Genomic DNA, 144,179 nt, shown 5'->3' on the forward strand with positions numbered 1-144,179 from the left:
ATACTGAACCCTTGTGTTGTCTTCGGGTCAAATTTGACCCGTTTTCAAAGTTTCTTTTTCGGAAATATGTTCTGCCATTCAAAATAATAAAATGACTAAACATCGACATATACCAGTCTGTGATAATCCATCAACATATATTCATCTAAGCTTCACCTATAGTGAAAATGATTCATAATTTCTGCCTATTGTGCTCCAAAATAAGTTATAATTTCATGTACAGTAAATGGTTTATTGGCCATAAATTAAAAAAAAAAGAAATGCGTGTAAAACTATTGGTGATAAGTTGGAATGAAGTTGGCTAGAAGGTGCACAATAGAATTGGGTGATACTATACTTTATGCTTTATAAAAAGGCAAAACAGACCAACAGAGGACAACAAGTGCATGGTCGACAGGAAGACAACACAAGGGTTAACAGTATTTTTTTTTTTTTAAATATTTCTTACTGTCCTTTCTGTTTTTATTGAAACTTAAGGAATTATTTTCGCAGCAAATGAATTGCCTTTTTGAGGGGCTTAACATTTTAAAAAAAACTCACCAAAAGTACATATTTTAAGGGTTTCGGGAACAGACGCACAAAAATGGCTAGCTAGCGCCCCCTACAAAGTCATAAACAAATTGAGCCCCTGCAGTACGTTTTAATGTAGACTTATGAAACTTGGTACACATATGTAGCATGTCAAGACGTACAAAAAACCTTTGATGCCATACCCTAAACCCAACAGGAAGTCCGCCATTTTTTAATTGAAAGTTCGAAATTAGTGCAATTTTGGCCATTTCCACATCTCGTACTTTAATGAACTCCTCTTAGAGATTTCATCCGATGGACTTCAAATTTGGTCTGTACCATCTCAACACCTTTTAAAGATGAAAAGTTATTAAAAGAAACTTTGTCAAATGGTGTGGGCGTGGCAGCCATTTTGAGTGTTTAGCTTAGATGAGAAAGTGGCTGTCTCTACAGTGTACATTGTCATATCTGCTTGAAATTTCACACAATCAACAAGAGTCCAGGCCTGAGGACATGTACAGGCCAATATTGACTTTTGGTCATAGCGCGCCCCCCCCCCGCTGGCAACAGGAAATCGGCCTTATATGACAAACATTCGATTTACATGAAACTTGTGTGGTCTACGTGTGATACTGAGCCGCCCCCTATAATTTAACCACGCCCACTTACTCCGGCCACACCCCCTTTCATAATATTTGAAACATTTAAGGTAGTCTTGTGTGAGGTATCATTGAACTCAGCAGATGGTTCCTTAATCATTGGTGATAGTTTGGCCTGCCCCCTATGCTTAAGCCACGCCCCTTTCATAACTGGTGACCCTTTAAGGTAGAGTCTAATGTGAGGTATCAATGAACTCAGCAGTGACCCCTATGCTTTGGCCACGCCCCCTTTCACAGCTAATAAACTATAGGACGTAGATTCTTGTGAGGTATCATTGAACTCAGCATGGAGTTCCCTTTTCATTGGTGACAATTTGCAGTGTCTGAGTGCCGTGCAAATGCACGGTCACAAAGAGCAGTGTCCGCCAGTAACCCCGACGCATGCAGAGGTGCGAGGGCCCGTCCAACGCTGCTTGCAGCTTTAATTCTTCATATGTTTAGTGAGTGTTGTACTTTGAGAGCAAAGATTAACCAGAGTCAAATTCCTTGTATGTTTACGCAAACATGGCCAATAAAGCTGATTCTGATTAAGATGCAACTATTAACCTAATTGAGCTCTAACATACTGGAAGTGAAATTCTAAACCTCGATTTAGTTAGTGTTGCACTTTTTACTCCACTACATCTATTTCATAACTTTTACTTTGCAGATTCAAAACAGATTAATAATGCAAAGTAACCAACAAACATGTAATTGTGTTTTGTTACACTTGTTGTGAATTGATCCACAGGGGGGATTTCACAAGCTTCCCAGCATTATAAAGTACTTGTACATAATGCATCACTAGTTACCATCCAGTAATATGTGATTGTGAAAAGGGCCATTCTGCATAATGTTAATACTTTTACCACTGATATTTTATATGTTCAGATAAGTATTGATTTCTATTCAATTGCCAGGGGCAAAAATTAGCTAGGCTATCAACCCTGCTGTTTGTGGTTATTTCTTTAAACACAAATATATATATATTCTGGAATAAATTTAGGATTAAGAAGAAAAAAGGCCTGGAGTGCTCAGAAGTTCAGATAATAAAGGTGCTCTTTGGAAGGGAACACAAGATTTAAAAAGGAGAAGGGTCCTATGCACTCTTCGCAAAAAAAATTAAAAGTCTTTATTTTACTTTTTAACTTTTTGCAAAAAGAGTGCCTAGGGCCTTTCCTCTTTTTGTTGAAATTTAGGATTAACTTTAGGACCATGGCAATTTTTAACAGATAATAATGTGAGACCTGTCCTAAGCACCATTGGAGTGGATATTGTGTATTCAAACAAATTGGCAATTAATCAAATTAACCAAAAAAACAACTGGCTTGTTTTTGTAAATTTTCCACACATTTCCTCATTACATACAGTAATGATTCGTGTTAGCCTTAAACCCTCTGACCCTCTACATTACCAAGACTTTAACACTCATAAACTCAGCTAATCTGCTTTGTCAAGATAGTGTCTGTCTGGTTTAATTACATTTTACTGACCTGTCAGTGTCGTCACATATTGATTCAAATGTTGTTAAACTGAACACGTTGAAGTATATGACATCAATTTTACCAGCTAAATCCAGCTCACTGGATATTGGTGAGACACCCAACACCCCCCACAATACAGTAATCTCTTATGTGAAATATTTCTCAAAACCACAAACTCTTCAAATTTGGCAGAATGTTTTTGTCTTTAGGTAGCGTCCTATGTCTACTTATAACTGGATGAGAAAAAGGGGTTTTAAGGGCTTTTTAAAAGCTGCATATTTGTTCTAGGAGAAATACTTTTCATTAGTTTGCGCCCTAGTTTGATAATATTTCGTCCCAAGCAAGCGTAAGTGTAACAGATTCAGAGATCATCTGTTCATCTGGGGAGGGGAAGTGTTTTGGTTTAAAATAAATGGAACATAATTTAATGATGGTGAAATTAAGCACATCAACTTTATGAGGACCTCCAGCAGGGGTGATTCTAGGATCAGACCTTTAGGGGGGCTCAGCCCCTAAAGAGAATGTGACACAGATACAGTGCCCCCCCCCCAGCTAAATTATTAATTTCATTAGTCGATAATCTGAGTTAGCTACTGAACAACGTCGGCTAATGTTTTCAACTAAACCTGAGACTTTAAGTCACAGTAACTCAATGTTCTCACATTAAGCCAATTTAGTTGCTTACGTTTCAATTTGGGTTCTAATCTGCGCCATGAAATGACCAACTTCTTCTCTGGGGACTACCAGCGTTAAACTTCACAACCACACTCCTGCTCTCCCTCTGACAGATAGATAGAGACTCAGCCAAAGGCGGGAGTCTGGCACAACCACCTCTGATTGGCCAGTAGTAAGTTTCTGTTAACCCTTTCCTTGACTGGGTTACAGGTGCGTAGTATCGGCGACAGCGACACAGGATATTAAACCTGTTTCAAGCCCTTAGAAGCTGTAATTGTTTGTCCTTTGTCAATAACAGACGCGTTCACAAACTCTCACTTGAAGTACCAAAATTGATTAAAAAAAACAAATAGCCCATGGCCTCCAGAGCCCCAGCATCACCTCCTGAGAGTCTCCAGAGTACCTTTACCAACTAGCAAAAGACTGCAGTCATGATCAGTACTTGTAGATATTTACAATGCCTGGCCACAGAAACATTAGCAGATATGTGAGAGGCCCAAGGATTCATTGGCAGGGCAAAGGCAGAGATATTATCCACTGAAAAATCTATTTATGTGTTCATGCATTTGTTGATGGCTACAGTCTTGAGCTTTTATCTGCTCATAAATCAGAATGCATAACCACTTTGCTTTAATGCTTACACACGGAACAAACGGCCCCTGATAAACTTCCACGGAAGCACCGTAGAGTATTTTGCTGCGACTGAGCCACGGTGGTATGCCAGTTGCACCGACGAGAGCCAGAAAGACTTATTTAAAAAAAACGACACAGAGGATTGTGGGAACTGTGCACCCAAACTTGGACACCCAGGTCAAAGTCTTGTTTTTCCCATGCCATCAGGGAAGCGATACAGAGCCATCGAAGCCTGAACAAACCGACTGAAGAACAGCTTTTCCCCCCAGAGCTGTAACCTCCATCATCCCCCCCCCCCCCACCCTTCCATAGCTGTTGAGGACTGACTCTAAATATTACCACCCACCCCCAACTGCTGCTAAATGTACTCCCAACACTTTACCTGACGTCAGGAGCGTAACACAAAATTATACCTGTAGAAAGGCTTTTTCTATGGGCCCCTCCCCGCATCCACAGCTATTCATTCTAGCATCTTTTTGGGCCCTCCTCACGTGAGAGCCCTGGGCACTCAGTCCCCTTTTTCCCCCCCCCACTCTGATGGCCCTGCCTGACGTGTTTTGCAATTATTTATTTTGAACCTTTTTTAGTACCTTGTTTTTATCTTGTCCTGTATTGTTGCGGGTCACTAAAAAATTAACAAATGTAATTGTGTTGTATGCCTTCAATGACAAAGTGTCTTATGTCCTAAACATGTTTGTGTTCTACATTTCTTTTGTTTTTATGTTTCAATGTCAATGGATACACCTGAGTAATATCTACAAATTAAGTACAGCATCCTTCCTTTTTCTCATCGGTTCAGTCAGGATTTAACATAATACACTATAGTATGAGGTTTCCATGATTTGGTAAAATAAACAGCCCATAAAAATACATGCATGATAAAATAAGTAAAGTGGCTTTGTGATAAACTCTAGTTTAGTTTGTCACTTATGATGTGAAAACAGATTCATTCATAAAGAATGTTCCCTCTTTGTCTCCTTTCCTCCCTTGACATAAACCTGTGCCAAGCCTGTATACTTATGTAAACCATGACTCATGTGATAATCCCTGTGTGATTTATACACACACACACACACACACACACACACACACACACACACAGTGTCTCCTGATTTTCAAACGGCCGTGTTTCAGTGAGTTACAGAAGAGGGGTGCCCTTTTAGCCATGTCATGGGTTTAGTGAGTCTGATGCCTTTCCATGAAATCATGAGACCTGGAACTGGAGAAACCACAAGACTTCTATTAGCTGCACAATCCAACTCTTCTCTTCCATTACAAGGAAATGTGTGAGTGGCAGGAAGCTTGCCAGATTTCAGTTAACAGGTTTTTGAAAGCTGTAGCCACTGTGGTGTAGTGAACTCACTATACTAATCTAGATAGAAAATGTATTAATGGTTTCTGGAAATATTTGTTTCCTTCATCAGAGCAGCTCATTATCTTAACAATAATCAGATGGGATAAACACACTACAAGAGAGGGAAGTCCTTATCTCACACGTTATGGGGGAAATCATTCAACCAGTATTCAGATCTGTCGAATACTACAACAAGTAAAGGTCCTGCACTGAAAATAAAAAAGTATGTAAGTATAATCAGGAAAATGTCCCCTGGGACAATTTTTGCAACTAATTGTTTTCATCATGGATTAATCTGCTGATTCGATGGAATAGAAAAACCTCAACATTGCAAGTGTTTGAACCATGAAATGTGTTTTCTTTTTTTAATGAAAAATGATAAGCTCTTATCAACTTTTTGTGCAAAAATCTTAATTTGTAAAGTAACTGAACCTGTCAGATAAATGTAGTGCAGTAAAAAGTACAATATTTCTCTCAAATAGAAGTATAAAGTGGCATGAAAAGAAAAGACTTAACTGTACCTCAGAAGTGTACTTAGGTACAGTTGAGTAAATGTACTTTGTCACATTCCACCTCTGCTCGCTGCCAATCCCATGCGGTGCTGCCTGGGGAAGGGTGTGGACATTGGACGTTGTTTGACTGGATCGTATTAAGGCAGCTGATTTGAACACAGTGACATACAAATTGTCCCTGACTTAGTGGATCTGTGATTCATTTAGAGGCCAGGAGTTAAGGGCCATGACTCAGGCAGGGCTGATCAAGCAGTAATGTGATTAAATCACATCCTCTTTCGAGCTGCATATTCCACACGGCTTAGCAGCTCCAAGCGGGCAAGAGGGAAGGAAGCAGCTGGCTCAGGATGGATTATTTAACTTCATATTGGTGCCATACACTTCCTAATGGACAGGAATATAACATCAGGGAAAGTGTTGGTTTTTCTTTCTTTTTTTTTCTTTCTTTAACTTAAGTCAGGTGTTTGACTGCACTGATTGTAGTTTTTCCAGTTCATAGAGTGGTGAGGTTTTCCGAAGACATTTATGAGGCTATTTTACACCAGCTGCATGTGGACGTGACTGCCGAGCAGTAGTGTGAGGGAGGACAATCCCAGGGAAAGTCTTGCATAAGAAACCTTGGGAAAGGTTGGACCAGAGTGCATGTGACCTGCCTCATAGGCTTGCTGTGCCCTCTGCCGGTGGCCTGTGCTGTCATAAACTTACTGCTGTGTGTGTGTGTGTGTGTGTTTTTCACAACAGCTGTGACACTAATCCTGACACCATAACATCCTTTTACTAGATGACTCGGAAACCAGGAGGAAGTATTAAAATGTTTACAGGCTGCATGCGTGTGGTTTATTTGGAGGAAATGGCACCCAGTTTAACAGCTAAGCATTCTGTAAACCTCCTGCATTTTCTACATGTACTCTGTTAATAAATACACTAGTAATAGATATACTTTTTTTTTTTTACTAATCGTTATTCATAAATCTTTTACCATTTTAAGTTGTTCAAGTTGAATTCATTGCTGATATTTTGTGACGTGGATTTTGTTTTAAATTTCTCTACAAAAATAAAACTGGAAAATAAAGTAGGACAAAGATTTGTACTTTTACTCTACCTTCAATTTAAAAGTGTATTTTGTCTGCAGTATATTCCTTTATAATAACTTTATGTATATAGCACCTTTGAACAACAAATGTAGAAATCTTTTACAGTAAAAACACCGACAGAAGAATGAGGAAGCACCGCCATCTGTTGGCCGAGCCCAGTACATGCTGTACAGTTTGAACCTTTATGCTGCTGCAATAAAAAATAAAAAGCCCAACATTTGAAAGTCTCAGTGTAGCACATTGTAGTATCATTAAGCTGGATCGATCGATTTTTGAAACATCACATCAATAAATCAGGTCTTCGCTGTATTCCGGTGTTGACAATTAATGAAAAAATGATGCTACGTGGCAGACAAACGATTACGGTTATTGTATACAATTCTGTGACATTGTATGATTTACTATTACACTCAAACAATACATCTGGGTTCCCATGTTTTGCTGGAAGTTAGAGTAACTAGAGGGGTCAAAGGTTATATAATGCCACTGACAGGCGACCAAACAAAACGTCCCGTCATTGAAATAAAATCAGATTTTTTTTGGGGTTTGAACATAGTTGGAAACACTTAGGATAATGTAAGACCCAACACAACCAAATATATAACATACAGTCAGGTCCATAAATATTGGGACATCGACACAATTCTAATCTTTTTGGCTCTATACACCACCACAATGGAGTTGAAATGAAACGAACAAGATGTGCTTTAACTGCAGACTTTCAGCTTTAATTTGAGGGTATTTACATCCAAATCAGGTGAACGGTGTAGGAATTACAACAGTTTGTATATGTGCCTCCCACTTTTTAAGGGACCAAAAGTAATGGGACAATTGGCTGCTCAGCTGTTCCATGGCCAGGTGTGTGTGTGTGTGTGTGTGTTATTCCCTCACTATCCCATTTACAAGGAGCAGATAAAAGGTCCAGAGTTCATTTCAAGTGTGCTATTTGCATTTGGAATCTGTTGCTGTCAACTCTCAATATGAGATCCAAAGAGCTGTCACTATCAGTGAAGCAAGCCATCATTAGGCTGAAAAATCTAAACAAACCCATCAGAGAGATAGCAAAAACATTAGGTGTGGCCAAATCAAGAAAACAAATTTAAGAAAACATTCTTAAAAAAGAACGCACCGGCGAGGTCAGCAACACCAAAAGACCCGGAAGACCAGTAAACAACTGTGGTGGAGGACCGAAGAATACTTTCCCTGGTGAAGAAAACACCCTTCACAACAGTTGGCCAGATCAAGAACACTCTCCAGGAGGTAGATGTATGTGTGTCAAAGTCAACAATCAAGAGAAGACTTCACCAGAGTGAATACAGAGGGTTCACTACAAGATGTAAACCATTGGTGAGCCTCAAAAACAGGAAGGCCAGATTAGAGTTTGCCAAACAACATCTAAAAAAGCCTTCACATTTCTGGAACAACATCCTATGGACAGATGAGACAAAGATCAACTTGTACCAGAGTGATGGGAAGAGAAGAGTATGGAGAAGGAAAGGAACTGCTCATGATCCAAAGCATACCACCTCATCAGTGAAGTATGGTGGTGGTAGTGTCATGGCGTGGGCATGTATGGCTGCCAATGGAACTGGTTCTCTTGTATTTATTGATGATGTGACTGCTGACAAAAGCAGCAGGATGAATTCTGAAGTGTTTCGGGCAATATTATCTGCTCATATTCAGCCAAATGCTTCAGAACTCATTGGACGGCGCTTCACAGTGCAGATGGACAATGACCCGAAGCATACTCGAAAAGCAACCAAAGAGTTTTTTAAGGAAAGAAGTGGAATGTTATGCAATGGCCAAGTCAATCACCTGACCTGAATCCGATTGAGCATGCATTTCACTTGCTGAAGACAAAACTGAAGGGAAAATGCCCCAAGAACAAGCAGGAACTGAAGACAGTTGCAGTAGAGGCCTGGCAGAGCATCACCAGGGATGAAACCCAGCGTCTGGTGATGTCTATGCCTTCCAGACTTCAGGCTGTAATTGAATGCAAAGGATTTGCAACCAAGTATTAAAAAGTGAAAGTTTGATTTATGATTGTTAATCTGTCCCATTACTTTTGGTCCCTTAAAAAGTGGGAGGCACATATACAAACTGTTGTAATTCCTACACCGTTCACCTGATTTGGATGTAAATACCCTCAAATTAAAGCTGAAAGTCTGCAGTTAAAGCACATCTTGTTCGTTTCATTTCAACTCCATTGTGGTGGTGTATAGAGCCAAAAAGATTAGAATTGTGTCGATGTCCCAATATTTATGGACCTGACTGTAGGTCATTCATGAACTTTCTCCAGCTGGTTCGGTGTTGGGCGGTCTTCTCTGCTTCCTTTCAGGATGATTTCCTTGAGTTCTGCCTCCACAGACCTTTTCAAGCTGTTCCTGGGTCTTCCTGGCTTTCTTTCCCTCCACGTGAAGTACTCAGAGGTTTTATTTATCACACAAATGCAGACTTCCCCGATCATTAGTGTCCACTGCTTGTGCTCTTTAGTCATGCGTTCAATTTGATTTCTTTTCTTTAAGATGCATCTTGAGACCTGCTTTTATTCTCTGGCTTTTAATTGTGTTTTAATGCTTGTATACATATGTGTATGTTGCACTGTAGCACTTTGTTGCAAAACTTGTTTGCTTTTTAAAGTGCTCCATAAATGGGAACTTAAACTTTTTTATTTTTTTTTCGTTGACTGTAGTGCTGCAAACTGACATCCTGACGTCTGTGGGTGGCTATCTTAGTGACTACCTTACCTATAGACCAGTAAGCCTAACATCAGTAGGGATTTATATTTGCTAATATGTTAGAATTATGTTGAAACATTTTAATTTGTGAAAAAACTTTTAAAATTTGACCCTGTAGTGACTTTGAGGACCCCCTAGGGGTCCCGGACCCCCTGTTGAAGATCTCTGCTCTAGAGGCCAAAGGGAGGAAACCAACAGAACTCCTCTGTATCCAGTATGACTAGTGGGGGGCAGTGTGGTGTTATGGATAAGTAGAGTGACGGATCCTTTCTCGTCTTCACGTTAGACATGTTGAGCAAGTGCACCAGCAGGAAACAATAACACCAATAAGTAAAGCTTTCTTCTTGTTTAATCTATAGGATACAGTGTAACTAAAGATGGTTATGCTAGAAGTTAATATTTACTTTTTTGGAACCATTTTTGAGGCATAACTTCTACTTTAAACATTACAGCTGATTAGACCATTTACATTTTTTCTTATAATTAGCATTCTATTACGTTTTATCCATTTACGTTTTAAGCTATTATATAGCTTATCCGATATTGGGTCGCGGGGGGAGCAGCTCCAGCAGGGGACGCCAAACTTCCCTTTCCCAAGCCACATTAACCAGCTCTGTACAAAGGAAATATAGAATACATCTTGCAAACTGAATGTATAAGAGCTGGATCAGTTTAAATGCAGTGATTTACAGTAACTGGGGTACCAACGACTCTATTTAGTAACAAACCAAGAGCACTTAAAACTGTCTCACATGAGAAGCATGAGGATTCACTGCTGGATGTAGACCCTTATGTAGCTCCTGTCATTTACCACTTCCACGTACCGCCTGCTGTTTTAGAGTCAGTTACAGTTGAGTGAAGTCAAAGTATAGCTAAGAAAGTGTGCTGAAGTGTTACATTCAAAATGTTATCAAATATTACACATTCATACTGTGACTGGGCCCTGTGGCACTTGAGCCATTTCATACTCTATAGAGTGGCCAGTCTGCTTGTTGCTGTCTATTTAAAGGTAGTCCAGTCTCTGTTGTTATTTGAATGTTATTGAAAGGATAGCCCCTTAAAAAAAATGCATACAAACAAAACAGCGTTATAGCAAACATACACTACACATACACAGATGCAGACAGCTTGCTCACCCTCTCTCACCCACACCCCCAGCTGTTTCTAAGATGAGAAAATAAAGATTTCCTGAATCAGCGGTAAGTGATGATAGAGACACAGGAAGATTCTTCCAATCAAAAGAAGCTTTTTCACATGCAAACATAACACAGCAAAAGCAATTTCTACATACTAAAACGTAGGTCTCTGAATGCCGTTTACTCAGGATAGTGTGTGTGTGTGTGTGTGTTAGTGTTAAAGACAACAGAGCAGAACGCCGCCTGAAATACAGCTCATTTGTCAGTGACACGGGATTGCTTTGACCTTCCCAAGACAGGCAGGCTTTGCCGACTCAGCGGTTTCTCTTTCTATCCGAATTACAGTCGTCATCCGCATGAGTGAGAATGGCTCCCCTCATACACAACAAGCAGTTTAACAAACATGAGCTGAGGCAAAGCAGGAGGTCTGGGAAGAGTAATACTTTCTATGGATATCGTTGTTCACTTACTGTACACTCCCCCAGTTTTACTGGTGAAATCCTGTATAGAGCGTGTTCATGATGCCATAATAAAGAGCAGGAACACCTTCTATCTTCATAACAGCGTTGGCAATCCTGAACTGTTAGAGAAGACACTGGGTCATTTGTGGTGACTAGAAAATGCTTCATTTTTGAGATGAGAAGGAAGTTTGTTGTCAAAATTAACTTTTTCGTCCACCACCCAAATGGCTAGTGAATGTTCTGATTTTACCAGCCACTCAATGGTTTACCATTGATTTTTGGCTGATGAATGAAGCAAATCCACTTGCATATTTTACCAGCATTTGGCTGGTGCTAATTTTGAACCCTGCTCCAGAACATACCAATAACAGCTTAATGGTGTTTATTGCTTTGCTGCCTTTGAAGACACTGGGAATGGATAACTTGTCATTTTGAAATGCGTCATGAAACAACATGAATAGGTTTCATATGTTTTCCTGTCAGTTTTTTTTTTTTTGGTGAAATTCTTATCTGAGTGGAGAGTCTAAGGACAGAGGCAGTTGTACGGTCCGATTGTTCAGCTCTCCAAGAAGAAAATGGGATTTTAGGGGATTATGACTTGATTTGACATACTGTCACATTTGTCGGTACTTGGTAGTTTTTATATATATCATACACTGAGTTTTGACATGCTGTTTGTGTTGTAACAGTATTGGCACACGTGCAAACTATAGCTGGTTGACTGAGCACTTGTAACACTTTGTCGCACTGTGTAACCTGAGTTAAAAACACCCTATATAAATACATTTTTACTTATTTAGAGCAGTTTACTTACTGAGAGCCAGGGTTGTATAAATGACAAATGACAGCTGTGTAAAATACATGAACTGTTAATCTCTATTTAAAAAAAAAAAAAAAAAAAAAGATTATACAGAACTACGAATAAACAACCAGTAGGCTACACTGCTGCACTGTCCTCAGATGTGCTGTTCCTGTTTTTGTGTCTCTGTTACTTTCCACGGTTTGTTTAGTTTTCCCTGCTAACAACACCATAGAGCCAAGTGTTATGGTTTCACTGGGCTCGCTGATGCAAATGCACTAAACATCTATTTGACTTATTGCTGTTATTCAGGCTGCCTGTGCACACTTTTTAGGTCACTGTGAATACTGAGGAAAAAAACAAAACGAACAAGAAACTTAACTGTGCAAGAAATGCACAAATCAAAAAAGAAATACACCCAGACAACATTTAAGCATTGTAATGTATTTAAACATTACCAAAGGTGTACAGCGGATCTTTATACACAGCAGATAATTTCCCTTGTCATAGCAAGAAAAGCACATTACTTACCAACATTCATGATGGATCTGCTCCACAAAAATGTCCCAGTCAGTCATGCCAGTGAGGCGGCGTGCACGCCTTTAAAGTTAATGATTACACCTGTGTTTGACAAGTCAAAATGTCTGTCCTGAGAGAGGTATATCGGGACAGACCCCTTAGCCTCTCTTTGTCTCTCTCCATGGTGCTGAACTCTTTCAAAAATATTCTTCTAATTAAACAATTCCAATCCTACACTGCCTCATATTTTGAATAGATTGTGAAGATTATTGTAGCCAAGCACAGCTAGGATAATAAACAACAACAGCTGCTCTGTTCCATTTGAAGTATCTTGAGAAGCCATGCATGACAATAACAGACCCTGCTGGCCAAAATCGATTCATTACACTGGTTCTTTTTCTGCTATGTCATGTCACAATATCTAGTGTGAGAAAGAACTATTGATGGAAACAACGCTCTGTAACAATATGTAGCAATCTATACTGTGGCATGAATATTAAAGGAAGAGTCAAGACACTTTGAAATATGCTTATTCACCTTCTTGCAGAGAGTTAGTTGGATGGATGGATGGATGACTTTATTAATCCCTGCGGGGAATTTAAAGGTGCTCCTAAGCGATGTTGGGTGACGTTACTACTTGTTGACGTACAAAGTATTGTCAAACAAAACGAGGCTAGCTCGCCCCTCCCTCCTCCTCCTCATCCCGTCCCCTCCCCCTCCCTTCCGCTCACTAAACCCCCCCCAAATCCTTCTTGTCCGTTATTGGCTGGAACACTGTATGTTTCGTGGTGCAAGTTGGTGCAGTTTGTTTTTGTTGGCGTTTGTAGAGCCTGGGCTGTCTACAGAGACCATGTTTTTTACAGTGTGTTCAGGGGACAGGCAGCTCGCGGATAGTGAGATGTTTGCTGTATGTGACAAAAAATGTTGTAGCCTAAAAAACGTGTGACATTGCTTAGAGCACCTTTTTAAGGTGTCTTCGCAGCCAGGTACCTTAAATACAATTACAACGTAAAACACTACTATTAATATAGTACAATACAAATGCACTTAAAAAGGAGGGATACAAATACAACAGTGGGAATGCATTGCACATGTGATAAATAGATAAGGTGCAGAGAGGACATAAGGCAAATATATTGATTGCAAATATTATCAATAGTATATAAATGAGTGGAGTGTTGAGTTGATGGAGACTAATAGTGGTCATTTAATAGAGGCAGATGAGTTATAAAGTTTGCTGGCAGCAGGCAGGAATGATTTCCTTTAAACAGCGGGGTTGAATGAGTCGGTTGCTGAAGATTGTCTAGTGTTTTGTGGAGGGGGTGAGGGTCATGATCTATAATTGCCAGCAGTTTTGCTTGCATTCTGTCTCCGACCACCTCCTCCACAGAAGCAAGCTTAGCGACCAACTACAGACTCAGCCTTTTTAATGAGTTTGTTTAGTCTGTTGAGATCAGATCATCAGGTCATGTATCACAAAGTGTGTGAAGATCTTTTTATCTGTAAGAGTGGTATCGATCGGCTCATCCAACCCTCAGCAAGAAAGTGAAAAGCGTATTTAAAAAATGTCAAACTATTCCAAGAATTAGTTGTTGTGCAGTATGGACAGAGAAAATCTGTCAGATGTAAACTTTCTGAAACGCACAGGACGAGTGCTGCTTACAGCTAGGTGTCCCTCACTCATTTTATATTCTGGTAGAAGACTAACTATAGATTTTCTCAGAAAAAACCTTTGTTCTCACCTCCTCTCTCACTGTCTTTGTGGATGATACAGGCTGCGAATATAACGGTCACAAAATAAGCCTTTTTGCATGTCTGTACAAATCTCGACAGCATGCTGGTCTTGAGGTAACTTGGCTAAATGCTGACTAACTGAGAAAAGAACTCTGTTTGACATTTATTGTAACAATGATCTTAGTTTTGACTCCTCATCAATCCCCCAAATGACTTGCTTCCTCAGAAACAGGAGTGTGTGCTCTTAACCTTCAGAGGACCACTGAGTGTTTATAAGAGGAGAGGAGGAGCTTATGGAAAAGATGTCTGCATTTACATACCCACAGTTCATATGCAGTCGTACAAGAAAAAGGAAATAAGAGCCAAAGCATCAATTTCTCACATACATGTGTGTCGGTTAACTCAGTACAGCCTATAGGAGATAGGCTACTATAACTCAGGGATTTTTTTAAGCCAAGGACCCCTTAACTGAGAGAGGAAGATCAGGTACCCCCTACTATATATTGTATAAAATTAAGTTGCGCATTAAACTGGGCCTACAATAACGTGTGGGCGGCCTTGATACATACCTTTTTATTGCATAGAATACTAAGCTATTCAAATAATAATTGTCTGATTTTATAAAATATGTTTTAATGTTAAAACATACATGTGGCACAACGAATCCTCAGGATTAACTGTATCTGGGGGTGACTACCTTGTTACCTATAGGTAACCTATTTTTTTTTCTTCACAAATAGGCCAATTTACGGGCTGAATGGGGTGAAAACCCTGTGTTGTTTGACCCATCACCCCAACCAGTCTCCCTACGCAGAATTTTGGGCTTTCATACTTCTCTCTACTGTTGTCCTTCTTAAGACTACATCATCTTCAAGAGCTGCGTAGCTGCTGCTCTGCCCGGTGTGTGGGTAGTCCAGGTCCAGTGTGTGACGTGTTTAGTTGTTCATTATCAAAATCTGTGTTGCCTGTTCACAAACGTGTCCCTTTTTCATGAATATTTACCACCACCATCAATTCCAAGTATTACTTTTGGCTTGAAATTTAATATTTGCATTTGCATGAACTGGGGTAGACGCTCCATATTAATGCGCCATCTTGAAATACGTTAGCCGGTAAGAGACATACAGGACATATTGCTCTGCTTTTCACCTTTTCGCTGTCACATGATAAACTCACAGGTGCTGCTAATGCTGCTTATGGGTATTGTCGCTTCCCGGTCCCGGCAAGTTTGAAGAAGGAAACATGGAGGACCACAAGTATTCAAAATCCAAATTTCAGGAACAGGTGTTTTCTTTTTCACCCAGAAAAACAAAAAGGATATTGAAAAGAGCAAGAGATCGACGTCATCAGAAAAAAAAAGTGAAGGCTACCGTAGCTGTAATACGTACTTTGAACTGCGTGGCGCGCGAGAGTTGATTGCGATATATGATCTCAACGCTAGATGGGAGAAACTCCTACACATTGGACCCTTAAGGAAAAGATTGTGGTTGGGCTTATAAAATGTACGTTTCCGTAACACAAAGGACAAGAACGGGACAGTTGGGTTTAGGAACCGTTACACGCGGAACATGAATCCCGGGCTCTAGTGTGAAAGTCCTGTGTTGTTTGACCCACCCCAACCATCCTCCCTATTCAGAATTTTGGGCTATGGCGGATTGCAGGGACCCAGGTTCTGTTCAGCCCGAGATTATTTGTTCTGGGAGATGGGTCAATCTTAAAGCGGGATGGATAAGCACATAAGAATCTGGGTCCAGACTAGTTTAATGGCAGCCAGACAGATTATTTTAAGAGAATGAAGGATGCTGTCAATGCAGGAGTGGGCTTGTGAGATGGCTAGGGTGGAGGCATTTGAAAAGATGTCATATGAATGAATGAATTTTCCATATTAGATGTCTTTACTAGAAACTGGGGAAAGTACCTGAGCTTTCTGGAGGGCTCCTAAGAAGCTTTGTGCTGGGGAGAGACGGGTATGACTGACTTATGGTGTTGTCATTTATACACGTTTATTTGGTTTATGGTTTGTCTATTTTGTTACTATTTTGTTGAATGATCTTGAATATTGTACATACTGTGTCATCTTTTCTTGATTTGTGTCGGGTGGTGATGACGGAAGGGGGGCGGGGTTGTGAATGTTGTGGGTTGTATGTTTTGGATTTGTTAAATGAAAAATAAAAATTGTTATCACAACAAGAAAATACTATTCATATTATAAAAAACTAGACATATTAATAATCATTTTAATACAGACATTTGCACGATTTTTCCGTAAACCTTTAATGTAAATTTACAGGTAAAATCTCACACTGCTTTAATGTTGTACAGGATCAAACTGTAAATGGCAATGCATTCTGGGAGAAAATATCGCAGCACCATCTGCAAATGTTAGACTACAGGTATTTACTGTTAATACCAATGCATCTTGGGAAAATAAAGGAAAATGAGGGAATTACACTGCAGCCAGTATATTACTGTAAATTAAAATAATACAGTGAGAAACTGTCTATTTACAGTAAAATACCTTAAACTTTAAAAACAGTATGCGTACTGTAAATAAACAGTAGTATACTGGCAAGTTGCTGTCAGTATATTACTGTAAATTTACAGTGAAAAGTTTTACAGTGTAGCTCTTTTTAAAATCTAACCTAAACACATTCATTTAGGCTTTTACTGTAATACATAGTAGCCTAGTGCTGCAACATTTTCCTTTCTTCCACCTGCTTTTATGTATCCTTTTCTGATTTTACTGTATGTTATGTTTTATTCTTGTCCTTGATATAAAGCACCTTGGATACCTGCTAGTTGCTGTATAGGGCTTTATAAATAAATGTGGATTGATTGTTGAATTCTTTGAGCGAAGATTTAAGAAAGGAGGCATTATTTACTGCACTTAAAGATGCAAATGCAATCCTCAAGTTACAATTTCTATCGCATATATTATTTCTTGACAACTGCATTTATTATGATGACTTACATTTTGACACCTGTTAGGTTATGATTATTGTCTGATAAATGTAAAATAGAATATTAGGAAATGTTGGCCGTTCAGTCCTTTAGTACCAATGTTAGCATGAACCTTTCAGAGATTTCTAAGTGCTGCAGAGAATTGCAGAGGGAGCCAGTTGTGCCTACACTTGCAAACAAGAAACGAGCAAAGGGACGAAACAAAATCAGAGCATATGGTTGGAAAAATGTGTGGAAGACGGGAGAAAGATGAATGAGACGGAAATATTGTGAGCAGTCTTTCATGTCTTCGCTGACATTGATCAGAGCCGAGGATTCGTCCTTCAAAAAGAGAGAAATGAGGCGGATGATCAGTGAAGGGCATCAAACATTTCTGGGAGGCGGCTTTCACTCCCACACCCGCACGTCTCACACATCAATAAACCATCCGATGACTCACAGCTGGGAATTCCTCGGCTGGTGAATCCGGCTGCTACAAGTATATCCTCGGCTCAGCACTTTCATCTGGATTGAGCTGACAGGTTAAAACCATAAAAGAATCCCTCTCTTAATTACCTCCGTAACAAGCAGCCATTAGCTTGTGCTATAGGAGAGGGACACTGCTTTGTCATATTAGTTTACACACTGTGTCATATCAATCAGGGGCCTGTTTCACGAAACCAAGATAAGGGATTAAGCCGGGATTTCCCCGTTATCCTGGATGAAGTTAGCCTTGACTCGGTTTCACGAAAGCGGAGCCACATAAATCACCATGGAGATTTATTCTATGCCTGCTCCCGACCAGGCTAACAGCTAGCCTGCTCCCGACCAGGCTAACAGCTAGCCTGCTCCCGACCAGGCTAACAGCTAGCCTGCTCCCGACCAGGCTAACAGCTAGCCTGCTCCCGACCAGGCTAACAGCTAGCCTGCTCCCGACCAGGCTAACAGCTAGCCTGCTCCCGACCAGGCTAACAGCTAGCCTGCTCCCGACCAGGCTAACAGCTAGCCTGCTCCCGACCAGGCTAACAGCTAGCCTGCTCCCGACCAGGCTAACAGCTAGCCTGCTCCCGACCAGGCTAACAGCCAGGATTTATTTAATCCTGGAGCCTTTTCTGATCACCCAGCAGTGGTTTTACCCTATTGTTATCAGCCTGGATTAAAATACAACCGGTGCATATTGCTGTTCATTTAAGTACTGTTATTAGCCTATTTAAAGTTGTGACCATTATTTTTTTTTAATAATTATTCATGTTACTGTTATATTGCTGTATGAAGACTGCTGTTCATATTGTTGTTAGAAGTTTGATGAATATATAGACAGTTGTAGTTTCAAATGTGTTTTAAATGAAGTTACTAAGGGCAATACATACAACGCTGTACATTTCTATAGTTGACCAATGCACCTTGAATTATTTTAATTGATTCATTTTTTTTAAAATTCTTTAACAATAAGAATCATGTTTGTTCAGCTTCCATGTACATTGTATTTGGCATTCTTAGCACACAATTTGTGTTGTCCAGTAAACTGGGACTATAATTTAGGAGGATTGTACAATTTAAAGAACATATCCTAATTGTACAATCCTCCCAAATTATAGTCTTAGTTTACTGGACCAGTAACTATGTAGTGATGTAGGCTACTGTACATTCATGTAACAGGGAGCGGACACCTCAATGGTTTTTGACCTTATATTTTGCTGGGGGGGAAATAACTGATGAATATACTCTGTTCCATTCATGTCTATGTCCATATATACAAGGGAGCAAGGCATATAATATGTAGAGAAGGAAACTCGTCCTGTATAAAAAAATAAAAGCGACGCGAGAAAAAGCGTGGCACATAATAGGCTAGCGGACAGACTGAATGAAAGTCTAAAAATATACATTTACTGTATATACTGCTGCTTTTAACTGAAACCATTCAATGAGTCACTGTCATTTGCAAAAACGAACAGTTGTACACTTTGCATTAAAAGCGAGCAGTGGAAGTTAATATGACTTAGGAAATGTATATTTTAGCCCATGAGAGAGAGGGAGGAACAGAGTGAAAGAGATATTTACACATCATATTCTAGCGTTGTAGAAAATTGATCTTCATGGTAAATTTCCTGAGTAACATTATCTTCTGCTTACTTTTAAGGCAAAGCGTACAACTGTTAGTGCAAATGATTAGTAGCCTAATCCTTGAATGGAATGATTATGACGGTTTCAATTCAGAGCAGTGGTCAGTTAATGTATATATTTAGGCTGCTTACGCGGTCGGTCCGTGATCGTCTGCTACGCTTTCTCTCGCTGTTTCTTTTATTTTTATACAAATATACGTGTTTCACGTCATCATACGTCCACAAGAAGCTGCTGCTCACTCTGTATAAAGTATGTACAATGCGTATTCTCCATTTTGGCATCAGTAAATCTGTGATCGACCTCGCGGTCTTTTGAGGAAATTACTGTCTATCTGAATGACTTCAGCCTGGCTCAACCTAGTCGCTCCTCCTCAGCCTGGCTTGGCCTTCGTGAAACGCACCAAGCCACGATGCACAGATTAGACTAGGTCAAGCCTCGCTTTATCAGTTATCCTGGATTTATATATTCTGCTTGTGTGAAACAGGCCCCCGGGCTCCTTTTGCTGTAGTCAGTGTACAGATAATGTGCATCCAGACCCACTGCAGCCATTACTGGCCCAGCACAATCAACCAGACCCATAGGACATGAAGTAATTGGCCGCCCTCTGTCTTACATTTCCAACAATTTGGTGTGTCTTTCAGACCAATTCTAAACAATCTGGAGGGAGTCCAATAGAAGCGATGCATAATCTTGGAACGGAATGAGGCGCACCCTCACATCGTGTGACATAGTTTTGATATTCATGAACAGTATCTTCAAATTAAAGACAAATTAAAAAAGAACGAGAGACAGGATGATGTTGCCTCAGCGGCTGGAGGACATTGTAAATGCAGCCTTCTTGGGGGTAATGGGCATTGACTAGTGGACCATGTAGGAAATGCACTTCTGGTCTGAATAGACCAGCTGCTACTTGTGCACATAGATCACGTATCCATTCAATTTCTGGCCTGAACACACCCTTCAGGACACCCTCTGCATGTTGCCTTTGGGGAACTTTCTAACTACCCCAGTGACCTCTGCTAACACTGTATTTTAGTCGAAATAATGGCCTGGCATCCTGAGAACAGGATGAAATAAGAAAAGGAGCAGAGAACACCGCACGATGAGTGTGTTTTATAAGCTGAGCAATTCTTTCCATGATATGAGAGTCACTGCAGAGATTTGGCCCACGTCCGGTCTTCACTGCCAACATTGTTGCTGCCATATGCTCTGTAATAAATGAATGGAGTGTTCCTGATCTGCAGGAATATTTAAGAGATCATACTGTAGTCTGCATTCGGTGAAAAAATAGACGTTGGCAGGAGTACAAATGACATAGAGAAATGTGTTTTTGTCCAAGCTCAAAATTGCCGTAGACTAGTAAAGTGATGAATGCTTTGTTTCGATGAAACATTGGTTTAAAATTAGCTGTGCGGGATGAGGTTCACTGAATGAGTGTGAGCAACATGTTGGGCTTTTGAAGATAAAGGGGAAAAACTTTTACTTCCCTCCTTGAAAAGTCTTGTAATCTAATCTAAAATGTCCTGAAATCCTACCTAATTCATGTCACTGTGAACTTAGATAATTCAAATCATACTTTCTATTTTTTCCTATTTTCTCCACAATCTTTACACGTACCCCCTGGGGTAAAATTACCCCTGGTTGAGACTCACTGCTTTAGTCTAGCTCTGTCTAAACCCAAGGAACTATTTATTCAAAAATGACTAAGAATGAATGAGTGAATGCCACTGTTAAAATTGTGTGAGAATGGAAAGCTTGACAGGCGGGCAATTCCCCTTCGTGAGGCATCTCTCAGATCACCTTCACCATGCTTCATCTCTCCAGTGGCGATGTGGATTGCTGAGTAATAATGACTCTAGTGATCATATTATCAGTATAGCTGCACTGTCTTCTTCAAAGATGACTCTGCCTGTTTACTTGCTGAGTCACAGTGACAGCAGATGAAGTAAAATGTCTTCGACACTCACCAGGAAATTGTTCACCCAGCAAAATGAGACTGCAGATTGCTTTTCGCCTCTTGTTCCTCTAAGCCGGTGTTACACGACACCGTCAGACCGTGAGGTTGTACAAGAGGGGCTGAATGCCACCGTAATAGGATTATCCCTGTCATATACAGTTATTTCTGGAGGAGCTCTGCACTGTAATACTGGCTCCTGTGCATTGTAGCGGCGGGGGAAAAAAAATCAACTCTTTTCCCTAGAATCAATATTATTTATTTATTTGTTTTACCAATGATTGACCTTAATATTTTCCTGACTGACATGTGATGTGCATTCTTCTTAGAAAACAATTAGTTTTTAGAAACGATTCATGATATGTAGACCTTTTTCACGGCAGACATGTTGACATGTCGTAGTAGGAAAAGCACAGGTGTATTCAAAACCATTAATGATGGCTGCATTCCACTTAGGAGAGGCCCTGGTATTGTGCATGCTGACTCCCTGAAATAGCTCACTGGGACACTTGATGGAACTGAGCCATCGTTAAGGTTATCAATCTCAGCCGTGCTTTTCCTACTATGACAAGTCAAAATGTCTGCTGTGAAAAAGGTCCATTGTCTCTAGAAGTGCAGGGTTTTTAATGGCTCAGAATGGGCCTGGGGGGGGGACTACGCACGGCAGTAAGCATGATCGGTCCGCGTACAGTCATTGAGTAATGAGTCTTTGTTTCCTTATTTGACAGAAACCCAATGCATTTTCCTGTTATTTCTGACAATTTAATAAACAAATGTATATTTTGCTTGAGTAAATGAAATCCCAATTAATTATCAAAACTGCTTGAGAAAATTATATTTAAAGAAATCACCGGGAGAGTCCATTACAGCCCGACTCTGGAGATAAAAGTGAGATTAGCTCTCATATACAAGTTTATGTCCAACGGTTGTTTGGTTAAATTGCTCTTAAACACATTTAGAGAGGATTTGAATTGCTATTTTTGTTCTCAGTTCTTCTCATTTTGGTGCTGGTGATTTTCCTCTGGCGCCAAAAATTCCTCTATGCAGGAACAACCCTGGAAGTGTATCATTCAACTTTCTGATTTTGTTAAAGAAGGAAAAGAAAATCGCAATACTCAGTACTACCGAAACGCAATACTTCTAGAATCGTAATAAATGAAAATCAGAATACAAATCAAATTGTATATAAATACCTGTGTATCGTGAAAGAATCGAATCGGGACAAAAGCATATCGTTGCAGCCCTAGTGCATTGATTCAACTATATACTGTATATATGCATAAAAAGCTCTTTTGTGCCTTCCCTCCCCACTGGCTTCCACACCTAATGTTATATATTGCTCTGTCTTCTGTCCCCACTTTGTTTACCACCCTACCATTGATCAATATCTGTGTCCCCTTCTTTAACCCTTACCTTAGGTTGTCTTCTATCACCTTTTGTCACCCTTGGACAATAAATCTTAATGTGAATCCCTGCGAGCAGTGGTCAATAGTGCTGCTGTCACTCCGCGCTCCATTATTCACCCTGAGGTGTGCGGCCTTTCCTGACCGAACGTTCCTGAATAATATCTGGCCGTAAAATTGATTCTATTCAGTTATCATTGATATTCAGTAACCCTGTGAACTGAAGCATGTGTGTTTGTGACGTGAGAATGATCAGTTCATAGATTAAAGTGTAATGAATGTGAGGGAACGGTATTTTAATGTCAAATTTGAGTTCTCTTCGTGTTTTGTGTAAGAAAATAGAAATTGTAATTATACTGCATCTATTGCACCTATTTTTAGACAGACTTGTGGGAACAGTGTCTACACTTTAAGCCTCTAGATGGATTCCAATTTGCTGAATGAGAGATTGAGTTAGCGAAGCTGGTTGAACCGAGGCTAGCCTGGACATGACGTCATGACTTCTGCTCTCGAAGCAGTTAGCGTCAATCGGATGTGCACAGACAATATGCTCTGTAGAAATACAGAGAATCATGCACATGATCAGAAATGACTCACAATGTGATTAAAAACAAAGGAACAGCACTGGTGTAGATGGGTTTGGCCGTCCAGACACAACTCAATGGGCTGAGAGGCTGAAACAGAATGTGTGGGGAAAAACAACCCTAGAAAGTTAGGTTCCCATACAAACATTCTTAATTCTCAAATATGTTTCCGAGGGAAATGTTTTTTTTTCTTCTTCATGGGTTAGGCTGTTTCATCACGTCCTCGTGCAGGTGCGCGTTGTGAAACGGTCGCAGTTTAAAACACACGGTTAACGTGAATTGAAACAAAACTACTTGGTTAGGTTTAGGAAAACATTGTGGTTTGAGTTCAAATTAGTACTTCACGTATGTAAGTTAAGTAGTGGAGACCGGGGATAGTTGTAAAACGGGTCAGTTGTAACACGTCCATATTCTCCAATCGGGAGCTCTGTTTAGTCCTTATTACACATGTTAAGAAGCAGCACCCTGTAACAGACTGTAAAAAACACATTTTAGGTAGGAAAGTATTTTTTAAATATAATAATCCTAATTTTCATGATGTTACATTTCACCTCAGGGTATAGTACAACTAACCCAGACTATGGGGTACATTGTAACATTTTACTCCTTGTGTTTGAGAGTAAAGCGTGCATTTTCTGTTACACCAGTAACAGCTACACCATTTAAAGCTATAGTGCGTAGTTTCTGTCGCCCCCATGAGGAATTCTAAGTAATGACAACAACACTGTCGGCGCGTCCACATGATACAAGCCTTCCGTGATCGCACACGTGCCCCCACCTCTCCCCCATGCAGTTGCTAGTAGCCAAGGAGGACACATGATGGACTCTTCAGAAGAAGTAATTATCTTCACTCGAGCTTCTGCGCGCGAAAGTCGCGGACGCCACAATCATCTGAACATAGTCATATTAAGAAATAGAGAGAGTTGTGTGGAGCTGAAAGTCTTAATTAGCTTTGTAGCAACTCCTTTGGCAATGGCTTGAATGTAACGGACGTCCATTAATATCAAAAAGTTACGCACTAGCTTTATGTGTTCATGTGTCTTTTATTGCAGACACACAACTAGTTTGTATCACATTTTGAACGCACTGGCTTAAAAGAGCTTCAAGATACAGACAGAAATCTCAAAAATGTTACAACTATCCCCGGTCTCCCCTATGTTACGTAGGCTACATGATGTAAATTAAGTATGTTACGTAAGTACCTTACATATATGTAAGTTAAAATAAGTCAACGTTGATTTTTGGTTACACGGGACACTGACAGCGGTCTCCTTGACCCATCCATCTACCAGGCTTTGAATGCAGACTTTGATTAGAATTGCACTTGTCAAAAACAAACGTAATCTGGGACAAAATACGTGGAAAATGTTACGTACTGTAAGATTATGGAAGTTCTTTAGTACTTTTTTTTTTTTTTCTTTCTTTCTTTTTCCCTACCTTCTACCTCTTCTGCTGTCTCTTCACCCAACCTCTGGCTGACAAAGCGGGGGAAAGCAATTAACATCACTGTCACTATCCATCTATTATCCTCCATCCTAATGGAAGATGACAAATTATGGAGTGCAAGAGGGGGAGAGGGAGAGAGAGAGAGAGAGAGAGAGAGAGAGAAAGTACACTTTTGTCGCTGTTGTTACGAAAAGGAATCCTAAGGGATAAAGAACAACATCAGCTTTCACTTCAGTGTTCACATGACATAAAATGTCATCAGAATCCTTTACAGTGACTTACAATTACCTTGGACATGAGCTTGATGGGAATAAATGACAGCTGGAGTGATGTATACTGTGAGGTCTTCATGAGAGCTTCAGTACATCCTTTGCTGCTGTTTTATTATCAACCATTTGAGCCATAAGCTGATAATACACCCTATTTAAAGGTTTGGTTTACCCAGATTATCCTAAACTACAGGTTACTGGAAAGAGAAAAAGCTGTGAGTATCACAAACAAAACACCTACAGCAACACTAGTGGCTTTAATGTTAGCATACTAATGTGCTCACAATAACAGTCCTAACATAGTCTATAGCCACAACGTTCCACTTCTGGGATTGCTCTCGTTCTGCCAGAAATTCCACCGGATGTCACTCTTTTCAGATGTCCGTTTTCGTTATCCCTTCCGCTTTCTTTGTGGTTACTTCTCCATCAAACCCCTGAACTTTGTTTTTTTTAAAGGGTTAGTTCAGATTTACTTAAATCACACAATAACTCAAACTAGTCTATATCCACGATGTTCCACTTCTGTGATTGCTCCGGTGCCACCGCAAATTCTGCTGGATCACACTCTTTTCAGCTGCTTGTCCGTTACCTTTCGCTTTCTTAATTTTAAACTCCGGTGGATTTCTGAGGACTATGGTTAACTGCTCCTCAGATCTCTGCAGGGTAAATCCAGACAGCTAGCTAGACTATCTGTCCAATCTGAGTTTTCTGTTGCATGATTAAAACAACTTTTAAACTAACAGATGTTCCACCAAAACAAGTTCCTTCCCGAGGCTATTTTGCAGAGGCACCGTTGCTCCATCCACCGCTTAGCACCACCCAATACGATTGGCATTTCTTTAAACCAATCACAATTAACCAGAGCACGTTTTTCTCCCATCTCTGGATGCTGTGGAGGAAGGTGTGGTAATGCAATACTAGTCCAAACATGACCTGATAATTGTGCAAAATCAGAGGGTCACCAAAGTTATTACAATTCCTAGGGGGACATGAAGAATGTGCACCCAATGTCGTGGAAATCCAACCAAACAGTTGTTTAGATATTTCAGTCTGGACCAGTAGTTTTTGGCATGGGTGAAACGGACAGCCACCCGGGGCATCATTTTTTTCATGACACATGGGGGCGGCACGAGCACTTAAAAAATATATATATCCTCTGCGCCGCGAAGCAGTGTTCTATTATCCATCATTTCACTGTGTGGGGAATTGGCAAGTCCTGCTTGCTGAGAAGAGGCCGTGCACAGAAGCTGTGTGAGAAGGGGAAAAGGGAGAGGGGCGCGGGGAACCCAAATGGAATGGTCTGGACAAGAGGGGGAACAGAATTAGTGGGCTAAAGTTAGTCACACCTCGACTTTCTTCCAAATAACGCACATTTCATTCATAATATTATAAATACAGGCCTATAGTTCCTGTACATTTTTGTTTTTCTGAATTGTGTGAAATGGCTAATACAAATAGGTAATACAAAACGATTATGTGGTCACCAAGGTGAATTGGTTTAGTCTCGACTTCTGGTCGTGAGTGACAGTGTTGGGGGGGATGGGAAATCTGTTGATTGTCGAGTGCCAAATAAACAGAGATGGACAGGAAAAGGTCAAAGCCATCAGGTGCCCGATTTAGAAAAAAAAAGAAGACAAACGAGCAAAAGATAAAGGTATGCAACTATGTTCTCTCTGTATGATTACGGTATCCATGTCATGAATGAAGGGCTAATGTCAGTGGTGTAGTCTACGTGATACGCAGGTATACGCAGTATACCCCCTAAGAAAGCTCCAGGATTTCCATATACCCCCTTAAAAATGCTCAATGACACGTAACAACATACTGTGCATTATTATTTTGATATATTTTGAATTGTCATCTGTTTTTTTCTTCTTCACATAGGCTAATTAAAGGTATTTCCACAGAAAAGTGGTGCATAAAAGTGTGTCAGAATGCAGGAAATTAAGTTGTTGACGCTCAAAATTTTCCTGGGAGAGGTCACCCAGACCCCCCACTATGAAGGGTGTCTTGCCCAGGGTGTAATTCAATGTAGAACCACCACTGGTCTGGACCAAAGTGGTGGACCAACTATCATACCAACTCTCCAACTATCATAAAGGTAGGAGAGTAAATATGAAAATATATTTTTTGAATTTTGGATGAAAGAAAACCTTTCATAACTGCAAATCATGACTCTTGAGAAGGACATATTGTCATGTCCAGTCTTTATATTGTTGAGCTTTTTACGTTCAGCTGTCCAAACCTCCCTGGTGAGAAAATCGGTCACTTCCAGTTAGGGCTGGGTATTGTAAATTTCCAATACCGATACCAATACTGTGACTTCGATAACGGTTCCTAAAGGATACTTTACGATAAACTATACCAGTTTTATAAAACAAAAAGAAGTGACAACATTACGGCGCAAATCTCTTGATCTATTTTTCAGCTCCTACTATGAGCCCTGTCTCTGTGCGCAACCTGGACTTTTTCTTGTCCTGCGTGTCTCTACGATGTGTAACTTTAGACACCGAATCACAAACATTATCAGATCTTGGTAGAAGCATGCTGTGTGCTTACTGGCTCACTGACGCTGATGAGATTTACTCCTCAGGTATTGAATGACGAGGAATTTTTCAATCACGATACTTTAGATCACTCAACAAAATCCCGACTGTTTGCTGTCCTGGCTCCCAAATGGTGGAATGAGCTCCCTATTGACATCAGGATGGCCGAAAGCCTACACATCTTCCGCCGAAGGCTAAAAACACATCTCTTCCAACTACACCTCAGATAATAAAAATAAAAATAAACATAAATAAATAAATAAATATATATATATATAAAAAAAAGTCTTTCTTGAAGCTGCGCTTTCATATGGCTCTTTGTAGTTCTGCTTATTTAAAGCTGATGTACTTACTACTTGTTGTCTGGAGTTTGCACCTTCAGGGTTGAAAGCACTTAATTGGAAGTCACTTTGGATAAAAGCCATCAGCTAAATGACATGTAATGTAATGTTTAGAGGCAATTTGGTCAGTGCCTAAAAAGTATTGAATTTGGTACCCAGCCCTACTTCCCTCCGTCTTTCAGTCAACATTTTCTCCCCCACACCAGGTAGGCTACACATTTCTTAGTGTAAAAAGTACGACTACTACTTCCTGCATGTAACTCTCCGTAAAAGCACAACGACAGAGCCAGGCTAGCCCTTTTTTATTTTTTGTTGAGGGGAGGGTCATCCAACTTTTTTTTTGTCTAGGGGGGAGGGTTACCCAACTTTTGTATTCATGAGAACAGCAACATTTCAAAGTGGCTTGTTTGGTGCATATTTATCCATGTAGCTCCATGTAGCTCTCTCAGTCTCGGCCCCTATCGCTAGCAGATGGGTCCCTCCCTGTTTACTCAGCCAGACAATTTGAACTGTAGCTTTAGAGACCGTGGGATTTCCCAAACTGAATAAATTCCACTCGCACATATAAACACAAAACTGCTTTGCTAGCTCTATCATGTTGTAACTAAGACATCTGATGAAAAAATAAGTAAGATGATAATGCAGAGGTTTAATCACATATGTCATGACTGTAAAAAAAATAATGACTGTCTCTATGTCTTTGTCAAACGCAAACCAGTACAGAAGGCGTCAATAAATTGTTGGGGATGGTCATCTCTTTTTTCTATATCATTTTGGAGGGTTATCCAAAATGTATTGCTGGTGAAGGGAGAGTCAGGTCTGTTTTGACTAAAGATCCCAAAACTCCTCCGGTGGCTCCTGAAATAAATAACGAACAGTCCCTAAGCGTATTTAAAAAAGGAAAGCTAAACCATTCCTTTTTAAAATCTCACCAGCTCAGTCACTTCCTGCAGAACATGCTGTTCTGCTGAACCCCCCCCTCACCAAGTAGCAGTTTCTGGTCATCACCGTCGGGTTATTTAGCTCCTCATACTGATATACGAGTGGATGGTTTAGTACCTGAGGGATAAACTGAGTCAGTGTTTATTTCTTCATTTCTCTTCTAATAGAAAGGTCTACTTTACCTTAGGCACATGGTGGTTCTTGGTGCGGACCACACATGTTTTTTTCTCATCTTAGAAACCATCAACCTCCAGGCCTCCACCCCTTCCTCCCCCCTGACTGCTCTGCTCTCTCCACCTCTTTCTCCTTATTTAATATACACAGAATGTCTTTTTATCCCAGCTGATGTTGCACAAGCACTCCTTTCACGCAACTTATATTAATTACCGTTTGCAAGTTGGCGTAGGTTTTGTTTCAACATTAGGATGGGACACATAATAACGGCGGGTGGTTAAAATAAAATGTGGGCGTCAAACACTTAATTTCGTGAATTCTGGTGAATTTTACTATGCAACAATTTATGGTGCAAATGTCTTTTTTTTTTTTATTTAAAGTAAATCATTATTCTCTTGTATTGTTGAAAACTTTCGTTTTCGGGATGGTTTTTTAGGAATCATGAACATCTCATGAACATGAGAATGAGACCTTGTTAAAGCCTTAGGCGCCAAAGTTTAAATCTACTAATATCTATCTTTTTCATTTTTTCATTGCTGTCAATGTGTTCTTTAACCCCCCCAATGTTGCAAAGTAGACACAATTCTTGTTTCCCATACATGTTTTGAGCCCCCTGAACATTTTAACCTCTTTTGGGGAGTGGGTTGTCTTTCATATTTTTTTGAGGGGGACAAATCTACCTCTTCTAAATAATCCCCTGCACCCCCCTGAAATCTACACCTATATGACCGTTTGTATGTCAATTTAGCTCTTGTTTGTTCTCACACATACTAGTCCATAGGTCAACTCAATAACCTGAGTGTGATTACATGTTTCTCTGACTGATGTGCCCTGGCTACACTGCCGCCCACACTTGCCTCATTGCATTAAGTTTCACATGACAACCCTTACTCACACATGGCCTTGACAGCATCTATACACCCACACACACACTGTTCTGGGTCCATGCTACCATACTTTCCTGATGCTGACAAACAGTAGATGGCGGTCGGCACGCCCCCAGTTTGGAGAGGCAGACAGGAGTAGCAGCACGGAAAATAAGCAATGTACTGCTGTGGACGGGGTCAGCAGATAAACAGATTTAATACACTTTAAAAAAAAAAATTTTTTTTCACTGCTTTACCTTGCTGTTAGACAGCCCTTTATGACGTGGGAACTACTGAAGCCGTTTTATCCATCTCCACTCTCTTCAAAGCCTCCAGACTCCTTTGACAAAAACTCATTTTACCTCACAGAACACAGGAGTTGATGGTGTACCGCTGCCTTGATCGGTTAGTTTGTTAGTAGTCTTGCATTGCCAGACCTTCCTCCACAGAGCTGCAGAGGAGGGTCTGGCTAGTCACAGAGCATTCTGGGATGGGAGAAAAACGTGCTCTGGTTTATTGACATTTCTTTAAACCAATCACAATCGTCTTGGGCGGTGCTGAGCACCGGACGGAGCCCCGGTGCTGCTGCAAAATAGCCTCGGAAAGGAACTTGTTTTGGTGGAACATGTGTACATTCAAAAGTTGTTTTAGTCGTGCAACAGAAAACTCAGATTGGACAGACAGTCTAGCGAGTTTAAAATTCCAACACAAAGAAAGTGGCAGGTACCAGACATCTGGCTGAAAAGGACATCCGGTGGAATTTCCGGTGGCACCGGAGCAATTGCGGAAGTGGAATGTCATGGATATAGACTAGTTTGCTTGTGTTATTGTGTGATTTAAGTTAATCTGAACTAACCCTTTAAATCACCCTTTAAAGTTCAGGGGTTCGATGGAGAAGTACCTTAAACAACCCCCACACAAAAAAATCTGTGCTATCTCTTTAAGGCCTGTTGGGAATCTAAAACATCTGTCTTTCTAAAAGAACCACCTCCTCTAATGAGACTTACTTTTTCAAGGCCAATGAACTGAAGAGAGGATGGTGGGCCATGTTGTTGCCTAGACTTTTGCATACTTCAGACTTTTGTCTGTTTTACAGACTTTAAAGGCAACACACAGATGTCCCACGTATGTCATTGGCAGTGCTTGTAATTCATTTGTTACGAAAGAGAGAGCTTAAAAAAAAGCATTTCCCAGCATCATGAGTTTCATACTGGGTAGTTTGGTCCTTTTAATGCTCAGAAAATAGGCTGTTTCTTTCTGTATTTGGACCTGAACAGAGACAATTTCTGAGAAGAATGCTAATAAGAAAATATATAGTACAATTATAGTGAGCAGTGCAATAAAAAGATTATCTTGTACTCACACAATGTTTGTCTGATTGCTTTATCTATGCAATCAAACCCAAATAGTTAAACAGCCCTGAGTCATAATCCATAAATATTGTGATTTAGCTTAAAAGGTTTTGCACAAAAGCTTCAGGTATTAAACAGATCCAAAGAGTAAAATAGTTGGTTTCAAATCTGACTGTTACTTAAGAAGCAAAAGAACAAAATCTCAAACTCTGGCACCTTTAAATAACTGTTGAATGACTTGACACTTTGGCATTTGCGGGTTTGTAGACAAAAGTATCTGCTCTCCATGGGGTTTGGAGACGTGGCGCATAAAAGATCACAGGGCGACGGCACATCAGGCTGTTGTCATGGAACTTTCCAGGTTAGAAACAATGAAAACGTCAAAAATAGCATTTCCACTGGCACAATGACTGTATTTTTTTTTTTTATTCCCCATTATTATCGGTGCAGCTCAGGTGTGAGCGCTGTTGAAAGCATACATTATGGCGTTTCGCTTGCACACAGAAACAAACTGTGTAATTTTAAGCAGTGGCACATGCAAGTTTATAGGTACCAAATATATTAAGCACAAGCAAGGGTGTAAAAGTGGTTTGAGAATGGGGGGGTGGGGGGTGTGGACACAAAACCAGAGGTCTTGTGTCCACACCCCACATGCATTTCTACATATTTAGGAACCATGATGATACAAAATCCAAGAAATAATTAAGTAATTATATCATAATCATAATTCTCATAATGATAAAATCTACCAGAAAGTTTAGTACTAAACTATGTATGAGATAAAGATGTCTTACTTTCTTTATTGTTGGCCGATAGCCAAGAGTTAAGAGAATCATTTGATATAGTCAAAAATGTGAAAGTGGGGTGGACACAAATGTGATTTTGAAAAGTGTGTGTGGGGGGGGGCATGTCCTGTCTGTTATACAGAACCACATTGAAGCTGCTATTGTAAAGATGTGACGTGACGATTGATACATCAAGACAAGCATAGCCACGGAGGACGGCTTTTATTAGCACAAGGCTGAAAATTACTTTTCACACACTAAATAAATCCTGGTGGTTGCCAACAATATGAAAAATAATTATAATTTTGCCTCCTCCTTTCTGTCTTTAAATATTGCCAGCGCTGATCCCCTTCCTCTCATCCTCCTGCAATGTCCTCCTCTTCTGCAACCCTTCACCCCGGTGTGTTAGGAAATGTAATTAACCTTTATGGATCGGCTCTTCCGGAGGCCTTTTCTCTTGTTACTTTACACCACTCAACAGTATCTCAACCCTCACGAGCTCTTTTATGGAGCTTCACGAGAGGGTGGACACAGAAGCCAGAGATGAGTCCACTGTGTTAGGCTGAGTGAGCACTTACATTCTGCATCTTTTTTTATGCGTGTGGGGGCTTAAAATGATTGAGTGTTTTGTAGGGCTGGGACCATATGCTTTCGTCCCGTTTCGATTCTTTCACGATACACGGGCGCCGATTTAGATTTTTTTTTCCCCCCTTCCTTAACCAAAACAAAAGTTCAATAATACACTTCTAGAGACAATATATATCATGAGACATTTCTAAAAACTAGCCGTTTTCTAAAAAGAATGCACATCACATCAGTCAGTCAGTCAGTCCGTCTGACATTTATTTCATGTAAAGATGTACGTAACATGGATTTTCTGCATTATGATGAAGTCGCCGTCGACAGTATCGTATAAACAGAAAATATTTAGGTGAATCATTGGTAAAAAAAAAAAATTTAAAAAAAAGATATTGATGCTAGGGAAAAGAATTGATGTAAAAAATCGTGGAAAAATCGATTTTTTTAAAGCCTAGTTCAGCCTATCTCTCTCTCTGGGAAGTATGCTAAAGAGTGGCTGGCCCTCCGACCTTTGAAAGGAGATGGTCCTGAGACAGAACATTCCTTTATCCCTTATTCCCTTCCCTAATATGTAGAGAGACAACCCGTCCTCCGTTTTTGTAAAATAAGGACGCTTAGGCAATGGCTGTCAGCGTCGGATACGATAGCGAGTATTAAAGCCCGAAATTCCACGTAGGGAGGGTGGTCGGGGTTTGGTGGGTGGGTCAAACAACACAGGACTTTCACCCTGGAGACCAGGGTTCGTGTCCCGCGTGTCACGTTTCCTAAACCCAACTGTCCCGTTCTTGTCCCTCGTGTCATGGAAACGTACCTTTTAATAGGCCCACCCACAATCTTTTCCTTAACCTAACTGCCTCAAAAGTGACACCAATAGTCCCGACCAAGAGCGTTTAGATATGACGCTAAAGGAGACTTTTAGCATAAAACACCCCGCCAAAGGGACCTGACCAAGCGTCCGTATTTTACGCGATGGGAGTGAGAATGTGTTGCAACAGAGACAAACATAATTATACATAAACAGGATTGGATATTAGAGACCTTTGAAACAACCTGATGTTGTCTAAGCGTTCTCTTAGTCATCATACCACAACATGTTTCTGGAAATTCCACCACAATGTTAATACCTAGAATATAGATTGTCCATTATTTTGAATCTCATACAAACGTCTTGTTTCAAAGTACTTACTCAATGGTTTGTAAGTAACAGCAAAAACTAGTAATTACCCACATCTCAAAATACATTTTTCCAAAGGTGTGTGTGTGTGTGTGTGTGTTTTAGAATTATGAGCAGCAAGATGAGCGGAGTGTGTAATTACAGGGGAAACAAAGCCGTGCGTCCTGATGCATTCTAAAGCAGACCTTGCCAACAACCCACTTTGTTTTTTTCCCCGCATGAAATTATGCGCCCACCACAGCGTATAATTAGAAATCAATTAAACTCCATATCACACATCCAACTAAATTGTATTGAAAAGGATGTGAGGACTGTACTTGTAGGACTATATATTGTTGGGTAGTTTAATTTATAATAAAACATGGTACTTTATAAACTACAAAAATGTACAATGAGTGAAAAGTACAATATTTCCCTGCAAAATGTAGTGGAGTAGAAGTAGAACGTGGCAAGAAAAGACTCAAAGTACAAGTTCCCTTAAATTTGTACTTAAATACAATTCTTGAGTAAATCTACTTAGCTACATTCCACCACTGGTTTGCAGATGGCAGAGAGTCAATATTTTTTTGATGAAATTTTCATTTGAATTACAATAAAAAATAACATTTGTAAATCAACAAAGCAGCAGGTGAAGCAGGTGAAGCACTACATTAGAAAGACTCTCAGACGGACAAAGGGTGGGGCGTAAGTGTGAGTTGAAGTTGATACCGTGCAAACATGTATGTGCAGTTGTGGCGTGTGTGTATGTGTGTGTATGGAGGGTGGTTAGGGTTAGGACCAAAGATGTTGGATCCTACAGTTTCCATAACGCAGCTCCATGGTGTCTTTTCTGTAGCAGCTCAGGAGCAACACGACCTCCGTAACCATACGACGACACGTTTATTCCTGCGCTCCAATACCACCCACAGGAGCGTTTTATAAATTAGCGCCCCTAGAGGTATAAATACGACCCTAAATATGTAACAAAACGGTCACGGTTTTTAACATGCCGTTTAGGCGGTGAAACGGTCGCAGTTTGGTTAGGTTTAGGCACCAAAACTACTTAGTTAAGTTCATAAAAGGATTGTGTCCCTTTAAATCAGTACATCTGTTACGTTACTTCCCTTCCGGTTAGGCATGTGGTATAGATCGTGATGTAGTTCTGTTAGTTCCGTAAAGTAAAAAGAATCCCGCCATTTACTTTTATTTAATAAAATGGCACACAAACTCCAGTCTCCTGGTGAAAGTCCTGCGTTTGAGTGACCAATCCATCACCCCAGCCTTCCTCCTTATGCAGAATTTCGCACTCTTATACAGTATTGCAACACTTTACTTCCTGCTTGCCACTATAAACGGAAATGTGATAATTGCTGCTTGAACAAAGAACTTATGTGGGCGTATATTTTGGAGGAGGACAGCCTTCGCAGAAGTTACATCCACGTTGGAAGATTCTGGGGCCGTTTCACCAATTTGCAACATGCATTCTGTGATTTGCAACATATTTCCTTCTTGTGTTCATTTTGTCATGTTAAATGACAATAATAAAAAAAATCTTCAAATAATGAATTGTGAAACATGTTGCCGTAAGCAGTAGGCTACAACAAATTGCTATTGTGAAATGGGCCCCTGTACCTCAGGATTTACGTTCCATGCCAATATTCAGCGGCAACGCAGGAAGTATTGTGCCCTTCATGTTGCACAATAATGCAGATTGATGATTGTGTAGCACAACTGATTTTCAAGACGGAGACCAGAGTTTGCATCACAGACCTGCAATTCACATGTGCCTCTTTATTAAAGACAACCCCAACCTTTACCTAACCTTACTCAAGCCTAACCATACTGTAGAAGCCATGTGCAGATGTTTTGGAAAGGAAAACATTTCAACAAAAAATGAAATTTAAAACATTCTTGTCTGGTGATTAAATTGTCTTTAGACAGTCCGTACCCGTTAAACGCCCACGTTGTTGGGATCTTGTTCATTGTGGGTTTCCCAGCCTATTAAATCATAGGAGCATATTTTTGTTTGATCGAAGACGTTGAATGAAGGTCCATGAAAAGAAGAAAAAGAGAAGATAAAAGACAGAAATGATTACGTGAAAATGTATCAATTTGCATGCCCAGATAATACTTTCAGTCATCAAGAACATGAGCTCATGTTAATGCAGGAGCAAATTAGTGCCAGTTGAGTACTTCTGTGTGTGTGTGTGTGCGTGCGCGTCTTGATATGAATAAAATAAGCATGTGTGTTTGGTTTTATTCATTTCAACCCTCAAATTAAACAACAGCTGCTGGATAGAAATGCAAATGTATCTGCATTTTGATTTGACTGAGTATGAGGGACGTCCTCCCCGGCTTCCTTCCTCGCTCCTTGAGATTTCTCCTGTAATGGTTATTTCTGAGAGCGGAGGAGAGGAGTGCTCATTCACTGGCGGTCATAATGACCCTTCTTTAGCCATGCAGAATGGGATGGTTTTTTGGGGGATTGCTTACTCTCTGTGCCCAGACGTCCTCATTGAACTCTTTTAGCCTCAAACTTTGGCGCCGACTGGCATCCTTCAGAAGGTGCACATACAAAGACGCTGGGGGCAGACACACACACACACACACACACACACACACACACACACACACACACACACACACACACACTGTAATTACAAATGCCTGAGAAAATAAGGTTTTGCGTTTTATTCTTTGTTTGATGACATCACTTTGGGCTTAAAGAAATGGTGTTTTTTAAAATATGATGGTTCACTACTTTCAGACATTTTATAGATGATAATGATTATAACATTTGTTTTGTGCGGCCCTATTTGAAGCCGACTGATCACATAACACAGCAGTTCAAATGCTTTGTAAGATGTTTTTTGAGGTCATTTGAAGTGATGACCTATTCATTATAGCCTATGTATATATTAGCTAATTAAATTGATTATTTAATATCATCAAATTGGACTTTTGGCAGTGTAGTAGCCTTGGCTACTCCATTGGTTTTAAGTTGACGTTGCAGATCCAGCAACAGTCCGTCATCCCTCAGTAAACTTCTTCCCAGGAGCCACATATCAGCCCTGACTCCTTCTCTTCTCTGCTCTCCTCCTCCGTTTAAACTCTGCGATGCTGCCAGCCATCCAGCATCACTGAGCCTTCACCACATAGCCTACTGTAGACTATTATATGGAAATACTCATTATTATCCGTAGGATACAGGCATACCTACTATTGATTTCAGTCTACCTCTCACCATGGATGCAAACGGTTTGAATGCTGCGGTCCATCAGGACCAAAACCTCCCGCCATAAAAAAAAAAACCCCCAAAAAAAACCCGTTTGTTCCCCTCTGCAGTCAGCCTCATTTACGAGGCCCAGGACCTCCACTGACATTGACTCTCAAACCCCCCCATCTCTAGTCAACACACTTTGTGCTAACCTTCATCCTTTACATCTGCCCATTGCACATACTATATATACATACTATATATATTCTTTGCAAAATTCTGCACTCAACCCATTCAGCCTCTTTTTTTAAATTTATTTTGAGATATATATATATATATATATTTTTTTTTTTTTAATTTCATATTAATGTTTAATATGTTTGTTTGTTTGTTCATGTATGCACCTTTCACCAAGGCAAATTCCAAATAGGCTATACCTATTGTGGCAATACAACCTTTTTTGATTTACCTCCGTCCTCTCCTCCTCCCCCCCATCTCACTCACGCTTCCCACCTCCCCCTCAGCCTCTCTCCTCTCTCCTCTCGTCTTCCTTGGACTGCAGCAGAGAACCCGCTGCTGCATCGGAGAAGACAAGAACCAAGAAATCTCGGCGCGATGTTTTCTATCTCCATCTCTGTCTCTGTGACTGTGTAGGGACGGGGGAACCAGGGAACGGGCGACTTATCGAGCTCGGTACGATGCACCTGGTCCTCTGCAGGCTGTGAGTATTTCTTTTCTTTTAAAAACGTGCCAAACTATAACTTCATCTCCCTCTGCACTCCGTTGTATATAGTGGAGCACAGATGGCATCTTTATCCGCCTTTTTTTTGGATCATTTCATATGCAAAATGGAAAGAGGAGATGTCGCATGCATCTGGTGATTAAAATGCCCTTGTTGAATAATGGCAATACATTTAGTGAATAAAGCCCCCGTGCGCTTTATTGACGGGAAAGTTAGGGAACTTTCTGAGAGTTGTTCAGCTAAAGCATCATTTAAACAAATCGCATCACATTAAATCAGAATAGCCTGTGTATTTTTATTCAGAGGATATTCTAAAACACGCACCTCATATGTTCCTATTTGTTTGTTTTATGAAACGCAGCAAAAAAAAAGGGATCTTGCGCATAATTTAACCTGCAGTTTAGCGACTTTCCAGATGTTACGTGTGTGTGTGTGTGTGTGTGTGTGTGTGTGTGTGTGTGTGTGGTGGTCGTAGTAGTGATGGTGCCGGGGGTGTAACCATCCTGACGTGCTCAATGGTCGCGGAAAGATTGGCACACACACACGCACGGCGGAAGCAACCCCCGAGCTTTCCCGTCCGCGGAGCGTGCACATGCAGAGAGAGAGAGAGAGAGAGAGAGAGAGAGAGAGAGAGAGAGAGAGAGAGAGAGAGAGAGAGAGAGAGAGAGAGAGAGAGAGAGAGAGAATCCATTACTCTGAGTCGCAGGGAGGGAGGATTGATTTCCAGGCAGCAGGACAGCCCAAGATCTAATTATAGGACGTGACTTGCGTCAAAAGACTCCGCGGTGATTGATGCTCCTTCCTGTACAGTGGTCTGTGGGCCGTGTTCAGCTGCTGGAGCCGCTGTGTCGGCTGCAGTTATAGCTACTCGGTCCAAGTGGAACAAAGAGGAGGAAAGTGACAGATGAGTTTTGCATAAAGCTGTTCCAGCCGGAAGGGGCGATTCCAGGATTATTTTTTTTTTTTTACAGGGGGGTGGCACGGGGGGGGGGGATTTTATCAGAATACAGCATAGAAATTCTTCTTAGAAATATAAGAAATGTTGGATAGAACAACACAGTGCAATGCTGCTAAATAAAACATCAAATTCATTATTAGTTACCCTTGTTTTCATTTTAAACCAATTGTGGCTCAGTCAGCCACTTTAAAAAAACAAACAATTCCAGTGCTGGTTCGATGGTATCAGAATTTTGGATAGTCGTCATGGAAACATTAATTGGTCATGTGACAAGGGCTGGGAAAATTGGCAAAACGGGCAGCCAAGTGACAGTAGCCTACTCTGATCCAGTGGAAATCACAATTGTCAGATTCACTGCACTCTAGCCCAATGGATTGGGGGGCATACATATTTTAGGGGGGGGTGCCACCTCGTGCCCCTTCGTGCCCCCCTTCTAGCCCCTGCCCACAGCAGGCTGAATGGGAAGTTAGATTAGAACAAACATGTAGAAATCTAACCAGGTGTTTGCTGCAGGACAGTTCTCTGACTGGATAAAGGTTCAGTTTGAATAGATATTTGTCAAACACCCGAGTCAGTAAATGAATGTTTGCCTCCTGTATGCTTCAGTGTTTGCTGTAGCTCAGCAGATGACAATGCAGGCTATTCAACAGTTATTATTGGTTGTTAACTCAGCTTCATCTAAACACAAAAGGAGGTTTGGCTTGCATGGGCACCACATGTCACGATGAGGGCCAAGGCAGAAAGCCAGGATGCATATCTGTCGGCCAATCAGTAGCCTGGAAAGAGGAGAGAGAAGAACATTGTCAAGCAATTCAAATGTGCAACCACGCTGAAAAAGATGGTTACAGAAGACGACCGAAAAGCACATGTGGATTCTTAATGGAAACACCGCTGAGTGTCCCTCAAATCTCACTGTTGTAGGTGATATAGTCTGTATGTTGCACTTTATGAATCCCAAGCTGCCGACTAGGATTCAGTTTATACATGCCAGCAAAGGTAAAGATGTTCAGTACAAAAATGAGTCCTAAGTTTAGTCAAAATACAAAAAACATAGGCTGTTTTTGGGCGAATAAACACAAACAGTCCAGCAGTCCAATTTTCATGAAGAGATCTTCAGTAGGGGCTCCGGGGCCCCTAGGGGGGCCTCCAAATTATTGTTCATTTTTGAAAGTTTTCTTCAAAAATTAAAATGTCTTAACAATTATTAGCAAATATAAATCACCATTGATGATCGGCTTACTGGCCTAACGTAGTCACTAAGGTAGCCATCCACAGATATGGTTAATCCTAAGGATTTGTATGTTTAACAATTATTATTTTAATAGCTTAGTATTCTATGCACTACAAAGGTATGCGTAAAGGCTTTATGCCGCCCTATACGTTATTGTAGGCCCAATTATTAATTTGCAACTTTATTTTATACAATACATGTAGTAGGGAGTCCCTGTTCCATCTCTCTTTCAGTTAAGGGGTCCTTGGTTTAAAAAACGTTGAAGACCCCTGATTTAGGATGAAAGTTTGCTTTGCTTTCGTTCTGAACACACCCTTAGAGGAGCTGGTAGGTTGTTAGACAGATTTTTGCTAGCTGTTTCTCCCTGTTTACAATCTTTATGCTAAGCTAATGGCTGCTGGCTGCAGTTTTCATATTTACTGTACATAGAGAATGATCTTCTCGCTTGACTAATTGGCAAGAAAGCAAATAAGTGTATTCCCCAAATATTTAACTATTCCTTTAATTCTGCCCAAAACAATGCAGGTGTATTTGTTTTAGTAAAGTGAATATCAAGGAAAAAACTTGACAGACAGACCCATTTCAATTTAGCCAGCTGCTATGGGCATCCACACAGGGACCCTCACAGCAGCTGGCTAAACTCCAGCAGCCATCATTATATACAAGCAACTGTGTGTGTGTGTGTGTGTGTGTGTGTGTGTGCGCGCGCGTCTCTAAGTAGGCATTTAGACAACTCAGAAAACTGCCCTGCATTAAAAAAATACAAGGGGCTGTCAGGTACTGGTGAGAGGATGTAATACATGCATTATGTACATGGGTATTTGCTGAACTACAGTACACATACCTTATCTGCATAACAAAAAAGTGTGTACTTTCTAGAGCTCTCAAAGACCAGGGAAGTTGTAAAACAAGGGAAGTAAGCATGAATGAAATACAGGGAGAAGTTGATCTGCTGCAGCTGTTGCAAACTTGATTCTCTTTTGTGTTTTTTTTTTTTTGGTGGTATTTGACCCTATTTCCAAGCAAATTTCTATCAATCAACTACAATTGACAAACTCTGGTCAGCATTGAAGAAATAAAGGAACACCATTCTTATTCCTGTTTTTTTTTTTTTTTTTTTTAAGTTTTAGCAGCACAAAAGCTGATCACAATTCTCTTTTAGGATATTGCATATAACTGTATGATGGTTTTTGAAGTCCTGCGTTTGTTTCTTCTGTCAAAACCTGACTTGTGCAGCATCTGCTGAGCTTGGCGTGTAGTTTTACTCACACAATGTGCATTAGCAACTGCCCAATGCAGCCATCTGTGGGCACCGCAGAACGCCTGTAGGGCTCTACACACACCGCTTGCATTTACATATCGTCGATCAGTGTGTTGCATGCAGATACAGGAGCTTCTCTGAGTAACTTGCATGTTAATATTCCCCACTTCAAAAACACAATTTCCTCCGAGAGTTTTTTGGGAATACAACGCTGCAGAAAACAAATTCTCCATTTCCTCCTGCACAGTGTGAGTATGTCTCCCAGTGTCCCAGAGAATGAACCTGCAGTGTGTATGTGTGTGTGCGCGCATCTGCGTTTGTGTGAGTGATTAATGAACGTAGCTGGATGGCGTCAGCGAGCCATGACAGCACGACTGCGAGGAAATCATTTCTCCTCTCTCCGTGGACTGCTGATTCAGAGCTCGCAGGAATTTTTTGCTGATTGCTAAAATCACATCATAAGGGTGCTGTTATAATAATCCCAATCACAGCAGATGGCGAGGAGAGTGGCCATCAAAAATGAAATGAAAGTGGTCATAGATGATGTTAGCTTGCCTGTTCATGGGGGGAAAGGCCAAGATTGTTTGGTTAAAATGTGGTAGCTTCTTGTATGAACTTAATGTATCTCCTACATCAGCAGTATGCGTTGTGTAAAAACGCTGTAGGTTGCTTCAAAAGATGACTGGACATTTGGACTTTAAAGAATTATTTCTCTGTAGCTCAAAGTGCATGAAAAGACTTCTAAATGTCAGCATTAATGACCATTTGCATAAGGAGTAGAAAGCTCAGCTCATCATGAATAATGAAATGTCAACGGAAGAGGAGTATCGTTCATATTCTGCATTGACATCAAGAAGATGACTTTGGAATTCTTGGACGGAGAGACGGAAGGATGGAGAGACTGAGAGCAGAAAGAGAGAGAGAGAGAGAGAAAAAGTGAAGAGAGATGGGAATCCACGATCAGCATGGAGTAGGTGAATTGAGACCAGGGATTATACACAGTCCTGGCTGCCTGTGTTGCACCATTATTCATTACCCCTCCGTTATAAAAAGTGCTCTCAGTGTTGCAGTGCAGTGAGTTCATTGGCTATTTTCTTCTTGGCCATTTGGTGCAGAAACTCTCCGAGCATATCATGAGGTTTATCACAGAGTTCGACCTTTAGTCTCAAACGTTAAGCACTCAGCTGGAGGAGCCGCGTCGCTGGGAATGAGTTTGGGGAAGTTTGCAAAAAGGGCCATGCTTAATGTAGGTAGAAAAAGACGTCTAATCCTGTAATGTGCTTTTTTGAGACAGTGTCATATGTTGAGCATTGACTGCCCTTTCAGTACACGTATTTGATTATTAGAACATGAAAGCTGAGAGGTGATGAAACCAAGGTAGATATAAACATCAGAACACACTCCTTTTACTGAAATACCGACTTGAAAAACTCCTCCCTTTTGCCTCCATGCTTAAACTAAACTGATGTGGGAGTTGATGCAGTGTAAATTCTGACAGCGGCAGAATCTTTTTCTTTATTGTCCTGAAGCCATAGGATGGGAAGATTTTTCTCGTTGGCCTTGAGTTTAGATGCATCCGTGGCCAGGGGGAATCAGTGTCTCATCATCTGGCCGTGCACAAAGTTAGTTAGTAACCCATTTCCTACTTTATTTCATTGCTGCATTGCACCAAAATCTCTCGGGCTGCTTTACATCGCTGTGGAGCCCCGCCGCTTTTGTTCAAATGACAGATCCCGCCTGATGTTTTATCTAATCCCGCAGAGCAAAGGTGAGCAGAAACACCATACATCAACCTGCCACGGTCTGTTTGGGCACTTAACCCAGTCGCAACACCTCAGTGTATTCTTTCCACTCCAGGGACTGCAGATACAACGAGAGCAGCGTGTTAAGCCTAGAAGATCTTTTTCTTTCTATTTAATGATGGACACAATCATATATGGCTGCATTGTGTCATCTTATCACTACTGACATTGAGACACTCTGGTATTGAATGCTACTAGAATACTGATGTAGAGATATTTCCACCATGGATAACTGAAACCAGAACATCTGTAAATGAATCATTTTACAGATGATATCATTTCTGTTTCAGATAAGATAAGATACGCCTTGTCTCCTATAGGAAACATTTGTCTTGGGCTGTCGAGAGAACAAAAAATGGCGACACATCGCACATGAACACACAATAAACATACAATAGTCTCATACAAAATGTGATCAACTACAGTAAACATTCAATAACCCACTGCACATCCTCCCCCTAATATTGCACATATATACTACCCAGATTGCACAGTTCCCATTACGGACCAAATTAAAAGATGCATTAAGCAATAAACACAAAATGCATCATTTATACACATTGTTATCACTAGGGATGTCCCGATCAAGTTTTTGTTCGGCCCAGATCTCGAGCCAAGTCCTTTTAATATAAAACAAATCTGATCAGAAACTTATATTTACCAACATTTTGATTTAAAAGAGTGTCTTGAAACACGCTTTATTTCACACAAACTACTTGATCCAAAAACTGAAAGCCCTGATTCCAAACTATTACTTTTATAATCTAAGATCTATATATATTAAAATGGGAGAATGCGAAAGTAACATGAAGCAATACACTAGAGAGAAGTATTGTTGTTATAACTAACTAACTAACTGTTAACAAAAACATTACTTTTAAAAAAAATATTCTAAATATATTATACACTCAAACTGATATAGATTATTTTAGGTGTTTAAAATGCATTTAGCTGCTGCCCCCGTCCACAGCAGTACATTGCTCATCTTCCGTGTCGGTATTCCTGCCTGCTTCTCCAAACCGGGGGCGTGCCGACCGCCATCTACTGCAGCTAACACACTGACTATGGAGAAGTAGCTCATACAACCCCACTTCAAAACATCCAAACTATCCCTTTAAATGCCTACTAGAAAGGTGTGTACACGTTGACTTGTGCTTCCTTTCTTTTTGATGTTGCCTTTCTTTAAATAATTGTTCATTTCTTATACTGAAGTTGCATTGTTAAAACTGTATGACAATCTATATAAGCATATAAAGAGAATTAAAAAGTAAGACCGGTGGGACCGGCCCGTTCTGGGAACGGCAAGGATTGGCGGGTGGATTACGTGTATAGAGCAACGGCTTATACATTGTCCCATACAAGCAGCCTAAAATCTTGTGTTTTATCTATTTTAACTGCTCTTTAATGTTTAATTTCTTATACTGTACTGTAACTTTTATTCTCGTATTTTATCTGTTTTTAATTTTTTAATGGTTTTTATGTAAAGCAGTCGTAGCTCAGTCCGTAGGGTTTTGGGTTGGGATCCCCAGTTCAAGTACGGCCGGTTCAAGTACGGAGTGTGGACTGGTGGCTTGAGAGATGCACTGTCAAGGTGCCCTTGAGCAAGACACCAAACCCTCAACTGCTTGGGGTGCTCATCCATGTGTAGCCCCCTCTCTCTGACATCTCTCCATTAGTGCATGTATAGGTCCTGTTTGTGCATGTGTGTGTATTTTGGGCCATGTGTGTAACTGTAACTATACAGATATATAACAGAGAATGCAACAGTGAATTTCCCCTTGCGGGGTAAATGTTGTCGTCGTCTTCGTCAAATATCCAAACTATCCCTTAAATAACAAAAGATGCAGACTGTATTAGATCAGTCAAATGGCCATGAAAATACTACTTCACGTGTCTGTTGCATGTGCAGTGTATCTGTTTGTACTCTGTAATTGCCCTGTCAACAACAGTGTTGCTGGATGGCTTTGTAGTGTAATGTGAGCGTCCAAAGCTTGCTGGTGTTTCTCCTGCAGCAGCCTGGTGGCCGCTGGCTGCAGTGTGGCAGACAGACATTTCCGTCCTGATGTGTTGACAGGTCTTCTGAGAGGCCATGCCACAGTGGAGAGAGCCCTAAGGAGAGTCAGTCACACAGGCTGACATGTAGTCCCAGCGTAGAAACACAGACATTAATAAGCTCTGACAGAAAACATGGTCTCAAAAGCCACATTTCCAAGAATGTAACATTTCTGAATGCTTAATACAAATGAATAAAAGATACCGGGTATGATTGATTTTTATCTAATTCAACTTAATTCAGTTCTTGGACTCAACACAAATGTGCACTGAATAAATAAAAAATCCTGGTATCATACCACATACAATACAAGCCTCTGTGTCGCTCAAAAGCTGCATCGGAGCTGACGGGAACTGTAGAGTCGGGCGATATCTGTGGCTCTGTCATTACGAGCGACCCCTTTCACATATAAAGAGTTTTGTGAACCATTGGTTATATACAAATATTGATTAAAGCAGCTTTAACACACACACATGAGAATAGCAATTATCTCATCCGACTCTTTGCAAGAAAGCCAATAAGCATATTTCCCATACTATTCCTTTTAGAATTTTAATCTCTAATTGAAAGAAAAAAAACAAAACATTAATAAAATACTGTGGTGGACTTTTGTATAACAGAAATGTTGTGGGAGTCTTGTTCAGAATGTGCTCTGATTGTAACAATTGTTCCTGAATTAAGGACCAGGAACACATGCCTTCGGTCAGACGGTGAGGGTCGCTGATGATGTTGCGAGCTTCCTGCTGTCACAACTTGTTTGACAGTGAATGTTCTGTATGGGTGAGAGAGGAGCCACAGACGCACTGTTTTTGTTGGCAATTCATTCAGCTGTCTGTAATATTTTATCTGCACTTGTTTTTGGCGATGGGTTTGCATCAAAACTGAGCAGAAATAGGGAAGTTACCTTTCGTTGGATATGATGCAAACAGTTGTGGTTCTCATAGGAAACAGAATTTTCTTTTCACAATACAATTAAAGTAGCATTATACAGTATACCAATGAATCATTTTATTTCCCTATTCTCTTCTTACTAATGCATTTCCACTTCATTAGTAGATTGCACTTTGCATCAGCTTCAGTTTGGCTGTCTCAGTGTAAAATGCTCTTTTGAAGTTCTGTTCAGTGCGCCAAGAAATATTGCAGTCAAGTATTTGTGACAGACAGCTTTTAATCATGCTAAACTTGCTTTTCTCTTTCTGTCCCCACAGGCTGTTGGTCTCTTCTGCTGAGCTCTGACAGGGCCGAGGATCTTTCCAATTTGAGATCAACTTTCTCCATTTCAGCAGTGTCTGGCTTCTCCCATCCAAAGGATTTAGACATCATTACTTAATCATTAGTGTCCTGGCAGCTGACTGGCTTTTTCAGCACTAATAAACTGCCTTAAGTCCTGCTCTGTCCGGGAATAGAAAGAAAGAATAGTCACCTTACATTTGTAGCATCTGGTGGAATAAATCTCAGGCTAAATAGATTTGAACTAAAATACTTTTAGTGCCAAATTTCTTTGTGCCAATATGGATGAAACACAAAACGGCAGGACTTCCTTGGCTAAAGGTGCCAAGGACATCGCTAAAGAAGCCAAGAGGCAAACTGCCAAAAATTTAAGCAAAGCTGTTGATCGTGCCTCAGATGAATACTCCACTCATCGCAGCTATAACCGCTTCCAGAACGAGGACGAAGAAGACGACAACTACAATACTTACGGTCAGCAAGACGGTCACTACGCCGACAACGCAGGCAACGACGAGGACGAGGCCTCCAGTGACGCCACGGAGGGCCACGACGATGAAGACGAGATCTACGAGGGGGAGTACCAAGGCGTGCCTGCCCACAGCGATGGGAAGCATCGGGACGGCCAGGTGGCTCTGGGCCAGCCGGTTTCTGACAGCCTAAAGAGCCGCAAGGAGCTGGAAAACGAGAGACAGGCCGACGAGGAGGAGCTCGCCCAGCAGTACGAGCTGATCATGCAGGAGTGTGGCCACGGGAGATTCCAGTGGCAGTTGTTCTTCGTACTCGGGCTGGCGCTCATGTCAGACGGCGTGGAGGTGTTCGTAGTGGGCTTCGTCCTACCCAGTGCCGAGACAGACATGTGTGTCCCCAACTCTGGTGCCGGGTGGCTTGGTAAGCATTTGCATTCCACACTTTTCTGAGTTGTTTATATTCGTACACAGATACATTACATGTCTCACCTGTTGGTAGTGGCCCCCTCAACCATCAGACAGGGACTTACAGCCTAAAGAGCAACTTTTTTTCTTTTTTTTTAAAGATTGTTTTGTTGGGCATTTTAGGCCTTTAATTCCACAGGACAGATGAAGACAGGAAAGGGGAGAGAGAAGGGGAATGACATGCAGCAAAGGGCCGCAGGTCGGAGTCTAACCCGCGGCCGCTGCTTCCTCCACAGTGCCGTGGAGGAGGGTCTGGCTAGTCCACACAGGGGATGGGAGAAAAACGTGCTCTGGTTTATTGGTATTTCTTTAAACCAATCACAATCGTCTTGGGCGGTGCTAAGCAGTGAAAGGAGCACCGATGCCTCTGCAAAATAGCCTCGGGAAGGAACTTGTTTTGGTGGAACATGTGTACGTTAAAAAGTTGTTTTAGTCGTGCAACAGAAAACTCAGATTCAACAGATAGTCTAGCTTGCTGTCTGGATTTACCCTGCAGAGATCTGAGGAGTCCTCCATAAATCCGAGAGTTTAGAACGACAACACAAAGAAGATTTACCCTGCAGAGATCTGAGGAGTCCTCATAAATCCGAGAGTTTAGAACGACAACACAAAGAAAGCGGAAGGTGACGGACATCCGGCCAAATGAGGGACATCGGGTGGAATTTCCGGCAGCAACGGAGCAATCCGTCGAGGATATAGACCACACCACAGTGTTAATTTTGACAGCAAATTCTGATTTAGTCTTAATCTTTTGAATAACACACCATTTAGTTTTAGTCTTATTTTAGTCATCTGAAATCTTTTAGTCTTAGTCTAGTTTTAGTAGACCAAATATCATAAGAGTTTTAGTCTTAGTCTAGTTTTAGACCAAATATTAGCAGATTTTAGTCGACTAAATCTACAGTGGACTTAGCTGACTAAATGTTTCTCCAGAATTTCCGGTCATTGGAAGTATCCATCAGTCTGTTATGGAATGGTATTAAGGTTTGAATATGCAATACACAGATTTAACGGTTCGTCCTAGACCTAGCTCTGACATTTCTGTTGTTCATGAGACGTGTCATTGCCCTCGGACCGGGTGCACTGCAAAACGTTAGCGTGTTGCTAACGAGCGAAGTCAACTGAAATCAGCCAAAGCTGTGTAACTAAGACTGTGCAACTAAACACAACTAAGTATAATGTAAACAACCCAACTGTTGTGAAAACGTCCTCGAAACTGTGTAAAGTTCTGCAAACTCGTCCTCTTGTGTAACTGCTGCTGCGTTTGTTTAGCTGCTGCGCCTGCATGTGCCGCGGCTTTTTAAAATGGCTCTTCTGCTTCCGCATAAATCAACCTACCCTCAAAGATTCGCTCTGATTGGATTTCTTCCCAACTTGTCCCACAAAAAAGAGTGGTTCTGATTGGATCTCTTCTCCATTCGTCCCTCTCTAACATTTTCGTCTCATTTTTATTTGTTGACTAAAGTGTCTGTTATATTTCGTCACAGTTTTCGTCATCATATCTGACTTTTTATTTAGTTTTTATTTAGTTTTCGTCCGTGAAAAAGGTTCGTTGACGAATATTTTTCATCATAGTCTTCGTCAACAAAATTAACACTGCTACACCAACTTTCTTCTCAATGTTTTTACTCTTTCAAAGCTCAAACAGCTTGTTAATATGAGTTCCGTGGTCCGAGAAAACTTTTTCGGTAAGTCCACGAGAAATTTGTGCTTTTGTCCTTGCTTTTCTCACTGGTTTGAGGGGGGAGAGGCTCAGTTGAAAAAAAGGTGGTGTCATATTTCCGTGCACCAATCAGAGTTTGAGCATCATTTGAATTAACATGATAAGGAGCCTACAGTCATGCTAGTTTTTCTGTGAGACTGCGCACGATGCTTTAAGCTAAATCTGCATGCTAAAATGCTCACAATAACAACATTGTGATGTTAAGCAGGTTAGGGTTCACGATCTTAGTTTAGCATGTTAGCATGCTAACATAAGCTAAGTAACACATAACAAAGTGCAGATGAAGCTAACTAGATGACATCTGTGGGGATGTTTGCTTATTGTCAGCCGTGTCAGTAAAATCTGATCAAAACACACCCTTCTAGTCCCGATGAAGCAGATTAGCGGAATAAAAAAAAAAAAGTTAAACTCTTAAGAATCTTTGATTGTTGCTTATTTAGTTTACATATTTAATGTTGTTGAGAAATACCTTTTTAATCAAGTTTTCAGGGGCATCTCAAATTTACAGTGAAAGATTCCTAAATGGATAACAGAATACTTAAAGTGACAACCGAACACAACGTGATTTGAAATCAGTGATTGAATGAATGGAAACATTGATAGAAAAAGGAAGCTGGTCAGTATTGATATTTACTGAGTGAAAGCTTAAAGCTAAATCTGTAAATGAACTGTGTGAGATTTAGATTCGGTGCCAACAACAGAGTGACTGTCAGACACAGTCAACATCCTGACTGTTGATGTTATTGGTGAGTGACAGAAACAAGTCCTAAATTTGATGTATAGTGAGCCATCTGAAGTTCATCTGGCACTGCCAGAAGCCAGCTGAAAGTCAACTTTGCGGGCACGGAGATGGATTCTGATACAGTCGGATGAAAGTAAATGACATGAAGTTCCAGATCGGTAGGAAAATTTGGGCGTTGATGAAATCAGTTTTCCTGCTAGTAACCTGCTAATGATGTGTGCTGTTTATGACCTGCAGGGCTGTGCATGGAGAGTATAGCGGTGGGTGACACTTGCAACTCTAATCCTGTTGCTTTAGGAGCTTGCCAACAGGTTGTCATGGCACCAGGTATTTGGGGTATGAGTAGGAGGTGTGTCATGCTACTGTAGAGCTCCCACACTCGGGAAAAGTTGTGTTTGTGTGCCACTAATGTGTCTGTATGCGATTTGGCTACATTATTTGTCTCACTAATATCAGAAATATGTCTGCACAGCACCGGCCAGCTTTCTTTATATATTTTTGTGTCTAGGCTTCGTGTTAAATCAAAGCATTAGTCACTTATCGTTCCAATATAAAGATCAAAAGAAAACATATTTGTTTTTGTCTTTTCAAGTATGATTGTATGGTTTTGTAACCCAAAAGAGAATGCCTACCTTGTTGTTGTTGTTTTTTTTGGAGAAGAATGGTTTATTATTCACCCAGATTTCTCCCCTATTGTGACTCATCTCTCAGTGGGAGACAGGATGGAGAGGAGAGAAAGAATGAGTCATTTTTACCAACTTACACACACACACACACACACACACACACACACACACACACCCACACCCCCCGCATTAATAAAAGATGTGTGTATATGCTCACTTGTGAGGAATAAACCTTACATCATAGAATTGATTGGTGTTTTTAGCACAGTTTCTCTGTGGCTGGTAAAAGAATCATGGGAGAAATAATAAAATAGAGAAAATGATACAGATATCATACAGCACAGGCAAATCTGGTTACAGCACAATCTTTAGCTCAAATTACACGGCATGATCTAATGCTTGAGCATTAAGCTGTCATTACAAATATAATTCATTCACATTAAATGGTTCCTTACTGCAAATAATTGAAGTATGTGCATAGGAACACAACCAGCTGCAGTAGCACACTGATGGGTGATGAGGTTTATTTTGGCTGGATCATATTCTGTGTGTTGCATCAACAACGTACACAAAAATAGATATTGATTTGGCAGAAAGTTGTTTTTCCAGCAGTGTGCAGGTGAACCAGTGTTATGTCAGGACGACGGCCGTGGAGTGTGTGAGGGACATGGGGGGGAGGATCCGACAAGCACTTTGTTTGAGGCATACTGACCCCTTGAATCTGAAATTATTTTCGAAAAAATAAGAGAATATTTTTTATAATGCATCAACAACAAACATCATTTACAAAAAAAATGCAAACAGGAAATATAAATGTAGCTTTTAATAAGAGCAGCAAACAGTTTTGTATAGATTCATCTAATATTCCAAATGCCATCCTGAACATCACTAATAATCACCAGTATTAGACTTTGTAGTTTATCTTTCTTTTTAATGACCATATTAAAAAGCTTGAACTATTTAAATCCAGTGTTATTTTTTTTTGGAGTAACTAATCATCTTTTTTTTAAGCAGCATATTCACTATACTGATTACTACCACACATGATTCACTGGTTAATTTAGGATTGCTTTAACTTAGTGTCACAAATGAAACAAAATAAAAAGGACAAATATATTCCAGAGTTCCCTACTCAACCTTTTAAACAAGGAACTAAAAAGCTGCAATATGATCATTTTACATTTATATTTTTACTGTACATCATTTTTCACCATGTCCCCTCCCCCCCAAATAACTCATTCATTCCTTCATTGGCATGCTTCGGTAGCATTTCTTCCTATAATCTACTCCAAATACGGTGCCTTTTGCTGAAAATGGCGTTCCCTTTTGATATAATACAAAAGGTGAGATGCTATCTAGATGTGGGATGTTCCAGGTTTTTCTCTCTCCCTGCTCTTGTCTGTCCTCTCTGTCACCCTCCTGCTGTAATCCCTCTCTTACACGCTCTCCGTCTCATAGCCGTGCCGGCGATCTGAAGATATGGGCTGGAGTTAATCTCTGCAGCACTGTGCTTCACTGCAGTTTAGCCATGGTAGACTGGCTCACGTACCCCCCAGAGAAAGAGAGGGAGAGAGCTGCTTTCATACACTTCCTATCAATGCCCTCCCATCTCTTCTACCTTCCACCACATGTAGCTTTTCATTTGTCTGCTGGTGTTTTCCTGCACCACAGTTAGCCTTTGAAAGGATGAAGCCGTGCTGCAGGTGTAGCATAGAGTGAAGACTTCGAGGAGTAAATCTGCATGACGGGCTACTTTTAGGAGCTTGTGTAATTGATAGCAATCTTTATTTTGTGTGTGTTTCAGTCACTTTACATGTGCAATCACAAAACACCATCGACAGGGGAAGTTGTAATAAATAGACTCTGCTGGAGTCTGAGGTCAACTAATTTTCAGTCCCTGACCCCTTTCTCTCTTCACAACAAAGCACCACCAGAGGATCTATTCATTCCGTGTCCGGGCAAAGGAACAATTCACTATGGATTTACCGTGAAACGTGATTGAGTTGTTGGTGTTTCTTGTAGTGTGGAGTAGCGAATAGTGTCTGCATGCGACTTTAACAAAGGAGCAGAATGAATCCTGTAACGTCTCAGTATGTTGACGGTGTTTGAAAGGTTACTTTTAAAATCTAATATGTTATAGATTAGCTACCCTGTTGAAAAGGCTAAAAGTAATGAATTACTTCATCAAAGTAATGGAAATTATCACTGTCCATTTTGATAATGATTACTTTTTGATCACTTTTCTAACAAATGTTTTAAACAGGGCATGGCAGACTCAGGTTGCTTTATTGAAACAAGAGAACCACTCTAAAACATTACATCAGGGGTGTCAAAGTCAATTTCACTAAGGGCCACACTGGAAAATGAGAATCGCATCAAGGGCCAGACATGTAGGGTTTATTGACATGCTTTTATTTAATCCAAAAACTTAAAAAATACTTTGACTGTATTATTGCATGTCTCATATAGTCTTCTCACTCACAGTTTGGACGCAACAGGTTCTCACTCCATCTCGTAAAATACGGACGCTTATTCAGGTGCCTTTCTCGTTGTTATTGACGCTCCTTTAGCGTCATATAACATGCTTTAACTAAACGCGCTTGGTCGGGACAACTGGCGTCCCTTTTGACACAGTTATGTTAAGGAAAATGTCGTTGGTGGGCTTACGTTTCCGTGACACGTGGGAAGAACGGGACGGTTGGGTTTAGGAAAAGGTCGTGGGTGGGTTTACGCTTCCGTGACACGCGGAAGAAAGCAACTTTAGGAAAAGTGACAAGTGTGTCCTTTTTCGTCGCTTCAGACGCTGACAGCCACTGTCCAAACTTCCGTATTTGGAGTGAGAACGGGTTGTTGGTCGACATGAAGTCTAGGTAGACCAAAAGTTATTGTAAACCAAAATTGATATGTGGGCCGGATCAAAATCTGTGAGGGGCCAGATTTGGCCCGCAGGCCTTGAGTTTGACACGTGTGCATTACATCATACACACATGATGATCTATGTATAACAGAATTTTGATACCACGTTTAGGTCATGTTGGAAAATAGCTTGAATGGAAATGTTGTTGCATTAATGCACCATGAAAGCAACTTGAATGTTCCAACTTGGGCGTGTTTTGTGCTGTGTTGAGTAGGGCTTGGTATCGTTTAAAAAATTATGTTACCAGTACCCTTAAAATGATACAGATCCGATAGAGTACTCCATTCAATACATTAGAGCTGTAAAAATTCAAAATGTTGTTGTACAATTACAGTGCTCAGCATAAGCGAATACACCCATGCTAAAGTTGACTAAAAAGAGGAATAAAAAATCTGCTTTTGGAAATTGATCTTGATGCCTTAATTTAAAAAATGAGTAAAAATCCAATCTTTAAGGACATCAATTTTCTTTGTGAATGAATAAGTAAGTACACCCCTATGTTAAATTCCCATAGAGGCAGGCAGATTTTTATTTTTAAAGGCCAGTTATTTCATGGATCCAGGATACTATGCATCCTGATAAAGTTCCCTTGGCCTTTGGAATTAAAATAGCCCCCCCATCATCACATCCCCTTCACCATACCTAGAGATTGGCATGGGGTACTTTCCATAAAATCATCTCTCAATGCAAATCAAACCAGCTATTAGGCTAACTGAAATACAACCATGTCAATCTCTAGGTATGGTGAAGGGTAAGTGATTTTGTTTTCTTAAAGCTATAGTGCGTAGTTTCTGTCTGCCCCATGAGGAATTCTAAGTAATGACAACAAAACTGTTGGCACATCCACATGATACAAGCCTTCCGTGATTGCGCACCATAGCCCCACCCCTCCCCAACGCAGTTGCTAGTAGCCAAGGAGGAAACGGGGGATTAAAAAAACATGATGGACACTTCAGAAGAGGTAATTATCTTCACTGGAGCTTCTGCGCGTGAAAGTCACCCAACGCCACAATCTTCTGAACATAGTCCTACTGAGAAATACAGAGAGAGTTGTGTGGAGCTGATAGTCATAATTAGCTTTGTAGCAACTCATTTGGCAATGGCTTGAATGTAACAGAAAAGTTACGCACTAAAACTTTAAAAAATCCCTCCCACTTTAAAGAGTTTAAATAATTCTGCCTTTGTCAGCTACTATTGATTTGATAACATTTAAAACAAAAATAAAACACAAAAAATAATCTCCACTAAAATTCCTCCAGTTTACGATCTACTGTGAGACAAGATGATTTCCATTCTCTTCATTGAATTCCCCAAAAATGTGTAATTTGTCTCTAAATGGTCTCAAAAAAGGAGGGATTGTTTCCAGTCTTCATTCTGTGGCTGATCACACAATTCCTGACTGATTCTGAACCCATCCTGATCCACTGATTGGCATGAACAATTAACCATTTTGCCTCTATGATAGTGGATAGTGCATTTAGCCTGGCTGGAGCTCTGTGTGGTCCAAATGTGTGTGACTGTGGATCAGGTGCAGATGTTATAACTTGTTCATGCATACTGTAAACACATGCAGTAGTAGATGAACTTTAATGAGACAGAAGTATTTTGAGTGAAGTCCACCTTTACGAAAACAAATCAGCAGGTGTTGGATGTAATTAAAACCCAAGGAATGTGCTGTGCTCCCGGGGGTCTACTCTCCCTCCCCCACTGCCTCCCCGTTTTCTGCTCTCATTCCCCGCTGTAACCAACCTGTCACTCACACTCGGCCCTCTGGGAATCCCCTCATCTGTTGAAATCCCGAAGCTCTTTACATAATGTCCTAAATGTACCCCACTGAGGAAATGAGCGCTTGATTCTCCCGAATACTGTCTGTCTCCTCTCATCCATGCCTGGACACTGCACGGCGGCGTGGAAAAAAAACAAAAAAAACAGAGCCGAGAGGTGTCAAGAGAGAATTAACCTTGCACATAAGAGCTAATTACTACAGCTGCAAGTGTGGCGAGTGCTGGAGACAACTTGAGAGTTAGCTGAAGTAATCCTTGTGGATGCGCAGTGAGAAGCTGCACACTGTACCGTTAAAAAGAGCATAGACACAGTCTGCTGCAAGCTCTTGCTTAAAAAGAAAAAGATTAGCACTGCGGTTCAGATCGGCTCACTTCAACTTAACTGAGAGTTCTTACGGATGTCCTGGCATCAAACCACAGTGTTTTTGCTACATGTGTTCAAAGGAAAAACGTTCTTATTTTCATACTAACCTCGAGATGTACAGTATATAGAGATGGTTGTGGTATTATTTGCCCAGAGATTTTTGAAGAAATTGCAATACAAAGGCTGTGAATGGAATTTAATTTGTAATGCTCGCAGCATTTAAATGTGGCTGTACTTGTAGTACAGAAAAAACAGTGATCTGGGATTGCCTGCACACGGCTCTCACCAACCATTCCCCAATACATGAAATACCATGTTTTTTCACAGCCTCATGCACCAACATGTACGCGGGCTGGCTATCTAAACAAAGAACAGAGAAGCTTGAGTTTAACACACACAGAAGGAGTGTGACTTCGTTCAGAATTCATACAGCCCCTTATGGTGTGTCTTTGCAGAAACAGTGTCCTCGTCACTCTGGACATATAACAGCTTTCTTTTGAACTACTTTTTACTGAAAAAATAGTCTGCAGCAGAGATCCTATGTACGTGCATTGCATCATCATTGTTTTTAGTTCTAGTGATAGGACATAAGACATTCAGTTGTTAGTGTGTTACCTGCACAGGGTCAGACAGTTAAACACAGCTATTGTCCCTGTGCTCCACGCACAATGCTTTTAACTGACCCTCTCTCATTTACATAAAAGACCTGCAATCTAGAGGCCTGTGGGGGCTTTAAGGTCTGACCTGAGTTTGAACCCTGTGGAAAATCACAAATCCAATCACACAATGCGTCTCAGATGACCCATCACTCTCCCTCTTTATTACACATACAAACCCAGGGTTAGGGGAGCCATAAAACAAATGGGCAGGTTTCAGCAGATAACATGTTCTCCAGTACATGCGTTCAGATGCATTGTTTGTGTGTCCTTACACCAATCAAAAGATGTCACCAGCTTGTGCAGAATGCAGCCGTTTTGATATCCACTTTGATATTTCTAAGCTAGCGCTAGTGTAGCTTGCTCTTTATATCCTGCCACCTATAGGAGAGCCTTCTCTGCAGCAGCTGTGCATAGACAGACCCAGTAGCTGTCACCTGTAATGAATCACTAGCTCTCAGCATCATGTCTGCGCAGCTTGATAAGACCTACTTTCAGCGTATCTGTCCCATCACCACAAACACGCAGGAAGAAAAAAAGAAAAGGCTTCCTTTCCTCTGTCTGCGTTCTTTCTGGTGCTGCCTCGTCAAACAATCCCATCTCCTCCTCCAAACACATTAGCATTTTTATTAGCACGTAGAGAGTATAGTGGATTATTTACTGGCCTGACAACCCCTACCCTTCTCCGCCAGCCCGTCCTTTATGCTGCATTTTGCCGGGAACAGGAAGAGAAACAACCCCGACTTCCTGCGGAATAAAAAAGCAGCAGGAAGAAATGGATGTCTGGCTTCGAGGTCAACTACTGCTCTGTTTTCCCCCACAGTCACTTTCAGGGAGTCAAATCTTCATTATAATGTGAGAAATGCTTGTTTTACAGACAGCGGTTACTAAAAACATATTGAAGTTCCATATGAGATACCAGTCAATAGATAAATGAAATGCAAACACACCTCCCATGCAAAATTAAGCATGTTATTGCCTGTGCACATTGAGCAGCTGTTATAACTTAATCCTTTTACACTGTGGTTTGATCATAAAATGTGGTTCCGCAATGCTTGCTGTTAGAAAATGGAAAACTTTACCTTCAGGCCTGTCAAAACACCAAATATAGAATTGATCTACAATGTTGTTAAGCTCAACAAATCGATCCCAGCTCTGCTATTTATACATTTCATGTGACCTCTGTGTATTGTCGATGGCTGGAAAATAACAGAACCAATTTCCGTGTGATCTCTGGTATTGATGCCCCTAATGCTTCAGCTGATGTTTAGCAGCTGTGTGTGTATTTGTGTGCCACTCTATATGCTTGTGTGTGTGTGTGTGTGTGTGTGTGTGTGTGTGTGTGCATGCATGTGTGTGTCCAAGACTGATGCAATCCTAGACAACTAATGTCACCAGGTGTCAGACCAATCTAACATGCCTTTCATTAATGTGTAATGGACATGTAGCTTTTTATATACTGGCTTAAATTGCTACAGCTATGCTACATTAGCTTTATTGTGTAGAAATGTTAGCCTGGTCCTACCAGACTCTGGTACATTTCATTTGTACAGAGAGTCTGGCCACTCTCCATTGACGAGTGTTAACTTCCTTGAAGGCGGGTACTCTGTTGAAGTTTAAAACTATTGGATCTGCCCAGAGCCACTCTGGATCTGCCATAACCAATCGCTAACGTTTGGTCGTGACGTCGGCTTAGCATCGCTAGCATTGCTAGTACGTAGGAGGGCGGAGCCAGGCTATAGAAATGTAGACGTTTGGCGGAAACTGGCACTTTGAAAACGATTCTCAGCATCAGCATTGAAACAATAGAATGATGATGAGATGAAAGTTAAAGCTAAAACTTACCTTAGCTTGTGGTGACGAACCCACAGATTATTATCACCCAACTCTGCAGTTCCCTTCATCTCTTCACAGCGTTTTAGCGTCTTTTTCTTTCAACTACTTGTTTTACTTACAGTAAGTAAGTACATACAGTACATACGGTAGATCCAGACCAATATATCGGCCTAGCACATCGATTGTAGCTAATCAAAGATAAATCATATTGGTCATAACATTTTTAGAAACAGTGTCACGATTAGATATTTTGTCCACCAGAGAGCACTGCAAACTGTCAAATGTCCCGCTAATCTAAAATATTGCTACATGGATGTGTGCAAACTGTCTCTGCTTTTCTAAAGTGTAATGTGTTTTATTCACTTAACAGTTCCACTCTGTCTCTCCCTGTTTCCAGGTAGCATTGTGTATCTGGGGATGATGTTTGGGGCCTTCTTTTGGGGCGGCCTGTCAGACAAGCTGGGCCGTAAACAGTGCCTGCTGATATCCATGTCTGTCAATGGCTTCTTCGCCTTCCTCTCCTCCTTTGTCCAGGGCTACAGCATGTTCCTCGTCTGCCGCATGGTGTCTGGCTTTGGGTGAGTTCACTCTTCTCTTTTCTTGAATATTTGTCCCATTTTTGTCTCTCGTCCTCAATGTGTGTGTGAGAGACTGAAGCCTCTCTGAGGGCTTCTCCCTCTCCTGCCTGATCTCTCTGTTCCTCCAAAGTCAAAGCACACGACAAGAGGTTGTTCTAGCAGCCTGGCACCGACCCATCTTCATCCCCTGAGTGTGTGTGTGTGTCTGTGTATGTGTGTTTGTGTGTGGAACAAAGCAAAACGAAAACGTTTGCAGAAATGAGCCGAGCACGGTAAATGAACATCGTTTCAGTGTTGGGGTGGTCTGCTCTGATAAACGACACACCCTCCCATCACAGTGATCTGACGTCGCAGGTCATAAATGACTTATAAAGGTCACCTCCATATCAAATGTCAAGCTACTGAGCAAGCCAAATCATATGAAACAAGCATAATTATGGGACACTGTGTCATTACATTTGAGTTAGTGGTGATGGTCATTTAGGTCTATAATGAACCTCAGATTACATTAAAGTGCTCATATTGTGCTTTTTGGCTTTTTCCCTTTCCTTTATTGTGTTATATATCTTTTTTTGTGCATGTAATAGGATTACAAAGTGAAAAAGCCCAAAGTCCACCCCAAAGGGACTTACCATCTCCAACAGAAAACACTGTTCACAAACTGCTCCAAACAACTCTATTGTAGTCCAGCCTTTACTTCTGTGACAATTTTTGCGTCAACTTGTAACACACGTTATAATGCTCACCTAGCTGCTAGTCTGGCACACCCTCAAACCAAGCTGGTTAGAGCGGAGGCCCAAAGAGTTCAGATAGTTGCATCGCCATGTCCAGGAGACTGCAGAATTAAAATGTTACGTATGAAAGATTAATTTGTTAACATTTAAATAATTTACCACTCTGAAAAGTCTTGCTCCGGTCTAGGTTGCGAAGCTGGTTCGGGTTGTTCTGCCTATGTTTCGGGATCAGACTCAGGTTAGAACATGTACGGCTGAGCTGAAGCCATGGTTACCGGCTGAAGTGGGTTTGTTTTTGATCACGCTAGCTTGCTTGTCAGGGCCCGCCCTACTCTGCTTCTGACTGGTTAGTAGTCCTTACCCAGGTACTGCGCATGTGCGACTCCCAACAAAGATGGAACAGAAGTGAGATGCCAGCAATGTGCAGTACAATTGTAAAATTAAACCATGTAAACCTATTCCGTTACACCCTCTAAATACAATTATGAACCTGAAAAGAAGCATAATATGAGGTCTTTTTAATTAATAAGACCAAAATTTAACTTAAAGGTCCAAGGCATGAAAATTTCACTTTGAGGTTTTTTAACATTAATATGAGTTCCCCCAGCCTGCCTATGGTCCCCCAATGGCTAGAAATGGTGATAGGTGTAAACGAGCCCTGGGTATCCTGCTCTGCCTTTGAGAAAATGAAAGCTCAGATGGGCCGATCTGGAATCTCCTCCTTATGATGTCATAAGGAGGAAGGTTACCTCCCCTTTCTCTGCTTTGCCCGCCCAGAGAATTTGGCCTACCAGTGTGTGAGAGAGAGAGAGAGAGAGAGAGAGAGAGAGACACACACATCATGGCTTTCAAACAAGCAAAGTGGCAGTTGGTCAAGGCCACACCCACACTCTCCACCTTGCCCCCCCTCTCTCCTCCTCAGTAGCTACAGACACAGAAATAGCACATCCTAAGGAAAGCTCACTGTGGGACTGGCTCTAGTGGCTGTAATTCTGCACCAAGGCTGAATTTCGGGAAAGAAACTTCAGATACAGTATTAGGAGACCACTAAGGTCTATATAAAAGAGACTTCAGATACAGTATTAGGGGACCACTGAGGCCTATATAAAAGAGACTTCAGATACAGTATTAGGGGACCACTAAGGCCTATATAAGAGACTTCAGATACAGTATTAGGGACCACTAAGGTCTATATAAAAGAGACTTCAGATACAGTATTAGGGGACCACTAAGGCCTATATAAAAGAGACTTCAGATACAGTATTAGGGGACCACTAAGGTCTATATAAAAGAGACTTCAGATACAGTATTAGGGGACCACTAAGGCCTATATAAAAGAGACTTCAGATACAGTATTAGGGGACCACTAAGGCCTATATAAAAGCATCCAAATAACACCATGTCATGGGACCTTTAAAGTCAGACAAGGCTGTTGTGGCTCTGAAGGCATTGTTATGATCATGGATGGATTACTGAACACGCCTGTAGGGTTAAGGGCCCTGACCCTGAGCCGCTAAATGACAAAAAAATTACCTAAAACAACTACAAACGACCCAAAATGACTACAGAGCCACAAAACGACCACATCGAAAAGTGAGATGTCTACGGTAAAAATAGATGCAAAATGACTTAATGTAAACGCAAAAATTACCACATAGAAAAAAACTACTAACAACAAATGCAAATCGGCTGCAAGAACGTGATTACCATGGCAACGATCAAAGCTTCGAAGCAACAACAAAAACTAGATGCAAAACCACCACCAAAAGACACAAAGTGACCACAACTAGTCTGTGCCCATCGTCATAATGCATAAGCCATGCTTATGATTGCTTCAAAAACAAGATGTAATAAGAACACATTATTTTCAGGCTGCCTTCCAGAGAATCCTAAAATCTATTTGAGTGTGTAGTTTGTAAATATCTGCATCTCTTCCATCACAACCCACAGGCCCAGCCTGTTGCTAGTACACACAGTTTGTTCAGGCGGGAGAGTTACCTGATTTGCACTCGGCTCACTCGTGTTTATTTACCATTACGCCGGTTATCTATCAGAGTCTAAAAATACCCCAGCTTCTATCTAAATGGCTTTGTGTTGAGTTTTTAATTAGCAGCTTTAGCTTTTATTTCATCACTTAATTCTCAATCTGTATGCGGGTACATATCGTCTTTTTTACAACCTCAGTCTGGGAAAAATATGATCCGGCATCGAGTGTTGTTGCAAGTTTGACTAGTTTCTGCTTGTTTCATTAAGATTTTCCCTACTTATCGTGAGACTTTGGTGTTTTAAAGGGTTAGTTTGAATTCACCAAAGTCTGTATCTAAGACACTGACTATGGAGAAGTAGCTCATTAATTAATTGTCTCAGAAATAATTGCGATTAACAATATAATTGTCTCTTTCAGTCAAATTTAAAAATATTAATGTACGTATTACTTTTGCAAACAAATCCAAGTTTTGAATGAATCCTATGAATATCTTTTGGTTATATCACTGTCATGTGACCCAAATAATGTAAAACATAAGTACACTATTACTATTAAGTAAAACACCCCTCTTTATTATCATAAAAACATTATATTTCTTAAATGAGCATAACATTGACAATTACAGTCAACAGCCATACCTCTTAGGATCTTGGCTAATGTTAGCAATAATTGCAAAAGTTTAATATTTTGAGACAATTGACGTTTCATAGAAACTTTTCATTTTTCTGATGACTATTTGTCTGGTTAGAAGGTTTCTTCATGTTGAAACATTTAAACCCGTTCAGATTACAGATCATCTACAGTCTGTTGGAAACAAATGAAGTTTTGAATGAATCCCAAATAATGTAGTAACACTGGTACACAGCCTATGAAGTAAACCACGCCTCTTTATTATAATAAAACATTGTATTTTTTCTTCTTAAATGAACATACTATTAACAATTAACATCAACAGTCATGCCTATTAGGACCTTAACTGGACAGTGGTGGCCTAATGGTTAAAGAAGCGAGCTTGTGACTGGGGTCGCCGGTTCAATCCCCAGACCGACGGGATAAAATCTGGGTGAGGAAAGTGAAAGAGCAGCGCCTGTCCCTCCATCATCACAACCACTGAGGTGCTCTTGAGCAAGGCCCTTAACCTCCAACCGCTCCAGTGGAGCTGCTCAGTGGCCAGCAGATCAGACTGTGGTTGTACTGGGCAGTGTAACTGTGTGAATGTGACACATTGCGATTAGACAATTATGTAATAATTGTTACAGGCCTACATACAACCAAACAACAGAACTATGCCTTGAAGCTGAAGTGGACACTGTAGCTGCTACCTAATGATTATGATTTTGAAATAAACCAAAATAATGTGTTTCATTTAGGAATCATTCTTGTGACCTGATTTGACTTCTTCTGTTGATATGAGTTTACACACGGCCGCCACACGGCCCGTGCCATTCTCATTTTCAACGTTCTAACAAAAATAAAATAAAGTTGAAAGCAGAGACACGCTGGCAAAATGCTGTTTTTCTTAATTTTTAAAAAGGGTTGAATTCTAAGATGTTGAAAGGCTAATTGCATAGTCATACGTTGTCTGCCTTAGTTATGTACGGTACTTTGTCAAATGGGATGAGTTGTGTGAATTAGTTTTCACTTTCACAGTTCATGTGCTCCTTTTTCCAAAGTGACAAATGAAGAACAGCGAACTGAAATTATTTTCTGTAACCATACATCTGTTTTTCATGTTCATAAATGTTTGTCACCACACACATTACTCTAATATAATTACAACGGTTGGCTCCTGAGGCACACATAACTAAATACAGCGCATCGTATTTGCAGGATTGGTGGAGCAGTACCAATCGTATTCTCGTACTTTGCGGAGGTGTTGGCTCGGGAGAAGAGAGGCGAGCATCTGAGCTGGCTGTGCATGTTCTGGATGATCGGAGGAATTTACGCCTCAGCCATGGCCTGGGCCATCATCCCACACTATGGTGAGTGACACCTCCGACCTCATCCAACGGTCATAATATTCTTATTCTTTATTTTATAAAGGACAACACATGAATTAACATTTCTGTAAATGTGCCAGTGTTAGCCAGCTGGCTAATTTTCAACTGGACTTTGGCCAGATCATTTTAGATCAGAGCAACAGGAAACAGCAAGACATTAGTACAGGTTAAACTATACAGACAGAAGTCGACAAGACACCATACAGACAGCTAGAGCAGCAAATAAGCTTTCTCAGTAAGCCATGCAGAGCTACAGGAAGCAGCAAGACATTAGCACAGTTTCACATCAACAGTATCCCCATTCAGTATAAGAAGCCATGCAAGCATCAATACACAGCATAACACCACGCTGATGTGAGTGCCAAACAGCACCTTTGAGTCATTTTTTTTTTTTTTTTTTTATCAGTAGGCTATTACTGTGATATTCTTCTTATCTAATCAGAAGCTCCTAACGTTTAGAGGCTTGGAGATATTGTTGTCAATAATAATAATAATAATAATGTATCTTTATTTTTTTTTAAAAACACTCTTTACAGTAACTCAACACTCTGCCATTACTCAGGAAAGTCACTATAATCGCACAGGATCCCACCCACCCCCTTCACCAATCCTTCAGTTACTGCCGTCAGGTCGACAGTACAGAGTCACATTTGTAAGGAAAACATATATAAAAAAACCTCCATCCCCACTGCCATCACCACACTTAACAGTCATACACTGACAGCATCAAACCGCTCCATTCAGACTTCTTTTTGCACTGTTTTGGCATTTTCTACGGTCAATGTTTTTACACAGTTTCTATATATACTGTATCTTTATTTGTACCTTTATGTCATTTGAGCCTGCCCTGTCAAAGACAAATTTTCTGTCACTCAGACATATCTTTCCTATCTTTAAACAAGGATGAAACCGTAACAGAAGAATAAAAAAATATTTCGAAAAGTAAATTAAATTCAAACTGTAACAACTAAAATGAGAAAGTTGAAGCAATTACAATCGGTTGAAGATCTGAATTTGTTGGGGTGGCAGTAGATCAGCCTGTAGGGAGTTGAGCCGGGAACCGGAGGGTTGCTGGTTCAAGTCCCCATACGGACCAAAGCAAGGTGGTGGACTGGTAGCTGGAGAGGTGCCAGTTCACCTCCTGGGCACTGTCAGGTGCCTGTCCATCGACAGCTGCAGCCCCCTCACTCTGACATCTTAGGTACTGAGCATGTGTGTGTATTTCAGACCTGTGTGTAATGTGTATTCTAACAACAGAGTGAGAACATGTACGGCTTTATTATTTAAAACTGTAAAAAAAAAAACAACTGATAAAAATAAGTTCTGAATTTGTATTTAAAAGACCATACTGGGGAACTGACGTTTAGACAGAAATGCAGGGCTGTGTTGTTTCAGGTACCTACATGAGACATGAAATCTGCTCCAGGAAGTCCAACTGGAGCAACACATGAATGTGTTTAAACAGTGCTCGAATTATCTTTTTGTCTTTAAGGGGGTCTCTCTATCTCATAAAAAAAGTTGGCACACCCCGCACATAGCCTAACAAGGCTATACAATTAAATAGCCTAGGCACGAGTGGCGCTTTTGCACAGTATATGTGCACGGTAGGCCTAGGCTCTAACTTGACACACGCACACAACAGACAGAGATATTTTTTTTTTTTTTTTTTTTTACAGAAATGGATTCCTTTTAATTAATTTCAACATATTATTGATTGTAATAGTCCATATTTCATTTCAATTTCGCAATACAAAGAAATGGACTAAACGCTTTAGTCTGAGTGACATTCTCAGTTTCATAATGAAATAAAAGGTAACTCATTTGAACCAGACTACCGTCTCAGATATCCTCAGTGTCATAATGCATGTAGTCTTTAACTTATACACAGGGAAAACGCACTAACTGGCAGAAATGAATAAAGCCATTGCACAGCCAAACTATGTTCGAGTCTTATAATGTACACGTAGTGGTAACAACACCTGGGTGTTCAGTCGTCTCGTGTGTTGAACCGTGGAAATAAATAGACCAACTATTTTGGAATTTGCACTGAGATGTTGTCGGGTAGCCTATTCACTGAATATTCCGCCATCAGAGATTGCATTGTATTGCTGACAGGTGTTTCAAAATATCATCTGGGAACTTTTCCGGAGCTCTGAATGGCAGAGGATAGCTACAGATTTATTTAAGATGTATTGGTGGTAGGCATAGTTACCTCAAAAGCACATTAAGCTAAAAGCAAGGTGACTTGTTCGGACTTGCGAGTGCTGTCAAATTGATCGTAGCCTATATGTGGTTTGCTCACATAGCCTAGTGGTGTGGTGGTGAAGTGCAGTCATGCTGCGTTCATGAGCGTAGGGTAGGCTCAGGTCTACGTCCCATAGTAGCCTATTTTTTATATTTTAATTTAACGTCTTTAATGGTAAGAGACCGCACAGGGATGGATAATGAGCGTTGTTTGAGATTAAATTACAATGCCACATATGGCAGACACCTTCAGATATGAGAGACCCCCTCAGATCTTTGACTTTGTTGCTTTCATGTTGTCATGCTTTCCACGTAATTCGAGCACTGTGTTTAAAGCAGGGGTGTCAAACAAAGAGCCAGACATGTATAGTTTATTGACATTATTTTATTTAAGAGAAAAACTCAAATATTTTGACTGAATTATTGCACGTCTCATTTAGCCTTCTTACCTACAGTTTGGGCCTCATAAAGCCCCAAAACAGTTCCTTAGCCATCATAGAAGAAAGCGATAAAAATGTTGAAAAAAAGCACAGAAAAGGTGGATACTGGGGCAGGATCAGCAAAGAGAAAAATAAAAGAATGAAAAAAAAAAAATGAAATTGTCCTTGTAGTTGCTTTAACAAATGCCAAAACTCTGCACCACAATGTATAACACACACAAAACAGACAGAATGCAGTGTTAAAGTTACAAGCTCATCTTCCAGGAATGTGCCCCTGCATGTATTTGGTTGGCCATGGCAGTGCCTTGCTGCGGAAAAAAGGTTGAGAACGTTGTCTGTCTGAATACAGCCTTTGCGACAAGGCAAAATGACTCAATGTACATCTACTTTGAGCTCCCGCGACCCAGGCTCCACACTGCAGAGGTTACCCACTGTCAGCCATCACTCGCATCACTGGTTTAAACATTACCGCAAATATAGAGATGGCAATAAAGTTTGAGTCAACGGTATGTTTCCTCTGTTGATGATGCTCCCTGCCGGAGTGACGCATATAGTACATCGCAACACAATAGATAACATGCAGGTTGCATTGCAAAAACCTCCCGAATCATGGGGCTTAATTTAGAAAAGCCCTCCGGGGTGTATGCACAAACACAAAGCAGGTGGCAGTGTAGGTGGAGGCTCTGACAATCGCAGCAGCAGAAAAAGTGACACAGCATATTTCAGCCTACACAGTAAATATCCGCATGAAGGCTTTTAAAGTCTCCTCACAGTACCGGTGTACTAAGACAAACAGGGGTGTGGCAGGCAAGCTGTCAGCTAACACCGCAAAGGAAGGTTCAGCCAGAACTATGTTGGGGTTTTTTTTTGTGTTCATTTTAGGGAGTTTTATGTGTGTGAGGTAAAACTAAATGTACGAGGAGGAAAGAATAGAAAGGTTAGCTGATGTAACAAATCTCATAACGTATAGCGCGGGAGAGCTGGAGGATAACAGAGAAAGGACGAGGTGTGTGTCAGAGGATAAGAACAAAAAGAGCAAAATTAAATCAATCTGGTGTATAGGGAGGGGCATGGGTGACGAAAGAGGAGCAGAGAAAGAGATTAGGACAAGCGGGAAGGAGAGGTGGAGAGTATGCTTGATTTATGTGGCCTGTGTCAGAGATAATCGAAAGGTGAAGGGATACAGCAGAGGGCTTGAGGGAGGCGGCGAGAGAAAACAAAGCAGAAGGGACTGAGTGAAAAAGTATCAAAGGAAAGGATGACGGAGGAGGAAGGGTTTCTCTGTTGGCCATTTTCAGGGCTGTGTTGATCAAAGATAATGAAGTTTGCTCTTAGACCCTGGCCATCAGACACTCAGGGCTGTAGCCAAGTCCACCTTTTTCAAGTCCAAGACAAGTGCAAGACCAGGACTAGTCGAGACCGAGTCAAGACCGAGTCCAAAGAGGTTTGAGTCCAAGTCAAGGTCAAGTCCAAATGAGAGACAGTCAAGACCGGGACTGGAAAAAAAAGAATCCTCTTCAAGAGCACCTATACCAGGCCAGTTCTAGATGGATTTTGAATTAAACCAATACCTGTTATCTGAACAGGTGTGCTTCATCAGTGGTTCAGTTTTGAGGGAGGAAGTTACTTTAGGAAAAAAAAGCATACAGTGCTGGACTCGGTCAAGACCGAGAATATATTTGACGAGTCCAATGGCCGAGTCCGAGTCAAGTCTGAGTCCAAATACAAGCGAGTCCAAGCTAAATCCGAGACAACAGAAAAACGTCTTTGAGTCCACACTCAAGTACTACAGCCCTGCAGACACTTCTCTGAGTGTGTGACTCTGTAATGCCCCAGGTTGATGAAGGCCCTTGAACAAGTGGTGCTCTTTTCTAGAATACTGTCACAAGACCAATGCAAACTTCACTACATGTAAAAAAAAAAAATGGTTGGTGAAGTGCAAACTTCTTCAGTCTGGCCACGAGTCAAGAGCCAGAAAGAGGACATCACATACAGTGCAGGATAAAAACATTTGGTCAAAGAAAGAAAGAAAGAACAGAAACTGTTGTCATGGCTTCCTCTGAAGGGATTTTCAGAACTCAAAACAAAAATATAAAAAAGGTTTGATTATGTTGTTAAAATTCTCTTTCCATTAACTCCATCTTTTTAAAGTTATAATCCTTAAGATTTCTGTCCTGCTTGTGTTGGCGACACCCATGGTAACAGAAACGTGTGGATAAATACTACATGTCCCAGAATTCTGTTGGCAGCAAACACTTGTTGAGCAGCTAACTTACATTCATACAGTGCAGCCAAACAAACTTGCGTTGTTTTCATAGAGTTTAAAGTACTTATACATCCATGGTGAAAAGGCATATATTAAAAGATCGATTTATGGATTTTTTTAATCACTATTGGATCACTCAAACAAAAATCGATTTTAATTGAATAATCGATTAATTCAACCCAGCCCTATACACATCACAGATGATGGACAAAGACATTAAAACATTAAACTCATGGCCAGGGCAAAAAGCAGTGTTTACTTTGATTACTTCACAATAAAAAGCCATGCAATGTTTCGACGGTTGAACATTGTTAATGTAACCTAGCAACAATAGGAAACAGTTTGCATTAACAGTAACTTAACACAGATCTAACAGAGTTGTTCAGGAGAGTAAGCAGTAAACAGTGAGGCTGATATCAATGACATACAATTACAAACAGAAACATTACATCCCATGCTGCCTCGATTCATTGAAGGCACTTTGAAGTCAAGCACAGGAATGGTGGACTCTGCCACTAACAATAAAAACGACCTAATAGAGAGGTAACCATAGAATGTAAAGACATTGAAAGGGTATTGCTGAGGAAATGCATGGGGTTTGTACACATGAAGCATTTGTGTCTCATTTGTGTCTCTGAAGAGCCTAAACATATAAGATCCATCTAAGGGCTCTCTGTCTGTTGTCACAAACTGTATTTTTTTATGTGAGTGAGTGTGAGAGCGCCGGCTGAGGCTTATAATTGAGGCCAATTGATTAGACGCCAGTGTTTTCAACACACTTTTTTTTCTCCAAGATGCAGCAGTGTGTGGGCAATAGGTTCCGCCGCAGTGCTCTTTGCATTGATTGGTGGACAAAGGACTGCGTATGTGTATGTGTGTGTGTCATTTTCTTTCTTTAAGGTGTTAAGAATGTGATATACTAAAAGAACTGGTAAAAACATAATCTTGCAGCCTGTGTTTTATATGTGTGTGTGTGTGTGTGTGTGTGTGTGTGTGTGTGTGTGTCGCAGTGTGAGAAATAAGGTGGATTTGTCCGTGGACCTTTCTTTTCATTGACACATGTACAGTATGCTTCAAAATGTATGTCACAGCAAAGTGTGTGTCACAGCATTGAATGATGTCGAAGGACAGTGTGTACGTGTCTGTATGTGTGTCTTAGCCGTGCTCACTTACCGTAGAATAGGAACATAAATCTTGCTGAGTATCTGATTCAGTCAGCCATCCCCTCCAGTACATTAAAGCTATAATCCCCCTAATGAGGTTTATACTGGTACACACACACACACACACACACACACACACACACACACACACACACACACACTGTTCAGGGTCTCTACTACTATACTTTCCTGCTGCTGATTCTGTGCTTTGTGCTTTGTCACATGTTGTAACTCGCTGCTTGCGTCTTTACAAAACTGTAATTGTGATTTTTGCCTCCCAAGAGCTCACAACAATGTCAGCTCTATTTCATTAGAAACATTTTATAATGCCGACTTCTCCGGATCTAAACCCTGAAAACAACACCTGGGACAGGTTCAATCTCCAAACACTGTGTACCGTTTTGCTACGGTGTCCTGGTTAAACGACATGTTTCCTCGGAACGGTGTGAAACCGTGTGGAACAGTGTGCAACGGGCACAAAAAGCCACAGTGCTTGCACACACAACGGTGTGTTCAACGCAACCCTATCGTTTATAACGTGTGTTGCTACGTTTTGTCGGAGGGTGAACGTGACCCTGCTCTGTGTCTCTCTCCATGGTGCTGAAAAGTTCCAACCCAATATCTTTTGGGTATTATCTCTCTTAATGTTGGTGAAACATTCAAACTTCACTGATCCCCTCAGGAACCAGAAATAACAGAACAACCACCTAGCAGCAACCTGGTGACACCAAACCAACAAAAAACAGCCTAGGAGCCTTATAGTGTTCACTTCCAGTAACAAAACCTTAGCAACTGTAATATGCTGTCCCAAATATTTAACAACACCTCAGTAATAACCTGGTCCAAGCTTATTTGACTTGCTGGAAGAAATGTGGCCTTTTCTAATCTCTGATGAAATGAATAAAAGGATTCCGGTGAGAACGGGACAGGGCTGAATTAAAAGAGACAATAGGAGAGAGATAAAAGACTATGCATCAGCAGATGCCAAAGAGTGTGCATGACACTGGGGAAGTAGTTGACCTGCAGGTTAATTCATTTCATTAGCTTGTGGCAGAGAAACATCATGTCCGTTTGTACATGAGTGACACATAAAACCCAGTACATCCAACCTCGAAGGAAAGAGCTAGCTATCCCCTTAGGAGACATTCTCATTGGCTGCTCTTGGTTTTTAAATGCATTTGGTTTAACTATCCTTTATACCAGTGGTTCCCAACCTTTTTTTCCTTAGCGCCCCCCCTACTTATGTCTAAGAAAAGCTGAGCACCCCCCTCCGAAACCGAAGTTGAGGTAACTCTCGAGATAGAGCCTTACTTTCTTTTTTGATACAGAGGAGTTATCAGCACTTTTACGTTTCTCCGCCATGTTTCATTCATAAAATAGTGATGCCGTGGCGGCAGGAAAAACGAGGATGCTAGCAGCTAGCAGCTGACCTGATGACAGCAAGGGTCCCAGGTTAAGAGGTCCCGGAGGTTTGGCCTACTAAGTAGCCTGCCTACAATTTTAAGCGAGAACAAAAAGACATAGTTTTCATACAGACTTTTGTATACATTATATATTCTAGTGTATTATCATAATTTGTTTAACATGTGCAAATGTATTTTTTTTTTTACCTCAACCTCAAACCAGATAAAGACTTGCGCACCCCCTGTGATCTTTGCCGCCCCCCTGAGGGGTCCCCGGACCCCAGGTTGGGAACCACTGCTTTATACAGTACTTAAAACAGCTTTTCGTTTCATTTATAATATATATTTATGTATTTATGTTTAAATGTTTCTGAACTTCCATATTTTGTGCCCGAGGACCCCCTTTGAAAACGACATGCATTCCAATGGGGTTTATTCTCCTTTTATGAATAAATTAGAGTTGAGCTATGTGTTTTTGTTTCTGTGTGACTGCTTCCTTGTGCAGGCTGGAGTTTCAGCATGGGCTCGGCCTACCAGTTCCACAGCTGGAGAGTGTTTGTGGTGGTGTGTGCGCTGCCGTGTGTCTCTGCAGTCGTGGCTCTCACGTTTATGCCTGAGAGCCCCCGCTTCTTCCTGGAGGTAAGAGAGAGAGAGGGAGACTCATTATGTTGTGATGCTGATAATCATTCAAATGGATATCAGAGAATAGCAGAAACCTTTGTGGAGTAGCATTTTGATGCCAGAGGATTTTCTTTTTTCTTTATGGAAGAAAATAAATAGTAAATGTTTGTGTATCACACATTGCATCTTTCGATCAATGCAGAGTGTTTATTTTTTAACTGTGAGGAACGTGGGGGGGGGGGGAGAGTTTAAGGGGAGGTAAGGAATGGAGGGACCTGAGAAAAAAACGTTGCTTTCTTCACAAATCGCACCCTGGTTACATCCCTAATGAATGAGTATTAATTTGCTTAGAAATATAGAAGCAACCGAAGTTAAAGTCCAAGAGACTCCACAGGATGGTTAGCTGGCTCCCGCAACTTCATGATGAAAAGGGGAGATCCTGATGCGTATGCATACACGACGTAACATTACTCAATCTTCCCTTAGGTAGGTAAACACGACGAGGCCTGGATGGTGCTCAAACACATCCACGACACCAACATGCGTGCCCGCGGAGAGCCCGAGAGAGTCTTCACTGTGAGTACATGCCGGCCTCCACACTTTGCATCCTCCCTGCTGCAGCAGTGCCGTGTCAGCAGGTGACAGACCAGTGTCTCCCCCTGCAGGTGAACAGGATCAAAATCCCCAAACAGCTGGACGAGCTGGTGGAGATGCAGAATGAGTCAGCCAACCCCGTGCTCAAGGTCCTCTTCAAGATCAAGACTGAACTCAGAGGAGTAGGATCCTTTTTTTTCCTTCTTCTTCGTTTTGTCCCGGGTTTTTTTTTTTCATACGGATCTTTTATGGTTGTTTAGATTCAAATTAAATACCAATATGTTCCCTTTTCTAACAGATCTGGTTGACGTTTATGAAATGCTTCAACTACCCAGTGAGAGACAACACTATAAAGCTGGCTGTCGTCTGGTTTACCCTGTCGTTTGGGTAAGAGATTTCATTCGTGCATCACCACCAGCACTACTTCTTTTACACTTCTTACGATTGCAGCTTCCATCATGTTTAATGAGCTAGACCATGCCCTCAGTGATACTTAGAGCCCTTTCCAGCCAAGTGAGTTTCAGTGAAGTACTTAGCACTGGGGCAGATGTTCGCTCACGTATCTCCTCTTGATGAATGTTGACAGGTTAGACTGGAAAGAGAGAAGCCATTTGAGAGAAGGTGTCACTCTGATTTTTTTTTTTTCTGCTGACTGCAGTAATGAACTATACAGTACGTACATGTCGTAAGGCTGTAGCCCTAAGGACAGGCTTTTAAAACTAAAAAGAGTCATACTAAAAGAACAATAATTTACTATGTTTAATTTTGTGTCAGTTCTTTACTTTATTTTTTTTTATTTGACCTCCCAGCTCAAAACTACCAATAAACTAGTTGCACCTGTGACACCCCCTTGCCTAGACACACACACACACACACACACACACACACACACACACACACACACACATTTAGCTGCGTTGTTACCAGAGTTAATTAAAATGATGCAAAGTACAGTCACAAAGTCGCTTGTTGGTGCTGCAATAAAAAAAACTTATTTTGACCTTTTTAAATGAATTATTATTATTATTATTATTATTATTATTATTATTATAAATATGTTGCTCAAAACCACTTCAGGCATGTCAGACACTGTAACCATGAAAAGAGTTGAATGCAGTGGAGGAAATACCACAGACTTTCAGACCTTTGCAGACTTTTTTCCACCACAAACACGAGAATCCAAAGTGAATTTAAAGTGAATAGCAGTAGTGGAATGTAAGTAAGTACATTCACTCAAGTACTGTACTTCAGTACAAATTTGGGGTACTTGAGTCTTTTCTTTTCTTGCCGCCTTCTACTTCTACTCCGCTACATTTCAGAGAGAAATATTGTACTTTTTACTCCACTACAGTCATCTGACAGCTTTAGTTACTAGTTACCTTACAAATTAAGATTTTTGTGCAGAAAACACATTGACAGTAGGTGATAAAATACAATGTTTTATTATATATTGAACTACCCAGCAATATAACGGCCTACAACTGTTTCCAGTTTCTAAAATGTGAGGATTTTTCTGCATCGAGTACTTTTAATTTTAATACTTTAAGTACGTTGTACTGATGATACTTACACACTTTTACTTAAGTAACATTTCAGTAAAAGAACTTTTACTGTAGCATTTTTACAGTGTGGTATCAGTACTTTTACATAAGTAAAGGATCCGAATACTTCTTCCACCACTGGTGAATAGTACCAGGATCAGCTGATCTAGAGTGGCCTTTATGTCAGTGCTCACTCACACTGTGTCTGTGTTCAGGTACTACGGGCTCTCTGTGTGGTTCCCGGATGTCATCAAGCACCTTCAGGCCGACGAGTACGCCTCCAGAGTCAAGCTCCACAACAGCGAACACATTGAAGACTTCACCTTCAACTTCACTCTGGAGAACCAGATCCACAGAAACGGAGTCTTTCTAAATGACAGGTAAACAAACTAAAACTTTTTGTGGACATTTTTTTTTTTGGGGGCATTTTTTGGCCTTTATTTATAGGACAGCTGAAGAAATGAAAGGGGAGAGAGTGGGGGAATGACTTGCAGTAAAGGGCCACAGGTCGGAGTCAAACCCAGGCCTGCTGCATTGAGGAGTAATCCTCTATATATGGACGCCCGCTCTACCAGGTGAGCTATCCGGGCGCCCTTTTGTGGACATTTCTGTTAGGATTTTAACCCTTGTGTTGTCCTCATGGTCAAATCTGACCCGTTTTCACACATACTTTTCAACACTTTTGCAAGGCACTGTATCTGTGTCACATTCTCATTAGAGGCTGAGCCCCCTTAAAGGTCTGATCCTAGAATCACCCTGGTTGACGGTAAGACAACACAAGGGTCAACGTTTTCCAGTGACCCCCCCCCCAGCTCTCTCAGACAAATGTATTAAGGATTAAGAAAACCAGCTGCAATGTAACAAATTGTGATCCGCACCTGTGAGCCTCCCTCAGCACAGTGTTGTGGTTAAAAGCCTCTCGTCCCGTCCTGGGATAGCAGTGCGATTCGTCATTCCCGCAAACACACCGCTGCCAGTAATATTAATCCTGCCTCCTTTATCTCCCCCAACACCAGGAAATAAAAAGCCTTATCTCTCTCTCTCTCTCTCTCTCTCACACACATACACACTCCCATCTTTCCTCCTGGTTATGCCAGAGAGAAGACGCATCAATATGCTGTTTTTGTCCTTTTCCATTCTCACTGGAAACGGTTTATTAAGAGATTAAATCAAGACCGATACCTCGATACTGTGTACAGCAGCATGCAGCTGATCACATAGATCAATTACACACACCAACCTTATTATTCTGGGTCGCGACTCTAAAAGGTTGAGAACCATGTGTTATGTGCTAAAGGATGGACATTCTGAAGGATTGACATGCTGGTCCTTGGTTAAAGTAGATGTGGAAGATATTTTTTTACTTGAGTGAAGGCTGCAATGTCACTCTGTACAAATACTCAATTTGGCACCAGGTTTTGACGAGGACGAAGAAGGCATGGATAAAAAACAGTGTTGCTGCTGTATCGATTTTGAGCTTTTCTTGTGTTAAACTGTCCATTTAGCGTTTAATAAAAAGAAGGGAAACAATTCAGTATCAACACTTTTGCTGTGTTTCCAATCCCTGCTTTAATGGTTCATTCTTTTGATCTTTTTTTTACATATATTAATTTCCATCTCTTCACTCCTTCTCCTCCCAGGTTCATCAGTATGAAGATCAAGGCGGTCACATTCATCGACTCATCTTTCATCAACTGCTATTTTGAGGATGTCTCCTCCGTAGGATCCTTCTTCAAAAACTGTACCTTTGTAGACTCCTTCTTTTACAACACGGGTGAGTCTGCACCTGCAGAGCTGTCTCCCATTCACAGTTCTCTGTACTCAGGTATTTCCTTCCAGCCCAGAAAAATCCTATTATACTGTAGGTGGCTCACACATAAGTCTCACTCAGTCTCTCTGTGTCTTTCTGACAGTTCATTTTGGGTCTTAACGTCCAAGCTTCTGGGGAAGAAAGAATAGGTTTGACATGAATGGCTTTGCTTTATGCCACTAAATGACTGCTTAACCTCTCGGCCCCTGCACAGATTGCATTTCTGAACTCAGGCGACTGTAGTTAACAAAGACACTGAGCCGGGCTTGGCTGCAGAGCGCTGAAAATAGCTATTTCTAACCACACAAACACTCCTGGAGGGATACCTTCTATGTTATCCTTTAGATGCTTGCAAAACTCCGAAACAGTAAGGAACTCAAACATTATTCTACCTGCAGCGGAATTTTTAAATCCAAATGTGAGCTTTTTCTATTCACTTTATTTTGTTTTGTTTTGATACGTTGGAACTGAGGCATTTAAAACCTCAAATTGTACCTTAAATAAATTAATTTATTGTGTTCTGAAAGTGCAATCCAATCATTTTCGGGCAGGCAAAAACATAAGCAGGAAGAAAAGGAAAAGACAAGGCAGACATTCCAAATGTTACGAGAGAACATGGAGCTGAATCAGACCTTGTGGGAGCACAGGGTGGAAAAATAGTTCCCTCAAGCACTCAGGAAAAGCGCTGAATATGGAAACAGTGAGGGCGCGTCAGGTTGCTGGTAATGCCCCATGGGAAATGAAGTCTCTTTGCCCCCAGCAATGTGTCTCTAGAGAGCAACGGATAAAGAGAAACGAGGAGAGACAGAATGAGGAAGGGAGGGAGAAGTGCATCATGAGAGCAGAGGGCAGAGCAGGGAATGTTTTCGCTTCGCTGCAGCTGCTGAAGTTTATTAATACACCTTTTATATTTAGAGATAGAAGCCCACATACATTATATCCTATGCATACAGTTGGGAAGGGTTATGTTTAGGTAAAGTAGGTAATGTTTTAAAAAAAATACAAATATACTAGTGCAAGGTTTTATTTAAGCTATAAATACCTAGAACACCTCATTGAGGTTATATTGAGAATATATATATTCACATTTTGTGAAAATACGCTTTTCTTGGGACGATAGACACCTAGACGGTAGTGTTTCTGGAAAGCTGGAATAGTGACTAGGCGGCAGGTTTTCTGTGTGTCAATTAATTTGTGGTGCACCGTGTGAGCACAACATAAGCTCAAATATTAGACACAGATCCTCCCTGAAAAACATGGCAAAAAGATCAGCTAATCATTCAGAAATTAGCTTAGTTGATATTGGGCTTTAGTGTTTACCAAAGTCATTTGACATGCAGTGAACCTGTGACATTTGAGCCCTCTGGGAGTCAGTGGCCCCTGGGGCAGTTGCTTATCCAGCTTTGCATGTCAAAGATAAACTAGTCTATATCCCCTTCCGGGCTTGCTCCGTTGAGGCCGGAAATTAAGTCTGTTACCTTCCGCTTTCCTTGTTGGAATTTTAAACTCCGGTGGATTTGTGAGGACTATGGTTAGCTGCTCCTCAGATCTCTGCAGGGTAAATCCAGACAGCTAGCTAGACTATCTGTCCAATCTGAGTTTTCTGTTGCACGACTAAAACGTCGTGAGCAACTTTTGAAGGTACACATGTTCCACCAAAACAAGTTCCTTCCCGAGGCTATTTTGCAGAGGCACCGTGGCTCTGTCTGGCGCTTAGCGCCGCTCATGATTGTGATTGGTTTAAAGAAATGCCAATAAACCAGAGCACTTTTTTCTCCCATCCCGGAATGCTGTGTGGACTAGCCAGACCCTCCTCCACATCGCTGTGGATGGTCTGGCAAAGTGAGACTAAAGATAACCTAACAGCAGTCTAATACCATCAATATAATGAATGAATGAATGAATGAACGAATAAAACCAAACTAAACACCAATAAAAAATTATAAATTAGATAAACACATCCAGATTTTAAAAGGACCACAGAAGACAGAGCAGTTTAGTTTCTCCAGCGATGATTTCAATTCACACGGAGAGACCAGTTTTGTTTTTCTCATTTTAAATCGCTGACTGCAGGAGGTGGCAGGCAGATTAAAAACCCTAATGCATTATTTAAACACATTGTGAAAACTGGACGCTTGTCTCCTACTTTTACAGATATTGACGACGCCAAACTAACAAATTCCAGAGTGATCAATAGCTCCTTCCACCACAACAAGACAGGCTGTCAGATGACATTTGACGATGATTACAGCGCCTACTGGGTCTATTTTGTCAACTTCCTGGGAACGCTGGCTGTGCTGCCCGGAAACATCGTCTCTGCCCTCCTAATGGACAAAATAGGACGTCTTAGCATGTTAGGTATGACATAAGATTCTCTACAAATAACAGCCTTTTCTCCTGTAAAATGGCTTCTGATGTTGGCCAGTGTAGCTGAAGTCAATTAGGTTATTTTGTACCTGAGATGTAAAAGATGTGTCTCGTTTTGTCCCGCAGGAGGCTCCATGGTGCTGTCAGGCATCAGCTGCTTCTTCCTCTGGTTTGGCACCAGCGAGTCGATGATGATCTTCATGCTCTGCCTCTACAATGGCCTCAGTATCTCTGCCTGGAACTCGCTGGATGTGGTCACCGCTGAGCTGTACCCAACAGACAGGAGGTGAGACGTAGATATATAGCATTATTACACTTCCCTTAAAGCTTTAGTGCGTAACTTCTTTTACATTGATGAACGTCCGTTTCATTCAAGCCATTGCCAAATGAGTTGATACAAAGCTCATTAAGACTATCAGCTCCACACAGCTCTCTCTGGATTTCTCAGTGTGGCTATGTTCAGAAGATTGTGTCGTCCGGCGACTTTCACGCACAGTAAATCGAGTGAAGATAATGACCTCTTCCAGTCTTCATTATGTCTTTTTAATCCTTCGTGTCCTCCTTGGCTACTAAGGTGACGCGGACACGGAAGTATTGTATCATGTGGACGCTCCGACAGTGTTGTTGTCATTACTTAGAATTCCTCATGAGAAGACTACTACGCACTACAGTATAGCTTTAATATATAGGCGAGAGTATCTGTGCTTCAACACTAAAATTCCTAATATCACAAGGGAAAAAAAACAACAGCACACAGCACAGTAGAGGTAGGAATCTTCACTGATCTCCCGATTCGATACGATTATCATGTCTTCAATTCAATATCACGATGCGTCAAATACATTTTTTCATTAAAGCCATCAAGGATATTTAATTCATAGCTTTTCAAGCTTCAAAAACAAAACATTCTGCAGTGCTCTAATACTAAATAAATTGGATACATAAAACTACAGCGCTGAGCACACGGCACTTCCTGAATGTGCACAACATAACAGAATATGTAAACAGAAAGGTTGTTAGGCCTACATTAAATTGTAAACAGAAATAATCGATTATGGCCCGGCCGATTATCGGTGCAGCATCGTCCATGTCCACGATTCGATACATCGATTATTTGATTATTTTCAACACCTCGACAGCACAGTCAGGCTGCCTTTTTATATCCTTTCCAGAGACAAAGCTCCCTGGATTTGAACTCTTTTTTTGATGCCATGCACTTCTGCTTTGATCTCTGATTGTCTGGAGGAAACCAAGACTCCACTGTGCTACAGTCACAGCTTCTAAACACGTCTGGTTATGTTAGGGCTGCAGTTCTCGATTATGGAAAAATCATAATCACAGTTGTTTTGGTCAATATTGAAATCAGAATTATTTACTACGATTCCTCATTGACTTTTGGAAAGATGTTGCATTTATTGAAGTAAAAAACAGTGAAACAGTTAAGCAAATCAGCAGTGAAAACACCATGAACTGTGACATTCTTTTCCCGTTGAACTTTTTGAATTCCCCTTCAAAACACAAGAAAAAATAAGAGTTTACTTGCAAAATGTAAACGTAACGTAAAAACAGTTTTGTCTCGATTAGGTTGCTTTTTGTGATCGTTAAGAGCCAAAAATCGAAAGCCCTAGGTTATGTGACTCATAAGTCATTTAATTTCAATAGCTCAAAAATGCTTAGTGATGAAACGTATAACTTCTGGTCATTCACATCCCTCATTTGACCCGTTTGACAGACTACTTTCGCCTGTTTACAATGTGGTATTAATTGTTATCAGGGATTACATTCAGAAAAATTTTAATTGAATTGGTCATTTAATACATGACATAAGGGCGGCCTCTAGCTCACCCAGTAAGAGCGTGCGCCCCATGTAGACTGAGTCCTTAGCAGCGGCCCGGGTTCAAGTCTATTATATTAATATATATTCTTATATATATATATATATATATATATATATATATATATATATATATATATATATATTCATTGGTAGAGCAAGGAGATAATAAAACATAAAGAATATATACTTTCAAAACCAATTTACCTTGTTTTTTCAGAAATAAAACACTGCGGCATAGCAGTGTTGTAGTACCAATTTTTGAAGGTCTTGCTCTCGGATGAAGAAGGAACTCGGGATTCTATTTCAAGACCGGTCAAGACCACAACTGCAGGGATTTCGCTAAATTGCCTGTGCATTGTCTGATTTAGGTGTGTTAAAACTTGCAAACGCAACCAATAACTTGACTTATATCTAATTTGAAATGTGTTACCGTAAACCTCCCTCTCCCTGCCTCCTTTACAAGACAATGAATGCAGGGAGACAGGAGAAGAAGCTCTGGCTGTCTAGTCTCACTTTGCCAGACCTTCCTCCACAGCGCTGCGTAGGAGGGTCTGGCTAGTCCGCATCGCATTCTAGGATGGGAGAAAAACGTGCTCTGGTTTATTGGCATTTCTTTAAACCAATCACAATCGTCTTGGGCGGCGCTAAGCTCCGCACGGAGCCGCTGCAAAACAGCCTCGGGAAGGAACTTGTTTTGGTGGAGCACGTGTACGTTCAAAAGTTGTTTCAGTCGTGCAACAGAAAACTCAGATTGGACAGATAGTCTAGCTAGCTGTCTGGATTTACCCTGCAGAGATCTGAGGAGCAGCTAACCACAGTCCTCAGAAATCCACTGGAGTTTGAAATTCCAACACAAAGAAAGCGAAAGGTAACGGACATCGGTGAAAGACATGCATCCTGCCGAATTTTCTTGCGGCACCGGAGCAATCCCGGAAGTGGAACGTGGTGGATATAGACTACTGGCTGTCTAACACAAATCTGGTCTTGGTCTTGACTTGGTCTCAAACCCTAAAAGTCAATACACTCTGGTCTGGGTGATGACTTGTTCTCGGTTTAGGTGGTCCCAACTACAACACTGCAGCATAGTAACTCGATCAGGTCCTGACTCTCTCCTCTGTGTCTTCCTTGTCTCCTTGTTTTCAGGGGCACCGGCTTTGGCTTCTGTAACGCCATGTGTAAGCTGGCAGCGGTGCTGGGCAACCTGATCTTTGGCTCACTGGTTGGCATCACCAAGGCCATCCCCATCCTGATGGCATCGACTGTGTTGGTTGGCGGCGGGCTGGTGGGGCTCCGACTGCCAGACACACGGGCCAATGTCCTCATGTAAACCTCGGCACGGAACAGTGTGCTGTTTACCAGGTCTTCACTCAGTTTACTGAATAACCCATTCATTTACGGACCAGGATTTATTTGAATGTCACTGAAACAAGCATTGCTGTCATCCTTCTTGTATTTATTATTTGATGAATAATGTCAACTGTGTTCTCAAACATGTAAAGGACACGTGATTGTTATTCTGTAATGTCTGAGTAGAATACCTGGTAAATAACAAAGCCTAATGAAATGCAGTTTGACTTAACAATGAGCTGTAGATATAAAGAGGCAAATGTTACCAAGTGTCAGTGGCTGGTTGCCAAAGCCCTGGGCATTCTTTCAGAAATTCAAAGGCTACTGTTCAGAAACAAGTGGAGATGAAACTCTGTATATCAGCAGCTCATTGGCTGTTTCACACATGCAATCCACAAATGCTCATGTCAAAGCTGCAAAAGGCCTGGACTCCCGACAACCTTCCCCTTATGTATCCTGCTCAATCTGGCTCAGATTAAAGGAATAGTTTGACATTTTGGGAACAACGCTTACTCAAAGCTAACACCAGCAGCTGCCTAGCTTAAAGTAATAACCTCGACGATTTTCATTTTACTCTCCTGTTGTCTTCGGCTCAAATCAGAAAGTTGGGATTTTTTTCAACCAAAATTGTCAACAACAAAAAAATAATGTGGATGGTTTAATTCACAAATAAAATAAATGATCAGTTCACTACTTTTATTGAATTTGGGTGTTTTATTCAATTTTATAGCATTTAAAGAAAAAAATGATAAAGGACCGTTGGAAAAAAAGCGTCAAAAATGTCCAAAAAGTGACAAAAATGTCGAAAAAAAGTGACAAAAACATTGGCAAAAGCTTCAAAAACATCGGAGAAAGTGAGAAAAGTGTGGAAAAAGACGATCAAAAAGTTGAAGAAAAAGGTTTTCATTTTAAATTTTGACCCAGAAAAACAAAAAGGTTGCATGGTCGACGGGAAGACAACATAAATGTATGTTAAGTCACCATCTCTTGCCGAATGAGCTAACACAATGTCTGTGGCAACATTCTCGAGAAAAATCACAAGCGGCGCACAGTTAGTAACTGATTTTCATCACCTAGCGGTGGTTGGTCTATCAGAGAAGGTAAGCGGAGCTAACTCAACAGACTCTTCAACTCACTTGTGTGTGAAGCAGTGTACTTGAAGCGTGAAGCAGTACTGTTTTTTTCCCCCGGTCTCTCAATTAACCTTTGCCACCAAAGAGAACAACACAGAGATCTTCGAGATTGTAACTTTAAAGACTGAACGCAGGAGCAAACAGCTAGCCTGGCTCTGTCCAAAACTGCCTACCAGCACTTCTAAAGCTCATATTGTTAGTTTAAGCCTTTACAAAAAAAAAAAAAGTAAAAACAACAAGATGTGGTTTTTAAAGGGGGCTTGGAGCCCGACTATTTCCTGGTCTGGTGCAGAGCCAGGCTAGCTTCTTTTACCTCTGCTTCCAGTCTGTATGCTATGCTATGCTAACTGGTACATACAGTACAGACATGCGAGTGGTATACATCTTCTCATCTAACTCCCAGCAAGAAAGCTAATAAGTGTCTAAAGTTTAACAAAATGTCGAACTATTCCTTGAAGTACAAATCATTTTGTGATGGTCATTTATGTGACTAGGCTATATGTATTTATGTCATAAGTATTTATGTATGTTATTTATTGCTCCAACAGTGTGCTTTCTATATTTGAGGGCCAGAAATAGAAGGTGCTTTTTGACCTGCTTTGTTTCTAAAACCTGTGATCAGTATTTCACTAATGGTTGGCGATGTTCAAGCCTTTTGCTGCAATTTGCAAGAATGACAAGGCCATAAGTAGAAAAGAAAATCAATAACGATATAGTAGTTTTAGTCAAAGCCGGCAACTTCAGCAGCTACATTTCTAAAGTGAAAAGAAGTTTACATTTTCTGCTTTTTACAGTAAGAGACTTTTGAGATTGGAAACTTTTTTTGTCTGAATGCTTCCACTCTCCCTCTCTCGTGTCTGTGTCGTGTTCGTCTCGTGGCGCCGAGCTCAGTACGAAGGGCTTTGCTCTTCGTTGCAATCCCATTTTGTCAAGAAGAATTTATATTCTGCTGTTATAATCTGCTCCTCTCCTTGTTTAGTTTTTTTGTCTCACCGTCTTGGTTTCCTCATGGTGTCTCTTATCCAGTCTTGTTCTCTCTGCTGTTTATCTCCTCCTGCCTTGCTGCTGCTCCCTCCAAAACTCAAAGGCCTTTCTCAAATGTCGTGCCTCTCTCTCTCCATTGAGTCTGTCGCTCCTTCCAAACCTTGGAAGCCTTTGCTGCTCTGTCCTGCTTTTTTTGGTCTCCCATTTCTTGATACTGCTGTGTGTATGTCTGTGTATGAGTGTGTGTCCAGACAAACCTTTTTAAGATCCAGTGGCCATCTCATACGTAAATTCAGTTTTTTTTGTTTGTTTAGTGTTTTTGGAGGATTTGAACCACATGATAAAGTGAAATTAAAAGCCATGCTTAAAGAATCAGTTCACCCAAATTCCAAAGAAACATAATTACTAGCCATGCAGATAGCACATGTGGACCTCATGGGGACACCAAAGTCAGTAGGACTCATCCTCTGGGAAAAACATAAATGTCTGTAGAACATTTCACGGTAATCCATCCAGTATTTGTTGAGGTATTTCAATGAAAACCAGAAATGTCAACCTCATGATGGCGCTAGAGGAAAAGTAAGGGGATCAACAAAGTCATTAGGATTCATCCTCTGGGGATCATGAATGTCTGTAAAAAAATTCATGGCATTTCATCCAATAGTTGTTGGCCGACCAATCGACATTGAAGAAGGCATAGACGTGTCTTTCTAGAAGTAGTTTCCTGTTCACTCTGGATAATCCACAGAACACACTGAGACCAGTTTTCATTTGTTCAGGACTGGATGTGCCCAAGAGTCATTTTTGTAACACAACTTCCGATAGACAGACAGACAGACAGATAGATAGATAGATAGATAGATAGATAGATAGATAGATAGATAGATTTCCATTGTGTTCCTCTATTGCAGTAAATATAGACAGTGCAGGCAGTGCGGTTGCACAGGGGCCTGTAGAAGGTGGGCCCTCCAACAATGTGTTGGGTGCAGAACGGGCCCTTGCAAGTGATTTATTGTTTAAAGAATAACTTGTGTAAAATTAGAAACTATGCCATTTGCTATACAGTATATGCCTTCATTTTGCCTTTTAATACGTGCATTTGTGAGGTTATTGCACAGGAAAAAAATGCCTTTTGTTGAAGTCAGCGGCCATTTCAGCAACACGGTGAAACAGACAGCTCCTCTGCTCTCAGGTGCTGATGCTTATTTTCACATTTCAGCACTTTGAAGGTTAGAGTGCAATCCATGGTTCTGATAGATTTCTCTTTGACATCTCTACTTTCCCAAATACAATAGTAACTCATTAAGAAAAAAAGTGAAAAAAAACTTCTGTGAGTGCTCAGAAGTGATGAAGGTGCTCTTTGGAAGGGGAACACAAGTGTTCAAACGAAAAAAAAAGGTCCAAGGCACTCTTCTAGCAAACATTTTTTAGAGCCTTTATTCAGGGTGTAGAAGGCCGTTTTGTGCCACTACGCATGGGTTGCTGCCCATCTATATTTAACATACTAAGATTTCTCTATGAAATGGTCATTTAAATAAAGGCTTTTTAAAAAAAATGTTTGTGCCTAGGACCTTTTTTCTCTTTTGAACAATAGTAACTAATTCGACTTTAAAATCCCAAACTACACTCAGGCCCTGCATAGTAGTAGTAGTTGTAGTAATCACGTTACGCCACCGCATCCGTAGAAAGTAGATCCAGTTCAAACTGTTAAGAATGAGGTCTGGGAAGTTTTTTCTGGTAGGAAACATTGGTGCTGAAATTGAATTCATGTTGTTAACAAAACTCCATTCACCTTTTATTAAAATAAGGTGGAGGCAGACATCTTAGAGACGGATATCTGGGCAAATAAAACTGCCTGCATGGCTGAATACTATTTGAGCTAAATAAGAAAATATGTTTTCTGTGATTTGGGTGTACTGACCCTTTAAAACCTTTAATCAAAGGAACTCTTGCTGCTACGGTGTAAAAATGCATTAAGTAATTTGAAAAATTAAACCATGTAACATGTCATACTTGTGGGTTGTTTAATCATACAAAAAAGTCAGATAACACAAAAGTACAGTATACGGTTTCATTATTTTTGAATCAGTTTTATGATGATATTTAGTGTCAACGTGATGTTCTGTTGTCATATTTCTTACTCTGGAAAGTAACTTTGTGCTGTAAACAACCTCTTACATGCAGCTATTTCTTTTCATTTCCTTTTTAAGATATGACATATTTTGACCGAAAATATTAAGCTATTTTGACCGTTTTCAACATCTGGTTTCTTGTTGTTTGATGCTTTATCTCCGCCCGTCTGCTTGTCCGCATCGCCCCCCTTCCCCCCCCCCCTCCCTCCACCCTGAACAAACTCACTGTTTCCAAAAAAGAAATCCTGCATGTTTGTTACTGAAGTCCTTCTGTTGTGTGTGCTTTTCCCATTTCGGTGTCTTCGCTGTTCCTCTGCGCAGGGGGGACACAGATTCACGGGTCAAAGGTGAATGTATCATTCTCGTGCGTTGTCAGATATTTGTTGTGAACAGGTGTTCATTATACTGAGTTCTAGGTCGTTGTGAAAGGGCATGCTAGTGGTGAGATGACTGTATGTACTACACAATGTTATCCAGCAGGGGTGGTCAAATCTGCATTTGGGAAGCAAAGTTTCCAGTTAGTTCATCATCATGAAGTCACAGAAGCACGAGTTGCCAGAGTTGTGACTTTTCAGATTTGAAAACTTCTGCTGTCAAACAATACGTGGAGGGGTGTGTAAAAACTATTACCTGTCATGGATATGATTTATTTTGATAAGAAAAGGCTCAAGTGAATGCAGTGTGAAGGTGGATTCCTCTGGTGTCTCCGTATTGAATAAAGAGTTTCATTTGAACAGCTGACGGGCTTATCTTCATTGTGTTCAAATATGGCTGCATTCAGTTACACCAGCAGAGGGAACCATTTATTCTAAATTAACCAAGAGAGGCGCCTTTGAGTTACACAATACAGAGGGACTGTTATGGAGCCTTGTTTTGTAGTTTACATTAACTTTCTAATTGCTCAAGTGTTCATGTTTGTTTTGAGGCCATCTGAGAGGAAATTGGTTCAAAAAAAGACAATGTTGTGCACATTCATGTAGTTGCTGGTGTAGGACAAAAAAATAAATGTTTACATTAAAGTATTAATTATTATAATGAAGATAAAAATACATCAACACAATTGTCCAGCGGCAATTCCTTTGACCAGAGGTTTAGGAAGGTAAATAACGCAATTTGCATCTTATTTGAAAAATGAAGGCCATTTAAGGAACAACTTAAAAGGTGCAGTAAGTGATTCTGCGCAAAGATAGTTGATTTTTTAACTCAACTGCTAAACATATACAACCCCCCCTTTAGAAGCTTGGCCCCCCCCAGATTCGGACAGATAACTACTGGCCGGCACATTCACATGCTGCCTCCCCCCCCACCATCAACTGACGACGCCTGTTGCCAATTGGCTGGAATAGTGTTTTGTGGCTGTTGCACTCCTTTCTGTTTGTTTTCCATTTAAACAGCCAGGGCTGTGTATTAACGCCAGATTTTTTTTCAGCGCACACAGAAATTAGAGAGCTAGGTGACCGTGAAGAGACATACACTGAATTTGAAGTGTGTATTGGATTAACGTCACTTACTATACCTTTTAAGGTGTAGATACCAATGCTATTTTGTCATTTCAAGGGGGTTTACACTTTGAAAATACTTTTTAATTAAGGTAAAAGTTCTAAAGGTTTTACTTTAAGGGATTGTTATCTCTTAAAATGTACCAATTTAAACTGAAAGCCTGCAGGTGATCCATTAAAAAGCCTTAAGACAGGTTTATTGTGTAATAATATGCAGTGAAAGGTCACATCATCATCAGCTCCTCTATCACTTGCAGAGTTGAGAGTTGAACAGCCTGCAGACTAAACTACATACATTTATATTTTTAAAATGATAAAAAAAAAAAAAAATGTAAATGCTCGTCAAGCTAGCAAAGCTAGCTAGCTCGACCCCCTGGACTCACTTGGACGTACATGTTTTCTGTTTCCTCCCCTTTGTTGATGATGTAAATTCGCAAGTTGAAATCGATGCAACGCGAAATCTCGACGAACGGCTATTGTGGATGCAGCGTTTGAAGTTATTCGTTTTTGTTGTTTGAACACACAAATGAAAGTGTTGGGGGGGGGGGTTGGTGTCCTTATCCACTGGACCATCTTCGACATCAAGCAATGCAAAGAACCAGAGAGAGTAAGAGCAGACGGAAGTTGCAGAAACTTCACCTTCATCAACCTGAAGAGCAATTCACACTGAATCACGTTCGCACTGAATCACGTTTGCACTGAAACACGTTTGCACTGAAACACGTTTGCACTGAAACACGTTTGCACTGAAACACGTTCGCACTGAAACACACGTTCACACTGAAACACACATTCACACTGAAACACACGTTCACACTGAAACACACATTCACACTGAAACACGTTTGCACTGAAACACGTTTGCACTGAAACACGTTCGCACTGAAACACGTTTGCACTGAAACACACGTTCACACTGAAACACACATTCACACTGAAACACACGTTCACATTGAAACACACATTCACACTGAAACACGTTTGCACTGAAACACGTTTGCACTGAAAAACACGTTCACACTGAAATACGTTCACACTGAAACGTATTTCTGTTACCCCTTAAAAACCCTTTCAACATTGCAGATAATCCACATCTTGAATAGGAAAGTTAGGATTGGCTCAAATTAAAAGTTACAAAAAAGTAAGTTTTTAAGAAGTTTTTAGGTTTAAAAAAAAAAAGAATTTAATGGAGGAGATAACCAATTAAAACCCTTTCATATACAGTATACTGCATTTATTTATCTATCCATTAATTAACCCTAGACCTGTTGTGAACCTCATAAAATGTGGATCACCCCCTTAAATTTGCACCTTAATTGAAAAAGGAAGATAACCCAACACGGTAGAGAGCTCAGCTGGAAAAGAAACTGATCCAAAATCTGAGGGTTGTGAGATCTAATCTGTTGCTGTTTGTGTTCTTATTTTGTCAGCCCACAGAGCTGTCTCTTACTCCAAAAACAAACTGCCAAAGTGAACTTGCAACCTTCTGACAGTGAAACAGTTCCTCTACCAACTGACCTCTCAAGACACTGATAGGTGATCTTTTACTTTTTAGGTTTCAGGACGGGTGTAGTAAAGGGTTTTGATCGGTTTCCTCCGTTTAAGGTTTTTATGAAACATTCAAAACTATTTATTTACTAGTTATTTCTGCCTTTTGATTTGAACCAGTTTTATCTTTTCCATAAAGGGTTGTAATGGATTATCTGCATGATTTAGGTTTATTACAGTAAGTGGTCACAGAAGGAAATAAATAACCTGACAGGTTTGAACCCACAGCCTTCTGACTATGGACCAGTTTCCCTACTGGCTGAGCTATCTAGACTTCAAAAAAAAACCAAAAGGCTGATTAATACAGTCAAGAATCTGACTTTGTCAGTTGGCTACTATGAACGCGATTCAGTGGGAACATGATTCAGTGGGAACATGATTCAGTGGGAACATGATTCAGTGTCAACTTTGTTTCTCTTCAGGTTGATGAAGGTGAAGTTTCTGCAGCTCCAGTCTTATCTTCTTACTCTCTCTGGTTCTATGTGTTGCTTGATGTTGAAGATGGTCCAGTGGATAAGGACACCAACCCCACAATGTTGAGAAATGGGTTCAAACCCCGCCTAAGGTATGTCACACAGGAGTGTTGGTGATGAATGTATGTATGTGGTTTCATTTGTGGGGTCAAACAACAAAAACTAAAAATTCCAAACGCTGCGTTCACTAAAGCCTTTCGTCGAGATTCCGCATCGATTTCAACTTGCGTATTTCCGAATTTACAATGTCATCAAAGAGGAGGAAACGGCACAAGTAAGTTCAGGTGATTGAGCTAGCTAGTTAACTTAGCTAACTAACGGGCATTCATTTTTCAATATTGTTTATGCTTTTGTTTTTTTTTAGGCTTTGTGTTTTAGTGTGCAGGCTGTTCAAGTGCCTCTGTAGGTGAGAGAGGACCTTCACCTGCATATTGATATACAGTAAATCTGGCTAATTAAGGCTTTTAATGACTATCTGCATGCTCTCAGTAGCAAACTAATATTATCTACACTGTAATTTGTACCCTAAAGTACCTGAATTGTTCAATTAAGATGCAAATTTGATGTCAATTATTTTTTTATGTGCACACTGCAATGGTAAATAAAATAGGATTTGCTCTCTAGGGTGCCCTTCCAATGGAGAAAACATTTTCCACTGAGTGTCACCAACACCTTAGTAGGGGTTCTGCCTGCATATAAAGTGGTTGAAGACACGTATACATATTCAAATTTTGGACACAGACTTTATTTCCACATATTTGTTTCCAGACAGATATAATCACGTACAAATCACTTCCTCTTCTATAAAAGTGTGGTGTATGTCATCCTACATCCTGTGCAGGCTGGGCAGGAAACACCAACTGCCTCACAGTGTAGCTGCATACCACAATATACAGTGATGCTTTTGAGTTATAGAAATTGCACAGTACATTAGGCTTGGCTGTATGAAGATATTTTAACACATTTTGGCTTTAGCCATATTTAATACAAACCAGCCAAATAATCATTTAACACAACATAGCTTAGGCAGAGTTTAGGTTTATAGCTCCATTTTTGATGACAGAAATACAAAAAAGCCTGGAAGAATTATTTTTTCTAACTCTGTCTGTTTCATGTTATTACTTTCAAGCATTAATGCTAAGTAAGACTTTCCTCCAAACTCTACAGAATTAAAATATGAAAAGCAACACAGACTGATTAAAACTGTTTAAAAACCAAAAAACTAAAACCATTAACTATCATGTGTATCACATATAAAATGCATACTTTCTTTTTCATTTTTACATACATAAACATTCAGTACAGAAAAATACTTCGCACATCACTAGTAGGCACCGTGATGGTTTAGTACCAAAACATTGACTACTATTAAATTCATAACTTTTTGCAAGTTAGACAGTGTGTGTGAGTTTCTTTGCAACATACATAAACATTAACATTAACATGTTAACTATCTGTCTTCTTGTTCCCTCTCTCTGACATGGACTCCACTTGCAGAGAAGACATTAAATGCAACAGGGAGTCTGTATTTTGCTTGTTTATCATAAATGCAGTCAAGATAATTTTGCTTTCTATTTGGATTCCAGCCACAGAGAAAATCTACCTCCTCATCGGCTATGCAAATAAAATTCAAATGCAATTTCTTCTGTAACAGGTTGGTCTTTCTTAGACAGATAAACTCAGGGATTTCCCCTTTTTAAAGGCCCTGAATTGAAATGAAGAGCCTGCGGACTTGGACATGAGAAGAAACAGGAAGGGGTCCAGACAGGCATGGAGGCAGCACAAACACACCGCCACTTTAAAGTGCACGTACAAACTCTCAGTTCTATCCACAAACAGTTGCACATAATGGAGGAAGTGCAGGACTCCAGCGGGGGCAAAACACACCAGGAAGATGAGAAACACCAGTGAGCTGGCCTTGATGTACATCGCCCAGTCGTGGTGCGATCTCTTCAGGTCATAGACGATTCGGGCGTAGCACACAACCGTGACCACCAGCGGCAGCAAGAGGCCGAAGACAGTCAGAAACAGGTTGTAGTAGAACAGGGAGATGTGGGACTCAAGAGGCAAGACGTCGTGGCAGGTGATGAGGTCCACCTCGGGGATCCAATAGCTCTGCTGGACCAGGAGCTCGGGGACGACGGCGGCACCAAACGCCCCCCATACCACCACACTGACCCAGGCGGTGAACATCCTTTTAGGGAGACCTTTGTACATGAACGGATGCACCACAGCCAGGTAGCGCTTGATGCTGATGCAGGCCAGCGTCTGGGCCGAGCAGTAGAGGTTGCCATAGAAACAGGCCGTGACCACCCGGCAGGCAGCCTCTCCGAGCACCCAGTGGTTTCCATGGAAATGGTAGTGAGCCTTGAAGAAGAGGGATAGGAGGAGGAAGAGGTCGGAGACAGCCAGGCTGCAGTAGAGGATGGCGGAGGACACTTTTCTGATTTTAGAGGCCAGTGTGCACAAGATGGCGATGTTGGCCGGGATCCCCACAACAACGACCAACATGTAAATAACGGGGATGACCCGTGTGCTCAGGGCGCCACGGAGGTACCCGACTGTGATGTTGCTTAGAGACTGCAGAGCTGGATGGGACTGGGATGAAATGGGAGCTTGTGTCCCATTTGGAACAGTAAAGGATTTGGTCTGAATTATGTTTCCTAAAAATGTTCTTGGCACAGGAACCAAATCCTCCGAGCTGTTGCTCTGCACTTTGCTTCTCCTTTTCTCTGTAACAACAAACAAGAAGTCATTAGTTAATAATAGTGTTAAGTTTTAATCAAAATACATTTTAAATGTTTTGTGTCCAGTGGTGGACTACAACTAAGTGCATTTACTCAAGTGCAATTTTGAGAAATCTACTAATTAACAGGGGAGAAGCAAGGGGGTGGCTTCTGGGGCTCCAGCCCCAAATGTTTTCTCAAAACCCCCAAATCTTTTTAAGGTTTTAAAATAACTTTAACTCTCTGTCACTTCCTCTTTAGTCTCTCTGACTGGACGGCAAATCAATGGAGTAAAAGTTCCATTACTGGGGAAATATGGCCTTCGTTTCAAGATTATTTGCGGTTTACGACAAATTCCTACCCTACACATGTTATGTAATTTAAAAAATACTGACATATTTTTTAGGTACCAGGAGTGAAAATGAGTCATCCTCAACATTGGTTGTGTTCTGGTTTCAGAATGATGAAGACAGCTGGAGAACAATTAGATACAAAACAGGATGTCGGTTCTACAGGATGATTTTATTCCTTGTTGGCAACTATCATTTGTTTGCCAAATGATGTACAGATTTTTAAGGCATTCTATTATCAAATGGCTTGAAAAAAAGTGCATATAGCTACCGTAGATGGAGCATGGCCATGGAACCAGCTGTAATCTTTTATTACAAACCACCTTGTGTCATTATAACTTACACATATCTGTACATGTTGTTCATACACTGTAGCCATATTTATTCTGCTCTTATAACACTGCAACATATTCTTGTCCTGCCTGTGCACCTGTCTATACTTGAATATCACATTGCACTTTTCTGCTTTTTTGCACTTCTGGTTGGACACAAACTGCATTTTGTTGTCTTTGTACTTGTACTCTGCACAATGACAATGAAGTTGAATCTAATTGAATCTAGTGTAACAGTGACGACAGTCACCACAGTGCAAACAATGGCATGTTGTTCTTCCTGTGGGTTAAGAAGTATTCAGATAGTCTCTACTCAAAGTATGAAAAGTAAAACTACTGGTTTAATAATCCTTCTGCATTAATGTGCATGTTGCATTTTCCTGCTGTAGATGTTTAAGGTTGTGCTAACTATAACTCATTTATAGTCTTTTGGGTTTAATCTACAGCGATGCATCATATTCTATGAGGTCATCTTATGTTTGTAGCGACGCTGTCCTGTGAGACCCATGTATTTCAGAAAAACAGCCCTGTTTTTAGCTTTGTGTCGATGCATTTTCCAGCAGATCCAAACAGCTTTTTAAAGACTTTATTTAGCTTAAGATAATAGGAAACACATAAAGGAACACTTCATCCTTCAGTTTATCGCAAACATTCAACATCAACACATCTGGAGATACAGGGTTTTCACTGGACAGGAAGGGGAGCAAAAACTGTGAATTCCACATTTACTCAGAAATCAACTCAACCAAAGATCATTTATTTACTTCACTGAGAACGATCCCCAAATAATAAACAGTTGGCACATACAGTTACAGTTGACATTACCACTGCAAGAATCCAAGACAGGTAAATCTTTCAGAATAAGTTGATTGTGAAATATAATGCAAAATAGGAATGGTACAACAAAAGGCTTATTCTTAAACTATCTTTGATCAGCATCTCTTACCTTTCTTTTGAAGAGTACCACTCAGACAGAGAACAAAAACGAGGAAGAAAAAAAGTACTTTCCCCATTTTCTTTTAATCGTTGAACAGCTCTGGAAAAATCACTTCTCTCCGGTTGACTGTGTGCTCAACTTCACATTTCATCACTGCTCGGTGTAACCTTTGTTTGTGCTCTGCTGGTGCATTGAAGTTACAACACCTCCCCAAGCCTACCACGTAATGTGGGGAATATGGGTTGTCTTTGGTTTCTGTTTTAACATGCACAGCATGAAGTTATGATGCAACACCCTCACCTTTATCTTTGTCACTCTATTGCCCTGTCCTCTGTTTGATGAGATTTAAAGGTGACAGTACTTTGTATGTGTATATTTGCCAGGGTATATGCCATGTATATTTGATCATTGGCTCTTTTTCTTACTTAAACTTTCACCCTAAAATGTTTTTACAAATCCTACTCTGTACTATATGTACTTGTTCAGACACTTTATTGGAACCATATGGTGCTTGACTGTAACATCCAACCCCAAAGTTGCTGTACAGGGGCGTATTACACAATTCTGGGCCCTGTAGAAAGACATTCTCTATGGGCCCCTCCCCCGCATCCACAGCTATTCATTCTGGCATCTTTTTGGGCCCTCCTCACATGAGGGCCTTGGGTACTCAGTCTCATTTCCACCCCCACTCCGACACCCCTGTTGCTGTATGTTATATGTACACAATGTAATTTTCTGCCGCTTGGGATCTCCATAGCATAGGTATAGTCCTTTTTTAAGACATTTCTTTTTCCAAAAGTATTTCTGCTGAGCGTTTTCAAGAAGTTTTACACACAAGATACAAAAAAACTCAACAAGGATGGGATAAACATTACATAAGAAATGAGGAAGGGGACAAAAAAAGAATCAAACAAAACAACAGAAACAACAGAAACAAAAAGCCACATCAGCTGAATGTAAAAATAGAACAGAATAAAAACCATTTCCACAGAGTAGGTCAACTTAAATCAAGCAATACACATTTTTTTTCAAGAAGAAAGAGACATATAGTTAAACGTCCTATGTGACAGATTAAAGGTGTTTCAAGACATTTGAATGCAGAAATGTGACATATCTTTAAATGTAAATGTACATAAATATATGACAATTTTGGAAACTTTGGCCAACATTTTCCCTGATGCCTGAGGCGATGTGGAGGAGGGGGCCAGTGGGTAGGCAAGGAAATGTCTGTCTGAAGATGATAAGCTTGTCTTCACTTCCTGGAATTTTGTATCATTTCAACATGCACATATGTCTTATTTTGGATCATACCCCCTTTTAGAAATACTTCCATTCAGCTGTTCATTTCAAGTTTTCTGCTTTTGTCTTAATCTTATTTTTATAATGACAGAAAACTTGATGTGCTTGAATAGTGTCGTAACCTTCAGGACAAACAGTATCATTTGAAATATTTATTTGCGCTTTCCAGTGACCATTTTTAAAGCTTTACCTAAGCACTAATGTCCAGCTGATCACAGATGTGACCTTTAATCTTGTTTTCATTCAACGTGACTGTCAGATGTGGGAAGAAGAGATGTTTTCGTTTCCGGCATCTGTTTGACCGATTCACCCCAAACACCGCTTTGGTGTCCTCTCCTCCCCCGCTGGGGACGTCATTGCTTATAACATACAACTAAAAATATCATGGAGATGAGTCAAACTGAGAACATCTGCATCAAACATCTGCCTCTACACCATCAATACAAACAGAACATGAACATGTTTTTTATGGAGAGGCCATATAAAGTCAGAGAGGTTTTGTTTTTGTTTAAAAAATGGATGAGGTTGAGAAGGAGGAGACAGAATCATGAGGATTATATAATCCTGTCCCTACTTTACAATATATTAGTACAAAGTGTTAGGGTTAGGTTTTATTAACTGTGAAATACAAACAGTTTCTGTTTCTCACTTACCAATACCACGCCATACGCTTTAAAACAAGTTTATTCTTTCCAAATTTGTGGTATGAATTTCTGAGAGAAATAAATGAACGTGTGTAAGGAGAAACTGAGATAACTGAAAGAAGACATTAAAGTACAAATCCTAACTGTAAGTATGTTGGACTTACACGTAGACTGTTGAGGCTGTGACCTATTACAGATAACGTAACAATGTCTTTGTAATAATTCCTTAAATCTCGGATAACTCCATAAGGTTATTACAGTAATAAAACCCTAAACATGCTTTTTGAATTTGAATTGTTAGAAAGAACTGCCAGTTTTCCCCACAAGAGGGCGACGTTTCCTTCATTGACTGGTGCATTCTATCTCTTTTCGTACATTTTAAGACTACAGCTCTCAAAAATATAGTGGCCACAGTATTTAGTTTGCCATGTGACAAGAAATATTCACTCCCTTTAAGACACATTTGTGATTACTGGTAATCACAGATGGACGCTTTGAATGTTTTCCTGTCCTGTCTTTCATGCTTTCTGCAGCATTTGTACAAACACCATTTAACTTTAGACCACATTTGACTGTAAAATGTGCTTCTTTTATGACATCAGAATGATTTAAAAAGCAAACAGGGACACATCCTGCCCCAAATATCCTCTTTGAAGCTCTGCACACTGACAAGTACATGCTGCTAAGACTTTGTGCACATTATAAATGCAGGAATTGTACTTGTAATGGGGTATTTCTACGCTATGGTGTTGCTACTTTCACTTACCTAAGAATACTTTGTGTTTAAATAAGTCTTTAACTCCAGACAAGGCATTTTATTAAACATACTACTACTTAGCATGTTTGACTGTAGGTTTCCTGCACTGCCCGCCTCATTTTGCTTTGACTGCACTCCGGATTTAAAATATAACTCCATCACTCAGTAGTGAAATTTTGGTCCATGCATGCTACAAATAAGTAGTTTTAACTTTTTTAGTCGGAACGCAGTTGCATAACTTATTTTATAGGCTATTTAATACCAGACATTAATCCTCTGTCTGATAAACCAAAAAAAACACAGAGTTCCTCTTTCAGAGGAGTTTTCGTTCTGTCCTACACATACAGTGGTGTGAAAAAGTGTTTGCCCCCTTCCTCATTTCCTGTTCCTTTGCATGTTTGTCACACTTAAGTGTTTCGGAACATCAAACCAATTTAAACAATAGTCAAGGACAACACAAGTCAACACAAAATGCAATTTGTAAATGAAGGTGTTAATTATTAAAGGTGAAAAAAAATCCAAACCATCATGGCCCTGTGTGAAAAAGTGATTGCCCCCTAAACCTAATAACTGGTTGGGCCACCCTTAGCAGCAACAACTGCAACCAAGCGTTTGCGATAAAGTGCAATGAGGCTTTTACAGCGTCCTGGAGGAATTTTGGCCCACTCATCTTTGCAGAATTGTCCTAATTCAGTTACATTAGAGGGTTTTCGAGCATGAACGGCCTTTTTAAGGTCATACTGGCATCAATTTCCCTGGTGGAGGTTGCTGAGGTAGTTAAACAACTCCACAGTGGCAAAGCCCCAGGAATTGATGAGATCCGTCCAGAAATGCTTAAAGCTCTGGGTGTGGAGGGGTTGTCTTGGTTGACACGCCTCTTCAACATTGCGTGGAAGTCTGGGACGGTGCCTAAGGAGTGGCAGACCGGGGTGGTGGTTCCCCTTTTTAAAAAGGGGGACCAGAGGGTGTGTGCCAATTACAGGGGTATCACACTTCTCAGCCTCCCCGGTAAAGTCTACTCCAAGGTGCTGGAAAGGAGGGTTCGGTCGATAGTCGAATCTCAGGTTGAAGAGGAACAATGCGGATTCCGTCCTGGTCGTGGAACAACGGACCAGATCTTTACTCTCGCAAGGATCCTGGAGGGAGCCTGGGAGTATGCCCAACCAGTCTACATGTGTTTTGTGGATCTGGAGAAGGCGTATGACCGGGTGCCCCCGGGAGATACTGTGGGAGGTGCTGCGGGAGTACAGGGTGAGGGGGTCCCTTCTCAGGGCCATCCAATCTCTGTACGACCAAAGCGAGAGCTGTGTCCGGGTTCTCGGCAGTAAGTCGGACTCGCTTTCAGGTGAGAGTTGGCCTCCGCCAGGGCTGCGCTTTGTCACCAATCCTGTTTGTAGTATTTATGGACAGGATATCGAGGCGTAGTCGGGGTGGAGAGGGGTTGCAGTTCGTGGGCTGGGGATCTCATCGCTGCTTTTTGCAGATGATGTGGTCCTGATGGCATCATCGGCCTGTGACCTTCAGCACTCACTGGATCGGTTCGCAGCCGAGTGTGAAGCGGCTGGGATGAGGATCAGCACCTCTAAATCGGAGGCCATGGTTCTCAGCAGGAAACCGATGGAGTGCCTTCTCCAGGTAGGGAATGAGTCCTTACCCCAAGTGAAGGAGTTCAAGTACCTTGGGGTCTTGTTCACGAGTGAGGGGACAATGGAGCCGGGAGATTGGTCGGAGAATCGGCACAGCAGGTGCGGTATTACATTCAATTTATCGCACCGCTAGACGTAAAAAGAGAGCTGAGCCAGAAGGCAAAGCTCTCAATCTACCGGTCAGTTTTTTGTTCCTACCCTCACCTATGGTCATGAAGGCTGGGTCATGACCGAAAGAACAAGATCCAGGGTACAAGCGGCCGAAATGGGTTTCCTCAGGAGAGTAGCTGGCGTCTCCCTTAGAGATAGGGTGAGAAGCTCAGTTATCCGTGAGGAGCTCGGAGTAGAGCCACTGCTCCTTTGCGTCGAAAGGAGCCAGTTGAGGTGGTTCGGGCATCTGGTAAGGATGCCCCCTGGGCGCCTCCCTAGGGGAGGTGTTCCAGGCACGTCCAGCTGGGAGGAGGCCTCGGGGGAGACCCAGGACTAGGTGGAGGGATTATATCTCTAACCTGGCCTGGGAACGCCTCGGGATCCCCCAGTCGGAGCTGGTTAATGTGGCCCGGGAAAGGGAAGTTTGGGGTCCCCTGCTGGAGCTGCTACCCCCGCGACCCGACCCCGGATAAGCGGATGAAGATGGATGGATGGATGGACCACAACATCTCAATAGGATTCAGGTCAGGACTTTGGCTAGGCCACTCCAAAGTCTTCATTTAGTTTTTCTTCAGCCATTCGGTGGTGGACTTGCTGGTGTGTTTAGGATCATTGTCCTGCTGCAGAACCCAAGTTCGTTTCAGCTTGAGTACACGAACAGATGGTCGGACATTCTCCTTCAGGATCTCTTGGTAGACAACAGAATTCATAGTTCCTTTTATCACGGCAAGACTTCCAGGTCCTGAAGCAGCAAAACAGCCCCAGACCATCACACTACCACCACCATATTTTACAGTTGGTATAATGTTCTTTTTATGAAATGCAGTGTTCCTTCTACGCCAGATATACTTGGACACACACCTTCCAAAGAGTTCCACTTTTGTCTCATCGGTCCACAGAATGTTGTCCCAAAAGTCTTGGGGATCATCAAGATGTGTTCTGGAGAAATTGAGACAAGCTTTGATGTTCTTTTTGCTCAGCAGTGGTTTTTCTCCTTGGAACTCTGCCATGCAGGCCATTTTTGCCCAGTCTTTTCCTGATGGTGGAGGCATGAACGCTGACCTTAACTGGAGGCAAGTGAGGCCTGCAGTTCTTTGGACGTTGTTGTGGGGTCTTTGTGACCTCTTGATGAGTCGCCGCTGCGCTCTTGGGGTAATTTTGGGCGGCCGGCCACTCCTGGGAAGGTTCACCACTGTTCCATGTCTTCGCCATTTGTGGATAATGGCTCTCACTGTGGTTCGCTGATTCCCAAAGCTTTGGAAATGGCTTTATAACCCTTTCCAGACTGATAGATCTCAATTACTTTCTTTCTCAATTGTTCCTGAATTTCTTTGGGTCTCGGCATGATGTGTAGCTTTTAAGGATCTTCTGGTGGACCTTACTGTGTCAAGCAGCTCCTATTTAAGTGATGCCTTGATTGTGAACAGGTGTGGCAATAATCAGGCCTGGGTGTGGCTAGAGAAATTGAACTCAGGTGTGGACAACCACAGTTATAGTATGTTTTAACAAGGGGGGCAATCACTTTTTCACACAGGGCCATGATGGTTTGGATTTTTTTTCTCCTTTAATAATAAACACCTTCATTTACAAATTGCATTTTGTGTTTACTTGTGTTGTCCTTGACTTTTGTTTAAATTGGTTTGATGTTCCGAAACACTTAAGTGTGACAAACATGCAAAGGAACAGGAAATGAGGAAGGGGGCAAACACTTTATCACACCACTGTATATCTAACTGACTGCTGGTTTTGGTTTTCACAGTTTCACGCAGGCCTACACCAGACGGCATATCTGATTCTGTGTTTCGGAATGTAGTCAGAATGCCTGCCTCTCTCTCTCTCTCTCTCTCTCTCTCTCTCTCTCTCTCTCTCTCTCTCTCTCTCTCTCACTCTCTTGTGTCTGCATTTCCTCTAAAGAAAGAGTTAAAAGAAACTAAAGTGTATGTTTAGCAGACATTTTGTGTATTCAGGGATCTCTGTTGACCAGTTAAACTTTGACTGAGAACTCAGCATAACATCCTCTGTGCTTGCCTCATTGTTCACCTCCATTTTTGTTTTTTTGGTTTCTGTTCCTTTTTTCAAAAACAGTTTAAAACAGCCTATTGTTGATTTCAAAGCCCATCCTGACTGGACGATGCCCAGAGAACGATAAAATGTGCTAAAGTGGATACAGAAAACAACAGGAATAGAACTGGGCTGGCACTGTGCCACTGGCTTTGCTTTGGACGAGCTAATCTCCCACAGTCTGTATCCTGCCTCCTCCTATGAGAAGGAATGAGCTCATGTTAGTTCAGGAACGCCCCAAGCCCGGCACACTGCAGAAACAACATGATCTCTAAAGTGTCCAGCTGCACTTTCTTGCTCTCATGACAGACTTTCAAGGGGCTCTAAACCATGTTTCTACATTAACAATGGATGGCATCACCCTGCTCCGCAGTTCCCCCAGCTGGTGAACAGTGGAACATTTAGAGCAATTGTGTCAAACTCATTTTAGTTCATGGGCCACATACCCCTAATTTGATCTCAAGTGGGCCGGACCAGTGAACCACTCCAGAAAGAACAGAAACTTTATCTGCCAGAGAGATTCCTGTTAGCTTGATGTTGGCAAACGCAAGTTGCTTCTACTACGACAGCGTTCTAAAGCCATTGTAGGAAAAAATAATAACATTACAGACCTGGGAGAGAGGGGTAATATTCCAAGGAAAAATGACTCCAAATGAATAATGTTGCTCTCTGTTTGCTAACAAGTTCAACATGTCAACTTAACGGGAATGATAAGTGAGTGTTCTGTCCACAGTTTGTTGCCCCCAAAAATGGCCAAAAGAAATTGGTCATTGCACGTTGGCCATATTTGGAAACTTGCTGAGTCACTTTCTTACTAAGGAATAGATGAGAAGATTAATACCATTCTTACATATGGTATCAATCTTCTCATCTTACTCTGAGCAAAAAAGGGATTCGGCATCTCTTTAAGAAACATTAATAAACATCAGAAAAAGAGAACTTAAAGGCCTGTATAAGCATGACAGGATGTGATTTGTCAAATGTAGTTCAGTGTAATCATGAGCAAGTTACAGAACTATCTGTTTTGAAAATAAGAAACAAATAACAAATAGGTCTTAGTCTGTCTGTGTGTGAGCCCAGACACAGAATCCCAGTGGATATATAGCTCAGGATGAATGAGTCAGACTCCCACCCCCATCCTGCCACCCCCCCAATCATCTGCCTCTGTCACAAAATCAGAGAAAGTACCCAGAACATTTCCTTCTTTCTTACAAACACACTTTCTCTGCTCAGACTACACACGAATGTAAATGCTAACCTGACTTCAGCTTGTTTAATCTTGATATCTACCAGAAGTACCTTACCATGTGCAAAAATGTAAATATTTATCATGTGAGAAAGGCTATCTGAACATCTAGTTTACAGATCTCCCCCCTCATGGGGGAGACCTCTAGCTCACCCAGTGAGAGCATGTTCCCTATGTAGGCTGAGTCCTTTGCAGCGGCCCCGGGTTCAAGTCTGACCTGCAGCCCTTTGCTGCGTGTCATCCCCCATCTCTCTCCCACCTTTTCTGTCTATCCACTGTCACTATCAAAAAGGGAAAAGCCGTCAAAAAAATAATCTTTATAAAATATCTCGGGCTCTGTAATTGTGATGCATCCGTCCGTCGGCTGCAAACAGGAAGCACTTTGGCATCTCCAGGGATTCATGTCAAACAAATAATGTGTTTATAGACAATCTGTACTCCCCTGAAAGTGCATCAGTGGATGATTTCCATTCCACAAAAAACTTCATACCCATATGACCCATATATCAGCTTGTACACAGTCTCCAGTTGTTTTTATTATGACAGCGTAGCTCTCAAAATGCTCTACATGCGATCCGTTGCTGATTTTAATTAACAACACACTGTAAATGATCTGTAATCTGAACAGATTTAGTCTCTCTGACTTCTAAACATAACTATCAGCCACACAACATGTGTTCTGTACAGAATAAGCCTTTAAATTAGACAAATAGCAGTTAAAATCCCTCCAATTCAAAATCAATAAAAAGTTGATATAAAACGTCATCATGTTGAGTCGATTCTGAACCAATCAGCTGTTAGATCAGCCCGAGAGGCCGGCGTTTCCCAGCATGCCCTGGTTCCGCCTGGGTCTTGCAGTCGGTGGAGAGCAAGGGGGTAAGCTTCTCCTCGCAACGCGTACCTCCTATGGCGCCATTTAGATGCTAACAAGCACTCACCCCCCTTTTGCATTCCATTGACTGCCATTCATTTTGACGTCACTTTGACAGCAAATAACTTTACATCTGAAGCGTTTAAAGACTCTATTTGTCCATTGTTTATTTCTAAAGAAACAATGTATTGTATAATAAATGTATAAAAGGCTCCATTACCTTGTATCTCACGTTATGGCTCCGTAGCAGACATTTTTGTAAAAATATGCTAACGATTGTGTCATAACCACGGGACTTACTGTCGCATAGTAGAGGAATTACCGTATAGTACAGGAGAAGCTCGCAGGCAGTTTGGACTTACATTAGCTGTTTAAGTTTAATTACTAATGTTAACTAGCATTTTAGTTAGCAATAATTAGCCTGTGCCCATGTTATCTCCTTACATATACCTACGCTCTCCGTCTCTGCAAGATAGGGAATGATTGAGATTTCTCTTGGCACAGCTACCAGAAGACTTCCAACTTTCAGACAGGTTGCTCACGTCACATCTACGTCGTCTCTCTCAGTTGGAGGCTGCGCAGTAACGCTCGGCACTCACCGGAAAAGTGCTTCCAATATCCTTCACTGGTCTCCGTCCAGAGCAACGGGATCTGTTGGTCCATTCTTATATACTGTCTATGGTGGAGAGCAACTGCGGCGCCTGGCTCTAAAAACTGCAGCCGCCTTGATCTCGTGAGGTTATCGTTGCCCACATGTGCATGACGTCAGAGCACGTCGGGATCAAGTCGGACACAAATCTAACCGGCATGCATTGGGCGGCGATCGCCGGTGATCGATTTTGCACAGATCTGGCTCATCTCGAACGAGCCTATTAACTTGTTGTCCTTCTGGGTCAAAAATTGAAAATCAACCTTTTTTTGTGCTTTTTCCAACGTTTTTCTATGCATTTGACGCTGTTTCTAACGTTTTTGTCTCTTTTTTCAACGCTTTTTTTAGTGCATGGTCAATAAAGCTAATTTAAATGACATTATGCCTCATTTGTGAGTTAAAAGTAGCAGAAATTATGAATTATTTAGACTAATAGCTAAGTTTAGAGGATGTTAATGAATAATCACAGACGGGTTTATGTCCAAGTTTAGTCAGGATACTGCTTTAAAAACCATTAAATCTTTTTTTGAAACACTGTAAAATGTAATAAAACACCCAAAATTCGATGTAAGTAATCATTCATTTTACCTGCGACGAATGTTGCAGCCATACAACATACATGCATCCAAGTTATTTTTGGGCAATTTGGTTGAAAGAAACCCATATTTCTGATATAAAAATATGGGTCAAATTTGACCCGAAGACAACACAAGGGTTAACAAACAGATTCATAAAATGTACATATCTTGCTGCGAGCCCCAGTGCCTGCACTCGGTTCTGTATTCTGTAGCTCTCTATTTTCACTCAAATGACTGAATGCATACAAAAACGTGGCAGTTTTCACGGCGTGTAGTCAACCTGAGTTTTAATGCAAAACTATTCATATTGCTGTGTGGCAGTTTTCTCTTCACTTCACTTTAAACTCAAACCCAGACAGACCCCACCTGGAAGGTCACTGATGTAACTAACCACACTTCTAACACCTCTGCTGCTAATAATACATGCATGTGAATGATGCAGTTGTTGTTATTTCCTTAAAGGCTCTGACACACCAACCCGACGGCCAACTGTCAGCAGAAAAGGCAGTCCCGAGTTGGTCAAAAAAGTGCCTCGGAACCAAGGTTATAATCGTTAACAAAAACGAACGAAATAACGAAAACTAGGTGGGAAAAAACACTGTCGTTAACTGAAATAAAAATAAAAACGAGGCATTACAAAAAAACGATAACTAAACTAAAACTGTAATGTCTGTTTGCAAAACAAACTAAAATAAAATTATCGAGTAAATGTCCTTAGTTTTCGTCTTTGTCGATGTCTTTCATAGAGCAAATAACGTTATATCTTTCCGACCATGACATTTCCCGTAGACGTGTATGGTTTCCGACTGGGAACCCAGAAATTCCGACATTCCATGTCAAATTGAACACAACGTGTCCGTGCCCCTCGCCTGGCATCATGGCGGTACCGAAAGTTGGAAGAAAGCGACAGAGACCTATTTGATTATGACTGTCAGATAAAAGCAAGCGCCTTGCAGTGGAAGGTGGCAAAATATGTGGACAATTTATTACAGGGAAAAATCCCATGAATTTGAAAGTACATTTGAGAAGCGCACACAAGCTAGGAGGCTAACCTAGCTTACCTTAACAAGGTAAAGGAGAATGCAAAGCCCCCTTTCCCCAAAACAGAAGCTAACCCCGGTAACGTTACGGGCATGGATGTATGGATACAGGGCCAGGCAGTATGACGGAGACAACAGCAGGACAGAGAACACTACAGGAGGGCTTTCCACTGGCGACCCAATAGCTGCTGGTTAGTACATCCGCAGGAACACCAAAAGCGGGAGGAAGCGTGGGTTAATATGTTAAACGTTTTTCTGAAAACATTTTAAGCGAGAAATAGGCCGTGCAGTTGCTGATTCTGTCTTAATTTCAGATCGACAAAGGTCAGTTTAAAAGATTTTGAGAGGTGTTAGTCACACTCATCCTGCTCGTCATTTCCGGGTTAGCACTCCACCAATCAGATTGGTCATGGAGTCCGACTGCCCACTGGCCGATTCAACATGTCAAATCGGCCCAAATGAACGCGATGGCTCCTCCGACTGACGACGGCACGGAACACCCTGAACAAACTCGAGTCACCGACCTCGACAGACTGTCTGACGGCCAATAATCGGGTTGGTGTGTCAGGGCCTAAGGCATAACTTTGGTAAAGTGCCTGAGTACAGTTTAGATTGAATGTTACCACATGGTATGTCTCTATTTGGGTGACCATTGATTGCTTTTTTGTTGATGTTATTTCTGTTTTGTTGCTTTTGTGTGAAAAGCTTTAATTGTGAAGCACTTTGTAACGTTTGTGTTGAAAAGAATGCTGTGCAATAGTAAATGCATATTTACTTTTTATTTTATTAATACAATTTCAATTGTGATAAAGTCAATACAACACAATATTAAATCAATACATTAGCTATACAGAAAGGGTTATGTTTCACTTTCAGATTAAAATTGACAAAAGACTGAATAAAGGAATGAAATGGTTCTTTTCACTAAACTTTGAGATTCAAGTAATTACATAGTTCTGATTAGCCTACTTTACAGAAATTATGAACACATTTAGGCTATTAAATTATTCACATTTGCTTTCAGCATTATTAGTTGTAATTATATTGTTTGCAGCCACAACGGATTTCTAAAGTGTAACATTAAAAAAAGATGAAATTGCCAGTCAGTTTCTGTTATGGTTTCATTCAGCATTCAGAGCTCTTTGGTTTGATGTGCACGTGTTGCTACTAGGTGACAGGAAAGGTGACATCACACGATAGGAATGCCTTTCTGTGTGTGCAGACTGCAGTTGATTAGTGGACCGGGGCGTTCCGGGACCCACCGGACTGTGTGGGCGGGAACAAAACACAGTTCACATTCAAACACACTCTCTGGACGAGCAGCAGAAACAACCTAGAGGAGGCACGAGAAACACGGGGAACGTAAACGCAGGACTATCGACATATTAACATTCTCACTTTATTTTTTTGTGACTGCGTTTTTCGGCAGCAACATGTTTTCAGTGGGTCCAAAAACGTTGCTGTTGGTGCTGGTGTGTGCGCGTGCTGCCTCGGCTAGAGACACAAACGGTAACAAGATTTCAAGTTACTTTCTACTGAAGTTAAAGCAAAACTAGTTAAACATGACTTTTAAAGGGATCTCATCACAAATATGTAGCATAACTCCGTACAGAAATGCAGTATGGTAGAAAATGTAGTCTATCATTTGATATGATTTTTTTGTAGCCTCTTAGCGTTGAAAATATGAGTTGAATAGCCTAATCGATAGCCTATTTGATCGACAGAAGGTTAATCAGCAACTCATTTTGATGATAAAGCAGAAATAGTGAAATATTGTCAAACAGTGTCTGATTCCAACTTCTCAAATATGAGAATGAGTTGCTTTTCTGTTGTCATAATTAATAATGAATTGAACATTTTTTGGGTTTTTGGACGTGTTCAGCATTTGATGTCGTCGCCTTGAATGTTGAAAATGAACTGATAAAGAAAATAGCCATAAGTTGCAGCCCTGTAATGTAGTAGGCTGTATTTGTAGAGGTATGCGAATATCGATTATTTCCATTATCGATTGATGTATGGATTTTGATTCATTAGATGTCAAAAGAAATGTTAGGATATACAATTTTCCCAGAGCCCAAAGGTGACGTCATCAAATACCTTGTTTTGATTGACCTAAAGTCCACAACCCAAAAAAAAGCAAGAAATCATGTTATTATACAGAGAATATTTGTCTTTTTTTTTCTTCCCATTTTCTTTTTTTTTTTACTTTTTTTTTCTTGAAATATGACTAAAACCAATATTCTGTCCATCGGCTAATTGATTAAAGGCTGCAACACCCACTTGTTTCCATTGTTAGGATTATCGTCTCGATTAATAAATAGCAAATATTCACAATTGAAAATCTGAAATCAGCTTAATTTTTTTGGCATTTTAGTAAAACAACTTAAAAGACTGATTATCAAAAACAATAGTTGTTATTCTTTTTCTGTCGATTAATCAACAGATTGTCTCAGCTCTTTAATATGAATCACTGTATGAATAAAAACAACCTGACTATATATACTAACTATATTTCAACCCGACACATTTCTTTCTCTCTCCAGACACACAACGTGCCAAAGGGAGAACCTTTGCTATTTTTGACCCTTCAGCCGATCCCATAACCCTGGATACACCAGATGATGGCGTTGCTAAATTGAATAGCTCCACAGGTGCTCCGGTGGGTAATGTAACCATGAAAATCTCCGAGGAGGCGCTGCTGTTTCTGACGGGCCCTGTGTCCACCGTCCTCATACCTTCCTTCTACACGCTGGTCTGCCTATTCAGTGTGCCGATCAACATCTGTGCGGTGCTGGCCTTCGCTCGGAGGATCCGTCCTAAGAAGCCGGCAGTCATCTACATGCTGAACCTGGCCTGTGCTGACCTGCTCTTTGCCGTGCTGCTCCCCTTCAAGATCGCCTACCACTTTGGCGGCAACAACTGGATATTCGGAGCGCTCGCGTGCCGCGTTGTCACTGCGGCTTTTTACTGGAACATGTATTGCTCTATTCTCCTTATAGCCTGCATCAGCGTGGATCGGTTTCTCGCTGTAGTCTATCCGATTGAATCCCTGGCGTGGAGGAGGCCGTGGAAGTCATGCATAGCCTGCGCAGCCATGTGGATGCTATCCTTTGCCGGTTCGGTGCCGCTCGTCCTCTCCAATCAGACCTACTACCTGAGACAGTTGGACATCACCACATGCCACGATGTCCAGCGCTCGGGTGAGCTAATCTGGCACTATAGGATCTACTTCATCACGCTCTGCTGCGCCCTCTTCTTCCTGCCGCTGCTCATCACAGTGGTGTCCTACACGCGGGTCATCTGGTCGCTGAGCAGAGTCCCAAACGGGGTTCCAGGACGCTCGCGCAGGAGAACCAGAGCAGTGGTGATGGTTTTGACCATTCTGGTGATGTTCGTGCTGTGTTTCACACCCACCAACTGTCTGCTTCTGGCGCACTACCTGCAGTTCAACGAGGGAGTCCAGCAGAGCCAGGATGCCCCCGATGGCTCCTACGCAGTCTATCTGGTCTTTATGTGTTTGGGAAGCCTCAACTGCCTGCTGGATCCTCTGGTCTACTACTTTGGATCGTCCCAATGCCAGAGAGAACTATCCCGCGCACTGAGGTGTCAGAAGATCACAGAGAGCATCTGCAGCAGTCACTCGTCATCTAATTCATGCCAATCCAGCAGAAGAACAATTGTGAAACGCAGCCATACAGAAAGCTCCAAAATAACCACTCAAAACACAAAAATGGACTCTTTCCAAGGGAACCTCAGCAGCCAATATAAGAAGCTGCTGGTCTGACGCACTTGCACTGAGCAGACATGCATCAGAGTGACTTTAACTGACTCCTACCTGTGATTTTAAAGTTATGAAAGTTAACAGTAATATTTTATTACGAATAGGAAGTAACAGCAAATAAAGAGCACAAAGTTAATCTGCAGGCTTTAGTCACCTGTATTTTCTAAAGCTATCATGCCAACAGAAATACCTAAAAGTCTTGGTTTCATAACATCACATGTGCACTGACAGCCATGCCAGTCGAGTGATTAATGAAGTAAAAAGGAAGGTTGTTGAGATTAGATAAGAATGTATGTCTAGATTAATTCTGCTGAACATTTGTTACTTTGAAATGCTTTTATTTTATGCACTGTATGTGTAGGAGCTTATGAGTTTATAAGTTGCGAGTGGATCTGTAAGTATTTCATTTAATGGACGTATGAAACGTACTTGTGTTTTTGTATTTTTTTTTAGATATATGATTGCCAAGAAGATGTTTTTCAAGCACTTGTGTTTCACAGTTGAAAAGCTGTCTTACTTTGTACTTTACAAAATATATATTTACCACTTCTTCTTTTTTTAACCACTTGTATTCTTTGAATAAATATGTTCTCTTATCCTTGTGATAGTGTTTTTAAAACAACCAATGAACAACAGCAATGGGCATAGTTTGTTCCATGCCGCTCTCTGCTGGTTGGAAATGTGAAGTACTTTGTAAGACTGCTGTTTGACACCATTGTCAAGATTCTTTTCTCTCTTCCAGCAGGTAGCGCTAATACTGTTAGTAGTAGCTAACCTGAGGGATAGAGACTCAACCACCTCTCTGTCACTCTGCATCAGTCTTAGCAGAGAGTCATGTATAGTGTCAACTTTACAGTCAATGGTTTCTTTAAAGCAGAGATCTTCAACAGGGGGTCCGGGGCCCCTAGGGGGTCTTCAGAGTCACTGCAGAGGGGGGGTTGTAGTTATACCCCCTGTAGTTCTTCATAACACAGCTTTTTTTAAATATCTTTTTCTAAATTGAAAATGTCTTAACATAATTCTAACATATTAGCAAATATAAATCCCCACTGATGAAAGGCTTACTGGCCTATAGGTAACAGAGTCCCTAAGATAGCCACACACAAATATAGTTAATGCTAAAGATTTACTGTGCCACATGTATGTGTAACATTAAAAGATTATGCCAACAATTCATATTTTAGTGTTCTATGCAAAAAAAGGTATAAAGGCTTTAGGCTGCCCACACATTAATGTAGGCCCAGTTTAATATGCAACCTCATTTTATGCAATATAGTAGTAGGGGGTCCCTACTCCGTCTCTCTTTCAGCTAAGGGGTCCTTGGCTTAAAACACTTTGAAGACCCCTGTTTTAAAGGAACCACTGACCAAATAAATACTTTTTGAATCTTTCTTTGACAATTGTTTTCTCAACTAATCGTTCAGTTTGTTAAGTGTCAAAAAATATTGAAAGATTGCCCGTCACAATTCCTGAGAGGCCGTCTTTAAACGTCACGTTTTGTTGTTTTGATTGTCTGACCAACAATCCAAAACTAAAAGATGTTCAATAAACATTAATATAAGGATGCTTTTCAATTTTATATAAACCAGGGAAAAGCTGCAAATCCTCACGTGAGAGGCTAGAACTTGAAAATGTAAAATAATGTTGTGTTGATTATCTCCATCAGCCAGACAAAAGGAATATACAGTATATATTTGTTCATGCACGATCCATATAACTTAGAAAACGTGAAATATTTCCTTATTTGGTGAAATAACGATGTTTTGTGGTCTTTTCCGTACTTTGTCCACTTCATTAAATGTGCCACTTACATTGGGTTTCAATAAGCTCAGAAGAAAAATGGTTTTGCTATTATCATTTGAATTGAAAAGCACTTTGAATTGCCTTGTTGCAAAAATGCAAATAAAGCTGCCTTGCCTTGCCTTGCCTATCATTTGTTTGTTGTTGTTGTTGTTGTTGTTGTACAGCAGCAACAATGGGGATAGATAGCCAATATCAACTAAACACATATATGTTTTAGCCTTTTATTCCTTTATTATATAAAATATAGATGATATGCAACCAGGACCCCGGCTGGACTTGAACCAGTTTAGTCAAACAGTAGCCGTGAAGGAAGACTTGTCTATTTGGGCAACCATACAGTAACCAAACTATTACCATACTGTATTGCACTTAATATAACATATCACATAGCACACGCATCCACATGTACAGGTGTGAAGAAGCTTTTGTTCTGCATTCTTCATAAGTTCACAAGTAATAGTCCTAAAGAGGAAAACAGAAGTAGAGCTTAAGTATAGCATACTTTAGGAAATGCCCTTTTGATCAGTTCAATGCTTGTGTTTCATAAATGAGGCTCACGTGTCTTTTAAAAATCAGTGGTGGAAGAAGTATTCAGATCTTTCACTAAACACTCAAGTAAAAGTACAAAAGTATTGGCATCAAAATCAACTTAAAGTACTGAAAGTAAAATTAGCTACCTGTTATAGAGAATGGCTCATTTCATGATTTGTATATTACATTACATGGATTATAAGGATTGATGCAATTATGTGTTCATCACTTTAAAGGACAATTCCGGCGCAAAATGAACCTAGAGGTTATTAACAGATGTGTACCCACTCTGTCGCTCTCTGGGACATGTTTTCATGCTAATTGAATGAGTTTTTAGCTTGAAAGACGCTAGCGCGGACTGCTGATTAGCTTACAACGCTAGTATTCAGGGCACAGGGAACGTAAAAACCAATCTCTATACCACTAAAAAGGCTCAAAATATCACCAAACTTCAACGGTAGCATAATGAGGGTCCCTAAATGTTAACCGAAGCATTGAGAACATTGTAAGTTTGTAAGTGGGTACACATCTGTTAATAACCCTCTAGGTTCGTTTTGCGCCGGAATTGTCCTTTAATGATGCAGCTGGTAAAGGGGAGCTCATTTTAAATACTTTATATAGGCCTACTGTGTAGTATAGCCTGTAATAATACCTCATCATTTATTAGATGATTTATATTTTGTATGAATAATCTGAATCTGCACAGTGACTTGTAATTACAGCTGCTGGTAAAAAAGTACAATATTTCCCTCCAAAATGTACTGGAGTGGAAGTAGAAAGTACTGGTAACATAAAATGGAAATACTACAAGTACAAGTACCTCAAATTTGTTTTTAGTACTTGAAGAAATGTATTTAATTAGGCTACCTTCTGTCTAAAATAAAAGATTGGAGTAGATCTTTGGATAGGGAACTTGTCTAACTTGGGGTTGAACGGGTTAAACAATCAGACAAGAAGCCGGAGGGGTATAAATAAAAGCTTCAGACATAATATAAGAAAAAAAATCGGATCACGTTCAATTATGTGTGGGTGTGTCAGAAACGTTACCCAATCAGCAGAGACGTGTATGTAAACTCGTGGTCGGCTAATAAAACAAGGCAGGGTGTTCAACGCTCCTACGTTTCAGTTTAAATAAAGGTTTTGTCTGGGCTGAACGTGCCCCAGGGTTTTTCTTCACTAGTATACTATGAATACCTTTCAATAGGCTGAACTATTGCCAGTGACTGCACAGGTGTTATTTTCGTCTGTCCTATCACTGGCGGAAAGAAGAAGTCATCATACTTCCGACAACAACCTGTGAGGCGTGTCGGTTGGCTACGGGCGGTTACGAGACTGCTGAAATCACGTAGGTTATGTGATATAACCGGTTATATGAAGAAGTCCCAGCAGTTAAAGCCCCGACAGACAGACAGCGCGAGCCACACCTGCGGACTCTAGTTATTTTCAGCAGTTATGGCTCCGCAGACGCAGTGGTTTCACCTGTTCCTCCTTTTGTGCTGCGTGCGGAGCTGCCAGTGCCTGACAACGATAGGTAAAGAGACATCTTTTTTTTTATTTCTCTTTATCTCTGTTGTTTTTGTTGTCTTAAAACATTCAAGTCAGACAAGATTAGGATTCAAAAAGTGCTACATACGTCGAATATAGGCCATGTTTGTTTGATGTGTTGGTCCCGACTGGCTTCATATGGGACTTTCTACCAGAAACGTACATTATCTGTCCTGGAATTGTTACAGTGAATACAACTTTTATAATCCAAAACTGACAAAACATGACTGAAGAGACCGGGGTGAAGTTAGTTTAATGTTTAATATAATATTACAGGTGTTTAATCAAACCACCTGTAATATTTTTAAGACATATTTTCACACCTTTCACGCTGTTAGGGACCTTTCGGTATTTATGGGATGGACCACCGGAGGAAAATAAGGGGAGGGTCATGTCTTTTATTTTTTGCTGAGGGGAGGGTCACCCAACTTTTTTTATTCATGAAAAGAGCAAAATTTCAAAGTGGCTTGTTTGGTGCATATTTATCCCTAGCAGATGGGTCTAACCGCATACACGGAGTTTGCTGGGGGGGCAGGAGGAGCACTGCCCCCCTGGTGGCTCAAACAGGTAATTGCATTGTTTAAAAAATGAGTGGAATAATTACCACGACCCGACCCCGGATAAGCGGATGAAGATGGATGGATGGATGACCAGATATTTTATAAATATCTTAAATAACACAAAACAACTAAATGGTGATAGGTAATACATCAGATTTCATATACTGCTTTAGTAAAAAAAAAAAAATATTACCTGGCTGACGATGGGAGCAGCAGGATGCAAAAAACGAAAGTTACTGTTGCACTAGTCTGGACATCTTGCCGTGCCAACGTTGCAATAAAGGTTTCCTAAATGCCATGTATATACATGTGATGTCAGCTTACTAATTGATTGCGGGTTTTGTGTAGATTTGGACTTATACGTTTATTCCACTTTGTTTAAACAGCTTAGTGGAGAGGCCTCGTTCACCTGTTCGGAGCTGGCTGGTGAATGTGACGCTCGTATAGGCCTTGCTGGATACACCGTGTCATTTACCTTTTTGTGGATCTACTGATCACTGTGGATTACTTTTTTCCCTGTGTCATTGGATTACGGCAAAATACGGATCTTTTTTCTCAACGTGTCTTAACGTTTTATGGTGTGACTGCGTTTTGTTTCTGTGTTTGGAGAGGCATCTCAATAGACTGTGTGTGTGTGTGTGTGTATGTATATATATATATATATAAAAATAAATAAGGGCTGTCAGCGTTAATCGCAATGCGATTAAGGGCCGACGCAATGCGATACATTTTTTTTTTAATCGCATGCCGGCATGTGATTAATTTATTTTACACTTCACTCGGCTTTGCGTCGTGCCTAACGGCTACTATTTTGACCCTTTTGGCGCTGCCATAGTTCTTCATAACACAGCTTCTGCTGCAGAATGCAGGCAGGCTGCCGGCATGGAGAAAGACAGCAGCAACACACTTCTGATGGCGGTTTTCTTTAAAAAAAAAAAAAAACTCCCGGACGGCTCAGTTGACAAGTCGAAAGCCATATGCACATTGTGTAAAGCTGAATTAAAATATCACCGAAGCACGTCAAGCTTGAGCTACCACCTACGAGCTAAGCATATTAACGTGACGCAGTTTGATGCTAGCAGGCTCAGGCAAAGCAGTATTTTGGAGAGTGCTACTTGCCGACCTGTGGATGAAACCAAATCCAAAATAATTACTACAGCTCTTGCAAAATGGGTGGCAACTAACTGCAGACCTGTCAGCATCGTAGAGGACTCGGGTCTTAAAGAAGTGCTACGGTTGACATGTTCTGACCCGTCTTATATATTGCCATCGAAGGGGGACAGTAGTTTCACGCATACACAGCCTGTATGACACGGAGAAAGCAGCTAAACTGGAACTGTTGCCAAGTGCAAACGCTGTCTCATTAACCGGTGATCACTGGATGTCAGTGAGTAATCAACATTATTTAGGAGTTACTAAACACTATATGGACTCTGGCTGGACAGGCACTCGTTTGCCTTAACGGTGGTTGTTAGTGTTACATCTCAGTCAATTGTTCTCAATCCCTGTTAAAAATGTAAAGGTTAAATGTCCTGCTGTGGCATCTGGTTTTTTGGACCATTTAGTTTGTACTGTATAAGCAACGTGTTTAGTGTTACATCTCAGTTAGGTACTTGTAGGAATTGTGCAATAATGATAGATTCACACATTTGTTTACAGTAAATAAATAATAGTCAAGTTCATAAAGTCACTTTCTTTGCATTCATTTGTGTCCCGATCAAGATACATTGGTAAGAATTGCTTTCCATTATTATTATTATGATGTACTTAAAAACTGTTCTGAAATGCAAAATAATAGAATTTTAATTGTGATGAAACATTCGATTAATGAGAGAGAGAGAGACATTATATATAATATGTGTGTGTATATACACATATATATATATATATATATATATATATATATATATATATATATATATATATATATATATATATATATATAGAGAGAGAGACCTTCTGAGTTTGCAGGTATGATAAATAGTACTGCAGTCATACATCGCCCTGTATACAGATGCTTCTCTCTCTCCCTTAACATCCACACATTTACACATGACCCAATCATTACACACCCACCCACCACACCCACCAACACACCCACCCACCACACACACACCCACCCACCCACCCACACACATACACCCCAACCCACACACACACACACACACGCACACATTTTCACATTCCACTGCCAGTGACGGAACAGAGCAGCGAGAGGAGTGCAAGAACCAGTTTTTTTTATAGTTATGTGTTTTCATTTAACACTCCTGTTTGTTGTTCATTTAGCAGTCTTATAGCAGAGGGAATGAATGAGTTGGCATAATGGTTAGTCTTCCGTATTGGCACATAGTACCGCCGACCTGACTGCATGATAACAAATCCATTACTGAGTACATGGTCTGGTTGGCACAATATTCTGTCTGCTTTCTGGACAACTCGTGTTTTCCAGAGAGAACAGAGATCTTTTAACTGGGTACCAGTGATTTTTGAGCATACCTTAACAATGTTGCTCAAGCTCTTTTTGTCTTTCACGGATAGTCCATTAAACCAACATAAGAAAGAAAATGTTAATAGGCTGTCAATGAAGGCTTGATAAAATGTGCATAGAATTCTTTTACAGACCCCAAAAGAGTTAAGCTTCCTCAGTAGGTTTATTCTTTGGTTTGCTCGCTTAATAATGCTATCAGTGTTCTCACTAAATTTCAGTTGCGAGTCAAACACTGTGCCTAAGTACTTACAGTCAGGTCCATAAATATTGGGACATCGACACAATTCTAATCTTTTTGGCTCTATACACCACCACAATGGAGTTGAAATGAAACGAACAAGATGTGCTTTAACTGCAGACTTTCAGCTTTAATTTGAGGGTATTTACATCCAAATCAGGTGAACGGTGTAGGAATTACAACAGTTTGTATATGTGCCTCCCACTTTTTAAGGGACCAAAAGTAATGGGACAGATTAACAATCATAAATCAAACTTTCACTTTTTAAATACTTGGTTGCAAATCCTTTGCATTCAATTCCAGCCTGAAGTCTGGAAGGCATAGACATCACCAGACGCTGGGTTTCATCCCTGGTGATGCTCTGCCAGGCCTCTACTGCAACTGTCTTCAGTTCCTGCTTGTTCTTGGGGCATTTTCCCTTCAGTTTTGTCTTCAGCAAGTGAAATGCATGCTCAATCGGATTCAGGTCAGGTGATTGACTTGGCCATTGCATAACATTCCACTTCTTTCCCTTAAAAAAACTCTTTGGTTGCTTTCGCAGTATGCTTCGGGTCATTGTCCATCTGCACTGTGAAGCGCCGTCCAATGAGTTCTGAAGCATTTGGCTGAATATGAGCAGATAATATTGCCCGAAACACTTCAGAATTCATCCTGCTGCTTTTGTCAGCAGTCACATCATCAATAAATACAAGAGAACCAGTTCCATTGGCAGCCATACATGCCCACGCCATGACACTACCACCACCATACTTCACTGATGAGGTGGTATGCTTTGGATCATGAGCAGTTCCTTTCCTTCTCCATACTCTTCTCTTCCCATCACTCTGGTACAAGTTGATCTTTGTCTCATCTGTCCATAGGATGTTGTTCCAGAAATGTGAAGGCTTTTTTTTAGATGTTGTTTGGCAAACTCTAATCTGGCCTTCCTGTTTTTTGAGGCTCACCAATGGTTTACATCTTGTAGTGAACCCTCTGTATTCACTCTGGTGAAGTCTTCTTGATTGTTGACTTTGACACACATACACCTACCTCCTGGAGAGTGTTCTTGATCTGGCCAACTGTTGTGAAGGGTGTTTTCTTCACCAGGGAAAGTATTCTTCGGTCATCCACCACAGTTGTTTTCCGTGGTCTTCCGGGTCTTTTGGTGTTGCTGAGCTCACCGGTGCATTCTTTCTTTTTAAGAATGTTCCAAACAGTTGATTTGGCCACACCTAATGTTTTTTGCTATCTCTCTGATGGGTTTGTTTAGATTTTTCAGCCTAATGATGGCTTGCTTCACTGATAGTGACAGCTCTTTGGATCTCATATTGAGAGTTGACAGCAACAGATTCCAAATGCAAATAGCACACTTGAAATGAACTCTGGACCTTTTATCTGCTCCTTGTAAATGGGATAATGAGGGAATAACACACACCTGGCCATGGAACAGCTGAGCAGCCAATTGTCCCATTACTTTTGGTCCCTTAGAAAGTGGGAGGCACATATACAAACTGTTGTAATTCCTACACCGTTCACCTGATTTGGATGTAAATACCCTCAAATTAAAGCTGAAAGTCTGCAGTTAAAGCACATCTTGTTCGTTTCATTTCAACTCCATTGTGGTGGTGTATAGAGCCAAAAAGATTAGAATTGTGTCGATGTCCCAATATTTATGGACCTGACTGTATATGTTTGGACTTATTGAACATTTTCATTGTGTATTACACCCAGTTTTGGTTCGTCACTGTGCTATGATTAATTATTTAGTTTTAGACACATTTAAATCAAGGAAGCTGTCGTCACACCATCTGACAAATTCCGTAAGGGCACTGTTATGATCAGATTGGTTGCCCTGTAGAAGGGACAACAGGACTGAGTCATCTGAAAACTTCACCAAGTAGCTGTTTTCCCAAGATGACCTCGTTGTCAGTGTATAATATAAAAAGCAGGGGGGAGAGCACACAGCCCTGGGGAGAGCCTGTACAGGAATGTGAAGACTGTACTTTTATGTTATCTGACTTTTTTGTATGATTAAACAACCCACAAATATGACATGCTTTTCATTTATTTTCATATCATTTTTTGACTCAGAGACCAGAGGCTTCACTGGTACAGAGACAGCCGAAGGGGTGGAGGTTAACTCCCAAGTCAGTCAAGTGCTGAGGAGCCATCTAACAACCGTCCTCATCCCAATCATCTACATCATCGTGTTTGCTGTGGGACTGCCCACCAACGCCATGGCAATCTGGGTGTTCCTCTTCAGGACCAAGAAAAGGCACCCGTCGTCCATCTACATGGCCAACCTGGCTCTGGCTGACCTGCTGTTTGTCATCTGGATCCCCTTAAAGATAGCGTACCACTTCAACGGCAACAACTGGATCTACGGGGAGGGCTTGTGCAAAGTGCTGGTGGGGTTTTTCTACGGCAACATGTACTGCTCCGTCTTCTTCATCACCTGTATAAGTGTTCAGCGTTACTGGGCCGTGGTCCACCCGCTGTCCCATCAGCAGAAAGACAACCGTGTAGCTGTCGCCGTCTCTGTCACGGTCTGGGTGGTGGTCTGGCTCCTCACCATCCCGCTCTACCTGTATGAACAAGAGGTCCGTGTCCCGAACCTCGACATCCTCACCTGCCACGACGTCACCAGGCCCAGTCAGAAGGAAATAGCTGCGGGCTACTTCCTGACAATGGGAATTGTGGGATTTGTTGCACCCACTGTCGTGTGCATCATATCCTACGTCCCTCATGCTCAAGTCGCTCAGGAACAGCATGGCTGACCCCGACATCGCCAAGAGGCGACGAAAAGCCGTGGTCCTGATCATCACCGTGCTGGTGATGTTTTTGGTGTGCTTCACCCCCAGTAATATCATGCTGCTGGTGCACTACGTCCTCCTGTTGGTTGGGGTTGAAAACAACCTGTACGGATTTTATATCATCACCCTGTGTTTGGCGAGTCTCAACAGCTGCTTCGACCCCTTTGTTTACTACTTCATCTCCGAGGACTTCAGGGATCATGTGAAGAACACGTTCCTGTGCAGGAGTGAGAGGACAGTGGAGAGGATGAGGGTCTCCTTCAGCGCTCTCAAGTTCTCCAAGAAGAGCAACACGTATACGTCTGATTCAGGGAACACTCGGAGCACTGAGTGCTAGTGCATCTTTGGTTTTTAGGTTAATCATCATTAAACTCCCCCCTAAAATAACTTCTTTCGTCTCTGGGAACTTTGGGGAGTCATCTGTGCTAAATATCTATGAAAAGCTTTAAGCTGTCTAAGTTACTGCCTTTTCCAAAGACATTTTTTATTTGCATCCTTGACAACTAGGGCTGCACGATATGAGGGAAATATCTAATTGCAATTATTTTGACTGATATTGCGATATGATTCTGATATTGGAGGGAATGATCGTTTTTGTATCATTATTCTCATTTTCATTGAAAATTATTAACATTGAAAGAAATTAATGTGATTTTTGCGAGGATCTGTACCAAACAAAGATTTTTTTCTTTAGTCTGTAGGATACGATTTGTAGGCCGGGACGTCTCTGCAGCCACACAATACTTGATTCAGAATGGTTTGACACATATTTTGCCATTAACAAATATTGCGCCTGTCTGCGATTTGGATATTGCACTAGTCCATATTGCGATTACGATAAAACTGTGATTAATGTGATGATTTTAATGTGTTTTGATCTTTTAGTGCGTGCTGTTATTTTATTGAGATGAATCATTTTTTGTGTTTTCTGACGTGCCTGAAGGATTTCAGACCCAACATTTAGCATGCTGAATGATGCATGATACAAGCTAGATAATATTTATATATCTTGTTCATTTTTAAAGTAGCCATTTTTAGAAGTTTTATAGCTACATTACAAGTTGTATAAATACATTTTAAAGTTTCTTAATAAAAGTAGATGTACAACTTTCCTCCTTCACACTGTCTGCAGGTCTTAGTCTCAAAGCATTGAACTCGTTTCTTAAAAAAATGTCATTGGTGGTTTATAAAAGTTTTTGAAATTGAATTTACAATAGTCTTGAATACTTTGTTTTGCCAAACAATAATTTTAAAAAGTATATATATCAGGAAATAAAGTTGAAGTCCCATCATTTTGTAGCTGAACGTATGCAGAAGGTAGAGGCGACCAAAGAAAGTTGAAGAATAAAGAATCCGATAACAATACTGTTATTGTGTGAATGTTGCTGAATCAGCATTCACACAATTAATCAGCACCAAAGGTCCATGAATAAAAGCCACAGACCTATAAGAACCAGCAGGGCCACGTTCAATCACAAGTGAGATAATATCTTTTAGGCTGAACGTCAGTGACTACACCAGTTATTGTCACCTGTGTATCACTGTGATGTAATACTATCACTGGCGGTATGAAGGAGTCAACTTCTGACATCAACCTGTGAGGCGTTTCTCGGTTGGCTACGGGCGGTCACGAGACTGGTGACATCACGTAGGTGTTAAAACGGACTGTATGAAGAAGTCACAGCAGTTAAAGCAGTAAAACCCTGACAGACGGACAGAGTGAGCCACACCTGTGGACTTTAGTTATTTTCTGCAGTTATGGCTCTGCAGACGCGATGGTTTCACCTGTTCCTCCTTTTGTGCTGCGTGCAGAGCTGCCAGTGCCTGACAACGATAGGTAAAGAGCCATCTTTTTATTTCTCTTTATCTCTGTTGTTTTTGTTGTCTTAAAACATTCAAGTCAGACAAGATTAGGATCCAAAAAGTGCTTTACTGAACTACATACGTCGAATATAGGCCATGTTTGTTTGATGTGTTGGTCCCGACTGGCTTCATATACTGTGTTAATCTGTCAGAAGTAGTTTGATAACACTAAATGATTAAGATATGTGTAAAGTGAGATCAGATGGCTCAAAGTGTGTAACTAAGTACATGTACTTAGCCTACGTAGCCTACATGTTAGAGGTACATTTGATCTAACTTTATACTTGTATTCCACTACATCTCAGAGGTAAATATTGTACTTTTGACTCCACTACATTTGTCTGACAGCTTTAGTTACTCTTCAGATGACCGTTTTTCACCCCCTCTCTGTCTGGGGAAAACCACGTATCTTCAGATGTGTTGATGTTGAATGTTTGTGATAAAGTGAAGGATGAAGTGTTCCTTCATGCGTTTTTAGAAAATTCTCCCATTTCCTAAAGCTAAATAACGTCTTTGAAAAGCCTCTTGGATCAGCTGGATCATCTGCAAAGAAAAAAAACAACCTGAAAGCAGGGCTGTTGTTCTGACAAGTTTTAAAACTTTTTAGAGATCCTGTGCTTGATTCTCACAGGACAGCAAGGCTACAAACCTATGATGATCTCAGAGAATATGATGCAATGCTGTAGATTGCATAACTTAATCATCCACAGCAGTGAGTTTCACATGTAGGTTAATTTGTATCATGGCCACCCTGCGTCCTTCTGTTCCTGTTCGTTGCGTCAAATATGTAGTGGCTGGCCGATATCAAGAAAATATTTTTTGAAGAAGAATCTTTGAGATGGGTTATTTAAGATCTTTATTAGTTCAAGAGAAATGAGACAATTCTTTCTGCAGTAAAGAATCTCGTGACTCACTTCAGCCTTCGTTTTTTATACTTGTCCAACTCCTCATCTATAACCTCCCAAACACATGGTTACCATGAGACATCCAAACACTCCAAATAAGTTTAGTCATCACCCTACTGTCCACCATACCTGATCTATCACAGAGTTGCCGTCTCCCACAAACGTTAAGAACGGTACATACACCAAAAAGCAAGTCAAAGACGAGTTACGTAAATCCCAAGCCCACAGAGTCATGAGACCAGAGTCGAGAAAAGTTTATACAGAAAGATAGGAAAAACGGATTAACATAGGTCAAAAATAGTAGGTTGAAGTACTAGATTAATACAGGAATGTGAAGAGATAAAACGGAAGTCATTCACCTGCTTAAACTGTCAACCTGTTGCACTTCTGCTTTTCATATATTTTCATATCATTATTTGACTCAGAGAGCTTAAGCTGGACTGGTACAGAGACAGCCGAAGGGGTGGAGGTTAACTCCCAAGTCAGTCAAGTGCTGAGGAGCCATCTAACAACCGTCTTCATCCCAATCATCTACATCATCGTGTTTGCTGTGGGACTGCCCACCAACGCCATGGCAATCTGGGTGTTCCTCTTCAGGACCAAGAAAAGGCACCCGTCGTCCATCTACATGGCCAACCTGGCTCTGGCTGACCTGCTGTTTGTCATCTGGATCCCCTTAAAGATAGCGTACCACTTCAACGGCAACAACTGGATCTACGGGGAGGGCTTGTGCAAAGTGCTGGTGGGGTTTTTCTACGGCAACATGTACTGCTCCGTCTTCTTCATCACCTGTATAAGTGTTCAGCGTTACTGGGCCGTGGTCCACCCGCTGTCCCATCAGCAGAAAGACAACCGTGTAGCTGTCGCCGTCTCTGTCACGGTCTGGGTGGTGGTCTGGCTCCTCACCATCCCGCTCTACCTGTATGAACAAGAGGTCCGTGTCCCGAACCTCGACATCCTCACCTGCCACGACGTCACCAGGCCCAGTCAGAAGGAAATAGCTGCGGGCTACTTCCTGACAATGGGAATTGTGGGATTTGTTGCACCCACTGTCGTGTGCATCATATCCTACGTCCTCATGCTCAAGTCGCTCAGGAACAGCATGGCTGACCCCGACATCGCCAAGAGGCGACGAAAAGCCGTGGTCCTGATCATCACCGTGCTGGTGATGTTTTTGGTGTGCTTCACCCCCAGTAATATCATGCTGCTGGTGCACTACGTCCTCCTGTTGGTTGGGGTTGAAAACAACCTGTACGGATTTTATATCATCACCCTGTGTTTGGCGAGTCTCAACAGCTGCTTCGACCCCTTTGTTTACTACTTCATCTCCGAGGACTTCAGGGATCATGTGAAGAACACGTTCCTGTGCAGGAGTGAGAGGACAGTGGAGAGGATGAGGGTCTCCTTCAGCGCTCTCAAGTTCTCCAAGAAGAGCAACACGTATACGTCTGATTCAGGGAACACTCGGAGCACTGAGTGCTAGTGCATCTTTGGTTTTTAGGTTAATCATCATTAAACTCCCCCTAAAATAACTTCTTTCGTCTCTGGGAATTTTGGGGAGTCATCTGTGCTAAATATCTATGAAAAGCTTTAAGCTGTCTAAGTTACTGCTTTTTTCAAAGACATTTTTTGTTTGCATCCTTGACAATTCAACTGATATTTAATGCACTTATTATTCCGTTCCATTTGATTTCATGCGGAACAAATGATTGTACTTTGGTCCCGTTTTAATGTGTCTGATCTTTTAGTGCATGCTGTTATTTTATTGAGATGAATCATTTTCAGTTTTCTGACGTGCCTGAAGGATTTCAGACCAAACATTTAGCTTGTTGAATGATGGATGATACAAGCTAGATAATATTTATACAGTGTTATAACACTCGGAGCCTCATCATTAAACTCCCCCTAAAATAACATGGATTTCTTTACTGTGACTTCTTCCATATCTGTGAGGAAAGTTTTCTCCTGTGCTAAAAACGTCCGAGAAGCATTGAGCTTTCTAGGTTACTGCTTGTTTTAATTTTGTAAATACATTATTTGTTGTATCCATCCTTAACAATTGAACTGATATTTAATGCTCTTTACTCATTTACTCGATCTAGGCTTCTTCAGTTTCATTTGACTTCATTCAAACATGAATGATTGTTCTTTGGTCACTTTTTGATGTGTCTGATATTTTAGTACAGGCTGTAATTTTATTGAGATGGATCATGCTTCAGTCTTTTTAATGTGCCTGAAGGACTTCAAACCAAACATTTAGCATGTTGAGTGATGCGTGATACAAGCGAGATAGAATGTACGACTTTCCTCCGTCACACTGTCTGCAGGTCTTAAAATTCTTAAGCAGCATTCAACTTGTTTCTTAAAGGTGGTAGGCTTACAAAAGTTTGAAATTTAATTTACAAAAGTCTTGAGTATTTTCTTTTGCCTGTTTCTGTACGATATCATACAAACCCATTCATGAGAAAGCATTGGAATGTTACTTATACAATGTTTTTGTTTCTGATTGCAGGCTGTCGGGAGATGTTATCTATAAACCAAAAGTAGGATTGTGTGACAGTAAATTGTCATGCAGGAAGCTGTCTAATTGTTTTTTTTGTTGAGTTTCAGAGTTTTAGCAAACACTGTCGCTACCGCAACTACAGTAGCTGTAGGAAGCTCATCTGCTTAAAATGGGTAAGTGTTGGTTTTAGCAACAACTTTTAATAATTGTTTTATGCTGCAGGGAAGTACTGAAAAGTGATGTCTAATTATACTTCCCTGCTGGTTTCGTGATGTCGGGCTGTAAACGGGTTCGGGCTTTTAGAAAGCAGGCTTTTTTTTTAAAGCTGTCAATCAAAATGTACTTGTCAGGCTCGGGCCTTGTCTGGCTGAACATTAATTAATTAATTTAAATATATTTTTCCTTTGTTCTGTGTAAACTTTTCTTGACTCTGGTCTCGTGGCTTTGTGGGCCTGAGAGTTGTATTCTATTCACATAGCTGTAACTTGTCTTTGTCTTGCCTTTAGGCGTTCTCAATGTCTGCTTAGACTGGGAAGAGTGCCAAATATGTGATACATAAGGTAACGGGGAATGTAGGGTGATGACTGACCTTATTTAGGAATGTTTGGGAGGGTTGGATGTCTAATGGTAACCATGTGCAAATATCTCAGGACAGAGAAAATGTGTTATGTGTTTACTTTCTCTATGGCCTTTGGCAGGGTGAGCAGCACTGTCTTATCATACAGCTGTTTCCTCTCCCGTCTTCCATGGAGACAGAGTTGAAGTTCTTCTCTGCCTGGAAAGGTTATGAGGTTATGTTGGACACTGACCTGAATGACACCACAATAGCCGGTATAAGAAACAGAGGCTAAGGTGAGTCGCAAGATTTCTGTTCCGCAGAAAACTGTCGTATTTCTCTTGTGTTAATAAAGAGATAAAGAGATCTTAAAGAACTCATCTCCAGCTTCAAGATTCTTCTTCAAAAGTATTTATCTTGATATCGGCCAGCCACTACACTGCATTTGTTCCTTATTTTCAGAACCATCCTTATTTTAACCTTTGCTGTAAGCTAATTGTCCTTACTGTATGTGTTCTACTGTAAGCCAGAGTATAACGCCATTAGATCCCACCTAATACAGTAAAATGGTTTGGTCAGTGACTAGTTGAGACCTATCAACACAGCACTGAGTCAGCGTTGGAGTATGGCCTGGCTACACCGGCGTAGCTATTCTGGATTAGGGTGGGGTTCTTGTTTGTATTTCTTTAAACCAATCATAACTCTCCTGGGTGGCGCTAAGCAAGCCCCGGATGCGGCGATGGTGGCCTTGGTAAATAAATAGCAGAGGGGATGGACATCTGGCATGTGAGGACGTCCCTGATTATATAAAATATATAACTGGTCCACGCTTTTGTCTCCTCCAGACTGGATTACTGCAATGCACTGCTCATTGGGATCCCTAACAAGAGTCTTCAGAGACAATATGTCCAGAACAGCGAGCACACATCACACCTGTTTAAGCATCACTTCACTGGTTACCAGTCCAGTATAGACTTCAATTTAAAATCCTGGTCCTTACTTTTAGAGCCCTGCACGGTCAAGTTCCTCCCTACATCTCTGACTTGATACAGCATTAATATTCCCACCCGTAGTGTGAGGTCATTAGATAAGAGGCTATTAGTGGTTCCTCGCACTCATTTTAAAACTAGAGGGGATATCATTCCAAGCAGTAGCTCCTAGGCTGTTGAATGTCTTGCCTCCCTCTCTACGTTGTGTGAATTCTGTCAAATCTTTTAAATAGCAATTGAAGACTCTGCTATTCAAGCAGGCTTTTAGTTAGTCGAGGGGTTTTTATGGTTGTTTGTCATCTTTTCTATTTTTATTTAAATGTTCTTGTATTTTAATTTGTTGTATTGTATTACATTTCATTATGAAGCACTTTGTGATTTTTATCTGTGAAAGGTGCTACAGAAGGTTCTCACTCATCAGTGCATCCATGGCAATGGCCCCACCTACTTGAAAGAACTACTCACCCCTCTAACCTCCACACGATCCCTCTGCTCTGCAAACACAAATCGCCTCCCCCCCCTTCTGAAATGAGAAAGATGGTCTGTACAAACTTACAAACTTAGTCTACCAGAGGATATTTACTCTCATAACGTTCATAAATGATTCCAGTATATCTATTTCTTCTTTTTTACATTCATAGTGCCATACTGTGAGTTCTGTAATAAAATGTTAAAAATGGCTGAAATAAGTAGTTGATTTGTCCATCAACAGATAATCTACAATGATAACAGATTCATTGTTTCAGTAATTTGATGGTTACAGCTTCTTGGATGGGATCATTTTCCGTTTTTTCTTGTCTTACATGACAGTGAACTGAATATCTTTGGCTTTTAGATTGTCGGTCGGACAAAACAAGACAGTTGAAGATCACTTTGGGCTTGAGGACATTGTGAAGGACATTTTTCAATGTTTTACAAAAATTAAGAGTTACTCGAGAAAACAATCGGCAGATTTATCGATATTGTAAATAATCGGTGTGAACGAGGAATAGACCATCGAACGCAGTTCAGTCTGCACATTATTTCCACAAAAACGTACGCATCCACCCAAAATATAAAGAATACAGTAGCAAATGAAAAATAGTTTCCATTTTCCAAACCACAGAAATCAATAGTATCAGATACTTCTCTGATTGTATTTGTAATGCAGTATCGGCTACGCTATTTATAATAAAAATAAATAATTATAAAGTAGGCCTATATGTTATCTTATATGTGAGAGAGAGAGAGAGAGAGAGAGAGAGAGAGAGAGAGATATCTCTCTCTGTCTGTCTGTCTTTCAAGCCTACCAGATAGGTTATAGCCTATATATATCAACAAAAAATAAGAAGATAGGCTATTAAGTAAATATCTGTGGGGTATGTTATAAATTATGAAACAAATATCAAGGTACTAAAAATCTCCTAGGCTACATTACATCAATGTGGTTGTTTATGTTCTTCGTGATGGTTCCCTGAGCTCAATAGAAACCTCTGAAGGGAAACACAGACTGGAGTAAACCGGGCAGGTAGGCGGGTCCCTGATGACGGTACAAACAGGTAGTCTCGGGGTGTGTCCCTCAAGGTTTTAGCTGTTTACCGACATTTAAGAAGTTGTTGGAGGCATTCTGCTCAATGGGACTGACGCCGAGAGCGTGTGAAGAACACAGACATGGATTTAACTCGGTTATTGTCGCTGCTCTTTTTGATTTTCTGCTACTTTTCTGCCTCACATGCTACTGGAGGTAAGACCGGAGGTTTCCCTGTGTTTATTGTGTCGAAAAGCAAGCTAGCTTACATAAAGACGTCATGAGACTCATCTCAAGACATTAATATTTAAGTAGCCCATATTAAGCTAAATGTTTTAGAACATTGTTGTCGTAATTAGAGAGACTTTTTGACGGAATTGGTCCGCTTCCAAGCAGCAGGTGTGTCGTATTATGAATATTAGCCTACTGTAAGGTATTTTATTGCGTAACGTCCTTAAACGTTAGCCTAATGTTACATTGCAAAACTTCCGTTACAGTAGGCTAATAGTTGTAGTCATATTTATCAGGACTGCAACGAATGATAATTTTCATTAGGCTATAATATCTGCCAATAATTTAGGCTATCTTTAACCTTTTAGTCTAAAAAGGGTCAGGAAATAATGAAAAAAATGTCCAAAGTGACATGTTCATGTAACAATTTTAAGTACACTAGTTGTCAGTCAGTATCAGTTTACAATGATGTAAATCAGATAAAAGCAGCTAATGCTCACTTTTAAAAATGTATCTAACTATCAAGTATTGGGAAAGTATCATTTAACATTTTTTAGTAAACTGTCCGACCAACATTCCTCCACCCAAGGACAGGCTACTAGAAAGGCTACGAGAAAAGCAGCTAATCCTCACTTAATATTGTCATTGTCACTGAGAAAGCTCTTTTAAGAAGCTGAGCTCAGGGAATGTTTAACATTTTTGTTTGGTAAATGACTTAAATGATTAATTGATTATCATTTCAGCCCTAATATGTATTTCATCTTGTCCTATTGTTTTAGGTAAAACCCGGGGATTTATTGCGTTTGAGGACCCTTCAAACTCAAACCAATATGTTGTGGACCAGGCAGCATCTGACACACTGAAGAGTAGTCTCACCACAGTCTTCCTCCCAATCGTCTACATCATCGTGTTTGCGTTGGGACTTCCTGCCAACGGCATGGCCATCTGGGTGTTCCTCTTCCGAACCAAGAAGAAGCACCCGTCGTCCATCTACATGGCCAACCTGGCTCTGGCTGACCTGCTTTATGTCATTTGGATACCTTTAAAAATCTCCTACCATTTAAATGGCAACGACTGGATCTACGGAGAGCCACTGTGCAAAGTACTCATGGGCTTCTTCTATGGAAACATGTACAGCTCCGTCCTTTTTATTGCCTGCCTCAGCGTGCAGAGGTACTGGGTGGTGGCTCACCCTTTGTCCCAGCAGAGGAAGAACAACAAAGTGGCTGTGGGTGTCTGCGTGGCCATCTGGTCTTTCATCTGGCTCACCACCACGCCTCTGTACCTGTATGACCACACCGTCAAACTCAAAGACCCCAACGTCACAACCTGCCACGATGTCAACATCATAAAGGACCCACTGGATCCATTCCCTTCTGTGCAGCTGCCGTACTTCTACTTCATCTTCATGGGTCTGGTGGTGTTCCTCGTCCCTTGTGTAGTGATCATTGTGGCCTATGTTCTGTTACTCAGGGCTCTGGGGAACGGCTTAGAGAACAGCACCGCCGGAAAGAACCGCCAGAAAGCCGTGCTGCTGATTGTGATCGTTCTGGTGACATTCCTAGTGTGCTTCATCCCCAGTAACATCATGCTGGTGGTGCACTACTCTCTGCTAAAAGACGGAGTGGTAAATAATGGTTACGGCTTCTACATCTCCACATTATGCCTGGCCAGCCTCAACAGCTGCCTGGACCCGTTTATCTACTACTTTGTGTCGGAGGACTTCAGGAACCACGTGAAGAACACGCTGCTGTGCAGGAGCAGCAGGACTGTAGAGAGGATGAGGGTTTCATTCAGCTCCCTGAAATACTCCAAGAAGAGCAAGTCGTACACGTCGAGTAGTGGCAACACACAGAGCAGCTCCTGTTAGAGACGAGATCAGTAAAGGAGGGAAAAAAAAAAAAAAGAACTCTCAATACAATATCCTGCCTGTGCTTGCTCTGGTTTACTGAAAACATGGCATTGTACACACCTTGTGGCACTGAGACACAGAAGATCGGTCTGTATTAATGGACAAAAGGCCAATCAGTCATAACCAGGTGACCTCAACGCATCATATAACCAAAGATGAGCTGTAAATGTGAAGATGACTGTGCAAGGATGAGAGCTGGAGTACATTGGGTGGTGATAGCGCAGTGGATATGACACATTCCTTTGGTGTGGGAGACCTGGGTTCAATTCCCACTGCGATACATCAACCAATGTGTCCCTGAGCAAGACACTTAACCCATAGTTGCTCCAGAGGCGTGCGACCTCTGACATATATAGCAATTGTAAGTCACTTTGGATAAAAGCGTCAGCTAAATGTAATGTAATTTTAAAATGAATATGACTTCATTATGAACTGTTGTTTAGTGTTCATGTGTGAAACATGACTGCATGTTTTCTTTTTCTGATTATAAATGGAGAGAATCACTGTTAAAGACTGCCTTTGAGTTCTCTTGGCTGCACAAAATGTTGTCTTTTACCCGAGAATGTGACTAGTTAGTTCACTGCACTCAAGATCATTTTAAAGCAATGAACATCTGTATGAAAAGAACTAAACTAACCTGATGTGTTCAGAGGAAGGAAACAAAAACAAATGTACGTGTAGCTTTTGTCAAATCAACAACACAACATTAGTAAGGTTAACTTGTGTTTTTAGACACATTCCTGTTTGATCCCGTCCTTTTTTTTTTAAACCAATGTTGACTTACTGTTGAATGATGAGGAAAAAAAGGTGGCCCTGTTACATAGTTTCTTAAATAAATAATAACACAACAAGATGCAGTTTCTGTGATACTTCTTTGATATGACTTAACCGGTTTACATTTTTCTGTGGCGTGCGTCAACAGGCCTTCTTTTGCATCATGCAGCCAGAAATGAAATGTAGACTCACTGTCATCGATCATTCTCTTTGCCATTCGTGGGAATGTTAGGAATTCGTGGAATGGGTAGTAGTCTGCTTTTAGTGTCAGAAAGGATGCAAACCAGGTGTTTTTTAGTCTTTTAATGTTTACTTAGTTGTCAATCATACTGTTTTCTGAAGAAACGGCGAGGGGGGGAAAAAAAGTGTCTGAGTGGAGCGGGTTAAAGAATGTTTGAGCGCATGATGAGTCATGTTGTGATGATGATCTAAACTGGTTGTCCTCCCACTAGTTTCAGTCGCCACCTTTCACCTGTATATGAAACACCAGAAAACTTTAAAGAACTACAGCTCGCTTTCCCATTCATATTTATTTATTGATACACACAGTGCCTTTCCCTCTTTAGGTCTTAAACTCAGCCTTTCTCTCATTACATGTTTTAAACTTGAAGCTCATACAGTCTGTGTTGTAGTCATTTTTACTTTCAGTACAAATCACCTCCCTTATACAACACATTTTCTTCTAAAAGACAATATGCTGTCAACAAAGGAGTACTGCGAGTTAAAGTGAATGCATGAATGCTCCTTGTCTTTCATCTCTAGATAAGAAGTCAGTCAACTGGTGTGTTTCCAGCAGACAGCCCCACCCATAGAGTCTTTACCCTCCCCCAGGTACGCACACAGGCCGTGAATTGTGATTCAGGCAGAGCTCCAGCATGTTTTAAAGAGGTAAATGATTGTTGTTCGTTAAGTGTCATCTTACCTTTTGTCAGCACTCTGTGAAATAGCTTCATTTTACATGTTGGGGACGGAGCCACTCCCTAGCCTTGTTACATTGACACAGTTAACACTGTTAACACAAGCCCTCATAAATCAGGTTTTATCATTTATTAACTTTTTTTTTTAAACCAGGCACCCTGTGCAGTTTATAAAATGGCGCCAGGAAAAGAATTTTAGAAATTTGAAATTGATTGTGTCTGATAGTTGTATAAAACAGAGAAAGAAAAAAGTAATTGAATGCCTGTGAAATAGGTAGAACAGAAACATTGGATGGGATTTGTAAAAGTTGGGGAAATCATTTGCAGAGGTGGAAAGTGAACACATTACATTTACTCACGTTACTGTAATTGAGTCGTTTTTTGTGTACTTTAAAACTGTACTTTTACTTTCAATTATGTATGCTTTGTTTAAAATATTGTATTGTGTATTTTAAATCCTATCCGTTAGTTTTAAAGGAAATCTCTCTAACGTTTTAAATCTGTCAACAAACTATCATCCAAAGCGGCTTTGTGCGCTTATCAAATCACAAAAGGCTGCGATTTGATTATATAGGTGTAAATAAGATTATATATATATATATAAAATATCTGGCCACTCATTACCAGGACTTCAACTGCAGTTATAAACAGAACGTTTGGAAAAAAAACTTAAAAAATGTCGAAAAATGTGTCAAAAAGGTAGAAAAACCTGACAAAAACGTCGAAAAAAACGTGCTGACATTTTTTTTAGAAATTTTGAAAAAAATGACAAAGTTGAAACCAGCCTTTGTGATTATGCAATTTGAAATGTAATAAATAAAAAACAACCGTGAATCCCGCTATGGACAGTTTCTGTTAAAATATACAGATATACAATTACTGTTAATACACAGATATTTTTAGAGTGTAGGATTGAACATCATTGGTTACACGTTCGAAAGGTCAGCGGCAACTAGGTCAAGTTGAAATAATTTGAATTTTGAGAGCAGAGCAAAGCAGGAAGTCCAAGCGGTGCGCGATGCCAGGGGTAGCTCAGCGCATAGTTGGGCGGCGGAAATCAATGGAACGTGTGTAGGCGGCTTAACATGCTTAGTTTTTCTCAGAATAGCAAACATGGAACCTTTGCACAGCTTTGCTATGACAGCCATGAGAGGTTGGCGTTTGGTATGGCAAGAATGGGAAGTCTTCCATAATATTGGACTGGGATCGTTGCTCACGCATACGCAAATTTACACAGCATAGCGGCACTCGAGAATGGTAATATTCTCTCTAAAATGTTGCTTTAATATCTGTTTATTCTAGTTAACTTTAGCTATGTTTTATAACTCAGTGTTTTTAAAGGAACACGCCGACTTATTGGGACTTTAGCTTATTCACCGTAACTCAAGGCTTGCTGCAAAGCAAATCACTCCACCCAAGTAGCAGAAGTAGCAGAGCTTCACCTTTCTGAGAATATAGTTCCCAGTTTGTATACGGTTAGAAGATGGCTGTGTCTCATGTTACGTTGTTTTTTGTACACGCTGTGACTCTACAAATCACAACACAATCACAATGTAAATTATTGCCGTTATTTTGTCACTTATTTGGAGCAGTAGGCTAGTTGGAACCAGTTACCTGCAGGTTCTGTGCTAGGCTAAGCTACCGGTGGAACCGTCAGACAGCGTTACAACATGCACGGACACGAGAAGGGTATGTATCGACTTGTCTAACTGGGGGTTACGGTGAGTAAGCTAAAGTCCCAATAAGTCGGCGTGTTCCTTTAACAGGCAGATTGCTTCATAATGGGAAGGGAAAAAAAGAGGGCAAAGTTTGAGTGGAATTATTTCTGCACTCATGTATGTGTGTCAGCTTGTGTTGCATATTGATGATGCAACACGTACAGTATGCTGTAAGGCTGCTTTTGAACTGCAACAATCCTGTAACCACGAGATAGGATATTTTTTTGATGTTTATATAAGAATACAAGTTTGTTTACTTCTGCACAACTGAGTAGTTTTCTTTCATAGAGTGCTGGTAGATTGTAGAATGCATCACAGTCATTCAAACCTCACCAGATCAGTCCTAAAAAAATGATTCTTTTGAATAGGAAATAGCTTAACTTGAACTGAAGTTATTTCTGTCATTTTAAGATCCTTTAAGATGGATAACCATGTGATTGCATGCACATTAGAGGTCCATGACCATTACCAGGCGTGGGGATAAAGTCATTTTAATTCACATCCATTTTCACTCACTTGTACTATAATAACTGTAACAAAGGCTTGGGTTTGTTGACGCATCAAGCATCATGTGAATGCAGTGTTCTTACAGTAAACACGGTGTGTTGCAACAGGCTATTTCGTTGAAAACCAGAAACATGCCAAACCAGTTCTGACTGCCAGTGTTGTTGCCAGGTCAATGGAAACAAAGAGAGGAGAGTCACAGTGTGGGACTAGATTACAGCCAGAACACAGCTACTCTGACCAACTGTGGGAAGTAAACTAGAGATCTTCTGATACTGCTTAAAACGCTGGTATCGGTATCGGCATCGGCAAGTACTGGAGTTTATGCACCGATCCGATATCACGTAATAGTTATGTACTGACTGTCTGCTGGCCCACTGTTTAAAACTTTTTACACTGTTTACTGGCTATATTAGCCCATATGCACAACCCCTCCCTCCCTCCTTCCCCCAGCCTGGACTTAGGTCTAAATTAATACTTGAACAATGGCTGTAACCCTATTACTTCAAACCTCTAATACTGACTGTTGATTTGTGTCTATCCTACTGTCTACTTTATTCCCTTATAATGCCCATATTTAATGCTGTCTTTTTTTAAAAACTTTATCCTTGCACTGCTATAGTTTTTGTATTACTATGTCTACATTATTCTCATTATTCTCTTATATTGTCCATATTTAATGCTGGTCTCTAGACTTTATCCTTGCACTACTTATTTGCACTACCACCATGACACACACTCTCAAAGAGCACCTTATCATGCATACTGACTCACAGGGTCAGTCCCTGCCTTGTCACTGCAGGCATCTCATGCTTATACATCCCTTAGTACATTCATGTGGATTTTTTGTTTTATTTTAGTATCTTTTCTTTTATTGTTCATATTATTCATGTGGATTTGTTATTTTATCATCCTGTTTATGATGTATGTGTATGTTGTGTCTGGAAGCTACTGGGACCTTGAATTTCCCCTTGGGGATCAATAAAGTGTCTGTCTGTCTGTCTGTCTGTCTATCTATCTTATTTAGCGCCAAAGAAAATCTTGACTTTAAAGGAAACTTTTAAAGTAGTTTATTAATGTCCTTTTCCCGTTATGACTGACTGACTGGATAATAAAAGTAAGTTCTATGGCATTCATTGTTTGTGTTTGTTTAAGTTTCACCAAGAGTTTAACAACAATGATAGCAATCATATCACATCCATACGGGGATAGTACACAGCTGTTAAAACATTATAACATATATGTATTTATTAACGCGCTGGTATTGGATCAGTACTCGGTATCGGCCGCTACGCAAGTTCAGGTATCGGAATCCGTATCGGGAAGGAAAAAATGGTATCGGAACATCTCCGTAAACCCAAGTACTTTGTAGAATTTTGGGATACTTGTACCTAACTTGAGTATTTCTATTGGATGCTACTTTGCTCTGCCACAATTCAGAGGGAAATATTGTATATTTTTACTCCACAACATGTGTTTGAAAGCTTTGGTTACTAGCTCTGTTGCAGATTTAGATTATTAACAAAGAATATGATCAAAAAATGTATTTTGATGTATTATTACAGATCAAACTACTGGGCAGTAAAGTTATTAAAATGAGCTACACCTTTTCCAGCTGCAACATTAAAGTGATACAAAAATAAACATCAAACCAATAATATAATATACTCTATATTGAAATGTGTCTTTCTGCGTAGTGAATAAATATACTTTTGGTACTTTAAGTATATTTTGGTGCTAATACTTTTGTACTTTTACTCAAGTGTAACTTTAAATGCCAATAATACAGTGGGTACGGAAAGTATTCAGACCCCTTTAAAATTTTCACTTTGTTTCATTGCAGCCATTTGCTAAAATCAAAAAAGTTCATTTTATTTCTCATTAATGTACACTCAGCACCCCATCTTAACAGAAAAAAAACAAATGTAGAAATTTTTGCAAATTTATTAAAAAAGAAAAACTGAAATATCACATGGTCATAAGTATTCAGACCCTTTGCTCAGTATTGAGTAGAAGCACCCTTTTGAGCTAGTACAGCCATGAGTCTTCTTGGGAATGATGCAACAAGTTTTTCACACCTGGATATGGGGATCCTCTGCCATTCTTCCTTGCAGATCCTCTCCAGTTCCGTCAGGTTGGATGGTGAACGTTGGTGGACAGCCATTTTCAGGTCTCTCCAGAGATGCTCAATTGGGTTTAGGTCAGGGCTCTGGCTGGGCCAGTCAAGAATGGTCACAGAGTTGTTCCGAAGCCACTCCTTTGTTATTTTAGCTGTGTGCGTAGGGTCATTGTCTTGTTGGAAGGTGAACCTTCGGCCCAGTCTGAGGTACTGAGCACTCTGGATGAGGTTTTCTTCCAGGATATATCTGTACTTGACCGCATTCATCTTTCCTTCAATTGCCAGTCGTCCTGTCCCTGCAGCTGAAAAATAGCATGATGCTGCCACCACCATGTTTCACTGTTGGGATTGTATTGGGCAGGTGATGAGCAGTGCCTGGTTTTCTCCACACATACCGCTTAGAATTAATGCCAAAAAGTTCAATCTTGGTCTCATCAGACCAGAGAATCTTATTTCTCAAAGTCTGGGAGTCCTTCATGTGTTTTTTGGCAAACTCTATGTGGGCTTTCATATGTCTTGCACTGAGGAGAGGCTTCCGTCGGGCCACTCTGCCATAAAGCCCCGAGTGGTGGAGGGCTACAGTGATAGTTGACTTTGTGGAACTTTCTCCCATCTCCCTACTGCATCTCTGGAGCTCAGCCACAGTGATCTTTGGGTTCTTCTTTACCTCTCTCACCAAGGCTCTTCTCCCACGATTGCTCAGTTTGGCTGGACGGCCAGGTCTAGGAAGAGTTCTGGTCGTCCCAAACTTCTTCCATTTAAGGATTATGGAGGCCACTGTGCTCTTAGGAACCTTGAGTGCTGCAGACATTCTTTTGTAACCTTGGCCAGATCTGTGCCTTGCCACAATTCTGTCTCTGAGCTCCTTGGGCAGTTCCTTCGACCTCATGATTCTCATTTGCTCTGACATGCACTGTGAGCTGTAAGGTCTTTTATAGACAGGTGTGTGCCTTTCCTAATCAAGTCCTATCAGTTTAATTAAACACAGCAGGACTCCAATGAAGGAGTAGAACCATCTCAAAGTAGACCCTCAAGGGTCTGAATACTTATGACCATGTGATATTTCAGTTTTTCTTTTTTAATAAATTTGCAAAGATTTCTACATTTCTGTTTTTTTCTGTCAAGATGGGGTGCTGAGAAATAAAATGAACTTTTTTGATTTTAGCAAATGGCTGCAATGAAACAAAGAGTGAAAAATTTAAAAGGGTCTGAATACTTTCCGTACCCACTGTATCTATGTATGCATTTACAGTTCTCTCTGCACATGCACAGATCAGTGTATGCATGCAATCTGCCTACACATTTGAAAATCTAAATACACCTGCAGATCACAATACAGATTTGGAGGTGTTTTTTAAACACGTTTTTGTAAATCTGATGAAACACAGTCCGTATGTATTTAAAGATTATTTTTAACATTTACACACGGACTGAGATACAATTGCACTACTCTCAATATTTGCTTTGATAATAGCTCCTTAGGCTACTACTTCTTTCACTACTGACTCACTGCACTTCCTGTTTGACATTATTATATATGCCAGTGGTTCTCAAATTTTTTCACGTCAAGGACCCCTAAACTGACACAAAAGAGGTCATGGACCCCTCCATGTGATACGGTTATGTCCCGGGATCCCCCACCTGTTAGGATTTGAGCTTTTAGCTGTTTTATTAAAGATAGTGTATAAAACCCATGATCCAAATAGTCATACATTCTGTCATTGTGTTACTTATGGATGGAATTATAGTAAAAATAAATCATTCCTATTTGTTGGGGACCCCCTGGAACCCCCCCCAAGGACCCCTGGCGGACCACTGATACATGCTACTGTACAATACAGAAAAGTGTGTATCTGTTGTTTGACTGGAGTTAAATCCTTTAAAGTTAGTCACTGTAGAAGCTGCTGTTTGCTCGATTTGTGCTTTTTGCAGCGTCCCTTCTCTGATTTGAGTTGGGATGAAGGGGTCCTCTGCTGGTTTGTTGTTGAAGTGCAAGTAATACCACACATACGTGACTAAACCACATTTCCCCACAAAGGTTAAGTAGTCACTACTTCAGTAGAAATTTACTGGATAACCACATTATTTCTGCTTTGAAAACAGCCACATATTTATACATTTGGCTTTATTCTAAAATGTGAAATTAATGTGAAATTCTCTTGATTCTCATAGTGGTCTCTATCGGTCCAACACAGTAAGATATTTTGAAGAATAACACCTGCTGCTGTAAATGCAAAGGCATGAATAAAATACTCATTTTTTTATTTTTTTATTTTTTTTATTTTCACAGTTGTGTCACAAAGGTATTGTCTTTTTGGGGAGTTTTATTAAGAACTCCTGTAAGAGCATGTTGTCTCAAAAGAGATGGACAGATTAGTATTGCGCCCACGCATCATACTAGGGTGCAGCTAAAAGACCGCTATTCATGCGTGTGAGTGAGAGGGTCAGAGCTGAGGATCGAGAGAGGGACAATGTACGTGCTAACACGTGTGTTCTCACTCTGACAGATCACAACATCTACTATCAGCAAATACTCAATAAAAGAGCTCAAAACAGGAGAAATAACATAACACCAACACATTAACAAAAATGGGAAATCTCTGTGAATGAGAGATACATGAACAGTACAGGATAATCTATACTATCATTGTACACGAAACAGAAGTAAAAGATAATTCTTCTCAACAACTTACCAGAGAGTCAAATGTTAGACTGATAATCAGCTCCTAAATGGTGAGAGAGCAGTGGAAGATGTCAAATAAAACGGGGGGAGTCAGTATAATAATATCAAAAAGACAGATGGTAGAGAAAGAAACTGGTTGGAAAAAAAACAAGGGTGTTAGAGTGAGTGCGGGTACAGAAGAGGCAGTTTGAGTCAAAAAGCGACTGAGTCAATGAGAGACGAATTCAAGCTCTTTGGTCTTTTGTCCCTTTCATCTCGTCTGGCTCCTCCACGGCAGCGTGGCTCGGGGGAGTTGGCACAGTGTGGGTGCCCCCGAGCCAGTCCCAGTGAGAGAAGAACGGGGCAAAGTTAGTGTTGGGCCGCTGGTGGTGAGCATCATGCTTGGGCGGACCACCCCACAGGCCAAAGGGCACCAGGTTGTGTATGGCCCACGGGAAGTCGTAGCCGCAGTGGTCCTCGGTGGAAATATAGATGTTGAAGACCATGAAGCCCCATGTTGTGAGGCAGTGGCACCTGAGCAGGATAGGGTCTATTGTAGCCCAAAATCCCAAGTTGAATAGCTCACATCCAGACAGGTACTGGGTGACAAGGCTGAAGGGCTGGTTGTACTGGTGGTGCACAGCGTGGACCGTGCGGTACAGCCACGGTATCCGGTGGTGCAGCAGGTGCCACATGTAATACTGGAAGTCAAAGACCAGCGTGCAGCCCAGGATGCCCAGAAAGAAGCTCCGGAGAGTGGGTGCCTCACAGGGCAATGGGCTGGGCGGCCTCCACAGCCACTGCGCCACCGCAGCGGGAAAGATGTACAGCAGATGGTTGTAGATGGTGACTCCCAGCGTATCCCAGATGTTGGGCCAGGTGACGGCTCTGTGAGGATGGAGTCTGTAGCGGTTAATACAGGGCCAGGTGGGAGCCAGCAGGTCAAGCAGCGTGTAAAGACCAACCACGAAGAAGTAGGTGGTGACGGAGAGCACCACGGGGCACAGAGGGCTTCTCAGGAGGTCGTGGTGGTTCTGGTGGAGGTAGTCCCAGATGGGCTGCAGGACCAAGCCCTGGGACTGGCCCCCGGTCATGTCCCCATCCGACACACAGGATAAAGTTCCACGTAACCTGCCTGTGCTCATCACTAACGTGGCTTTCTCTTCCCAAAGAAAGGCCGATCCGAGGAGATTATTGTTTAACAAGCCCCAGGAGTGAATGAGCAGGGTAAGATCCAAACAGCTTCCTCGTATAGGTTAGGAAACAGCAAATTGTCTGGTCATGTTGTGCCAAATTGGACAGGCGGACTGTCTTAGGCTTTTTATATATGTGCAAGCCCCACCTCCACTCCCCCGCCCCCCTACCCCCCGCTTTTTAAAAGAAGGCGCTCTGTAAAGGACCTTTTTCATGGGCACAAGGACGGCAGCCAGGATTCAAGAGCGGGGCCACAACAGCTCTCATTTTTGCCCCAAATCATGGAGAGAGCGCTTCCGTTTAGTTGTGATCTTGACTTTATCAGAAAAAACTACAGGAGCTGTGTGTGTAACTGCTGCTCTGTAGCTGTTAACATTAAAGGAATGAAAGAATGAAAGCATTACAAGGCCTATAACAGTAAGTTATATATTCACTGCTGCGTGTTAATAATCAGCCTGTTAATGCTTCTGCCTCTCATTCATACATCATCAAGCACATACAGTACAAATTAAACACACACACAAGTAGCCCAAATGAGTCATTAATCATAGAAAAGCTGTCAAATGAGAAAGGAATTGAAAAGCCCTTTCTTTGATGCTGGACTGTAGTGGGCTCAGTTTGAGTTTGTTTACAGAAAAAAAGAACCGGGGCAGCAACCACAGCTCTTGTTTCTATGGTGGGTCACAATCATTTAGTAGAAAGCGGAAGTCTCACTAAATATCATGTGATACCATGTGCTTCATAGTCAGACATTAGGGTCATTTAACATATACTCTCCTACTGTTATCACTTATGTTTCATTAGATTCTATCACAGTGATCAACAGTATGTCTGCTTTCAAGAGAGAAGCAGTGAGAAAGGAGCCAGGACACCAAATGTTTTATTACAGCATCGCAACACAAAAACACATGAAATACTATATGGAGTTTTTTTCCACATGCAGCTGACACGACAAGAGACATGACTCAAATTTGAATGATTTAATAATATAACACCAATATTACACAGCGAATCAATACCAGTGGTGGAATGTATCTGTTTACATTTACTGATGTACTGTACTTAAGTACAATTACTTGAGTATTTCCATTTTATTTTGCTTTATACTTGTACTCATCTCAGAGAGAAATATTGTACTTTTGACTTAACTACATTTACTTTAGAACTTTAGTTACTTTGCAGATTTAGATTATTAATACAAAATATAAAATGAGCTAATAAATTATGATGTATTATAGATTAAATAGTCCATAACTATGACCTTCCAATTCCGGGAACGCCCTGTTGCCGCCGGAAATTCGCCTTATATCCTTCTTTTGGACCGGATTTCCGTTACCTAACCCTTTCTTTGTGTTGTAATTTTAAACTCCGGTGGATTTATGAGGAATATGGTTAACTTCTCCTTAGATCTCTGCAGGGTAAATCCAGACAGCTAGCTAGACTATCTGTCCAATCTGAGTTTTCTGTCACACGACTAAAACAATTTTTGAACGTACACATGTTCCACCAAAACAAGTTCCTTCCCGAAGTCTTTTTTCATGTCTTTCTCTATCACTCTGCCAATAACCAGAGCACGTTTTTCTCCCATCCCGGAATGCTGTGTGGACTAGCCAGACCCTCCTCCACAGAGCTGTGGAGGAAGGTCTGGCAAAGCGAGACAGCAGATTGAAGTTTGCCCTGTTGGAATCGTAGATGTTCACATGTCCACTTGTTGTCCACATTGCCTCAAACACTGAGGTTCAAAGTAGAGCCCTGCAACCCTGCGACTGTCTTCATCCCTGCTCCCGCAATGTGTATGTCCACTCCCGCCCGCACCCGCAAAACTCTAAGAATTTATGCCCGCACAATAATAGAGATGCATTGATTTTGTGTCTTCTCCCGTCCCACATGAGAAAACACGTCATTTTATAGGCTAATAGGGAGAAGATGCAGGGAAAGAAGGCAGGTGCTTGCAAGCAATAAAAACATACCTTCTCTCTAGACACCGCTGTTTTTATTAATTTTTCAGCTCCTACTACGTGAGCCCCATCTCTGTGGGTAACGTAGAGTTTTTCCCTGTGTGTCTCTACGACATGTAACGTTGGACAGCCATTCACAAACATTATGGACCTTTTTCACAGCTGACATTTTGACTTGTCATAGTAGGAAAAGCACAGCTGACATTGATAACCTTAACGATGGCTCAATTCCATCAAGTGTCCCAGTGAGCTATTTCAGGGAGTCAGCATGCACAATACCAGGGCCTCTCCTAAGTGGAATGCAGCCATCATTAATGGGTTTGAATACACCTGTGCTTTTCCTACTACGACATGTCAACATGTCTGCCGTGAAAAAGGTCTATTAGATCTTGGTAGAAGCATGCTGCGTGCTTATTGGCTCACTGACGCTGATGAGATTTACTCATTTAGGTATTGAAATGTGGTATTAAATGACACATTTTTTCAATACTCAATACTTTAGAGGCAATTTGATCGGTGCCTAAAAAGTATTGAATTCGGTACCCAGCCCTACTACAGTAGAGCAGCATGCTCACTGAGCAGACCAGACCTCAGCATATGAGCTGATAGCCCTGATCAGCCAGTAGAGGGCAGTAAAAACCAAGTCTTCACCAAAGACACAGTTTTAGATGACACTCGGTGAATGACGAAAAGTCCTCTCAAGTGAATTTAAGTGCACCGATGATATTTATCTGTACTGTTCATAGTCACTATACTGGTAACAACGAGAGTAGCCCATTCAATAAAATATGTAAAGAGGCTGTGACTCAATATGGCCAAAGGCCTGTGAGATTCCAAAGGTCAGTGATTCATTGACAACACTCACTCTATTACAGCCTCAGGCTCAATGCACCCTCACACCCAGAGGAATAACTCTGAAAGTCACGGAAGTAAAAATAACCTTTAAAGGTATTTTATGTAGTAAGTATCGCCTAAACGTCCCACACTCACAAAACTAAGAAGAAAAGAGGGAATCCAGGCAGAGGACAGCTCTCTGCAGATACAGACACATAAGTGATGATTGAGAGGGATTATTTGTGTATTAGTCTCTACACTGTTATTAAGGATAACACTGTATATTATAACTTTATAAAATAGTTACAACAATTGTCTTTAAACAGGGGTGTCAAACTCAATTTCACTAAGGGCCACACTGGGAAATGAGACTCAAAAGGGCCAGACATGTAGGGTTTATTGAAATATCTTTGACTGTATTAATGCATGTCTCATATAGTCTTCTCGCTTTCAGTTTGCTCGACATAAAGCTCTAAAAAAAAGTCAGCAAGAAACTTCCTTCATCGTAGAGTTTAGGGCGTTAAATAAAATTACATTTTTAAAAGCAGCTACCACACAGCAGACTCGCAACAACCTGTTTCACAGCCTAAATATGAAAACTCTCTGCTTCTGTGGGAATTTCTGAGTCTCAAAGTCGGCAAATCTGTCAAATTCTGCTCTGAGTGTCGCGTAATTGCAGTTTGAAAACAGTTTCCCGTCAACTAGGCGGGCCAAAATGTCCATTGAACCTAAACTGATATGCGGGCCGGATCAACATTTGCGATGGGGACGGATTTTGCCCGTGGGCCTTGAATTTGACACGTCTTAAAAGGAATAGTCGATGGCAATAATCAAAATTGGCTTAGTGACATTTTTGGTTATAAGGTGGGATATATTATGTTTATGAATTATTTATTCTCTTAAAACAATTGTTATTATTTTTATTTTTCCTTCTTTCTCTTCAGATGTTCATTTGTTGCATCACTGTTGACAGTAATGGGAATGTTTCCTTATCCGTATACCTGTATGTACATATAGATACTGTATGATGTCTTCCCATTTATACTTCCACAACATAGGCTGTTCATGTGAGTGGATCTCTTGAGTTTATCATGTGATCTGTACATCATATATCACGGATCTAAGTCAGATGTGGCCACAGTGTGTTGTTGGAGCTGTCTGTGTTTATGTGTTGAAAAAAATAATAATTTAAATTGTAGGAGATCTGGCCACCCACTCACTGACTCAGATGATCCAAAAGAATTGACCCTTTCGGGATATAGAGTACGGCTGTTGGCACATTATCAAATACGATAAGAAGAAGTTTGTTTTAGTGGCTACGGGTGACCGGACGCAAACCATTTTTACCTCTGCTAATGAGGCTCGGTTTGTCTGTCTGCAGGATTAGAGACCAACTGGCCTGACTTTCATGTAACTTGGTTTGACGGTCTAGCATGGGCCAAGATAGAACCCATACAAATTTGGAGCAGATCCAAACTACAGGGTCGGATGCACAAATAATTTCATTAGTAACCCGTGGCGTGACTTTTCCACTAGGAGGGGCTACAGATTTATGTTTGCAGCTGCTATGCAGGAAGCCACAGACAGACACTCAGCGGTGACGTTTAGATGCTGAATTTTTCAGTTTTTGACGTGTGATTGATTATCACTTTATATTTTATTAGCGTTACAGAGCGTCGTCCTCAAATTGTCCATTGTGCAAATATGTTTCCTAGTGATCCTGACTGCTGGTGCTAATAGTTTTGGAAATATCTGCAGTTGCAGATTTATGTATTATAGATGAACTATTGGCCTTGGCGGAGGTCGGCTCTGTCTAAAAGCCCTTCTAGTTCTTTCTGTGTTAGCAACATGGCAGACAGTTGTTGGTAAAATAACTGAGAAGTGGCACTCTACACATCACTAACAAGCACCGCTTGGTGTCTGAAAAGATGATGACAAGGTGTGAGACCACAGACTGTATAAAATAGTGTGAGACTCCTCCATTCACTCCCGAGGGAGAGAGCACATCCATTGAGGCACTGAACCCCCAAACTGCTCTAGAGACATCGTATCATGGCTGACCCTGCGCTACTCCCTTAAAATGCATGTGTGTTTTGTGTTAACAAAATGAGGGATTCGCGAAAAAGACGCATTTCAACTACCAATTGGCTTGTGTACATCGTGTAGAATGACAAATACGTTTTTATTTTCAATTTAGAGAATCAAGTCCAATGCCACTGTGGAGAAAAAGGCCTTCATCACACACACACACACACACACACACACACACACACACACACACACAAAGTGTCAAATTCAGTCACTGAAGTTCAGACAGTGAGAAATCCTCCAGTGGCAGAGCCACAGCGATGGTGACACCTTGGACTACACTTTACTTGAACTTCCACTTAGTATTTATACCCACTGTATCCACTATATGAACTCTTCATACATATAATGACATTTATTCATGTGGACACATAAATATGCTTAGTCTATATCGACGATGTTTCATTTTCGGGATTGTTCAGGAAATTCCGCCCGATGTCCCTCTTTCGGCCGGATGTCCCTCACCTTCCGCTTTCTTTGTGTTGGCATTCTAAACTCCGGTGGATTTATGAGAACTATAGTTAACTGCTCCTCAGATCTCTGCAGGGTAAATCCAGACAGCTAGCTAGACTATCTGTTGAATCTGAGTTTTCTGTTGCACGACTAAAACAACTTTTGAACGTCGACATGTTCCACCAAAACAAGTTCCTTCCCGAGGCTATTTTGCAGAGGCACAGTTGCTCCATCTGGCAAACTATGCCGCCCATGACAATTGTAATTGGTTTAAAGGAGTGTCAATAAACTAGAGCATGTTTTTCTCCCATCCCGGAATGCTGTGTGGACTAGCCAGACCCTCCTTCGCAGCGCTGTGGAGGAAGGTCTGGCAATGCGAGACTAATTAATGCACAATGACTAATTCAATTGTTATATATGCAACAGAAATGGAGAAGTGGACAGCAATATTTCATCCTGAGTATATTTCTTTATCTAAGGCTGTGTGGTAACATGTGTGAACACCACTGAAGGTATGAAAGGAACAGGAGCAGAATCATGTCAGGGCTCATCAACAGGTGCAGGTATACATCCGCTCGAACAGAGTCTCCAGTCAGGCTCATGGTGCACAACAGAGGAGTGGGTGAAAACCTAAGAGTATAGAGTCAGTGTGAGACATCTGCAGGTTTGATCTCACACATGGGAAAAGTGTCTGCAGTGCCTCACCTGTCCTGCAGGAGGCAGGGTCGTTAACCTAATGTGGTGGCACCTGTTGGATCCAACAAGGTTAGAAACGCCTCCCACTTCTTAGTATCCATGGTTAAAATGTGAAGATAAATGTCTTGATCTCATGCAGGTAAGTGAAAGCCTCAAAGCAACAGATGTCCGAGGACCAAGGACAGATGCATAGTATAGATGCAAGCTATGTGACTAATGTGTATTTTAAAATGACAATTGAAAACAGCACTG

General features: G+C 40.9%; 8 protein-coding genes across 10 annotated transcripts in view; 6 read left to right on the forward strand and 2 right to left on the reverse strand.

Moving 5' to 3' along the window:
- The first annotated feature begins 37,536 nt into the window (after positions 1-37,536).
- Positions 37,537-85,165, forward strand: LOC144531840 (synaptic vesicle glycoprotein 2C-like). Its single transcript, XM_078272155.1, has 13 exons — positions 37,537-37,683; positions 46,218-47,127; positions 58,217-58,397; positions 62,949-63,100; positions 71,140-71,273; positions 71,742-71,831; positions 71,921-72,031; positions 72,148-72,236; positions 73,606-73,770; positions 75,031-75,164; positions 77,355-77,558; positions 77,694-77,853; positions 80,548-85,165. The coding sequence occupies exons 2-13, from the start codon at positions 46,521-46,523 to the stop codon at positions 80,729-80,731; spliced, it is 2,211 nt and encodes a 736-aa protein (XP_078128281.1). The 5' UTR covers positions 37,537-37,683; positions 46,218-46,520; the 3' UTR covers positions 80,732-85,165.
- A 4,078-nt stretch (positions 85,166-89,243) lies between these two features.
- On the reverse strand, positions 89,244-93,095 carry LOC144531631 (proteinase-activated receptor 3). The gene is made up of 2 exons (XM_078271878.1): positions 92,875-93,095; positions 89,244-91,252 (listed from the first exon to the last, which is right to left on the reverse strand). The coding sequence occupies exons 1-2, from the start codon at positions 92,939-92,941 to the stop codon at positions 90,186-90,188; spliced, it is 1,134 nt and encodes a 377-aa protein (XP_078128004.1). The 5' UTR covers positions 92,942-93,095; the 3' UTR covers positions 89,244-90,185.
- A 12,007-nt stretch (positions 93,096-105,102) lies between these two features.
- LOC144531498 (proteinase-activated receptor 1-like) lies at positions 105,103-108,185 on the forward strand. Its single transcript, XM_078271661.1, has 2 exons — positions 105,103-105,315; positions 106,350-108,185. Exons 1-2 carry the CDS (start codon positions 105,240-105,242, stop codon positions 107,588-107,590), a joined length of 1,317 nt encoding a protein of 438 aa, XP_078127787.1. The 5' UTR covers positions 105,103-105,239; the 3' UTR covers positions 107,591-108,185.
- Positions 108,186-111,053: 2,868 nt separating this feature from the next.
- Positions 111,054-118,656, forward strand: f2rl1.1 (coagulation factor II (thrombin) receptor-like 1, tandem duplicate 1). Its single transcript, XM_078271824.1, is given in 3 exon segments — positions 111,054-111,452; positions 116,823-117,472; positions 117,474-118,656. Coding segments are annotated over 3 exon segments (1,137 nt in total). The 5' UTR covers positions 111,054-111,373; the 3' UTR covers positions 117,882-118,656.
- Positions 118,657-118,759: 103 nt separating this feature from the next.
- On the forward strand, positions 118,760-124,873 carry LOC144531591 (proteinase-activated receptor 2-like). 2 transcript variants are annotated; one of them, XR_013503235.1, is made up of 4 exons: positions 119,293-119,381; positions 122,923-122,988; positions 123,322-123,375; positions 123,514-124,873. XR_013503235.1 is itself a non-coding variant. In XM_078271825.1 (2 exons), the coding sequence occupies exons 1-2, from the start codon at positions 119,303-119,305 to the stop codon at positions 121,793-121,795; spliced, it is 1,137 nt and encodes a 378-aa protein (XP_078127951.1). In that variant the 5' UTR covers positions 118,760-119,302; the 3' UTR covers positions 121,796-122,227. The 2 variants fall into 2 exon arrangements, 1 of the variants encoding a protein (XP_078127951.1); XM_078271825.1 differs by lacking the exons at positions 122,923-122,988; positions 123,322-123,375; positions 123,514-124,873 and adding an exon at positions 120,738-122,227 and having other exon boundaries at positions 118,760-119,381.
- Positions 124,874-125,922: 1,049 nt separating this feature from the next.
- Positions 125,923-128,863, forward strand: LOC144531589 (proteinase-activated receptor 2-like). Its single transcript, XM_078271823.1, has 2 exons — positions 125,923-126,083; positions 126,878-128,863. Exons 1-2 carry the CDS (start codon positions 126,011-126,013, stop codon positions 127,966-127,968), a joined length of 1,164 nt encoding a protein of 387 aa, XP_078127949.1. The 5' UTR covers positions 125,923-126,010; the 3' UTR covers positions 127,969-128,863.
- Positions 128,864-136,917: 8,054 nt separating this feature from the next.
- On the reverse strand, positions 136,918-137,849 carry ch25hl2 (cholesterol 25-hydroxylase like 2). The gene is given in 2 exon segments (XM_078271910.1): positions 136,918-137,004; positions 137,007-137,849. Coding segments are annotated over 2 exon segments (930 nt in total).
- Positions 137,850-144,019: 6,170 nt separating this feature from the next.
- s100z (S100 calcium binding protein Z) overlaps positions 144,020-144,179 on the forward strand; it is an 8,184-nt gene continuing 8,024 nt past the window's right edge. For both annotated transcript variants that reach the window (XM_078271460.1, XM_078271461.1), the window contains exon 1: positions 144,020-144,066. The gene's annotated coding sequence lies outside the window, so the exon portion shown is untranslated. The remainder of the gene's footprint in view (positions 144,067-144,179) is intronic.

Source organism: Sander vitreus, chromosome 16 (genome assembly GCF_031162955.1).
Source record: "Sander vitreus isolate 19-12246 chromosome 16, sanVit1, whole genome shotgun sequence".
In the NCBI taxonomy this organism is placed as follows: Eukaryota; Metazoa; Chordata; class Actinopteri; order Perciformes; family Percidae; genus Sander; species Sander vitreus.

Excerpts from the sequence above, each read along its gene's own strand:
- LOC144531840 (XM_078272155.1), top strand. The coding sequence starts at position 46,521 with ATGGATGAAACACAAAACGGCAGGACTTCCTTGGCTAAAGGTGCCAAG. Across the intron at positions 63,101-71,139 it reads GGCCATCATCCCACACTATG|GCTGGAGTTTCAGCATGGGC; the intron begins GTGAGTGACACC and ends TTCCTTGTGCAG. Across the intron at positions 71,274-71,741 it reads GCCCCCGCTTCTTCCTGGAG|GTAGGTAAACACGACGAGGC; the intron begins GTAAGAGAGAGA and ends ATCTTCCCTTAG.
- LOC144531631 (XM_078271878.1), bottom strand. The coding sequence starts at position 92,941 with ATGGGGAAAGTACTTTTTTTCTTCCTCGTTTTTGTTCTCTGTCTGAGT. Across the intron at positions 91,253-92,874 it reads TGGTACTCTTCAAAAGAAAG|AGAAAAGGAGAAGCAAAGTG; the intron begins GTAAGAGATGCT and ends TTGTTGTTACAG.
- LOC144531498 (XM_078271661.1), top strand. The coding sequence starts at position 105,240 with ATGTTTTCAGTGGGTCCAAAAACGTTGCTGTTGGTGCTGGTGTGTGCG. Across the intron at positions 105,316-106,349 it reads CTCGGCTAGAGACACAAACG|ACACACAACGTGCCAAAGGG; the intron begins GTAACAAGATTT and ends TTCTCTCTCCAG.
- LOC144531591 (XM_078271825.1), top strand. The coding sequence starts at position 119,303 with ATGGCTCTGCAGACGCGATGGTTTCACCTGTTCCTCCTTTTGTGCTGC. Across the intron at positions 119,382-120,737 it reads CCAGTGCCTGACAACGATAG|AGAGCTTAAGCTGGACTGGT; the intron begins GTAAAGAGCCAT and ends TATTTGACTCAG.
- LOC144531589 (XM_078271823.1), top strand. The coding sequence starts at position 126,011 with ATGGATTTAACTCGGTTATTGTCGCTGCTCTTTTTGATTTTCTGCTAC. Across the intron at positions 126,084-126,877 it reads TGCCTCACATGCTACTGGAG|GTAAAACCCGGGGATTTATT; the intron begins GTAAGACCGGAG and ends CTATTGTTTTAG.